General features: G+C 39.5%; 1 protein-coding gene across 6 annotated transcripts; it reads right to left on the bottom strand.

Moving 5' to 3' along the window:
* Nucleotides 1-9,755: 9,755 nt before the first annotated feature.
* Nucleotides 9,756-96,668, bottom strand: LOC138420281 (interferon-induced very large GTPase 1-like). Of its 6 annotated transcripts, none has more exons than XM_069553382.1 (5): nt 96,545-96,653; nt 85,275-85,342; nt 64,721-64,848; nt 50,626-50,695; nt 9,756-17,309 (listed from the first exon to the last, which is right to left on the bottom strand). In XM_069553382.1, exon 5 carries the CDS (start codon nt 16,895-16,897, stop codon nt 10,025-10,027), a length of 6,873 nt encoding a protein of 2,290 aa, XP_069409483.1. In that variant the 5' UTR covers nt 16,898-17,309; nt 50,626-50,695; nt 64,721-64,848; nt 85,275-85,342; nt 96,545-96,653; the 3' UTR covers nt 9,756-10,024. The 6 variants fall into 6 exon arrangements, with proteins under 6 accessions (XP_069409483.1, XP_069409485.1, XP_069409484.1 ...); XM_069553384.1 differs by lacking the exon at nt 64,721-64,848 and adding an exon at nt 90,354-90,439 and having other exon boundaries at nt 96,545-96,649; XM_069553383.1 differs by lacking the exon at nt 64,721-64,848 and having other exon boundaries at nt 96,545-96,668.
* Between the last annotated feature and the right edge of the window lie 8,786 nt (nt 96,669-105,454).

Here is a 105,454-nt window from a genome sequence, read left to right as displayed (position 1 = left end):
AGAGTGAATATTCAAATAGTCACAAGGAATGAAGGAAGTCCAGTCTCAGCAGTAATCAGGGAAATGCAAACTATAGTGAGTTATTAGTACTACATAGTCCAGAGTGGCTAAAATGTAAAAGAGTGATAATAGTGTTAATAAACATGAGAAGCAATGGAAACACACATATATTTGCTAGTAATGTTTTAAATTTGTACAGCTACTTTAAAAACTGGCTGGAATTCTCTCCTAAAGTTGAAGAGATATCTGGGTATGTAGATAAACTATGACCCACAAATTGTTCTCCTGGTATATACCTAATGCAAATGTGTGAGTAAATGCAACAAAAGACATGTGCAAGAATTCTTAGAGCAGCAGTATTTAAATAAACACAAGAAAATTCAAATGTTTGGAGTAGTATAATGGATACATGAATTGTGATATATAATGGAATATTATATAATGATGAAAAACCCAACTGTAGCTCCATTTAGTAACAGATAAATTTCCCAAACATTGTTGAGTGAATGGAAGTCAGACAGAAAACAATTACACTGAATCATTCAGTTTGCCTGTTCAAAAAGAGAACTCATTATGGTGTTGAACCTCTGGAATAGGGAGGATATAGTTATTAGAAGAGGACATGTTGTGAGGGAGGTGATTCTAGGAGGTTGGTATGTTCTGTAACTTTTCCTCCGTGGTGGTGAAATTGATGTGTTTGTTATGGAATAATTCCATGAGCTGTACATGTGTAATTTGTGTTGTTGTTGTTGGTTTTGGTAGTATAACTCTTGTATTTCAGTTAAAAATAGGTGTAAAAAATCACAGCTTTTATAGCCTCCTGACTCTCCAAGAGTTATTTCTCTTTCATTCTATGAGGAGGTGTGATATAATGAATAAACGACTACCCCCCAAAAGATATTCATTTTCTAATCCCCAGAACCTGTGAATATATGGCTTTGCATGTCAAAAAGAATTTTTCAGGTGTGACTAAGATATTGAGATTGGGAGACTATTATGGGTTATCCAGTTGTGATGAATGTAATCAGAAGGGTCCTTAAGAGAGGGAGGTATGGGGGTCAGAGGTAGAGTGATGTTGCATGGGGACAACTTGACTGGTCACTGACAGCTTTGAAGATGGAAGGAGATTGTGAGCCTAGGAAGGAGGGCAGCCTCTAGATGCTGGAAAAGGCAAGAAAACAGACTTTCTTTTAGAGCCTCCAAAAGGAATGCAGCTTTGCCAATAATTTGTGTTTAGCCCCATAAGGCCCAATTTTGGACATAACACCCCGAGAACTATCAGGGAATTAACCTGTTGTTTTAAGTCACCAAATCTGTGGTAATTTGTTACAGTACCAATAGGAAACTAATAGTGGTAGTTCATGGGCAGTGTACTCTGACAGGTACAATGTCAGAGTACGCTGTCCATAATAGGTGCTCTGTAAATTGTGCTGAATGTATGACCAAGCTTCAAAAGTGTCATTCCTCAGGATGGTAAGGGGATTTGTGAAATAAATAAGGATGTTGAGAATTCAAGACCAGTATGATGTGATGTGACCAGGCAGTTTCTACCAGTCTGTTTCCCTCTAATCATCAGACTTCCTTAAACATGAAAGGCTTAGAGTCTGGAGGTGAAGGAAAAGAGCACAGGGTTTGTCGTTATCAGGCACAACAAAATTGGAGATCAGAATGTGGATGAAGATGGCATGAATAGGACTTTCCCTTAGTGTGTGAAAGGCATTCATTGTCAAGAGGGAGAATAGAATATTTTACAAAAGAAATGTGCAAAGAAATAAGATGGAGGTAATAATGCTCTTGACATCCCAAATGGATTTTGTTGTGCTTCAACCACTCAGTTGTGTCCGCCTCTGCAATCCCATGGACTGCAGCACACCAGACTTCCCTGTCCTTCACCATCTCCTAGAGCTTGCTCAAACTCATGTCATTGAGTCGATGCCATCCAGCCATCTCATCCTCTGTCGTCCCCTTCTCCTCCTGTCGCCAATCTTTCCCAGCATCGGGGTCTTTTCCAATGAGTCTGTTCTTCACAACAGGTGGCCAAAGAATTGGAGCTTTCAGCATCAGTCCTTCCAATGAATATTGAGGATTGATTTCCGTTAGGATGGACTGGTTGGATCTCCTTGCAGTCCAAGGGACTCTCAAGAGTCTTCTTCAACACCACAATTCAAAAGCATCAATTCTTCGGTGCTCAGCCTTTATGTTTCAGCTCTTACATTCATAATACTGGGCTTCCCTGGTGGCTCAGAGGATAGAGCGTCTGCCTGCTATGCAGGAAACCTGGGTTTGATCCCAGGGTCAAGAAGACCCCCTGGAGAAGGAAATGGAAACCCACTCCAGTATTCTTGCCTGGAAAATCCCATGGACAGAGAAGCCTGGTGGGCTACAGTCCATGGGATCACAAAGAGTCAGACACGACTGAGTGACTTCACTTTCTCACATCAATACATGACTACTGGGAAAACCATAGCTTTGACTATAGGACCTTTGTTGCCAAAGTAGTGTCTCTGCATTTTTTTTTTTTAATGCTGTTTAGGTGTGTCATAACTTTTCTTCCACGGATCCAGCATCTTTTAATTTCATGGCTGCAGTCACTATCCACAGTGATTTCGGAGCCCAGGAAAATAAAGTCTGTCACCGTTTCCATTGTTTTCCCATCAATTTGCTATGAAGTGCTGGGGTCAAATGCCATGATCTTCCTTTTTTTGAATGTTGAGTTTTAAGCCAACTTGTTCACTCTCCTTTTCACTTTCATCAAGCGCCTCTGTAGTTCCTCTTCACTTTCTGCCATGAGGGTGGTATCATCTGCTTTTCTGAGGTTATTGATACTGCTCCCAGCAATCTTGATTCCAGGTTGTGCTTCATCCAGCCTGGCATTTCACATGATGTACCCTGCATATAAGTTGAATAAGCAGGGTGACAGTATACAGCCTTGACATACTCCTTTCCCAATTTTGAACCAGTCCGTTGTTCCATGTCCCGTTCTAACTGTTGCTTCCTGACCTGCATACAGGTTTCTCAGGAGGCAGGTCAGGTGGTTTGGTTTTCCCATCTCTTTAAGAATTTTCCACAGTTTGTTGTGATCCACAGAGCTAAAGACTTGAGCATTGTCAATGAAGCAGAAGTAAATGTTTTTCTAGAATTCCCTTGCTTTTTCTATGATCCAGTGGATGTTGGCAATGTGATCTCTGGTTCCTCTGTCTTTTCTAAATCCATCTTGAACATCTGGAAGGTGCTGTTTCACATACTGTTGAAGCCTAGCTTGGAGAATTTTGAGCATTTCTTTGCTAGTGAGGGAGATGAGTCCTACTGTGCAGTAGTTGGAGCATTCTTTGGCATTGCCCTTCTTTGGGATTGGAATGAAAACCGACCTTTTCCAGTCCTGTGGCCAATACTGAGTTTTCCACATTTGCTGGCACCATGAGTGCAGCACTTTAACAGCATCATGTTTTAGGGTTTGAAATAGCTCAGCTGAAACTCTGTTACCTCCACTAGCTTTGTTCTAAGATCTCCTTGACTTAGCACTCCAGGATGTCTGGTTCTAGGTGCATGATCACACCATCGTGGTTATCTGGGTCGTTAAGATCTTTTATGTCTAGTACTTCTGTGTATTCTTGCCACCTCTTCTTAATATCTTCTGCTTCTGTTAGGTCTATACCCTTTCTATCCTTTTTTGTGCCCATTTGGCATGAAATGTTCCCTTGGTGTCTCTAATTTTCTTAAAGAGATCTCTAGTCTTTCCCATTTGATTGTTTTCCTATATTTCTTTGCACTGATCTCTTAGGAAGGCTTTCTCATCTCTCCTTGCTATTCTTTGGAACTCTGCCTTCAGGGGGATGTATCCTTCCTTTTCTCCTTTGCCTTTAGCTGCTGTTCTTTTCTCAGCTATTTGAGAGGCCTCCTCAGACAACAGTTTTGCTTTTTTACATTTCTTTTTCTTGGCTCTGATCTTGATCACTGCCCGGTGTACAATTTCACAAACCTCCATCCATAGAGTTCTTGAGGCACTCTATTTATCAAATCTAATCCCTTGAATCTATTTGTCACTTCCACTGTATAATTATAAGGGATGGGTTTAGGTCATACATGAATTGTTTAGTGCTATTCCCTACTTTCTTCAATGTAAGTCCAGTTATAATTACTAAAATCTATTCAAAGCCATAGAACACTTCTGACACTAAAAATGTGGGTTTTCCCTACCAAACAGTTCTCTAACTGGGTGCAGATACCAACCGGGTGTCCTACAATTTGACTCAGTCCTGACACTACCTACCTGGAGCTAGTTCAGACCTCACTGGTTAATGGCTCAGCCCCACAAGACTGCCCTCCCACTTCAGATAGCAATTGCAAATATTAGGTCCCTAGTTATCCACAATGTATCTGACTTGTCTTAAAATTTGGGATTCCCAAGACCGAGTCTTCTAGTTTGAAAATTTGCTGTGACTGCATATGGGAATCAAGAACTTTTCTTATTTACAGCTAAATATATATAGGATATATAGCTATGTATCCTTATAAAGGATGTTAGAAAATATATACATGAAGAACCTGATTAAGAGGCAAATAATATGAGGTGTGGAAGTGTCCTGAATATAAGGGCTTCTGTGACTGTGGAGGTTGGGGTACACCACCTTTCTGCATGTGGGGGTGTTGACCACCCCAGAAGCTCTGCAAACCCTTTCCTTTATGGTTTTATGGAGGACCCATGACATAAGCATGATTAAATCATTGGCAACCCCAGATTAACTCAGTCTCTATCCAGTTTCCTTCCTGGAAGTGTGAGAGGATTTGGAGCTGAAAGTTCCAACCCTCTTAGCACATGGTTTTTTGGCAGGCAACTTCCATCCTGAAACTGTCCAGGAGGCTCATACAGAGTCACCTCATTAACATAAACTCAAGTATTCTCAACAGGGACTTTTAGGAGTAACAAAAGAGGCTACTCTTATCCCTGTAACTCCTGAAGTTCCAAGAATTCTAGGAGCTCTGCTCCAGAAACCTGGACAAAGACTGCATATATCTTTATTATTATGTCACAATATTATACTAGTTAATAATGAGAAGTAATTGAAAACATCTCCTGGAAGCAGCCCCTTCCTTTTCCAGAAGAGACTCATCTGTGTTGCCAGTTTATTTCTCCTCTTGCCCCACTTCCTCATTTTTCTTCATCTGTGTGTAACCTGTTCATTGAATGAGCAGGACTCAGTGGTGTATAATTGGGATATTCCTTTATTTATCTCTACCCTTGCTTGCCACCATGTTATTTTTGTTCTCCCCATACCCATTCCTGGTAATATTCCTGGGAAGGTGACTTTTCTAGTCACTTTTGGTATTAGAATATCTAAAGTCTTAGGCATTAAAAAGTTTAGTCCTATCTACTATCAAAACCTCCATCTCTCATTAAATCCTAAGCTGGCTCCTTGACCACCTTTCACCACCTGCATCAAGTTCAGGCCTGATTTACAATTTCATAGAACTGGAGGAAGTAAGTGTGTCATGGCCTGTTTTCTTTTTCTCGTTTCTTTACTTCCTTTCTTCCTACTCTTATTATTTGGTTTGAGGGATGAGAGCTGAAGGGTAGCTGGTGCTATTTGTGATTTGTTTTAGTTGTTGAATATCCAATAGCTGCTGCTTGTGGTTGTGCTTTTGTGGAGTCTTCAGAATGCCCCCATACACTTAATGACCTGATAGTGTACTGTTTGCTGACCTGTTTTGCTGACATCCCAGGGTAAGCTCTTTGACTTTTCCCTCACTCCTGGTTCTGGCAGTATATTTCCAGTTGTCTCTGCTGAAGTGGGTGGTGGGAGGGGTGGGGTGTGGCCGGGGTGGGCAGGGTGAGCCGTGGGAGGGATGAGCAGTGGAAGGGGTGAGGAAACTCTGTTGGGCAGAGGATCCAATCTGTATCCCATGGACCTTGGAGAAATTCAGCATCTTATCCAGGAGTAGAGGACACTAGTGATCATGAGCAGATAGCCCCAGCCTCCATGTTAACTAACATTATTGCTGTTTCCAGGAGGTTGCTCAAACTCAGTGAGGCTATCTAACCATCTCATCCTCTGCTGCCCTCTTCTCCTTTTGCCTTCAATCTTGATATCACCTCCAAATGAAAAGACATATAAGTCTGTCTTAAATCCCTATGGATTTAGAGATGAAATAAATAATTAGTCTGTAATAGTCTGTAGTACACTTCACTCATTTAGAGACCTAAGTGAAAATCTTCTTAGTGCAAATTTCCATCTTTTTTAAAGCATGTGCTGGTGCTCAGTCATGCCCAACTCTTTGCGGCCTCATTGACTGTGGCCCATCAGGCTCCTCTGTGTATGGAATTTTCCAGGCAAGAATACTGGAGTGGGTTGCCATTTCCTTCTCCAGGGGATCTTCCCAACCTAGGGATTGAACTTCACCATCTCTTTTATCTCCTGCATCGGCAAGTGAGTTCTTCACCATTGGTGCCCCCGAGAAGCATCTCGCATTGTATTTGTGTTCTTTATCTTGTGCTAGAATCCATCACTCTCCTAGCCCCATTCCTGCTGGATTTGCCCTGTCTTGCTTAAATCACTCTGGAAATTCCCTATGTCTATTGATATGGTGACCCCTGATTCCTTTGTTTCCATGATCCACATTTTCAGTGACTCTGAGAGACTTTCTACTGATCATGTGAACCTTACTTTCAATGACCTTATAACGCAGGTCATCTCTAATCCCTGTGGCCTATCCTGGGCCTGGCATCTCCCACTTTTAATGACTACATGATTCTCATTCCTATGAACTCTTATCCCCCTACTCCAGTGTTCCTAAGATCTCCCTCACTGGCGTCAACCCAATGACACTTTGATTCTGAGCCACCTAGATGGCACTTTACTCTCCACTACTAACACAGAAAACTGCATTCATGTTTCCATCTACCCTCATTTCCAACTTATGTCTAGCCATTTTGTAGGGAACTCTTGACACCGTCTCAGAATTGCATTTAGTAATCACTCTACTTAAATGCCTGAGGCACTGGTAAAAAAAATATTTGTTTATACACAAGAATTTTGCCTGAAAATAAAAATTAATTATAATGCTTATTAGCTAAAAGTTTTAATGGACTTACTGAACAAATATGAAAAGCACTGAACAGATGTTAACATGGCACAGTTAGCAAGGACGCAGTGATGTCAGAGACAGGTGCTGTATTGTGCATGCGTTCTGTTTTATCCCTATTTCAACTTTATCCTATTCGGAGGCTCCTCCAACTCTCAGTGAGACTATTTTTAAAGAACAAAAGGAAAATCCATCTAGTCCAGAACATCTGCTTTCTATACAGTTTTTCTGTTTCATGATTTCTTCTGGAGACATGGTCATTTGACCTGAAACTGAAGAGTATGCTTGGGGCACAAAGATAGCAGAGTGAAACTCCTGTCTCCCAGCTCCGAAGATCCTAGTCCTTTGATTGTTCATCTTTGTACTGTATGTTTTTATACAGGCTGTGGAAGGGTAGAGAGTGTACTCTCAAAGGGAAGCCAATGAATGGCCCTATGTCAGACATGAGTGACTTTTTCCTTTGCGTCAGGATTCCTTCAGATCATCAGCTCTGAGAACGTAGCATAAGTCATTGTTTCAGAAGGTATAGGTTTGTAGAGTGGAGATTTTCTCCTCTCTCAGGTCCTTGGTTGGCACCAGCATGTTCTCCTTTTTTATTTCTGATCATGACTCTATAGCTCAAATAATGTGAAGAGTCACAAAAGTGCTTCATTGGAGATAAGCATTTTCTTACAGTTTAATACACAGAAACATTTCTTATTGAATTATCACTATGGTTTAGTGACTAAGGCATGTCCGACTTGTGACCCCATGGACTATAGCTAGCCAGGCCACTCTGCCCATGGGATTCTCCAGGCAAGAATACTGGAGTGGGTTGCTATTTCCTTCTCCAGGGAATCTTCCCAACCCTGGAATCAAACCCAGGTCTCCTGCATTGCAGGCAGACTCTTTACCAATTGAGCTACAAGGGAACCCTGACCTGGTTTACAGCCTTGATTAAAATGGCCCTTTTTCCCTGGTCATGAATCTTGTTCCATAAATGGGTCCTTCGCAGACTTGTACAGAGCTCGAGGCTTTGAATACCTAAACCCTTGTGAATTTTTTCTTTACCTTTTTTAAAAAACGTGCACAGGCAAGTGCTAAAGTGCCAGGAAGAAGAGAAAATGGTTAACTTAGAAAAAGTTATTTAAGACTGAGCGACTGAACTGAACTGAACTGATGACATAAATACTAAGTACTTTCATCTTCAAGACATCAATTAGGCTTTACAGAAACTACTCACTTCTGCATATAAGATGGGTTCCAATAGCTGAATAAGAAGCCAGAATCCCATGATATTTCTCAGTACCAACTGCCTTTCAAAGGTGATTTGGTCATTCAATAACTTTACAATGAGCTAAAGACACCAATATACACCACTAACTGTAACTTGACTTTTTTTTTCTTCCACTGCTATTATACTATTTTTTAGGCTGCATTAAAAAGCAGTAAAATACATTAAAGATTACATAATTCATATCTTTAGAAAAGAGTTTTTATTGCTTTTTTTCTATTGAAGTATATCTGATTTACAATGTTGTGCCAATCTCTGCTGCACAGCAAAGTGAAGCAGTTTTACACATATAGACATTCTTTGTAAAATATTCTTTTCCATTATGGTTTATCCCAGGAGACTGTATATAGTTCCCTGTGCTATACAGGAGGACCTTGCTGTTCATCCATTCTAAAAGCAATAGTTTGCATATATCAACCTCAAATTCTTAGTCCAACCCTCTCCTTCTACGCTCTTCCCCCTTGGCAACCACTAGTCTAAACTCTGTGTCTATGAGTCTGTTTCTGTTTGGTAGATAGGTTTGTTTGTGCCATATTTTAGATTGCACATGTATGTTATATCATATTTGTCTTTCTCTTTCTGACTTACTTCACTTAGTATGGTAATCTATAGTTGTATCCAATGTTGCTACAAATGGCATTATTTTATTCTTTGAAATGAAAGTTTAAGTACAAAAAGAATTAACATAATGTGTTGAGTTTTGTGAATTAAGACCTTGTCAATTATATTACAGCACCTTGTAAAATGTCTATATTCTTGGAAAGGTACCTGCATTAAAGGGAACAACAACAAAAAAGACATGTCCCAAGCAAAGTCTTGAGGCTAAGTGTAAATTGCAGACAATGAAAAATAATGGATGGTCAATTAGATAAGACTAAAAAAAATAACATACAAACAAACAAACAAACAAAAAAAAAAACATGCACAGGCAAGTGCCAAAGTGCCCAGGAAGAAGAGAAAATGGTTAAATTAGATAAAGTTATTTAAGTTCTATTTTTCATATTTGTTTAATGCCATTTCCTGAATTGATGCAGAATCTATCCTGGCCAAGTTTCTTTCTTTCTTTCTTTTTTATTATTCCTATAATAGAATAGCTCTAAATGGCATTACATTTGAGAATTGGAAATCTTGAATTTCCTATGAATGTTTTTGCATTCAAGCATTAGTAACTCTTCCTCACAATTTCATAGAGTGAAAAACATGCAATTAGAAATGAAAAGAATTTGTAACTTTCAGTCAATAACTGTATATTGATACAAATATTTGTATAGTTATTCTGAAGATTTTGTAGCCATCTGTAATGGACTTAATTTCCCTCTATGAAAATGACTTTCTTGAAGCTTTATATAATATTATGTATTTAAAAATAAAAACATTCAGAATAATAATATAAAATATGCAATTGGTATATTAAATGCACTTTATTCAATTTTATCATGTACTCATATATATCAGCTATTTTTTAAAGAAGAAGGAATTGAGGAAAAGAAAAATAAGGTTCTCACTCAAGAAATCTTCAACTCTTGCTATGATTGATTTAGTTTTAGATGTTTCATTTGGAAAAAATTGATATAAGGAAAGTTTTCATTCTGAGTGGATGGTATTTTAAGCTTGTTCTGGTAATGTGCCTTCTTTGTTTAGATACTGGAACCCTTATCTGTTCATTGAGTATTAATGGTTTTTCAAGTCATCAAGCACCTCCTGCTTTGTGATTTTCTTCCAGGCATCAGGAATTTCACCTTTATTGATAAATCTTTTGTCATATTTTTCTTCTAGCTTCAATCTGAAGTGACAGACAAACCATTTCCAGTATGGCTGGGTGGATGTGTCTGGGGTGATGCTCCATGTGGCATATTCCCCCCCTGCTTCTCGATAGGTCTTATATGGGATTCTTCTGTCATCATTCAAAATGAAAAAATCATCGCTTGCTACTGAACTAGTACAGAAATCAATGGAAAAATGGTCTGTTTGATGCCAGAACATTCCACTGAGAGCCTCTGGACGGTGGAAGGGAACACTGTGGTCTCCATCATGGGTAGGGATTGTATTTGTACAAATTGCTTTACAGAAGGGACACTGTTTCCAGCAGCCACAGAGATGTTCAGAGAGCATTTTCTGGATTTCAGGAATCATTTCTTCTACAAGTTTAGACAAACAATTCTGTTCTACCTTCTTCATTTCAGGATCCAAAGCTTCACTCATGGCCTCTTTAATAAACTTGATATCTTTTATCTCCTGATGTTCAATGCTTATCAAGTCTTTTCGTGGAAAGACCAAGGTACTCCCCAGGTGATGACAGAACAAATCTAACCACCCAGATGCTGTGCTGCTTTTATCTTTAGCTATTGCTGTAGATGCATGTACAGCTGAGAGGATGGCATTCTTGATGTCATCTAAACTCATTTGTAGAAAAGTCTTTATTTTTTCACTTCCTGTGTCAGAAAAATATCTTTTAACATGGTTTTCAATGTAATTCTTAAAAAATGATTCTGGATTATGAAGGTACTGCCAGTAGTTATCAAAATTTTCCTCTTCTGCCAGAGAGATGAGAATGTGTTTCTCCAGGTTAGCTCTGTTTTCATTGAATGCCCGGCAGGTGGTTCGAATGTCCCCAGCAATTTTGAGGGCCATGTTTTTCCTTATGGTGCTGGAGACTGCAGGTGTGAGTTTCTTCCACAGAAAATCAACAAATGTTTTAATTGAAGATGCTCCTTGACAAGAGATCTTAAAGCTCATGAAAAAATCACCTTTCTTGCTTTGTAGATAGTTAACAGGATCATTTGCCTTCTTGAATGCCTTTTGCATCTCCTTAAACTTCACTGATGCTCTTTGGAATAAACACAATGATAAGTCTATTTCATAATTTTTTGTAAATGTGTATCTTTTCTGAGTGGATGCAGACTTCACCCCCTCATGTATTATTTTCAAGATTTCATAGAAATAAGTTGAATTGTAATCATGCTTTTTCTGACATATTTTGTTAACAGTTTCATTAACTTTTGAAATGATGCAGTCAGTAGTCATATCTATGGAGAATATATCCAGGGGCTCTATTTTCATGGTAGAGAAACTCCAAGGTTTCCTGTTCATCTTAATATGTTTGTCACAGTTGATTTCAAACATTTCTCCAGAATAGTTCTCCAGTATGCTTGCCATGTCTTTTTCCTTCTTGAAATAATCAAAAAGGATGTTTTCAGCATCCACTTCAATATCCGGCTCTACAGCTGGAGGGAGACTTGAGGACACATCATAGACCCATTTTTTCCAAAGTGTATTGAATTTCTCATGGAGCTCTTCCTCGCTCAATTCGGTGCCATTTAGCGATAAAGCCAACTTCTGGCTTTTATCTAATAATTCCTTTTCATAACTTGACTTTTTGTTATCCAGGTTTTCTTGATTTTTTTTTAAATGAATAAGTTCTTTGGCTTTTCTTTGGACATCTAAAATTAGTGCCTCTTTAAGGGTTATCAGTTTATTTTCAAAATTTCCTTTCCACTGAACCAGCACTTCACTATCTGGGTCTTCATTAAAACATTTCTCAAGTTTTTGCTTGATGGCTTCATAGATCTCTGCAACTGGAGCCTCCAGAGTATATGTTTCAAGTGTCTGGATTTTTCCATTCTGAATCTGGTTGATCAGCTGGTCCTGTAATCTCTGCACATGACTCCTCAGCTCCCACGTCCAGGAGTTATACATGCTTTCCAGTTTGCTCATGGCCATGACTTCTTGAGTGTTCCTGAAGCTGAAGATAAAGTTCTCATTCAGCAGGGCTCTCCACAAATCTTGAACTCGGAATTTTACATTTGATATCTTCATGATGTTTCCCCTAGATTCCTGTTGGGCAGTCACAAGAATTTGGCTTTTGAGTTCCTGAACATTGTGACTGTAGCGAGGATTGGGAGGGGCCATTGGGGGATTGCCATCCCAGAGGTGAGCAAAGTAGTAGATGTGGGTATTGGCGTCAAACCTAATGACATCACTAAAGCAGGTTACATCGGAGCACTGCTCTTCTTCAGCTGCTATTGCTGCCATTTTATCCAATTTCTCCTCAAACCGCCTTCTTCCTTCCATATTTTGGTCTTTAGCTGTAACTTCCCCCACATTTTGATGGACAAAGAGGCAACTGGGAGAGATTTTTACTCGTTTCATTCTCAGAAAAGCTTGGACAACTATTTGTAGAATATCTTGCATTTCTGATGGATTTTCGCCAAAAATATTGATCAAAGTCAAGCTTCCGAGTCCGATGACAAAGGTTGCCAACTCATTGTCATGATTCTGGGACTTGTTGCTGAGTTCTGGGGCTCGAAGTCCCTCTGTGTCCACAACAAGCACAAAGTCAAAGCCAAGTTCATCTGTGAATGTCTCCTCCACTTTCAGAAGCTGCATGTAGGCCCCCCGGGTACACCTCCCAGCACTGACAGTGAACTGCAGCCCAAAAAGGGCATTCAGCAGGGTGGACTTCCCTGAACTCTGCAGGCCAAGGACAGAGAGAACAAAGAGCCGCTTGTTTCCAAGTTTTTCGGAGAGCTTGTCAAAAACAGCTGCCACCCACCTCAGGGGCACATATGAAACATCCCCATCCATCAGCTCAATGGGAACACCAGATATCATCAGATCTGCAGCAATGTGGGGAAAGGAGAGAAATAGGGTATCTTTCATGGGTGAAGCTTCTTCCAGAGCTTCATAGATCTGGCTAGCTTCTCTGAGAATGTGCTCAATTCCCAAGGTACAGTCATCAATCTCTCTGGAAATAGCTTCTATCTCTTTTTGCCAGTCTTTCAGAGAGCTACTCTTTGTGGCCTCTTGCTTTTTTTTTTGAACCAATGCCTTTTTCTTCTCCTTTAGATTTTCCAAGTGTCCTGCAGTCAGGTTGTCCAAAGCGACATTCAGCCATTGGAGGAAGTAGAGTTTGGTGTGAGTTTTTGAATGAGTTTGGAGAATTTCAAGGACAGAACGCATTAAAGCATTGAGAGGAAAGGCTTTTCTGAACTGTTTTTTTCTTATCATTTGTTTTTCTGTCTCAATCTCACTTTTGTGCTGTTCAATGCTGCGATTCCCCTTCTCTCTGAGATGATAGAGTTCTTTGTCCTTTGTACACCAAAGTTGCCACAGTTTTCCCTGAAGAGGTAGTAAGTGTTCCTTGACCTGAGGTATTTCCATTTCTCTCAGTAGGTTCATTAGATTCTCTGCCTTTTCTTTGGTTTCCTTGCAATCTCTCTGGTCTTCATCAATAAGCATTCCTTGCTTGCGAGCAATGTGGGCACAGTTATCCAAGCTGAGTGCAGTGTTAGAGAGCTCCAGCAAACGTCTGATTGCAGTTGTTAGCTCCTCTATTAATTCTGCCTCATTTCTGTTCCTGATCCCAATTCTCACTCTTGGGCCAGAATTATTGACTGTGACTTTTCCTTTATCATCAAGCAAAAGGATTAAAGGTTTTGATGACTGACACATGTCATGGACTATTTTTTGGTTTCCTTTATTGTGATCAGAAATTGACATCAGGATCACAATTATGGAAGAAACTTCCTTCAAAAAGGTGAGTTGCTTCTCATATTCCTTTGCATCTCCGTGAAGATTGGTAAAGGTCAAGCAGTTGTCAAATCTGTCCTGCTCTTCCCCCCCAGGACAGAACCAGGTGACTTCCACCACTCCTCCCATCAAGAGACAGTCTTTGCTGCTGCCTTTGCAATGTCGGTGAAAAAAGACATCATGTTTGCGTTCACTGAGAAGACAGTTCATGATCTGCGATTTGGAAGCAGAGAAGCCCGTTCCAACTCTAATAAAGGACACAATGGGGGCAGAAACGTGACACATCTGCTGATTCGTGTAATTGTCCTTCTTCTCATTTTTTGATTTCCCTACTTGCTGCCAGCTCCTTCGAATTTGTCTGAGAGACCAGAGAGAGAATTCTATTTGAGCATTGCAAGGATTAGGTATGAGAAGGGGGAGGGCAAACTGACAAATGGAAAGTTTGTCCAAAATATATTGTCTGGCAAAATCATCTGCACAGTGAAGAATTGCCATCTGAATATCCATAGGGTGAACATAGGGTCTGATATTAGTGGCTGCTGAAGGCTTAGTAGGATGAGCACTTTCTTCAGGTAGATCTTCATATGGATCAAAAGCCTCCCTTTCTTGATTTGAGGTGCTTGAATAGACTTGGTTCTCTGTGTATTCTTCATGTTTGATGATCAGGTATCTCAGCCCATAATCCAGCATCAGTAGCTTCTGTAGGAAATAGAAGGGAAGTTCTCTTTCAGAGCAGGGCTGGGTATTGTACACAGAAGTCTTGTGGATCAGCTGGAAGTTAGCTCTGCTCATTTTTCTTGGGTAGTAATGTTCTAGGCCTAGACGCTGGAGTAAGTCTTGGAAGGCTCCATTTTCTATGACTTCCTCCTTTTTCTTTTCATTATCATGTGCTTCATGGCGCTCTTTCTTTTCATGGAAGACACTCTGCAATTCTTTTATCACCTCCTCCACTTGCAATGAAGAGACAGTAGCCTCAAAATTCCCATAAATGAGCAGTCTCAAGTCTTTTTCTAGGTTTTCCCAATCATGATCTCCATGTTTGGTGAGGACATATACAACTTCTTTAGTCAAAGATCGTCCCATGTGATGTTTGATTAATGCCAAGCGTTGTGTTTTCTCATCTGGAGAAACAGCTTTGATGCCCGCTGTTGCTGTCAGACCTGTGAGCACCAGGAATGCCTGAGCCCTGTAGTTGCAAATATTTTTGAGCTCTTGGTATTTATTTTGCACAGTTTGCATTTTGTCCAATAGGAAATGTAACTCATCATGCCCCAGGAGATACTGAAATATATTGTCAATCACATGATATCCTGCACCAGATGCTATCAAAAGTAGCAAGACATGTGTGTCTGGCTTCCCTGTTTCCCGGAGGTGTTTCAAGAAGCAACCAAGAGACAAGCTGACCTCATAAGTCAGCTTTCTTTGAGCCTCCACCAACTCTGTGGATTCAGAGTTGGCCTTTACTTCCCTAAGGTCATTCTGTGCTTTGTTAAAGATTTCAATTAATTCAGATAATTGGGTGATAAGGACATTGTCTTCCTTTGGTTCTGACTGAAATACCCACTGCATAATGGATTGAGCCTGAGGAAAGTTTCTTACTGTATAAATGTGAGGATCCAAAAGACTACGCAACTGCGATTTAATAAACTTAGTTTCATGAATGGAAATGTTTTTGTAAAAGTTTACAGTGTTTACCAGAAAATTCTGCAGACCCAAGTCTCTGAGGCATATATTAGTCCAAATGGTATAGCGTTCCGTTTTTTTACTCAATCTTTGCATGAAATTTATCAGCCTTTTAAGTTGTTCTTCTGGATCAGAAACATCCCAGGATTTCACATCCTCTAGGAAAATCCTAGCCTCCTTCTCAATACTCAAGAGTTCTTCTCCCTCCTGGATCTGGGTAGTGAGTCCAGTTAGAACAGTATAGTTGTCTTTCAGGCAGTTAGCTACTTTAAGATGATCCTTAAAATCGTCTCTGTGGCCATAGCGGACAATGTCCCAAACAGGTACCAGCTGAAGTCCACGGTCAATGACATACCAGGTTTGATTATTGGCAACTAGACCAGCTTTCCAGTCAAAAAAGCCATTTGCTTCTGGTGGGCCACCTGTCTGGGCCACAGATAATTTGACTTCGGTTTGGAGATCTTGGAAGGTTGTTCTCTGAGAGGCTTTTTTCGAATCAGAGTCTGACATATCCAGACCTGTACCAATGTTCACTCCAAAGCCACTGTAACTGCCCCTTATGTAAATATCCAGGGCCTCTGCTGCTTGCTGTTTCACTTCAGCCAGCTGCTCTTTTTGGAAACCCTCTGAAATGGCTTTCCACCAGTAGATTCCCCCAAGGTGCAGAGGGCCCTGATCAGCATGAGACCCAAACCTCTGGAAGAAGGCTTCAGTCCTATGCCTCAGCAAGTGTAGTTTGTCTGGGTCTTCTGATTGATCCAAAAGATCTTCAATGTCTTTTAAATCCTGGAGAGCAGCATTGGAAAGTTGGAGCTGGTCAATGGGAAAGATGCAGGAGGCCAGTGGGATATAGCTGAACTTGGTTGAGCAGAAATAAGAGTGTGTAGAATGTGACTGTTGCAGTTCCTTGGATTCAAAATGCATGCTCTGATCCATACCAGCTTCCAGGCTAACTCCCCAACCTCCACCCTTTGCTAAGGCAGTTATGCTGAAGCCCAGCTTCTCTATAGTCTGAGTGAACATGGATTCTTCTTGAGAAGATGCAAATTCCTTCATTTCTGTCCGTGTAGCCTGATTAGGGCCACGGAGTACAAACTCCTTGGGGACACAGAGTAGCTCCTCTTTCTTCTCTAGGAGACACCTTTGGTCACTGGTTTTGTAAATTCCCTGTAGGGCTAGTCCTCCAGATGCATATCTCACCAGCTCTCTATCTGGGAGACTTTTGCTGTGAGAAAGTGCCCCCTCCATGACCTTGAGTTGTCTCTGCCTATCTTCCATGACTTCTCCTGGGGGGTTTTCAGGAGATGGCAAGAACTCTTTGGGGATCTCCATTGTTTGCCTCAGCCCTGCTTCCTTTTTTCTCACTGCCTCTTCCTGTTGTTGGCTCCGTTTGACAGCATTTCTCTTTGTTCCTGCAGTGCCTGTTCTGCCTCCTTCTGCCCTTTCTTTAATGATTCCCCCCAAGACTCCTATAACTCTGAAAGAGTATTTGAGTGTGACAGGTTAAGCTGTTTCTCCAGGGCCCTTTTCTCCCAGGAATGTTTCACCTGGCATTTCAGTTTCTGGAGGTCTTTTTCTTCTAGGTGTTGTAAGGCATGGGCAGAAGTCACACCCAGGTGTTCCTGCAGCTTTAACAACTAGTACTCAACTGCCAGTGCTACTTCTCTGAGCATCTCTTGGAGATCTTTCCCATTTTTTCCTCTGAGCAGGGGTTCATTGGGCATAGACTCTGCTGTGTCCATGGCTGTTGGAAGAAAACATACTCAGTTAGCCTGTGGCATGTTAATAGGCAGAATTCTGTGATTAATTTGAAGAAATCTGTTGCTTTTGTATACACTAATAATGAACTATCAGAAAAAAAATTCAGGGAATAATCCCATTTATGATCAAATTAAAAAGAATGAAATTCCACGGGATAAACTTAACCAAGAATGTGCAAGAACTATATTCTCAAAAGTATAAACACTGATGAGGGTATTTGAAAATGTTGAAAAGGAATGGAAAGATATCCTGTGTTCCTTGATTAGAGGGATAATGTTATTAAAAATGGCCATATTGTCCAAAGCAATCTATAGATTTAATGCAATGATTATCAAAATACCCAGGACACTTTCACAAAAGTAGGACAAAATGATTCTAAAAAATTTTTTTGAAACCACAAAGACTCAATTGCCAAAGCTGACTGGAGAAAAAAAAAATAGCTGTATGTATCACGTTCCCTATTCAGACTATACTCTAAAGCTACATTAATCAAAAGAGCATGATATTGGCATAAAAGCAAACACACAGATCAGTGGAAAAGAGTAGAGAGCCGAGAAATAAACCTACACACTTATGGTCAATAATCTATGACAAAATAGGTGAGAAAACAATGGGAAAAAAGATAATTCCAATCAGTGGTGGTGGGAAAACTGCATAGCTACATTAAAGGAATATCAGGAAAAAAATGGGCAAAGAATAAATAGATGTTTCTCCAAAGAAGACATACAGATGACCAACAGGCACATGAAAAGTCACTCAACATTGTTAATTGTTCAGTTCAGTTCAGTTCAGTCACTCAGTCATGTCCGACTCTTTGCGACCCCATGAATAGCAGCATGCCAGGCCTCCCTGTCCATCACCAGCTCCCAGAGTTCACTCAAACTCATGTCCATCGAGTCGGTGATGCCATCCAACCATCTCATCCTCTGTTGTCCCCTTCTCCTCCTGCCCCCAATCCCTCCCAGCGTCAGGGTCTTTTCCAATGAGTCAAATCTTCGCATGAGGTGGCCAAAGTACTGGAGTTTCAGCTTTAGCATCAGTCCTTCCAGTGAACACCCAGGACTGATCTCCTTTAGGATGGACTGGTTGGATCTCCTTGCAGTCCAAGGGACTCTCAAGAGTCTTCTCCAACACCACAGTTCAAAAGTAGTTAATTGTTAGGGAAATGCAAATCAAAACCATAATGAGGTATCACCTCAAGCCAATCATAATGGCCATCATCATATATTCTACAAATAATAAATGCTAGAGAAGCTGTAGAAAAAAGGGAACCCTTGTGTACTGTTGCTGAGAATTTAAATTGGTTTAACCACTGTGGAAAGGATTGTAGGGTTTACTCAATAATGAAAAATAGTATCACAATATTACCCAGCAATTCCACTCCTGTGCATATATGCAAAGGAAATGAAGACAGGATATTGAAGAGATATATGCACCCCCATATTTACTGCATTGTTATTCACAGTAGCTAAGATATGGAAACAGCCTAAGGGTCAGTCCATGGCTTAATGGATAAAGGATATATGATACAGCATGGACATGTGTGCGTACAGACACAGACACTCAGCGGAATATTATACAGTCACAAGAAAGAGGGAAGTCCTGCCATTTGTGTGCGACAACAGGGATGGACCTTGAGTGCATTATGCTAAGTGCGATAAGCCAGACCAAGCAAGAGAAATTCTGTATAATATCACTTACATGTGGAATCTAAAAAAGCCAAACTTGTAAAACTAGAGTAGTTTGGTGGTTACCAGGGGTTGGAAGGTGTAGGAATTAGGGAGGTACTGTTTAAAGGCACAAATGTGCCATCACTAGATGAATAAGGCCTAGACATCTAGGCTCCCCTGGTGGCCCAGATGGTAAAGAATCTGCCTGCAATGCAGGAGATCTGGGTTTGATTCCTAGGTTGGGAAGATCCCCTGGAAGAGGGCATGGCAACCCATTCCAGTATTTTTTCCTGGAGAATCCTCATGGATACAGGAGCCTGGCGGGCTACAGTTCATGGGATTGCAAAGACTTGGACACATTGAGCGCCTAAGCATAGCACATAGCACACATAGTGACTATAAACAATACACGGTATTTTAAACCTCAAAGCTGCCAAGGGACTTAATTGTTCTCAACACAATAAAGAAATGATACTGTGAGGTGATAGAGGTGTTAGCTAACTCTATCTTGGTCATATAGCAATATAAAAATGTATCATATCAGCACCTTGTATACCTTAGACTTATGCAAGGTTGTATGTTAGTTTATCTCAATAAATAAAATGCACTTCTTAGCTGATTTATACTTGTTACCCACTTCTCACTCTTCCTCTGACACTAGTTAATATCATTATATTATATATATATCTATTTTATATTATAAACTATATATGTGTAATCAAATTCTCTTTATCTACTGATGCCATCTTAATGTGTGTATGTAGAACCAAATACTCTTATATTCAGTGTTTTCTCAATGTTATGTTTTTAACCCCACTATCTTTGAGACATATTATATGAGATGAGATTTCACACGTTTCAACTTCACACATAGTTCAGGTTTCCTCTCTTCTTGTATTTCCTGTCCTACTGAATGTCACTATTATAATCCTACGCATCCTTCCTCCTAATGTGAATGTAGTTTCATGTCCTTTCAAATTATCCTTTTCTTTTTTTTTTTTTGTATTAACATATCTTATTTTTTTAATTTTAATTTTATTTTACTTTATAATACGGTATTGTTTTTGCCATACCTTGACGTGAATCCGCCACGGGTGTACATGAGTTCCCAATCCTGAACCCCCCTCCCACTTCCTACCCTATATCATCTCTCTGGATCATCCCTGTGCACCAGCCCCAAGCATCCTGTATCCTGTATCTTTCCTTTTCAATCTCTCCTAAATGTCAATTCTTTTTAATCCCCTACCAGCTCTCCCTTAGATTTTCCCTTCATTTTGTCTTTACGGAATCACTCTAATTGTCATCTCATCTTACAATCATTTTGATTTTGTGCTTTCTGTCTTCACCAGTGTCACTAAAATTTGAATCTAAATTTAATGGCAGACTCAGTAATTCAAAAAACAACTTTTCTGGGCTTCTCTGGTGGACAGTGGTTAGGAATCCACCTTGCAATGCAGGGAACACTCGTCCGATCCCTGGTCCAGGAAGATCCCACATGCCATGGGCAACTAAGCCTGCGCACCACAACATCTGCACCAGTGCTTAGAGCCCACAAGGCACAACTACTGAGCCCATGTGCTGCTGCTACTAAAACCCGTCTGCCCTAGGGGCTGTGCTCCACCATAAAAGAAGCCACCACAATGAGAGGCCCTGAGTGCACATGCAAAGGAAGTGAAGACAGGATATGGATGAGATGTATGCAGTGTGCACGGCAACTAGAGTAGCCCCCACTTACTGCAGCTAGAGAAAGCCTGCGCACAGCAGTAAGGACCCAGCGCAGCCAAAACATAAATTAACGAAAAAAGAGAACAACTTTTCCAACTGAGTTATCTAAAATATCTAGATAAAATTTTAAGACAAATTCTTTGCAGTCTCAAGGAATTTAATAGAAAGTGAAATAATATATGATGGAAGAGGTAAATAAATTTGAAGCAAGCGAAACACTTCCATGACAAATTAAAGACAACACTTATGATACCATTGGATACACCTCAGAAGACAAAAGGAATTCACAATCAGACATATCATAGTGAAGCTGCAGAAAATACAAGAGGAAAAGCAAATAATTTAGGGAAAAGAAGATTTTTAAAAATTAATGTATTTTGATTGGAGAATAACTTTACAATATTGTGATGGTTTGCCATACATCAACATGAATCAGCCACAGGTATATAGGTGTCCCCCACAATTCTGAACCCCTCTTCCAACCTTCCTCCCCACCCTATCCTGGGTTGTCCCAGGACACCTACTCTGGATGCTCTGCTTCATGCATCAAACTTGCACTGGTCATCTATTTTACATATGGTAATGTACATGTTTCAGGGGTATTCTCTCAAACCATCTCACCATCAACTTCTCCTATGGAGTTCGAAAGTCTGTTTTTTACATCTATGTCTCCCTTGCTGGCCTGCGTGTAGGATTGTCAGTACTATCTTTCTAAATTCCATATATGTGTGTTTTTATACAGTATTTGTCATTCTCTCTCTGACATTTCATTCTGTATAACAGGCTCCAGGCTCATCCACCTCGTTAGAACTGACCCACATGCATTCTTTTTAATAGCTGAGTAGTATTTCATTGTGTTTATGTACTACAACCTCCTTATCCATTCGTCAGCGGATGTCTAGGTTGCTTCCCTGTCCCAGCTACTGTAAATAGTGCTGCACTGAATACTGGGGTGCATGTGTTTCTTTTAATTCTTGCTTCCTTGGAGTGTATGCCAAACAGTGGGATTATTGGGTGGTATGGCAGTTCTAGTCCCAGTTTTTTAAGGAATCTCCACACTGTTCTCCATAGTTGCTGTACCAGTTTGCATTCCTACCAACAGTGTAAGAGCATTCCCTTTTTTCTACACCCTCTCCAGCATTTATTGTTTATAGACTTTGATGATGGCCATTCTGACCAATGTGAGATGATACTTCTTTGTGGTTTTGATTTGCATTTATCTAATAATGAGTGATATTGAGCATCTTCTCCTGTCTTTATTAGCCATGTGTACATCTTCTTGGATCTTTTTACATCTTTTGCCCACTTTTTGATTGGATTGTTCATTTTTCTGGTATTGAGCTACATGAGCTGCTTGTATATTTTGGAGATTAACTCTTTGTCCGTTTTTTCATTTGCTATTACTTTCTCCCATTCTGAGGACTGTCTTAGAAATCAGAGTTTATCTTCAAATAATAATTAGAGAATGATGACCTCAACAGTGCTGATGGAAGCCAGAAGGCAGTAGGATGGAGGGTTAAACCTACTGAAAGAAAATAGCTGACAAAGTAGGATTCTATACAGAGTTAAAAATATCTTTAAAGAATTATGGTGGCAGAAAAACATTGAAAACAGCACAGTAACAGAATCTGTTACCTAGAAATGCACATTGAAGGAACTACTAAGGCATGTTTTTTCAGGAGAAGGAAAATATCAACAATGAATAGTCAGAGATGCAGGAAAAGATGGTGAGCAACAAAGGAATAATTATATGGAAAAATCTAAATAAATGCTCAAAACAGTGGGGTTTAAAATACACGATGGCAATTGCATTTAGGCTGGAGTGTGCAGCCAAATGGACTTAAAGGACCCTCAGTTCTTTGAGGTATTTGAGTGGAAGGTCAAAGAGTCTGTTGGTTTTGTAGAATATATGTTGTAATTACTGGTACAATCTCAAATATAAGAGTCAAGAATATATCAGTCTAATATGATAATCTAAAAATGTAAAAAGGAATTATATACCACAACCATGTGGGATTTACCTCAGGTAAGCAAAGTGGATTCAACATTCAGAGTCAATTCATGTAATATACTACAATGAACTAAGAAGAAAAACCACATGGAGAGAACCCATTTGACAAAATCCAATACTTACTCATTATTAAAACTTCCAGCAAGCTAAGAATAGAGGGGAACTTACTGAACTTGAGAAAAGACATTAACAAAAGCCCTACTATTAACATTACACTTAATGGTAAGAACCTAGAAGCTTTCCTCTTAAAGAAAAATTGGTTAAAGATATCCCCTCTAATCACTCCTATCACACATCCTATTGGAAGAGTTAGTTAATAAGATAAGGAAATAAAATATACTGATTGGGAAAAAATAAATAAAACATGTCTTTATTTGTAGATGACACTATGCAAAAAATGCCAAAGAATCAACAAAAAAATCTGGAACTGATAAGTGAATACAACAAAGTTGTAAAATATCAGGGTTAGAATACATAAACTATTGTTTTTTAATATGCTAGCAATAACCAATTGGAATTTGAGATTAAAAACACAATACCATTTAAACTAGCACCCTCACAAAATAAATACTTAAATGTAAATTTAATAAAATATGTGCCAGAGCTATATAAGGAAAACTACAAAACTGATGAAAGAAATCAATGTGTATATATATACATTGATATATATGTTTATGATATATTTATAAATATGAAGAGATATTTATGTTTAATATTGTTAAGGCATCAGTTCTTCCCAACTTAATTTATAGAGACAGTCTCTTCTTCAGCAGCACAATTTGAAAGCCTCAGTTCTTCAGCATTCAGCTTTCTTTATGGTCCAACTCTCACATCTGCACATAACTGCTAGAAAACCTATAGCTTTGACTATATGGACCTGTGATGATAAAGTGATGTCTCTGCTTTTTAATGTGCTGTCTAGGTTATTATCACTGTTTAGTAAAAAAAAAAAAAATTGAGCTATCAAGCTATGAGACACAGAAGAATCTTAAATCACAGTGCTGTGTGAAAGATACCAGTCTGATATTGCTACATACTTTATGATTCCAAGTATATGAAACAGTTGAAGTCAAAACTATAGAGACTGTAAAAAAGATCAGTAGCTGCCAGGGTTTGTGGAGAGAAAAAAAATTGGTGCCAATAGACTTGCTTAATGCAGGGTTGACACAAAACTTCAGTTTGTAAAAAACACAATATCCACAAAGCACAATAAAATGATATGACTGTATACCTATTCAGTTCAATCAGTCACTCAGTAGTGTCCAACTTTGTGACCCCATGGACTGCAGCACACCAGGCCTCCCTGTCCATCACCAACTCCCGGAGTTTACCCAAACTCATGTCCATTGAGTCGTAGATGCCATCCAGCCATCTCATCCTCTGCTGTCCCCTTCTCCTCCTGCCTCAATCTTTACCAGTATCTGGGTCTTTTCAAATGAGTCAGTACTTCTCATCAGGTGGCCAAAGTTTTGGAGTTTTATCTTCAATAGCAGTGCTTCCAATGAACACTCAGGACTGATCTCCTTTAGGATGGACTGGTTGGATCTCCTTGAAGTCCAAGGGACTCTCAAGAGTCTTCTCCAACACTACAGATCAAAAGCATCAATTCTTTGGTGCTCAGGTTTCTTTATAGTCCAACTCTCACCTCCATACATGACTACTGGAAAAACCACAGCTTTGACTAGAAGGACCTTTGTTGGCAAAGTAATGTCTTTGCTTTTAATATGCTGTCTGCTGCTGCTGCTAAGTCGCTTGAGTCGTGTCCGACTCTGTGCAATCCCATAGATGGCAGCCCACAAGGCTTCATCATCCCTGGGATTCTCCAGGCAAAAACACTGGAGTGGGTTGCCATTTCCTTCTCCAATGCATGAAAGTAAAAAGTGAAAGTGAAGTCGTTCAGTTGTATCCGACTCTTAGCGACCCCATGGACTGCAGCCTACCAGACTCACCCGTACACGGATTTTCCAGGCAAGAGTACTAGAGTGGGGTGCCATTGCTTTCTCCGAATATGCTGTCTAGGTTGGTCATAACTTTCCTTCCAAGGAGTAAGCGCCTTTTACTTTCATGGCTACAGTCACCAACTGCAGTGATTTTGGAGACCCCCAAAAATAAAGTCTACCACTATTTCCTCATCTATTTGCCATGAAGTGATGGGACCAGATGCCATGATCTTTGTTTTCTGAATGTTCAGCTTTAAGCCAACTTTTTCACTCTCCTCTTTCACTTTCATCAAGAGGCTCTTTAGTTCCTCTTCACTTTCTGCCATAAGGGTGGTGGCATCTGCTTTTCTGAGGTTATTGATATTTCTCCTGGCAGTCTTGATTCCAGCTTGTGATTCATCCAACCCAGCACTTCTCATGATGTATTCTGCATATAAGTTAAATGAGCAGGATGACAATATAGAGCCTTGATGTACTCCTTTTCCTATTTGGAACCATTCTGTTGTTCTATGTCCAGTTCTAACTGTTGTTTCCTGACCTGCATACAGATTCCTCAAGAGGCATGTCAGGTGGTCTAGTATTCCCATCTCTTTCAGAATTTTCCAGTTTGTTGTGATCCACACAGTCAAAGGCTTTGGCATAGTCAATAAAACAGAAATAGATGTTTTTCTGGAACTCTCTTGCTTTTTCAATGATCCAGTGGATGTTGGCAAATTGATCTCTGGTTCCTCTGCCTTTTCTAAACATCTGGAACATCTGGAAGTTCATGGTTCACGTATTGCTGAAGCCTGGCTTGCAGAATTTTGAGCATTACTTTACTAGCATGTGAGATGAGTGCAATTGTGCAGTAGTTTGAGCATTCTTTGGCATTGGTACACCTATTAGAAAGGCTAAAATTCAGATCACTAGCAACACTGTGGCTGGCAAGGATGTGGTGTGAAAGCAATTCTTATTCATTGTTTCTGGGAATGCAAATGGAATAGCTACTTTGAAAGATAGTTTGTTTCATTATTACAAAGCTTAAATGTTCTTTTTCCATATGACTAGCAATGATGCTCCTTGGTATTTATACCTAAATTATACTCACAAAAACTAATACAAAGATGTCTATAGCAACCTTATTTACAATTTCAAAAACTTGGAGACAACCAAGACATCCTTCAGTAGGTGAGTGGCTAAATAAACTGTGATACTTCTAGACATTGGAATATTATTCAGTTCTATCAAAAAAAAAAAAGAAAAGAAAAGAAAAGAAAATGAAAACAATTAAATGAAACAAAAGGAGAAGCCATGGAGGAAATGTAAATGTGTATTGCTAAACGCATAAAGCCAGATCAAAAAGTCTATATACTCTGATTCCAATTGTAATATATTCTGGAATAAACAAAATTATAGTGAAAGCACGAAGATGAGTGGTTACAAGGAAAGGATGAGAAGGAGGAGCACAGAGGATTTTTAGGGCAATGAACCTATTCTGTATATTTAAAAGTTTGTTTCACTTCATTTGACATTTTTCAAAACCCACAGAATACGCAAGACATACACAAACTATGTGCTCTGGGTGATTCTGATATTTCAGCGTGGATCCATCACTATAACAAATGTGCCACTTTGTTGGGGAATATTGATAATGCAGGAGATTACGCATTTGTGGGCCAAGAGGTAGACGGGAAATCGTTTTTGCGATTTTTGGGTCATTTTTGTGTAAACCTGAACCTCCTCTAAAACATTAATTCAATAAAAATAAAGCAAAGTTTACAGACTTGGTGAAATTGAATCTACAACTACTTTGGGAAAGATTTACTATTACCGTATATTTTGTACCTGATAAAACAAACCAAGAAAAAATCAGTAAATACAAAGAGCACTCAAACAATGTAATTAACAACTCAACCTAATGTCCTCATTGAAAACTGGTCACAACATGTTTGCATTGTGTCTCTAATGACTTGTGGGAAACTTCTAGGCTCAGCACAAACAAACTGTTCATCTGGGCAGAGGACAGCCTCATATTTGGGTCTTATTTGTGGACAGTTGAAATGAGAGAAGAAAGTTGAATACCTGGGGTAAGGGCATGAAGATATGTATTTGGAGAGCCAATGTAGAGATCTGCCTAAGACAGAGATGTGGTCTTCAGCAGACAGGACTCCCCATGAAGCTGGATCATAAAGGATGTCCCAATTTGCACTTATCACCAGATTTCCAGACCTCTTCCTCCTTTTGTTTTCCCGTCACATTCATTCCACTCTAATTTTTCCAGTGTCTCAGGTTCCAAATAGTTCTCTCTGACTTCTGTGTCTGTTCAGCTCACTAAAATCCGACATCATGTTCTCAAAATTTTCCGTCCTGTTGAAACCCACGAACAGGTTTGTTATACAAACCCATACAGGTTTGTATGATATCATACATATCATAGACTATGTATCAGGTGTTCTGATTGAAAATGGGCTTATAAGTATGAATAAGTCATGGTCAGAGAAGGTTCTACATCAGTCTAGGAGGAAAGAAAATCATGAGTAGTCTAGGAGAAGTGAGAAACAGAGCTTTAACGGGAGCTCCTCTAATCCTCACTGGACTAATTTTAGTTCTTGATCCCCTAGAGAATGCATAAGGTTCATCCAACTTCTTAGAGCTCTGCTCTCTCAGTTCAGTTCAGTTCAGTCGCTCAGTCATGTCCAACTCTTTGCGACCCCGTGGACTGCAGCATGCCAGGCTTCCCTGTCCATCACCATCTCCTGGAGCTTGCTCAAATTCATGTTAATTGAGTTGGTGATGCCAACCAACCATCTCATTCTCTGTTGTCCCCTTCTCCTTCTGCCTTCAATCTTTCCCAGCATCAGGGTCTTTTCCAATGAGTCAGCTCTTCACATCAGGTGGCCAAAGTATTGGAGTTTCAGCTTCAGCATCAGTCCTTCCAATGAATATTTAGGATTGATTTCATTTAGGATTGACTAGTTGGATCTCCTTGCAGTCCAAGGGACTCTCAAGAGTCTTCTCCAACACCACAGTTTAAAAGCATAAATACTTTAGCTTTCAGCTTTCTTTACTGTCCAACTCTCATATCCATACATGACTACTGGAAAAATCATAGCTCTGACTAGATGGACCTTGGTTGGCAAAATAATGTCTCTGCTTTTTCATATGCTGTCTAGGTTGGTCATAACTTTTCTTCCAAGAAGTATCTTTTAATTGCATGGATGCAGTCACCATCTGCAGTGATTTTAGAGCCCAAGAAAATAGTCTCTCACTGTTTCCATTGTTTCCCAATCTATTTGCCATGAAATGATGGGACAGGATGCCATGATCTTCATTTGTTGAATGCTGAGTTTTAACCAGCTTTTTCACTCTCCTATTTCAATTTCATCAAGGAGCTCTTCAGTTCCTCTTCACTTTCTGCCATAAGAGTGGTGTCATCTGCAGTCTGAGATTATTGATATTTCTCCCAGCAGTCTTGATTCCAGCTTGTGCTTTATCCAGCCTGGCATTATGCATGATGTACTCTGCATATAAGTTAAATAAGCAGGATGACAATATACCGTCTTATACTCCTTTCCCAACTTGGAACCAATCTGTTGTTCCATGTCCGGTTCTAACTGTTGATTCTTGACCTGCATACAGATTTCTCAGGAGGCAGGTAAGGTGGTCTGGTATTCCCATCTCTTGAAGAATTTTCCAAAGTTTGTTTCAATTCACACAAAGGCTTTACTGTAGTCAATGAAGCAGAAGTAGCTATTTTTTCTGGAATTCTGCTTTTTCTATGATCCAATGGATATTGGCAATTTGATCTCTGGTTCCTCTGTCTTTTCTGAATCTAACTTGAACATCTGAAAGTTCATGGTTCATGTACCGTAGAAGTCTGGCTTGGAGAGTTTTGAGCATTACTTTACTAGCATGTGAGATGAGTGCAATTGTGTGGTAGTTTGAACATTCTTTGCCATTGCCCTTCTTTGTGATTGGAATGAAAACTGACCTTTTCCAGTCCTGTGGCCACTGCTGTGTTTTCCAGATTTGCTGGCATATTGAGTGCAACACTTTAACAGCATCATCTTTTAGGCTTTGAAATAGCTCAACTGGAATTCCATCACCTCCTCTAGCTTTGTTCATAGTGACCCTTCCTAAGGCCCATTTGACTTTGTATTGCAAGATGTCTGGCTCTAGGTTAGTGATCACACCATCATGGTTATCTGGGTCATGAAGATCTTTTTTGTATAATTCTTCTGTGTATTCTTGGCACTTCTTCTTAATATCTTCTGTTTCTGTTAGGTCCATACCATTTCTGTCCTTTATTTTGCCCATCTTTACATGAAATGTTCCCTTGGCATCTTTAATTTTCTTGAAGAGATCTAGTCTTTCCCATTCTAAAGTTTTCCTCTATTTTTTGTATTGATCACTGAGGAAGGCTTTCTTATCTCTCCTTGCTATTTGGAACTCTGCATTCAAATGGGTTTATCTTTCCTTTTCTCCTTTGCCTTTAGCTTCTTTTCTTTCCTCAGCTATTTGTAAGGCCTCCTCAGAAAGCCATTTTGCCTTTTTGCATTTCTTTTTCTTGTGGATGATCTTGATCACTGTCTCCTGTACAGTGTCACGAACCTCTGTCCATAGTTCTTCAGACAATGTCTATCAATTTTAATCCCTTGAATCTATTTGTCACTTCCACTGTATAATCATAAGGGATTGGATTTAGGTCATACGTGAATGGTCTAGTGGTTTTCCCTACTTTCTTCAATTTAAGTCTGAATTTGGCAATAAAGAGTTCATGATCGGAGCCACAGTCAGCTCCCGGTCTTCTTTTTGCTGACTGTATACAGCTTCTCCATCTTTGGCTGCAATGAATATAACCAAACTGATTTTGGTATTGAACATCTGGTGATGTCCATGTGTAGAGTCTTCTCTTGTATTGTTGGAAGAGGGTGTTTACTCTGACTGGGGCTTATTCTTGGAAAAACTCTGTTAGCCTTTGGCCTGCTTTATTTTGTACTCCAAGGCCAAGTTTGCCTGTTACTCCAGGTATCTCTTGACTTTCTACTTTTGCATTCCAGTCCCCTAAGATGAAAAGAACATCTGTTTTGGGGTGTTAGTTCTAGAAGGTCTTATAGGTCTTCAAGAACTGTTCAATTTCAGCTTCTTTAGTACTATTGGTTGGGGCATAGACTTGGATTACTGTGATATTGCATGGTTTGCCTAGGAATCGAACAGAGATCATTCTGTCATTTTTGAGATTTCTGCTAAGTATTGCATTTCAGACTCTTCTTGACTGTGAGAGCTACTCCATTTCTTCTATGGGATTCTTGCCCACAGTTGTGGATAGAATGGTCATCTGAATTAAATTCATGCATTCCAGTCCATTTTAGTTCTCTGATTCCTAAAATGTTGATGTTCACTCTTGCCATCTCCTGCTTGACCACTTCCAATTTACCTTGATTCATGGGCCTAACATTCCAGGTTCCTATGTAGTTTTGCTCTTTACAGCATCGGAGTTTACTTCCATCACCTGTCACATCCACGACTAGGAGTTGTTTTCGCTTTGGCTCCGTCTCTTCATTCTTTCTGTACTTATTTCACCATTCTTCTCCAGTAGCCTATGGGGAACCTACAGGCCTGGGGAGTTCATCTTTTCGTGTCATATCTTTTGTCTTTTCATATTGCTCATGGGGTTCTCAAAGCAAGAATACTGAAGTGGTTTGCCATTCCCTTCTCCAGAGAATGCATAAGGTTCATCCACCTTCTTTGAGCTTTGCTCTCTCACTTATCCTTTATTTGATACTTTGCATCTGTCTTGTTCCCCTGATTGTTTCATATTAGCCCCCAGACATGCTCAGGCATTCCTATTCGAAATAAATACAGGTTGGAGTTTGTCTCCTCTTTAAGCTCTCAGTCTCTTTATTCCTTTCACTATAATATTTCCAAAAACTTGACACATTATCTTAGTAAGTCTGACTATGTGTGCTGTGCTGTGCTTAGTTGCTCAGTCGTGTCTGAGCACTTTTTGTTGTGTCTGGTCACTCTTTTTGACCCCATGGACTATAGTCCTTCAGGGTTCTCTGTCCATGGAATTCTCCAGGCAGTTCTCCAGTGGGTAGTCATTTCCTTCTCCAGGGGATCTTCACAACTCAGGGGTGAAATCTGGGTTTCCTGCACTGCAGGTGGATTCTTTACTCTCTGAGTCATCAAATATGAATGGATTTAGTTACTCCCAACTCTTTGTGACCACATATCCTGTAGCCCACCAGGCTCCTTTGTCCATGGGGATTCTCTAGGCAGGAATAATGGAGGAGGGTTGCCATGCCCTCCTCCAGAGGATCTTCCCAACCCAGGGATTGAACCCAAGTCTCCCACACTGCAGGCAGATTCTTTACCATCTGAGCCACCAGGGAACCCCTCAAATATGCATATATGATGGCTAAATAAACTAATGAACATTCAGCTTACTATTTTTTCATAAGTTTAGGTTGTTCCACATGACTTTTAAAAACACAATCCTGTCCTTCAATCTCTGGTTGCTAAGTTAAATAACATTTTTATTCTCTACCTTCATCTTACTGATTGTTAAGATCAATGAAACCCTTTTCTTCTTTCTTGTGTTTATCTAAGCTACTTTAATCCAGAAAATATTATAGATCCGAGTGAGCAAAAATAAACCAAGGTTGTGCTGTGCTGTGCAGTCGTGTCCAACTCTTTGTGACCCCATGGACTGTAGACTATAGCCTGTCAGGCTCCTCTGTCCATGGGGATTCTCCAGACAAAGAATACTGGAATGGGTTGCCATGCCCTCCTCCAGGGGATCCGCCCAACTCAAGGACTGAACTCAGGTCTCCCACATTGCAGGCAGATTACCATCTGAGTCACCAGGGAAGGCCAACCAAAGATGCCCCACATTTATTTCAGTTTTACCAATACTGGTCTTTTGCCAGTAATGTCCTAGGTTCTATAGATTGCTTGCTGAAGAAGACAGAGATGTCCTTGCTCACCCAGGGTGAGGAAACAGATAATTCATACATAAATTGATATAATATAATAAATAATAACAATATGATATTAAATATAATACTATTACAATGTTATAATAAATGTAATATAAGAAGAGGACTACTGATTATAAGGTGGGTTATCTTTTATGTGTATGTGTGTGAGTGCCCCTGGGTGAACCGTCACACATATAAGCCTTATTCATCACCCAGCTGTCAAGGTGAGCCCCTCCTTTGCTTCTACCCATTTCTATGTGGAAATGCTTTCAGTTTTATTTCTCTTTCTCTCATTTTCCAGTAACAATAGTTTTTCTTTTTCTTTTTTTTTTTTTTTTTAAATTTAGCAGTGCCTTGGCAAGGATAGAAAACTTTTCCACATAAGAAAATATTTTCATGTACTATAGAGTCTGTCTCAACTTCATTCTTCAATGGAAGTTTAGTTTACAAATAAACATTTCAGTACTGTTTTTATATCCTGTGACCCTAGTTATAAATATAATGTTTAAAATAATAACACAGCCTATGAAATTTTGGTTCATACATTTTCTTCTGCAAAGTCTTGAGGTAGAATATTGTCTGATATTTATCTTATGATACTGCAATATTTTATTACATTGCCTGCTGAAAGGAGCCTAAAATCTTCAGCAGTTCTGATAACTGAGAGCTAGAGTGGGTAAGGGTCTATGTTGTGAGAAACTCTCATTGAGATTAGAAGTGGGGTATGTGTAGGGGACAAGAATAAGTGATAAAATGATTAGAAAATCATACAAGAGCATTTTCAGGGAGGAATAAAATCTCAGTCATAGGCCTTCAATTCTTGACTGATTTGGGAAACTTTTCTTATAGATTCCCTCTTATTGCCTTCTAAGAAACCTCTGTAAACATCTGTTATGCCTTCAGTGACCATATTGCATGGTATCCTGGAACCAGCCTATACTGTTTCATGGGGAAATTGTTAAATGTTCAGGATTTTGTAAGACAGTTATTAAGCACAACCATTATGAAAAGTAAATTACATGGGAGAACATCTGCAAATATGAAGGGATAAGTAACTCCAGGGGTCCATCCTTCTACTGAAACAATAAATGAGGAAAAAACCCATCAGAATCTACTTTGTTGAAAATCTGGAAAACAATTAAAGGTTTATGTGTGCTGATCAACAAAAGGCAACTTACAAATGGCAGGGGAGTGTTGTGACACTTTTATTTGCCTTTGAGCCACCTTCCTCTCCTGATTGAGAGAGTCGTGATGATATAGCCACATTCCCATTGTGAGACCTTCATCCCTGCTTTCAAAGGGAAAGGAGCAGACCCTGATCTCACCGATTCTGTTTGTCTATTTGAAGCCCTTAGGGGGTTAACTTTTCCATGGGGATTGTCTTGATCCCTGTCTCCTGCACAATGTCACGAACCTCCATGCATAGTTCATCAGGCACTCTATCTATCAGATCTAGGCTCTTAAATCTATTTCGCACTTCCACTGTATAATCATAAGGGATTTGATTTAGGTCACACCTGAATGGCCTAGCAGTTTTCCCTACTTTCTTCAATTTAAGTCTGAATTTGGTAATAAGGAGTTCATGATCTGAGCCACAGTCAGCTCCTGGTCTTGTTTCTGTTAACTGTATAGAGCTTCTTCATCTTTGGCTGCAAAGAATATAATCAATCTGATTTTGGTGTTGACCATCTGGTGATGTCCATGTGTAGAGTCTTCCCTTGTGTTGTTGGAAGAGGGTGTTTGCTATGACCAGTGCATTTTCTTGGCAAAACTCTATGAGCCTTTGCCCTGCTTCATTCCTCATTTCAAGGCCAAATTTGTCTGTTACTCCAGGCGTTTCTTGACTTCCTACTTTTGCATTCCAGTCCCCTATAATGAAAAAGACATCTTTTTTGGGTGTTAGTTCTGAAAGGTCTTGTCGGTCTTCTTAGAATCATTCAACTTCAGCTTCTTCAGTGATTCTGGTTGGGGCATAAACTTGAATTACTGTGATATTGAATGATTTGCCTTGGAAACGAACAGAGATCATTCTGTCGTTTTTGAGATTGCATCCAAGTACTGCATTTTGGACTCTTTTGTTGACCATGATGGCCACTCCATTTCTTCTGAGGGATTCCTGCCTGCAGTAGTAGATACAATGATCGTCTGAGTTAAATTCACCCATTCCAGTCCATCTTAGTTCGCTGATTCCTAGAACGTCGACATTCACTCTTGCCATCTCTTGTTTGACCACTTCCAATTTGCCTTGATTCATGGACCCGCCATTCCAGGTTCCTATGCAATATTGCTGTTTGCAGCATCAGACCTTGCTCCTATCACCAGTCACATCCACAGCTTGGTATTATTTTTGCTTTGGCTCCATGGAAAAGAAATGCAAAATAGCAAAATGGCTGTCTGGGGAGGCCTTACAAATAGCTATGAAAAGAAGAGAAGTGAAAAGCGAAGGAGAAAAGGAAAGATATAAGCATCTGAATGTAGAGTTCCAAAGAATAGCAAGAAGAGATAAAGCCTTCTTCAGTGATCAATGCAAAGAAATAGAGGAAAAGAACAGAATGGGAAAGACTAGAGATCTCTTCAAGAAAACTAGAGATACCAAGGGAAATTTTCATGCAAAGATGGGCTTGATAAAGGACAGAAATGGTATGGACCTAACAGAAACAGAAGATATTAAGAAGAGGTGGCAAGAATACCCAGAAGAGCTGTACAAAAAAGATCTTCACGACCTGGATAATCACGATGGTGTGATCACTCATCTAGAGCCAGACATCTTGGAATGTGAAATCAAGTGGGCCTTAGAAAGCATTACTATGAACAAAGCTAGTGGAGGTGATGGAATTCCAGTTGAGCTATTTCAAATCCTACAAGATGATGCCGTTAAAGTACTGCACTCAATATGCCAGCAAATTTGGAAACCTCAGCAGTGGCCACAGGACTGGAAAAGGTCAGTTTTCATTCCAATCCCAAGGAAAGGTAATGTCAAAAAATGGATGTGAGAGTTGGACCACAAAGAAGGATGAACTCCAAAGAATTAATGCTTTTGAACTGTGGTGTTGGAGAAGACTCTTGAGAGTCCTTTGGACTGCCAGGAGATCAAACCAGCCAATCCTAAAGAAAATCAGTCCTGAATATTCATTAGAAGGACTAATGCTGAAGCTGAAGCTCCAATACTTGGGCCACCTGATGTGAAGAGTTGACTCATTAGAAAAGACCCTGATTCTGGGAAGGATTGAAGGTAGGATGGGAAGGGCATGACAGAGGAAAAGATGGTTGGATGGCATCACAAACTCAATGGACATGAGTTTGAGCAAGCTCTGAGAGATGGTGATGGACAGGAAAGCCTGGTGTCCTGAAGTCCATGAGGTCCTTAAGAGTTGTATATGACTGAGTGACTGAACAACAAAGTATTCAAGGCATGCTAAACACTGAGCCAGTAGGCAAAGGGAGTTGTTTGTTTTCTTGCTTTTGTTTGTTTGGGTGTGTTTTTGTTTTGTCTCCAGGCAAAAAAAAAAACCTCAAACAACGCATAAACTTACCATAAGATAAAGGACACATTCCTGAGAGCACATACCACTAATATTCTTACATAAAAAGGCAGAAAAATGCTAGACATATAACCAAAACTCACAGGAACCAACCAAAACAAGCCCTGAGCATGAGAAAGTTTATGATTTCAAGAGTTATCTTATTATAAAATTCAAAATGTCCAGTTTTCCACAAAAAAATGAAAAAAACTTTCAAAGAAACAAGAAAATATGTCCCATTCACAGAAAAATTAATAGAAACTATCAATGAGGAATCAAGTCATAGAAGTTAGTCAGCAAGGCCTTTAATTCAACTGGCTTAAATATGCTCAAAATACTAAAGGAAATCATGGACAAAAATTGTATAACTCCAGGGAAATGATATTCCTCAAACAGTGTGCACCTCTAAAGAGATGCAGGTTATAAAAAGGGACCAAACTACTTCTAGGTTAAAACTTACAATACCGGAAATGAATTCACTAAGAATTTCAACATCAGATTTGAGCAGTCAGCGTTGAAAACCAGAGAAGTTGAAAACATGTCATTTAAAATTATCCAGTCTGAGGAACATAAAGACAAGGAAATGAACCAAAATGAAGGGAGCCTATGAGATCTGTGAGACACCAGCAATAACAGAACATCAAATAATGGAAATTTCATAAGGAGAGAATAGAGAGAAAGGGATGTAAAAGAATTTTGAAGAAACTATGAGCAATAAGTCATATTTTGATTAAATATATGAATCTACACATTCAGGAAGCTCAATGAACTTTACAAAGGAAAAACACAAGAGATCCACACTAAGACATGTTATAATAAAACTTTTAAAAGTCAGAGACAAAGGAAGAACCTTGAAAGCAGCAAAAGAGAAATGACTGTCCTATATAAGGGAGACTCATTAAGAAAAAGACTGGACATCTTAGCAGAAACCATGGAGGTCACAAGGTAGTGTGATGACATATTTAAAGTACCTAAAGCGAGAAAGGTCATAATTCTATATCTGGCAAAACTATCATTCAAAAAAAAAGTTAAGACATTCCCAGATTAACAAATGCTGAGGGAATTCATCAATAGTAGATCTGTCCTATTTGTTCAGTCGCTGAGTTTCATCCGACTCTTTGTGACCCTGTGGACTGTGGCATGTCAGGCTTCCTTGTCCTTCAGTATTTCTTGAAGTTTGCTCAAATGCATGTTCATTGAGTTGGTGACGCTAGATGTGTCCTATAGGAAATGCTAAAGAGTCCTTCAGGTTGAAACGAAAGGATACTAGACAGTAAACTTGAAGCCATGTGAAGAAATAACACAGGTAAAGAAATAGGTAAGCCAGTATTAGTGTATTTTTCATTTGTGACTCCTTTTTCTTTCCCACTTTGATCAAAAAGACAAATCATAAAATGATAATGATAAGCCTATGTTAAATGGGCACACAAAGTAGAAAGATGTAATTTGTGATGCAATAACATAATGCGGGGAGGGATGGAGAAATGAAGGATCAGAATTTTTACAATTGTTACATGTTTATGAGGTTAATTGTAAGCTCCAGCACAACCAATGCTAAAATAACTTTTAAATATACAGAAAAACAGATTAGAAAGGAATAAAAATCATACACTACAAAAATACCAGACACAAAAGAAAGCAGTTAATGGTGACATTGAGAAACAAACAAGATATGAAACATATGAAAGACAAGGCAAAATTGCAGAAATAAATGTCTTATTATCAGTAATTATAAATGGATTAAACTCTTCTACTAGAAGGTGAATATTCTCAAAATAGATGAAAAAACAAAATGCTATTATATGCTGTCTAGAAAAGACTCATTTTATATTCAAGACAAATAGGTCAAAAGTAAAAGAATGGAAAAGGACATTCCTGGCAAATAGTTACTAAAAGAGAACTGACATATCAGTGCTAAGATCAGATAAAATAGACTCAGTCAAAAATTGGGGGTGGTCCTAAGATGGCGGAGGAATAGGACGGGGAGACCACTTTCTCTCCCACAGATTCATCAAAAGAACATTTGAACGCTGAGTAAATTCCACAAAACAACTTCTGAATGCTGGCAGAGGACATCAGGCACCCAGAAAAGCAGCCCATTGTCATTGAAAGGAGATAGGAAAAAATAGAAAAGATAAAAAAATAGAAAAGATAAAAAGAGAGACAAAAGAGGGAGGGACGGAGCTCCGTCCCAGGAAAGTAGTCTTAAAAAAGAGAGAAGTTTCCAAACACCAGGAAACACTCTCACCGGCAAGTCTGTTGTGAGCCTTGGAAACTCAGAGGGCAACATAACAGGGAGGAAAAATAAATAAATAATTAAAACCCACAGAGTACGTGCCCAAAGGTAAATCCCATCAGAGAAGCAGCTCAGAAGACTGCATCTGCCACTAACAAGCAGGGGCTGTAAGGGAGGTGGGGGTGGCATTGTTTAGAGTAAGGACCGGGCCTGAGGGAGGCAATCTGAGAGGGCAATCTGAGAGAACTAACTTGAGATAGCAAACCAGACTGTGGGATAGCTACCATGCAAAAAGGCCTAACCTAAGACACCGCCAGGCTTGCTCACAGAACAAAGGACTGACTAGAGCTATGCAAAAAGCCCTAACCTAAGACACCTCCAGGCCTGCTCACAGAACAAAGGACTGAGCAGAGCTAGCCGGCTGCGGAACAGCCCGTCCCCCGCTGGAGACAGGCAGGCAAGGGCAGCCAGAGCTGGAAGGGGGCAATTGCAGCCCCAGAGAGGCATTGTCTACCTAACTGCAAGCAGGCTTCATTACTAACCAAGATTTCTTCGGATTCTGGACAGTCAACATCCACCTGAGAAGGTGCGCCGGTTGTATACCCAGAAAACCGAGCAGCAGGGATTGGGGAGGCGATAAGTCGCAGCGACTGTGCTCACCAAACGCCTGGTCACCTGAGCTGCTCGGACCTGGGAAGGGCACAAAACGCAGGCCCAACCGAGTCTGCTCCTGTGAGGGCTACCTGAGTACCTGAACCTGAGCAGCTTACACCTGGGAGGTGCATACAACCCAGGGCTGGCCTCAGAATGTTCCAGGCAGAGCAACCTAGAGCGTAAGCAGTGTAGACAGGGAAAGCACACACACCGTCATCAGGGGCAAACCCAGTGTGGCTGAGACACTGCGAGCACACGCCAATGTTATTTGTTTGCAGTGTTCTTTCCTCCCCACAGCACGACTGAACAAGTGAGCCTTAAAAAGTGTCCACCACCGCCCCCTTGTGTCAGGGTGGAAATTAGATACTGAAGAGGCCAGCACACAGAAGAAGCTAAAACAGAGGGAACAGCTTTGGAAGTGACAGAAGAATTCTAGCTCCACCCACCAGAACACCAACATAAGCTTCCCTAACCAGGAAACCTAGACAAGCCACCTGTCCAACCCCACCCACAGCGAGGAAACTCCACAATAAAGAGAACTCCACAAACTGCCAGAACATGGAAAGGCCATCCCAAACACAGCAATAAACAAGATGAAGAGGCAGAGGGATACCCAGCAGGTAAAGGAACAGGATAAATGCCCACCAAACCAAACCAAAGAGGAAGAGATAAGGAATCTACCTGATAAAGAATTCTGAATAATGATAGTGAAAATGATCCAAAATCTTGAAAACAAAATGGAGTTACAGATAAATAGCCTGGAGACAAGGATTGAGAAGATGTAAGGAAGGTTTAACAGGACCTAGAAGAAATAAAAAATAGTCAATATACAATGAATAATTCAATAAATGAGATCAAAAACACTCTGGAGGGAACAAACAGTAGAATAATGGAGGCAGAAGATAGGATAGGTGAGGTAGAAGATAGAATGATAGAAATAAATGAAACAGAGAGGAAAAAAGAAAAACAAATTAAAAGAAATGAAGACAGTCTCAGAGACCTCTGGGACAATGTTACATGCCCAACATTCGAATCATAGGAATCCCAGAAGAAGACAAAAGAAAGACCATGAGAAAATACTTGAGGAGATAATAGTTGAAAACTTCCCTAAAATGGGGAAGGAAATAATTACTCAAGACCAAGAAAACCAAAGAGTCCCAAACAGGATAAACCCAAGGCGAAATACCCCAAGGCACATACTGATCAAATTAACAAAGATCAAACACAGAGAACAAATATTAAAAGCAGCAAGGGGAAAACAACAAATAACACACAAGGGGATTCCCATAAGGATAACAGCTGATCTTTCAATAGAAACTCTTCAGGCCAGGAGGGAATGGCAGGACATACTTAAAGTGATGAAAGAAAATAACCTACAGCCCAGATTACTGTACCCAGCAAGGATCTCATTCAAATATGAAGGAGAAATCAAAAGCTTTACAGGCAAACAAAAGCTGAGAGAATTCAACACCACCAAACCAGCTCTCCAACAAATGCTAAAGGATCTTCTCTAGATAGGAAACACAGAAAGGGTGTATAAACTCGAAACCAAAACAATAAAGTAAATGGCAACGGGATCATACTTATCAATAGTTACCTTAAGCGTAAATGGGTTGAATGTCCCATCCAAAAGACAAAGACTGGCTGCATGAATACAAAAACAAGACCCCTATATATGTTGTCTACAAGAGACCCACCTCGAAACAAGGGACACGTACAGACTGAAAGTGAAGGGCTGGAAAAAGATATTCCACGCAAATAGAGACCAAAAGAAAGCAGGAGTAGCAATACTCATATCAGATAAAATAGACTTTAAAACACGGGCTGTGAAAAGAGACAAAGAAGGACACTACATAATGATCAAAGGATCAATCCAAGAAGAAGATATAACAATTATAAATATATATGCACCCAACATAGGAGCACCGCAGCATGTAAAACAAATGCTAACAAGTATGAACAGGGAAATTAACAATAACACAATAATAGTGGGAGACTTTAATACCCCACTCACACCTATGGATAGATCAACTGAACAGAAAATTAACAAGGAAACACAAACTTTAAATGATACAATAGATCAGTTAGATCTAATTGATATCTGTAGGACATTGCACCCATAAACAATGAATTTCACCTTTTTCTCAAGCACACATGGAACCTTCTCCAGGACAGATCACATCCTGGGCCATAAATGTAGCCTTTGTAAATTCCAAAAAATTGAAATCATTCCAAGCATCTTTTCTGACCACAATGCATTAAGATTAGATCTCAATTACAGGAGAAAAACTATTAAAAATTCCAACATATGGAGGCTGAACAACACACTGCTGAATAACCAACAAATCACAGAAGAACTCAAAAAAGAAATCAAAATATGCATAGAAATGAATGAAAATGAAAACACAACAACCCCAAACCTGTGGGACACTGGAAAAGCAGTGCTAAGGGGAAGGTTCATAGCAATACAGGCATATCTCAAGAAACAAGAAAAAAGTCAAATAAATAACCTAACTCTACACCTAAAGCAAATAGAAAAAGAAGAAATGAAGAATCCCAGGGTTAGTAGAAGGAAAGAAATCTTAAAAACTAGGGCAGAAATAAATGCAAAAGAAACAAAAGACACCATAGCAAAAATCAACAAAGCCAAAGCTGGTCTGTTGAGAGGATAAATAAAATTGACAAACCATTAGCCAGACTCATCGAGAAACAAAGGGAGAAAAATCAAATCAATAAAATTAGAAATGAACATGGAGAGATCACAACAGACAACACAGAAATACAAAGGATCATAAGAGACTACTATCAGCAATTATATGTCAATAAAATGGGCAAGCTGGAAGAAATGGACAGATTCTTAGAAAAGTACAACTTTTAAGAAATAGAAAATCTTAACAGACCCATCATAAGCACGGAAATTGAAACTGTAATCAGAAATCTTCCAGAAAACAAAGCCCAGGTCCAGACGGCTTCACAGCTGAATTCTACCAAAAATTTAGAGAATAACTAATACCTATCCTACTCCAACTCTTCCAGAAAATTGCAGAGGAAGGTAAACTTCCAAACTCATTCTATGAGGCCACCATCACCCTAATGCCAACACCTGACAACGATGCCACACAAAAAGAAAACTACAGGCCAATATCATTGATGAACATAGATGCAAAAATCCTTAACAAAATTCCAGCAACCAGAATCCAACAACACATTAAAAAGACCATACATCATGACCAATGGGCTTTATCCCAGGGATGCAAGGATTCTGCAATATCCACAAATCAATCAATGTAATACACCACATTAACAAATTGAAAAATAAAAACCATATGATTATCTCAATAGATGCAGAGAAAGCCTCTGACAAAACTCAACATCCATTTATGATAAAAGCCCTCCAGAAAGCAGGAATAGAAGAACACACCTCAACATAATAAAAGCTATATATGACAAACCCACAGCAAACATTATCCTCAATGGTGAAAAATTGAAAGCATTTCCCCTAACATCAGGAACAAGACAAGGGTGCCCACTCTCACCACTACTATTCAACATAGTTTTGTTTTGTTTTGGTTTTTTTTTTTTTGAAGTTTTGGCCACAGCAATCAGAGCAGAAAAAGAAATAAAAGGAATCCAAATTGGAAAAGAAGAAGTAAAACTCTCACTGTTTGCAGATGACATGATCCTCTACATAGAAAACCCTAAAGACTCCACCAGAAAATGACTAGAGCTAATCAAAGAATATAGTAAAGTGGCAGGATATAAAATCAACACACAGAAATCCCTTGCATTCCTATACATTAATAATGAGAAAATAGAAATAGAAATTAAGGAAACAATTCCATTCACCATTGCAATGAAAAGAATAATATATAAGAATATATCTACCTAAAGAAACAAAACACCTGTATATAGAAGACTATAAAACACTGGTGAAAGAAATCAAAGAGGACACTAATTGATGGAGAAATATACCATGTTCATGGATCAGAAGAATCAATATAGTGAAAATGAATATACTACCCAAAGCAATCTATGCTGCTTCTGTTGCTAAGTCGCTTCAGTCATGTCCGACTCTGTGTGACCCCATAGATGGCAGCCCACCAGGCTCCCCCATCCCTGGGATTCTCCAGGCAAGAACACTGGAGTGGGTTGCTATTTCCTTCTCCAATGCATGAAAGTGAAAAGTGAAAGTGAAGTCGCTCAGTCATGTCTGACCCTTAGCGACCCCATGGACTGCAGCCCACCAGGCTCCTCCATCCATGGGATTTTCCAGGCAAGAGTACTGGAGTGGGGTGCCATTGCCTTCTCCCAAGCAATCTATACATTCAATGAAATTCCTATCAAGCTACCCATGGTATTTTTCACAGAGTTAGAACAAATAATTTCACAATTTGTATGGAAATACAAAAAACCTTGAATAGCCAAAGCAATCTTGAGAAAGAAGAATGGAACTGGAGGAATCAATCTGCCTGACTTCAGGCTCTACTACAAAGTCACAGTCATCAAGACAGTATGGTACTGGCACAAAGACAGAAATATAGATCTATGCACAAAATAGAAAGACCAGAGATAAATCCACATGCCTATGGACACCTTATCTTTGACAAAGGAAATAAGAATGTACAATGGAGAAAAGACAATCTCTTTAACAAGCAGTGCTGGGAAAACTGGTCAACTGCTTGTAAAAGAATGAAACTAGAACACTTTCTAACACCATACACAAAAATAAACTCAAAAATGGATTAAAAATCTAAACGTAAGACCAGAAACTATAAAACTCCTAGAGGTGAACATAGGCAAAACACTCTCCAACATAAATCACAGCAGGATCCTCTATGATCTACCTCCCAGAATATTGGAAATAAAAGCAAAGATAAACAAATGGGACCCAATTGAAATTAAAACCTGCTGCACAACAAAGGAATCCATAAGCAAGGTGAAAAGATAGCCTTCAGAATGGGAGAAAATAACAGCAAATGAAGCAACTGACAAAGAATTAATCTCTAAAATATACAAGCAACTCCTGCAGCTCAATTCCAGAAAAATAAATGACCCAATCAAAAAATGGGCCAAAGAACTAAACAGACATTTCTCCAAAGAAGACATACAGATAGCTAACAAACACACGAAAAGGTGCTCCACATCACTCATTACTCAGTTCAGTTCAGTTCAGTCACTCAGTCGTGTCAGACTCTTTGCGACCCCATGAATCGCAGCACGCCAGGCCTCCCTGTCCATCATCACCAACTCCCGGAGTTCACTCAGACTCACGTCCATCGAGTGAGTGATACCATCCAGCCATCTCATCCTCTGTCGTCCCCTTCTCCTCCTGCCCTCAATCCCTCCCAGCATCAAAGTCTTTCCCAATGAGTCAACTCTTTGCATGAGTTGGCCAAAGTACTTAGAGAAATGCAAAGCAAAACCACAGTGAGGTACCATTTCATGCCAGTCAGAATGGCTGCTATGCAAAAGTCTACAACAATAAATGCTGGAGAGGGTTTGGAGAAAAGGGAACCCTCTTACACTGGGAATGCAAACTAATACAGCCACTATGGAGAACAGTGTGGAGATTCCTGTAAAACCTGGAAATAGAACTGCCATACGACCCAGCAATCCCACTTCTGGGCATACACATAGAGGAAACCAGAGTTGAAAGAGACACGTGTACTCTAATGTTCATCACAGCACTGTTTATAATAGCCAGGACATGGAATCAACCTAGATGTCCACCAGCAGACGAATGTATAAGAAAGCTGTGGTACATATACACAATGGAATATTACTCAGCCACTAAAAAAATACATTTGAATCAGTTCTAATGAGGTGGATGAAACTGGAGCCTATTATACAGAGTGAAATAAGCCAGAAAGAAAAACAAATACAACATCAGTTCAGTTCAGTTTAGTTGCTCAATCATGTCCGACTCTTTGCGACCCCATGAATTGCCTCACGCCAGGCCTCCCTGTCCATCACCAACTCCCAGAGTTCACTCAAACTCATGTCCATTGAGTCGGTGATGCCATCCAGCCATCTCATCCTCTGTCATCCCCTTCTCCTCCTGCCCTCGATCCCTCCCAGCATCAGAGTCTTTTCCAATGAGTCAACTCTTTGCATGAGGTGGCCAAAGTATTGGAATATCAGCTTTAGCATCAGTCCTTCCAAAGAATACCCAGGACTGATCTTCTTTTACTAACATATATATATGGAATTTAGAAAGATGGTAACAATAACCTTGTATGCAAGACAGCAAAAGAGACACAGATGTAAAGAATAGTTTTTGCACTCTGTGGGAGAGGGTGAAGGTGGGATGATTTGGGAGAATGGCATTGAAACATGTGTATTATCATATGTGAAACGAAGCGCCAGTCCAAGTTCCATGCATGATACAGGATGCTCGGGGCTGGTGCACTGGGATAACCCAGAGGGGTGATATGCGGAGGGAGCCGGGAGGGGGGTTCAGGATAGGGCAGATGTGTACACTCATGGTGGATTCATGTCGATGTATGGCAAAACCAACACAATACTGTAAAGTAATTAGCTTCCAATTAAAATAAATAAATTTATATAAAAAATTTTACAAGAGGCAAGGAGGAACACTAAATATTGTTAAAATGTGGACCCATCAGGAAGATATAAACCTAGGGATCTAAAACATATGAAGCACAAATTGAGAAGTGAAAGCAGAAATATACAGTTCTCAAATAAACTTGGGAGATTTCAATGCTATACTTTCCATATGGATAAACAATTAGAAGATCAGTAGCAAATAGGGGAGTTGAACAATACTCTAAACCAGCTATATCTGACAGACATGAACAGACAACCTCTCCAACATCAGCTTGGTAGTGTTTCTGCTGAACAGATTTTCTCAAGAACTTAGTGGATCTTCTGTAAATGTCAGTGGGATTCACTCATCTAGGCAAAAGCCACATTTATCGATCTTTTGCAGACAAACCCTTCCAAGCTTTGCCCTCCTGCTGAAATAGTAGGAAACAGTACCCTTAAGTTTCCCAGAGGACTTCTAATTTGGTTGATATCTGTGAGGGAAACCCTTATCCTCTTTTTGGGGAGGGTGTGGTTAAAATGATTTTTATTTATTATTATTTTTAATTGAAGGATAATTGCTTTACAGTATTGTGTTGGTTTCTGCCATACATGAACATGAATCAGCCAAGTATACATATGTCTCCTCCCTCTTAAACCTCCCTCCAACCTACCCTCCCACCCCTCTAGGTTGTCACAGAGCAGTGGGTTGAGCTCCCTGCATCATATAGCAAATTCCCACTGGCTATCTATTTTACATATGGTAATATGTGTTTCCATGTTACTCTCTGAATTCATCTCAACCTCTCCTACCCTTGTTGTGTCCACAAATCTGTTGTACAGTTGCTCAGACGTGTTCGACTCTGCAACCCCATGGACTGCAGAATGCCAGGCCTTCCTGTCCATCACCAACTCCTGGAGTCCACTCAAACTCATGTCCATCAAGTCGGTGATGCCATCCAACCATCTCATCCTCTGTGTCCCCTTCTCCTCCTGCCTTCAATCTTTCCCAGCATCAGGGTCTTTTCCAGTGAGTCAGCTCTTCACATCAGGTGGCCAAAGTATTGGAGTTTCAGCTTCAGCATCAGTCCTTCTAATGAATATTCAGGACTGATCTCCTTTATGACGGACTGGTTGGATCTCCTTGCAGTCCAAGGGACTTTCAAGAGTCTTCTCTAACACCACAGCTCAAAACATCAATTCTTCAGTGCTCAGCTTTCTTGATAATCCAACTCTCACATCCACACATGACTACTGGAAAAACCATAGCTCTGACTAGGTGGACCTTTGTTGGCAAAGTAATGTCTCTTCTTTTTAATATGCTATCTAGGTTGGTCATAACTTTTCTTCCAAGGAATAAGCATCTTTTTATTTCATGGCTGCAATGACCATCTGCAGTGATTTTGGAGCCTGAAAAACTAAAGTCAGCCACTGTTTGTTTCCACTGTTTCCCCATATATTTGCCATGAAGTAATAGGACCAGATGGCATAATGTTAGCTTTCTGAATGTTGAGTTTTAAGCCAAGGTTTTCACTGTCCTTAACTTTTTCACTTTCATCAAGAGGCTCTTCATTTCTTCTTCGCTTTCTGCCATAAGGGTGGTGTCATATGCATATCTGAGGTTATGATATTTCTCCCAGCAATCTTGATTCCAGCCTGTGCTTCTTCCAGCCTGGCATTTCTCATAATGTACTCTGTATATAAGTTAAATAAGCAGGGTGACAATATACAGCCCTGACGTACTCCTTTGCCAATTTTGAACCAGTCCATTGTCAATGTCCAGTTCTAACTGTTGCTTCTTGACCTGCATGCAGGTTTCTCAGGAGGCAAAGCAGATGGTCTGGTAGTCCCATCTCTTTCCGAATTTTCCACAGTTGTTGTCATCCACACAGTCAAAGGCATTGGCATAGTCAATGAAGCAGAAGTAGATGTTTTTCTGGAACTCTCTTGCTGTTATTGATGATCCAGTGGATGCTAGCACTTTGATTTCTGGTCCCTCTGCCTTTTCTAAAACCAGCTTGAACATCTGGAAGTTGATGGTTCATGTACTGTTGAAGCCTAGCTTGGAGAATTTTGAGCATTACTTTACTAGCATGTGAGATGAGTACAATTGTGTGGTAGTTTTAGCATTCTTTGGCACTACCTTTCTTTGGGATTGGGATGAAAACTGACCTTTTCCAGTCCTGTGGCCACTGCTGAGTTTTCTGAGTTTGCTGGCATATTGAGTGCAGCCCTTTTACAGCATCATCTTTTAGGATTGTTTCCATTGCTGCCCTGTAACTAGGTTCATCAATACTGTCTTTCTAGATTCCATATATAGGTGTTAATATACCATATTTGTTTTTATCTTTCTGATTTACTTAACTCTGTATAATAGGCTCTAAGTTCATCCACCTCTTTAGAACTGGCTCAAATGCATTCCTTTATATGGCTGGGGAATATTCCATTGTGTATTTACACCACAGCTTCTCTATCCATTCATCTGTCAATAGACATCTAGTTTGCTTCCATGTCCCAGCCATTATAAATAGTGGTGCAGTGAATATTGGGGTATGGGTGTCTCTTTCAATTATGGTTTTCTCAGGGTATATATAGCCCAGTAGTAGGGTTGTTGGCTCATATGGTAGTTTTATTTCTAGTTTTATAAGGAACCTTTCTCCTTAAAACGATAGGAAGGCCTATTTTTGTGCCTGATTACTTTACCTTTTAATCTTACTGAAGTTTTAGGGAAAAGTTGCACAATCATACTAAACAGAGATTGACTGTGAATCTCTTAATTCTTACAGATGGTGAGAAATTTCAAAATTCTAAGGTCTTGATTTCATTTTGTTTAACAGTTCTTTCCTCAATTTATTATTCTCCTCTCGCATATTATCATAAATTGAAAAAAAAATTCAAGAGTCACTTTTAACCCTTTACTTGGAAGTCTCCCTAAGTATAAACCAGGTTTTAAGTATTTTCTTAACCATAACTCTAGGTATAATTTTGCTAAGTTTTTTTTTATCACTTTGTAACAAGAATCTTCCTCCTTCTGTTTCTAATAACATGTTCCTATATTTCTTCTGAGCTCTCACTGCAGCATACTTAAAGATTAGAAAATGGATTACCACAACTCAAAACACAGATATCCCAGCTACTGTCAGGAGTCTGGCAAGACTTAGCTGCGTGCTGTATTCAAGGTTTATAAGGCAGCACTCCAGGTGTTGACTGAGCTGTGTTTTCATCTAGAGTTTCAACTAGATAAGCTGCTCTTAGCTTATACATATTGACAGAATTAATTTTCCTGTGATTTTAAGAGTGTTCACAGTTCCTGGCCACATTATCTTTTCCATAGGCTTTCCTTCAACATGATAGCTTACTTCTGTAAGTCAGCAGGAGGGAAATTGTCTCTAGAGAAGGGCTGAGTCTCTCTTCAAGGCCTTTTGCCTGATTAAGTTGAGCCTATCCAGGATAATTTTCCTTTTGGTTAAAGCAAAATCAATTGATTTGGTCCTTAATTTTATTTGAAAATTTCTTCATCTATGCTACATTCTATTGTTTAGCAGCAAAGGGAGGTCATTAGGTAGGCCTTGAATCATGGAGCTACACTCATTTGCGTGCCAAGTGGTAAGTATATGAGAAGTCCTCAGTCCACTATTTGACATAAATAGATGGGGAAACAGTGGAAAGAGTGTCAGACTTAATTTTGGGGGGCTCCAAAATCACTGCAGATGATGATTGCAGCCATGAAATTAAAAGACACTTACTCCTTCGAAGAAAAGTTATGACCAACCTAGATAGTATATTCAAAAGCAGAGACATTGCTTTGTTAAGGTCTGTCTAGTCAAGGCTACAGTTTTTCCTGTGGTCATGTATGGATGTGAGAGTAGAACTGTGAAGAAGGCTGAGCACCGAAGAATTGATGCTTTGAATTGTGGTGTTGGAGAAGACTCCTGAGAGTCCCTTGGACTACAAGGAGATCCAACCAGTCCTTTCTGAAGGAGATCGGCCCTGGGATTTCTTTGGAAGGAATGATGCTAAAGCTGAAACTCTAGTACTTTGGCCACCTCATGTGAAGAGTTGACTCATTGGAAAAGGCTCTGACACTGGGAGGGATTGGGGTCAGGAGGAGAAGGGGACGACAGAGGATGAGATGGCTGGATGGCATCACTGACTCGATGGACATGAGTCTGAGTGAACTCCGGGAGATGGTGATGGACAGGGAGGTCTGGTGTGCTGTGATTCATGGGGTTGCAAAGAGTCGGACATGACTGAGTGACTGAACTGAACTGAACTGAAGAGCACAAGCTGGAATCAAGATTGCCAGGAGAAATATCAATAACCTAGGTATGCAGATGACACCACCCTTACTGCAGAAAGTGAAGAGGAACTAAAAAGCCTCTTGATGAAAGAGGAGAGTGGAAAAGTTGGCTTAAAGCTCAACATTCAGAAAACAATCATGGCATCTGGTCTCATCACTTCATGGGAAGTAGATGCGGAAACAGTGGAAAGAGTGTCAGTCTTAATTTTGGGGGGCTCCAAAATCACTGTAGATGGTGATTGCAGCCATGAAATTAAAAGGCGCTTACTCCTTGGAAGGAAAGTTATGACCAACCTAGAGAGCTTATTGAAAAGCAGAGACATTACTTTGCCAACAATGATCCTTCTAGTCAAGGCTATGGTATTTCTAGTGGTCATGTATGGATGTGAGAGTTGGACTGTGAAGAAAGCTGAGTTCTGAAGAATTGATGCTCTTGAACTGTGGTATTGGAGAAGACTCTTGAGAGTCCCTTGGACTGCAGGGAGATCCAACCAGTCCATTCTAGAAGAGATCAGCCCTGGGTGTTCTTTAGAAGGAATGATGCTAAGGCTGAAATTCCAGTACTCTGGCCACCTCATGCGAAGACTTGACTCACTGGAAAAGACTCTGACGCTGGGAGGGATTGGGGGCAGGAGGAAAGGCGATGACAGAGGTTGAGATGGCTGGGTTCCTACACCGACTCGATGAACGTGAGTTTGTGTGAACTCCAGGAGTTGGTGATGGACAGGGAGGCCTGGCAAGCTGCGATTCATGGGGTCGCAAAGAGTTGGACACAACTGAGTGACTGAACTGAACTGAAGAGCTCAGTAAATGTTAACACTTCCTGTCTTTTGATTTTTCTAAAGTCTCTGCTGGAACCACAGTCTCGGTGCCCAGAGGGATGTGGGACTCAATGAGGTAAATCCCACTGAAGGGGAGGCGGATCTGAAGGAGTTTGCCACCACCTAGCCAAAGGAGAATCAGATTCTCTTACTTACAAGAGCATGCTTCACAGTTTAGGAAAATCTGGAGAGAGGAACTGTTAGTGGAGACTTGAAGACCTAAACCAGAGAACTTGGAAGGAATGCATATACAGATCAGGTTCCAGGAAATTTTTCAATGCATCAGGGTAGAGTAGAGAAAGGAATTAAGAGAGAAGCATAGCCCAGGGAGTGTATTCCATCCAAACAAGTAAGATGGCTGTTATATGAAGATACATATAAACTTGAAGATATCCTTTTAGTTGACCAAAGGGACTTGGAGTTTAGGTGGCTTAGGATTATAACTGAGCTATTCTGTACATGAAATTCATTTGGTGCCTAAAGCTATTCCAGGCAGTAGAGGCAAATTTTAAGAGACGATATTCAGTTCAGATTGGCCTATGAACTAAAATAACCTGAAAAGTGGTAAGGGAAAACCTCATGAAAAGAGAAAAGGCTGTTTGAATGGGATGAATAAATTCCAAGGACTAGAGCAGCCTTATGGGACCAAGAATGGAAATGTAGGAAAAAGAGAAGCTCCCCAAGGTAGAAGCAGGTTCCAATCTCCAGGAGACCATGAAGACCGAAAGTAGAATGTCAGACCCACACCACTCCAGGGAGAATAAATATAGGGTTTAATGATAATATGTCAAGTCCAATAAAGATTGGGAAGCTTACATACATTGGGGAATGAAAGGAAAGATCAAGACTTAAGGGTCTAAATTAAGGCCAAGGTTTTTTGTTCGTTAGATTTTTACTTTAACTAGAAACTACATACCACAACTGCAGTCAGGAACACTGATCCTGTAGGTTTTCTTTCAGAAGTGACTTCCCATCTCCTGAAGCTTCTGCCATGAGATAATAGGCAATATTAGGAAATAGCATTGGAAATTTCCAATTAGGAAAGAATAGGAAACAGCAATATGAAAATTGTTGCCACATGGAATATAACTTTCAAAATTTTGCTATAGACTGAAAGTTAATGGAGATGCTGTGTGTCTTTTCTGCTAATGTTTTAGCAATTCTATTATTTTCTTGTTGTCTCAAAATGGGGAGATGCTTTCCCTTAGGAGATGTGGGAAACTGTAACCCAAAGAAGGCCTCTTTAGCATTTGAAATCCCATAGTCATTGACCTCTATATAGGTTAGGAAGGAACAAAAAATGTAGAACAGTAGCTGTAGCTGCTGTTTCCCTCTAAGACTTTAAGACTAAGCCTACTGACCTAGAATTCTCAGAGCTGCCAGTTCGAGAGCACAGACAAAGACACATATAGAGAAGGGTAGACTTCTCAAAGATTGTCTCCATTGGATGGTCTGGTTCAGATTTGGACAGATATTGTTGTGACACTGGAAAGCTGGGGAGTCTGTCTGTCCTGTTACACTGTCAGGCTCCTGTCATTCTTCATTCTGCATGAGTAACTGTGCTGAGTGTTGGGTAGGAGTTGAATGTGTCAGAAGACATTTTTCAAGATTACTTTCCCTGAAGGGAACTGGTACACTATGGATATATCCCCACATTAGAAGATGATCTGCCTGTGATTTGAAAGCATTGGTTTATGCCCCAATGGACACAACCTTTGATCATCAAGCAGCATGGTAAAAGTAAGATTTTATATTGACTACAGAAAGTGTAATGTGGAAATCAATCCATATGTTTAATTCTTGCTAAAGACTGAATCCTTGGTATCTACTGTAACCTAACAAAATGATCTCTGCTGAACGTGAATGCAGAGGCCTTTACTAGGTGTATGTAGTTCCAGAAGACACTAGTATTTTCCTGAAGAGTAAATCAGTTTTGCAGTTAAGTTGTATACCAGGATCCCTCCCTTCCACCTCCAACTAGAGTGTCTGGGAAGAAATCCTCTGAAGTCACATAAAAATCACGTTTGTCAGTTCCAGCAGGGATCTAGTAATAGTAATAGTCATAGAACTATATCATTGTTGAAGATCCTCTTTTGTCTTTTATCGACTTATTCGGAAAGAAAAATACATATAAAATAGTGTGTATATTTGAGCACTTGTGTATAAGGCACTTGTTCTAATAGTTTCCAATGTCAACAAGTCATTCTTTGTAGCTTTGTGTGCCTCACAGCTGATACTGGCGTTGTTCAATGAAAGAGAAGTAGAGGTATGTGTAGCAGGAAGAAGGATGAGGAGAAGAAAAGATTCTTTTAGTTCTTGTCTGCTTTGCTTTTGCCTACCGTGAAGGACTTTTGGCCTAGAGATAGATTATTTAGCCATTTTTCGTGGTAATGGAATGATTTTATCAATGGTTTCTCTACCTTGCTTATAATATGAATATGAAGTGAAATGATAGTCTCTTAGTTTTTTCCAACTCTTAGTGATGCTATGGGCTCTATGTAGCCTGCTAGGCTCCTCTGTCCATGGAGTTCTCCAGGCAAGAATACTGGAGTGGGTTGCTGTTCCCTTCTCCAGGGAGTCTTCCAAACCCAGGGATCAAACCCAAGTCTCCTTCATTTCAGACAGTTTCTTTACCGTTTGAGTCACCAGGGAAGTGTATAATTTTGGTCATTTTGTGTGCCAAATTATAGAGATAGATTTAAAGAAGGCAAGAATCTATTCAAAACAGGCAGAAATTACAGCAAATTAATGCAGGTGTTAAGGATTGTAATGTCCTTACTCTTCTGACTGATTGAATTTGACTTGGTTTTAAACCAATTTAAAGTTAAAAACATGAGTTAATCTTTGAAAGTAGTTGTCCTCAGACTTTATATTGAGTAATGATTACCTGAGGACATCTTAAAAATGTGGATTCCCAGCCCCACTCACAGTGAATCTGACATGGAAGGTCTAGCTTATTGCTCAGGAAGTGTGGTTTTTATAAACACCTCAACTTTCATTTTACAAATGCTGCCAAGTGGTGAATCACATTAAAAAAAAACCAGTGTAAAAAATAAATTTGCCATTTCTGTTGACCTAAACATGATGATGTATCATTTGACTCTCTTTACTTCTCAGTTTCCAGTTGAAGTATGTTTCTATCTCAGTATTTGAATGAATACACATGAAAATTCAACTACTGTGCTAGAATGTTCAGCTGAGTTAAATTTCTTAAGAGTTTAACTTCAAAGGATAAAGAAATGGAAAGGCCTGTGCAGAGGTATAAAGCTTTTTAAGGAGACAGGTTGGCTATATCCAGAAATGCTGCTGACATGTGACTGAGTCTAATATGGTTAGAAAAATTATCTGAAATTTCTGATAATTTCAGAAATTATCAAAGAAAAAAAATAGACTATTTCCCAGAGCTGTAGTAGGCCTGATTGGCCATAATGAAAATTTAGATCAAATGTTATATGAAGTTAACAACAAAAGAAACAACTCTGTTTACTATATCCTGGAAATACTCTCCTATTCATAGTATAGATAGTAAGGAGTTTGAATATTAAGCAAATGAACAATCTTGGTTATTTATAGATATGTTACTAATAAAAGCAGACAGATGTCAGAGTTCCCAGTAGTAGCATAGTATTGCTACATGATATTATAGCACTATTTTCAATATTCTTAAAGTATATGATTTGGATGCTAAGATTATCTGTCAACCATATTAGTAAAGGAAAAAGTAAAGCTACTAGTGTAAATGATTTTTATTGTATGAGGTAAAAATTGAAAACAGTTATAATGAAAATTCTAGCTAGTTCATACAAGCAATGAATGCTTGAGAGGGTATGGAGAAAGGGAAACCCATGCACTGTTGGTGGGATTGTAAATTGACATAGCCATTAAGGAGAACAGTATAAATATTCCTTCAGTTCAGTTCAGTTCAGTCGCTCAGTCGTGTCCGACTCTTTGCGACCCCATGAATCAGAGCACCCCAGGCCTCCCTGTTCATCACCATCTCCCTGAGTTCACTCAGACTCACATCCATCGAGTCCATGATGGAATCCAGCCATCTCATCCTCTGTTGTCCCCTTCTCCTCCTGCCCCCAATCCTTCCCAGCATCAGAGTCTTTTCCAATGAGTCAAATTTTCTCATGAGGTGGCCAAAGTATGGGAGTTTCAGCTTTAGCATCATTCCTTCCAAAGAAATCCCAGGGCTGATCTCCTTCAGAATGGACTGGTTGGATGTCCTTGCAGTCCAAGGGACTCTCAACAGTCTTCTCCAACACCACAGTTCAAAAGCATCAATTCTTCAGCGCTCAGCCTTCTTCATAGTCCAACGCTCACATCCATACATGACCACAGGAAAAACCATAGCCTTGACTAGACGGACCTTAGTCGGCAAAGTAATGTCTCTGCTTTTGAATATGTTATCTAGGTTGATCATAACTTTTCTTCCAAGGAGTAAGCGTCTTTTAATTTCATGGCTGCAGTCACCATCTACAGTGATTTTGGAGAGCCCAAAATTAAGTCTGACACTGTTTCCACTGTTTCCACATCTATTTCCCATGAAGTGATGGGACCGGATGCCATGATCTTCGTTTTCTGAATGTTGAGCTTTAAGCCAACTTTTCCACTCTCCTCTTTCACTTTCATCAAGAGGCTTTTTAGTTCCTCTTCACTTTCTGCCATAAGGGTGGTGTCATCTGCATATCTGAGGTTATTGGTATTTCTCCCAGCAATCTTGATTCCAGCTTGTGGTCTTCAGTTCAGTTCAGTTCAGTCACTCAGTCGTGTCTGACTCTTTACAACCCCATGAATCACAGCACACCAGGCCTCCCTGTCCATCACCAACTCCTGGAGTTCACTCAGGCTCACGTCCACTGAGTCAGTGATGCCATCCAGCCATCTCATCCTCTGTCGTCGACTTCTCCTCCTGCCCCCAACCCCTCCCAGCATCAGAGTCTTTTCCAATGAGTCAGTTCTTCTCATGAAGTGACCAAAGTACTGGAGTTTCAGCTTTAGCATCATTCCTTCCAAAGAAATCCCAGGGCCGATCTCCTCCAGAATGGACTGGTTGGATCTCCTTGTAGTCCAAGGGACTCTCAGCAGTCTTCTCCAACACCACAGTTCAAAGCATCAATTCTTCGGCGCTCAGCCTTCTTCACAGTCCAACTCTCACATCCATACACGACCACAGGAAAAACCATAGCCTTGACTAGACGGATCTTAGTCCGCAAAGTAATGTCTCTGCTTTTGAATATACTATCTAGGTTGGATCATAACTTTTCTTCGAAGGAGTAAGTGACTTTTAATTTCATGGCTGCAGTCACCATCTGCAGTGATTTTGGAGCCCCCCCAAAATAAAGTCTGACACTGTTTCCACTGTTTCCATTGATTTCCCATGAAGTGATGGGACCGGATGTCATGATCTTCGTTTTCTGAATGTTGAGCTTTAAACCAACTTTTTCACTCTCCTCTTTCACTTTCATCAAGAGGCTTTTTAGTTCGTCTTCACTTTCTGCCATAAGGGTGGTGCCATCTGCATATGTGAGGTGATTGTTATTTCTCCCAGCAATCTTGATTCCAGCTTGTGTTTCTTCCAGTACAGCATTTCTCATGATGTTCTCTGCATATAAGTTAAATAAGCAGGGTGACAATATATCACCTTGACGTACTCCTTTTCCTATTTGGAACCAGTCTGTTGTTCCATGTCCAGTTGTAACTGTTGCTTCCTGACCTGCATACAGATTTCTCAAGAGGCAGTTTAGATGGTCTGGTATTCCCATTTCTTTCAGAATTTTGCACAGTTTATTGTGACCACACAGTCAAAGGCTTTGGCATAGTCAATAAAGCAGAAATATGTGATTTCTGGAACTCTCTTGCTTTTTCCATGATCCTTGAAAAACTAAAAATAGAACTAAAATGTGACCCAGCAATCCCACTACTGGGCAGTTACCCAAAGAAAACTATATTTCAAAAAGACACATGTTCATTGCAGCACCATTTACAATAACCAGGATATGGAAACAACCTAAATGTCCATCAACAGAGAAATGGATAAAGTAGAAGTGGTACATATATACAATGGAACATTACTCAGTCATAGAAAGGAACGAAATTGGGTCATTGGTAGAGAGGTGGATGGACCTAGAGACTTTTATACAGAGTGAATTAAGTCAAAAAAAGAAAAACAAATATCATATATTAATGCATATATGTGGAATTAGAAAGAATTGCCATAGATGATCTTATTTATAAAGCAGAAATAGTGACACAGACGTAGAGAACAAATACATAGATAGGTATCAAGGGGGAAAGGAGGACGGGATGAACTGGGAGGTTGGGACAGACATATACATACTATGTATAAAATAGATAACAAATGAGAGCCTACTGTATAGCACAGGAAACTGTATGCAGTGCTCTGCGGTGACCTAAATGGGAAGGAAATCCAAAAAAGAGAGGATATATGTATTTGTATAGCTGATTCAGTTTGCTGTACAGTAGTAACTAACACAATATTATGAAGGAAATATACTTAATGAAAACTTTAAAAATTCCAGTTAGCTCAATACACCACAAGGTGGTATAGGTGAGGATACTCTGTGTGTGTTTATGTTTCATGGTAATGAGAATAAAAATGTACCAAGCTGGTAAAAATTTATTTTTGAATGTGACATAAAAAAATGAAAGTTAGTAATGACATTAAAGGGTGATTCCTTTCTCTGTGTGTGTGTGCATGCTCAGTCATGTCCAACTTTTTGTGACCACATGTAATGTAGTCCCGCAGGCTTCTCTGTCCATCATCCTAACTAATGAGATCATAAAATGAAATAAAGAAATCTCAATTGGTATCATAAAAGTAGGCAAAAAAGCTTCAAAAGAAGAAATTATGGGTACATATAAATAAGTGACAGGAATAAGTCCAATTTTTCACCCTTATGTATATGCTAGTAGAACTGTGTGTAAACACACATCAAGACTTATCCACCAGAATGTTCACAGCACCACTATTCATAAAAGTAAAAAACTGGAAACCATCCTGGTGTCCTTTCACAGTCACATGGTAAATAAAAAGTGACACATTCATACAATAATAAAAATAATATCATGGTGATACACAACAATATGGGTAAATCTCACATTTTCAAGTTTTGAAACAAGCCAGATAGAAAAGAATATGTATAATATGATTCCGTATACAGAAAGATAAATACCTGCCAAATGAATTTGTAATATCACAAGTCTGAGTAATGACTAGTGTAAACTGTTAGGAAGTAGAGAGATTAATGATAAGAAATAGCTAAGAGTATGAGAGATTGTTCTGGAATATGGACAGTGTTCTAATACTCCATCTGGGCATGCTTATGTGGTCAATTTGGGATACTTCATTAAACTATAAATACTGGTAGACTCTAATCTCATGATCTTCCATATGGTTTGAGACATCATTGGTCAGTGGAGGAAGAAACAAAGAGACCAGAAGAAAAGACCAAAGCAGTCTTTGTTCCATGCCAGGAGGACTGTCAAGTTAATCTGTGTTGTTCCTAATCAGGGTAAAGTCACAGGCACATGTTTTATGGTTATTGGGCTCAAATCTTTCATAGTCACATAAACAGAAAGCAGAGAATCTCAGACCTTCTATGGAAATCCCCCTGAGAACCTGTTTGTTTTCCAGGTTTCCTAAAAACCCTGAACATGGTCGGTCTGAGGCAGATTTGAGGGTACAGCTGGACAGGACTAGAGGAAGACTTGTGGTTCTTTAGGATAAGAGTCAGGCCACTGAGAAATGGAGATTTTCAGAGACTAGAAGGTAAATTTAGGCTTATTATTAAATGACTTGTCCCGGGTAAAAAAGGAGAGCATAATTCTTTGTTTAATTTCCTGTTGTCTAAGAAAAACACAGATAAAGTTATGTGGACATATATGTGATAGGAAAATAACTTGTATTCAGATAACTTGTATTCAGAGATCTGAGACATCCCCTAACTCAAAGTTTCCTTTCTATTACACCTCAGGTTTTAAAGAGGAAGACTGTGGAGAATAGGCCTCTCAGCCATATTTAGCAGAAATTCAGTAGAAGGGATATAGTTGATGACACAGATGTTATAAAAGTTCAGATATTGGTTCATTTTTCTAATCTATATTGCTCTCTAGCTTGTTAAAGTTCATGAATACTATTAATTCCAACTTGCTGAGATTGTCAGGAAGCTTTGAGCTACTCAAACTCAAAATGTCTTCTCTCAGAAATAGGAATTTTTTGGACCCTTTTGTCCTAAGGAAATTGCACATGTATATGTGGTCTGGGTGTGTATGTAAAAAAGAAAGAGGTCAATACATTGTCTCATTTTAAGACTTGCATACAGCTACCAAGAACAAGATGGTATTAATGAAGACAGATATAAGTCCATGGAAATGGAAGAGTACAGAGGATCTAGAAATACACTCATATGTATATGCTACAGCGATTTGCAAAGAAGAGTGGAAAATCTATTCAACAAACGGTGCTAGGACAATTAGATATCCATGTTGAAAAAATCTGATCATTGACCCTGCTTTATACCACACCCAAAATAGCTCATCACACCACACCCAAAATAATTCAAAATAGACCAAAACTTAAATGTAAAAATTAAGCTATTAAACTTCTGAATGAAAGAAGAGTGAAAAATATTAATATTCATGTCCTTGCAGTGGGCAAAACTTTCTTAGGACACTAAAATCATGAGCCATAAAAAAACTGATCAACTAGAGAATCAAAAGGAAAAATTTGGCTCTCTGAAAATTACATTAAGTCAATTAAAGGTCTAACTAAAGAAAGGAAGAAGATATTTTCACTGAATATATCAGACAAAAAACTGGTATCCAAATTATATAAAGACTCTTACAGTTCAATAATATGTAAGAGAATGTAGTAAGAATAGGGCAAAGTGTTTGAGTAGCTGATTTCATTAAAGAAGATGTTGAGTGGTGAGTAAGTGCATGAAAAGATGGTCAACATCATTAGTCATTAGGGAAATTCAAATTAAAACTGCAATGAAAAAACACAACAAACTCATTAGAAAGGCTACAATTAAGAAGACTGACAATATCAAGTGTCAGAGAGGATATAGAGCAGCTAGAACAGCCTCACTATTGGTAGTAACCATTTCAGAAACTTGTTAGGCACCTGTGAAACATGCACACACCATGTGACTCAGACATTTCACTTCTAGATTTCTATCCAAGAGAATTAAAAGTTTTGCCCAAACAATGATTTGTGTATAGATGTACATAGTAGATTTTTGCATAATAGTTAAAAACTGAAAATACTCAAAATGTCCATAAATAGATAGATATTGGGTTGGCCAAAAAGATCTTTTGGGTTTTTGTGTAACATGCCCTGAATGAACTTCCTGGCCAATCCAATAGCTAAATGAAATATGCTCTACAAAAAAATACTGCTTAATAATAGAAACAGATAACTACTCATACAAGCAACAACATGGTTGAATTTAAAATTTATTATGCTGTCTGAAAGAAGGCAACAATGAAAGAATACTTATTGTATTATTCCATTTATATAAAATGCAAACTAATTTATAGTAAGCCAAAGCATATCTGGTTGCCCGGGACTGGAGCAGAGGGAGGAATAGACTGCAAAGGGGCACTGTAAATTTTGGGGGATCATGAAAATATTTTCTGTCTTGATCATGGGAATAGTTTCAAGGGTTTAGTGGTCTCAACTTGGCAAAATTCATCAAAATATTTACCTTAAGTGGATGCGTTTTTTTGTGCATAGGTCATTTCTCAATGAAATTGACATAAAAATAAGAAAATAATTTTAAACTAGGATGGAGGAAGCCACATATTTCCATCTTTTGTGAGACCTTTCAAGTGCAAGAACATAGGCTTATTTATGTGGGAGTATATACTTACACTTAGACATGACTTCCGTGAGACCATTTTATTCCCATATTCTAATTTGCTTTTAGACTAGTGAGGCTTCTGGGAGCATTGTAAAACCACAAAACAAGAGAAGATCTTTTCCTTTTCCTTGGTTTTTATATTTTTGTCTTCACGTACCTAGCGATTAGTAGCAAATGCCCTAGCTACAGTTGAAACCTGAGGCATTGTCTTGAGGACAGAAAGAAACTGAACTGGGACCTGAGCCAGGAGCAGCCAAGTGTGTAGAGGATGTTTTTAGATAACTGAGGAGACTGAAGAAAAAAGTTGAATCCCTGGGGGCCCAAGGGAATGTGAAACCAGCATGGGAACAGCCTAGGACAGAGTTGTACTTCTTACCAGCAAGTGAGACCCTTGAGGTGGAACATAAGTACATCCCGGCTTGCACCCAGTAACTTGTTTAAACCTCTTTCTGCCTTTTGTTTTCTCAATGCATCCATTCTATTGCCATCTTCCCAGTGTCTCAGGCCCCAAGAGTCTAGTTTGATTCTTCTTCATTGTCTTCTTCACTTCCCACAATCAAACACCTCATCTTCATAAGTTTACATGTAATTTACACTTACTGGTCTACTCCTAAGTGCCAGGCACTTTTTGAGACAATGGGGATAGAGAGATAAATACGAAAAAGGCTGAGTAGGTCCTTTGAACCAACAGTCCAGAAGCATTGAGAGGGGTCTATGAATGCAGGAAAGATTACATCAAAGAGAGCATTAGTTGAGGCTCCTCTCACATTTGGTGACGTCCCTTTCCATTTCTACAGAGTGTAGAAGCTATGCGGTCAGAACTTCCTCATCTTCAAAGATTGTCACCTTCAAATTAAGACTCTATTATCCATTCTTGTGTTCTTCCCTCTGGTCCCTAAGGAAGAGGCATCCCTAACCTCACTGCAATACTAACCCTGTCCTCTAAATCCTGCTGCTACTCGCTTCCCTTTGGCTTTTTCTTTCTTTCTTATTCTTATTCTTGGGTGTCAAATATCTGAATATTTTACTTTTGTGGTTGCTTCACTTTGGATAAGAAAACACACATATTCCCATTTTGTTTAAATATAGAGTGGATCTTGCCTCCTCCATAAGCTTTTCTTTATATTTTTTTATTGCCAGATTTCTCTAAAAGGAATTTCAAATTTAGCACTTCTGGCTCAGTAAATGTTTGTTGATGAAATAAATAGCTGAATGCATCCTATCCACTTATTATTATTTAGTTTTACTTCTGCCCTCACCTTTTTCTAGAAAAAGTTCACTAGAAACCTGATATTCACATTCTAATTATCCAGTCCAGGGAGCCTTTCCAGCTTTCTATCCTGTTAAATCTGGGGGCTCCTCTTTGTGGACCATCTCTCCTCCCTTGTACCCATCATGATAATGTACCTTTGAGTGAAGGAGATCATACAAGTACTGCTGATTGGAAGTTTGGTAAATATTTTTTAAATGTCAGCATTTATCTCACACATATTTATTGAGGGCTTTCAGCATGCTGGGAAATGTTTTAGGTACTAGTGTTGACTAATGAGTAAGGCAGGTTAGATCCCTGCCTCTGCAGTGTTTACCTCTACCTGAGGGAAGCAGACCATAAACTTCAAAATATTTGAAGAAGGAAAATAATTTCAGGTTAAGTGTTAGCAAAGGAACAATCAGATAATTGGATGGAGAGTAACCTGAGACTGCTTTTGATCATGTAGTTAGAATATGTGTTCAGAGTCTGCTGCTAATTGTGAGCTGCTTTAGGCTCTTTATGCAGTGTCTAGCCTTTTCCAGTTTCTAGCAAATATCATGATCCACCAGTGACACCATTGGGTATTTATCTAAAGGAAAAGAAAATGCTAATTTGAGAAGATCCTCCCCATCCCTGGCCAGGTTTGTTCCAGCATTATTTACAATAACCAAAATTGAAAGCAACATAAATGTCCTTTGATGGATGGATGGATAAAGAAAGTTGGTCCATTTCTAATGGAATATTATTCAGCAAAAAAAAAAAAAGAGAGAGAGAGAAAGAGAAATAAATCCTGCCATTTGTGACAACATGGTTTGACCTTGAGGGCTTTATGTTAAGTAAAATGTCAGACAAAGATAAATACCATATGATCTCACTTACATATGGAAGCTAAGATAAAACATAACATAACCAAACACGAGCTAAATGATACAGAGAACAGATGGGTGGTTTCCAGAGGGTGGGGGAGAGGGACGGAAAATGGGCGAAGGAGGTACAAAGGCTGACATTTCCAGTTATAAAGGAGTGAGTCCTGGGAATGTTATGTGCAGCATGATGACTGTAGTGGATAGTACACTATTGTGACTTGAAAGTTTCGAAGAAGACCTTAAATTTTTTCATCATAAGGAAAAGTAAAGTATAACTGTGTGGTGATGGATGTTCCCTAGGCTTGCTATGGGTTATCATTTTGCAATATATACACATATATGGAGTCATGTTGCACAGCTTAGCTAATACTATATGTGAATTATATCTCAATAAAAAAAGAGAAAAGTAACAAAATGTTAGCTTGCCTCTTAAACTCCACTCCTACTGTAGATTTTACTGTTTCTGTAGCTCCTCCGTGGACTTGGATTTATGGTGTTGAATGGCTTATCCAGTTAGAAACTTATTTTGAATTTCTAACTCTGGCCTTATTATTCCATTTTGATGGGCAAATGGTGATGTGGGCACCTTTTATTTCTTGGAAGCCATTTTTTTCCTACTTCTTCACCTAAACTACGTCCCTATTAGTTACCTACTAAATGCCGGGCATTAGTTTGTGCTATTTGACTGCTCTGTATAAGAAGCTCTCGAATCTGTATATCTTTCCTTGTATGTTCACCTTTCACAGTGCATCCTGAAACTCATAGGTAAGTCATTTACTTGTTTACAAAACTGGAAAATCCTCATTGGTTTATGATATGATCAAATTACTTGGTCTTAGCATTCAATCCCCCTCACAATCTGGCAACAATCAACCCAGTCACCCCTTTTTTTCTTTGAAATGAAGTGAAATGAAGTGAAATGAAGTCGCTCAGTTGCGTCCGACTCTTTGTGACTCCAGGGGCTGCAGCCTTCCAGGCTCCTCTGTCCATGGGATTATCCAGGCAAGAGTACTGGAGTGGGTTGCCATTTCCTTCTCCAGAGGATCTTCCCGACCTAATGATTGAACCTGGGTCTCCAGCATTGTAGGCTGACGCTTTACCGTCTGAGCCTTCTGTTATAATATTACTTCTCTCTTATGATTTGGTTATCTGGCTGCAAAGCAGTTGGCATCTTAGCTCCCCCACTGGGGATCAAATCTCAAAAAGCCAAGTCTTAACCACTGGACTGCCAGGGAAGTCCCAACCTAATTCTTTTTACAACCACTCTTTTTCCTTTTCTGAACTTCTAGTTCAATTTCTTCCCTTAAAAGCTGTACTCTGTCATCTTTCCTCAGTCTCAGAGTTTTGTTAACCCTGTATGTTGAGGTGAGGCAGAATATGCCACCTCCACATCTGCCACTTTGACATGTGGATTGTTCTGAGCAGAAGGCAATTCAGACCCAGCAGACTCAGGAAAAGCCTTTTTTACCTCTCCTTGAACTGCCTAAAAGAATTATATAGAGGGCCTGTGCCAGAAAGTCTTGGAGACGGGAATGGCAACCCACCCCAGTATTCTTGCCTGGAGAACTCCATGGACAGAGGAGACTGGTGGGCTACAGTCCGCGGGGCAGCAAAGAGTTGGAGTGACTGAGCGACTAACATTGCACAAGAAAGTGCTATTACCAGAGACAGCTTTTTTTTGTCAGAAAGACATATTTGCACGGCATTGCAAACATTTGCTTAACAATCATTTGCTCACCAATCATTTGCTCTTCCCATCTGCTTAACTGTCCCCCTCCTCTTTGAAGCCCCAGACCCCTACTGCCTCCTCCTTAGCGTGAGATGGTATATATGCCTCAATTGCCAGACCATCTTTGAGTCTTGGTGGGGATTCTGTAAGTATGTAATTAAAGTTAACTTTGTCCTGTTAATCTGTTTAATATCAATACAAATATTAGATCAGCAAAATATTATATTAGATGAGCATTTCCCAGGATCCTATACTGCTAACCTAATTCTCCTTATTTGTGAAACCTGCCTTTACTCTTCCAGGTCCAGTTAGTTCCCTTCTTCTCTATATTTACCATAGCACCTCTTACTCACATGAGTCATAATAAAGTAAACTTTTCATGAGTCCTTTGCTCTTGGAAAGCAGTGATGGTTAAAAGAAATCCGTACAACCTTTTGTGTTCTGAGAATTAACTTACTGCAAAGAGCCCCTGTTTTGCATATGACTTTGGTAGGACTCATTTATGTGTTCCCCTATTACTTATAAGAGGCCAGACACACACCCAATTTTTAAAGATTAACTGTTTTTCTTTCTCTCTTTATTGTTATACTGCAGATCTTTCTTGGTTACTTGTTTTAAATATACCATCAGACAAAGACCCTTAAAATTCCATTCTTTGCCTCATGAAACTTTCATTGAGCTGTTTGTCCCCCTGATCAATTGGAGTGTTTGAAACTAAACATTAATTAAACTTCTCTGCTTTTTAGCCCCCTTAAGGTTGACCCATCCTCGTTCTGATCCAGCATACAACCCCTCCTTAACGATCCCTCCTAAGAATAAAAATATTTCCTTTTATACACACTCTCTATTCTGTGTTCATTCTAGCCTGTTGACCCTTCCCTACAAAAGAAAATTGCTTTCTACCTTTCCTTTGAGATGCTTGCAGTTCTGTTTGAATTGTTTTCTCAATTACAATAGTCTCTTTCCCTTGATTGCAATAATCCTTTCAAATGAAGTCTCTTTTTATGCCAGTGTAGATTTATTTTTATTTGACAATAGAAGTTACCAAATTGTTTGTCTCTTTTGATAATGTGCTCCCTTTCCCTCAGATTTGGAGCTGTTTATTGGAACAATGAGAATGTTAGATTCATATTTGTGTTCTCATTGTGCCTTAATCTGCCTTGATCTCTGACTGTCCCTATTCCCGTTTCCATCAATTTCTGTTTTTATTTTACTCTCTGAATATGTTGTTGCAGCTCTCTGTCTACCCAATTCTCTCCTTTTCCTTCACTTACCTGCCTCCTTGAGGCCAAGCTCCTGTCTTCAGTTTGCTCCAGAGAGATGAGCAAGAAAGCAGAGCAGGTTCCTTCCCTGAGTCTGGCAGTTTGCTTTCTGAAATCTCCAGCCTAGACCTCAGCTCCTTCTGTGGTAAAACGGCAGGCAGGAAGTGAAAAACTGGTTTCACTTTGGTTTTTTTTTTTTTTTAACCTCTTTTAAAAAGTCAGCTGATTTAAAGGAATCCTACCCATTTATTTATTTATTTATTCATTCATTTGTAATTGTGATTTTTATTTATTTATATAATTATGATTAGATAATTGTGATTTATAATTGTGTTTGCATTGTGATTCCTGGGTGTTAAGGTTATTGCAAATGGAAGACTAATGTTGGGGTGGGGGGAGCGGTGTGTGTGCATGTTTATTTATGGTGGCCTGGGGTGAACACCAGATAAAGAACATGGGAGAAACTGGATAGGGAAAAAATTTCAGAAAAGAGACAAGGGCACCTTAGAATGTCTTCCTCAGGAAACTTGCTTTAACTGCTTTACTGTTCTAGCTGTGTGATTGATTTGAAAATTAACAAAGTTTCAAAATTGTATTAGCTGATGTGGATGCTTCAACACTAACATGAGCTAAATTCTTAAAAGCATACTGTGTGTTTATAGGGAGAAAGAGAATTTTACTGTTCTCTAATGACTGAGCGACTGAACTGAACTGAACTGAACTGAATTTTATGTTAGAGCTTTTGTAATAGTTTAGTTGCTAAGTCGTGTCTGACTTTTGCAACCCCATGGACTGTAGTCTACCAGGCTCCCCTGTCCATGGGGATTCTCCAGGCAAGAATACTGCAGTGGGTTGCCATTTCCTTCTCCAGCGGATGTTCCCAACCAAGGAATTGAACCTAGGTCTCTTGCATTGCAGATGGATTCTTTGACTGCGCTACAAGGGAAGCAGAGCTTTTGAGTAATGTTAAAAATCTGCTTTCTGTTACACATCTCACGTAAAGCATTTTGTTTCATTGATTATTATCTTACCCCATGATTTAATTCATTATAATTTTGCTTGTAAACAGTACCACCTGCTCCATTGTTCCTCTGTTTCAAGCTGTATATGTCTGCACACGTCTTCTTGGTGGAGAACTTCATCCTCATTTCCCTAGGACCTCTAAAAATGCTTCCCACGTCATCTCGTATTTCCCGTTTCCACTCCCGGTGCCCCTGTCCGTCTCCCCTACACGGGCCTGGACTGAGCTGTCTGTGCTGCTCTCAGAGCCCTGACTCCACCTGCGATGCCCCGTCACAGTGTGTGCACTGTAGCTGCTGCTCGTCTGCCTCATTTCTCCCATCCCCCAGCCTCAAACATCCCACCTCCCTTTGTTCCTCCCAGCTGTGGGAGATCTGTCTTATTCATCTTTGTATCCCAAACGTAGTGCATGAACCATAAGAACAGAATATCATGATTGAATAAGAAAATGGTTGGTCTGTTTGAGCCTGTTTCTTCAGTAATTCATGAGAATATTAACAGGCATTTCAGTGAGTGACATGAAACACAAAGAAGGTATAAGAAGGGCTGGAGCGGTATCCTTCCATCACACTTCCCTTTTCCTGCTTTTATTTATTTATTTTTTTAAATTTTTATTTTTACTTTATTTTACTTTACAATACTGTATTGGTTTTGCCATACATTGACATGAATCCACTACAGGTGTACATGAGTTCCCAAACATGAACCCCCCTCCCACCTTGCACCCCATATCATCTCTCTGGATCATCCCCGTGCACCAGCCCCAAGCATCCTGTATCCTGTATCGAACATAGACTGGCGATTCATTTCTTACATGATAGTATACATGTTTCAATGCCATTCTCCCAAATCATCCCACCCTCTCCCTCAGAGTCCCAAAGTCTGCTCTACCCATCTGTGTCTCTTTTGCTGTCTCTCATACAGGGTCATCATTACCATCTTTCTAAATTCCATATATATGTGTTAGTATACTGTACTGGTGTTTTTCTTTCTGGCTTAGTTCACTCCGTATAATCGGCTCCAGTTTCATCCATCTCATTAGAACTGATTCAAATGTATTCTTTTTAATGGCTGAGTAACAATTTCCTGCTTTTAGAATAGGAATAAAGTGTTTTCTAGTAGGCCAGAGTTTAAATGTCAGCCATTAGTTTGAGTCCAGGATCCAGCAGTTCCTAGCTATCTTTGCTTATGAGTGTGGAGAGGGTGCTCTAAGTAATGATGAGCAGTCGAGGAGTGGAATGAATTTGTGTCAGTAGCACCATCCACTCGCAGAATATTAATGAGGATAAAATGAGGTAGGTTAATCTCACCCAGTGCTTGGGCTAAAGTACATGTTCACATATGAATTCTTTTCCCCAGTGCACACTTTGTTTGATGATCAAATCTGTCAAAACAAGAAATATCAAGGGAGGCGTCTTTAGCGGTGGAGTTCCCTCCACTGCTCAGCCTGCACCTCTGAGTGTTTCTGTGTTCGTGCGTGTTTTTGTGTTCTTGTGCTGGGCTTTGTGTCAGTGCCCGTGTCTTCTCTATTGCTATGCTTTGGGTCTAGAGATCAGAGAGTCTGATGCACCTCAGATTCTCTCACAGAGTGAGTAAACTTTCTGTGTATGGTAAGATTTCAGTAATTATATAAATTAATGAAGGAGTAAAAGCAATCTCTTAAAATCAGATTTGAAACCAAGTTTATTTCACCACACATTTACTTCCCATTACTCCATGTCAATGCCCAATACAGGAAATAGACTTTTGCTCTCTTTTTCACTTTTCTCTCAGTTTCAGGAAATGTTTGTTTTTAACATGAACTTCAGTTAAATAACTAGAGAATGTTTTTGAAAGATGCTTTATCCAGGCTTTTTTGTTTCTTTTTTTATTGCCAGTTTTTAACTTAAGTTCTCTTTGAAAAATTATAGCCTTATTCTGAATAAACAGGAAAAAGGAAATCACCCAGTCCTCCACAGTGATACTAGAGAGAGCCGAGCATGCAGGACTGGAACTAGGGTGAGGCAAGAGAGGAGTTTAGGGTACAAGAGAACTTGAGCTTGAGAGAGATTTAAATTTTGTAGTCTGGGTGCCTCACTTGCTTCACCCTAATTTCAGCCCTTCTTTTAGCTTCAGCTAAAAATCCTGGCATGAACCAATCCATCTCTAACCCATTCATTACAGAGAAAAGGGCAGCTGAGATCACTGGGTCTCTCTTGTCTGACATTGCCCCCTGATTCTTTCCTTCTAATTGGATCTTCTTTGACTAAGAGAACATGTTCATTAAAGGACTCTGTTGGTCTCTTCTGAAATCAGGTGGGTGATACTTGTCAACAAAAAAGGGGTGGTGGTATTTTTCTTTTTCCCCTTTTATTCCTTTTGGCTAGTCAAATAATTAAAAGGCAATGGCACCCCACTCCAATACTCTTGCCTGAAAAATCCCATGGACAGAGGAGCCTAGTGGGCTGTAGTCCATGGGGTCGCTAAGAGTCGGACACGACTGAGCGAATTCACTTTCACTTTTCACTTTCATGCATTGGAGAAGGAAATGGCAACCCACTCCAGTGTTCTTGCCTGGAGAATCCCAGGGACGGCAGAGCCTGGTGGGCTGCCGTCTATGGGGTCACACAGAGTCGGACATGACTGAAGTGACTCAGCAGCAGCAGCAGCAGCAGCAGCAGCAGCAGCAGCAGCAGCAGCAGCAAGACATTCACAGTAGAAAATCAAGTTTAATATATATGTCTGGAGAATTAACATAGGCATGAGAAACTTGAAAGATAGTAAGGCAAGGTGATGTACATTTATAAATCATACTGGACTAAGGAGAAAGAGGTAGGAGTCTGGAACTTCAAAGGGAAGTAAAGTAATTCACAGGAAAACATAGAGATTTGATGTTTGTTAAACAAATGTTCGCTGGTCAATCTGGAGAGACTAGGACACAGAGAGAACTTTGATCAAACTGGCCTCGCTAAGTTCCTCCCTGTTTAGCCCACCTAGTCCATAGTTTACTATAGTTATATATAGTGTTGTATAGTTATCTTTAGTGGTATCTCCCTCCTGGAACAGGGTCTATAATCTGTTCCCTTAGGCAGTTAGGTAGAAGTTTAAAGTTTCTGAGTTTGGAACTTCCTTACCTTCAGGTTGAAATAATCTACACACCCAAGTGGCACATGTTGGGTCACTTGCACTGTTTTCCATCAAAAGAGAGGAAGAGGAAGAAAAAAATCAGACACCCTAGGTGTTTTAGAAAAAAAATCAAACAATATGCCTTTGGTTCAGTGTCAGATGTGTGTGGGGCTTTCCCTAAAACAAGCAATTCTGCAGCACTATCAGGGTGTCCTACAATTTACCTTGATTCTGACACTATGCATCTTTCTGAATGTACTTCAGGTCCCAAGTTTAAGGGCCCAGTCCCAGGAGACTGCCACTGGCTTCACATGTCAATTTCAGGCAGTAGATCCCCAGATTACCCTCAACTTCTGTATGACTTGGCTATAAATCAGAAGTTCCCGAAAGCTGCTTCTTCAGGATTGATGTGCTTGCTAGAGAAAATTCTAAAACTCAGGGAAGACTAATGTTTGCTAGTTTAGTAAAGAAGGTGATAAAGGATACAGATGAACAGACAAAGGAAGAGATACATAGGTTGAGGTCTGGGTGGCTTCTGTCCCTGTGGAGTAGGGATCCATCCCTCTCTTGGTATATGTGGATATGTTCACCAAACTGAAAGCCCTTCAAACCCCATGCTCTTGGGATTTTCTGTAGGCTTTCTCACATAGGATTTAACTATTATTAAGTTAATTTCTAGCCCCTCTCTGGAGAATGGGAAGTAGAGCCCTGAAAATATGAAACTTCTAATCATGGTTCTGTTTTTCTGGTGGCCATTTCCCATCCAGGGGCCCACCCAGACTTGCCTCATTAGAACCAAAGTGCTTCTACCATTCTTACTACTTAGGAATTTATAAGCATTTCAAGAACCCTGTTTTATGAATTGGACAAAGAACAACTATACATTTCTTATTATAAATACCTATATTACACAGGGAAAGACACAGAGGCATTGGATCCTGCCTTCAGTGGGCTTCTCCCTCTCCCTCTCAGGGCAGTGCCTAGCTGCAACCAGTAGGGCTTTGCTAGCCCTAGGTAGAGGTAGAAAGGAAGAGTGTCCTCTTCTCCTGTGAACTCAGATTTTCCTGCTTTTGCTCTCTGATCCTACTTCCAGTCTACTCCCTTTAGAAAACATGAATGTATAAGCAAATATTTAGGTGGCATTATCCTTGCAGATGACAGGGACATAAAAATTGGGGCTGATTTGTCAAGTTTAGGAATGGCTATCAGTACTAGTCTCCTTAAAGGTATGTATTTACATGGAAAGTGGACCCAAACTCCATTGTTGTTACCTTCTAATTATGCAAACTTTGGTCACTCATTTAATCTTTCTCCATTTTTCAGTAACTAAGTTGGACCCTGTAGGGCTTTCCCTAAACCATACTGCCCACCCTCCCATGTGCTCCATCTGCCTCTTCGTAGAAAGCTTTAATCTCCCAGGTCTCCCCTGAGTCACAAAAGGCTGGCTCAAGGCTTGATTTAAAGACTGTGAATTTGTAGTGACAAAAAATAGCAGCTGGGGCAGGAGAACTGGTAACAATTTAAACAATGGATCAGCTATATGGCAAAGTCACAGGATCTTTAGTTCCTTCCTGAAGTACATCGATAATGGTGTCTGATATATCTTCCTGAGTTGTTTTGCAAATACTATAAAACCTCCACCAGATGTAAGAAGTTAACCTCATGAACTATGAAAACATGGTCCCCAAACTGACTGGAGTCTGAGGGTTGATGGTATTAACCACTATGACACCAACTTGTTATATCACCATCAACCAATCAGAGAATTATATACAAGGTGATCACACACCTGTGATTCTTTCTCTCACTTTGCCTTAAAAAAAAAAAAAAGCCTTTTCTGAAATCTACTGGGGAATCTGGACCGTTTGAGCCCGTATGACTCCTTGTATGGCCCTGTAATAAATGCAGCATGTTCTGTAGCTCAGCTGGTGAGGAATCTGCCTGCAATGTAGGGAGACCCCGGTTAGATACCTGGGTCAGGAAGATCCCCTGGAGAAATGAATGGCTACCCACTCCAGTATTCTGGCCTAGAGAATTCTATGGACTGTATAGTTCATGGGTATATTCACAAAGAGTAGGATAGGACCGAATGACTTTCACTTGCACTTTCCTTCACCAAAACTTTTTGTCAGTAGATTGGCTTTACTCAAGTTTATAAACGTTCAGTAACATTTCTTCTTGCTACTTTTCATTGTGTTGATGAAATGAGAATTCCAGGGCTTAGCCTGAGGTAGGGGCTCAGAATATTAATTCTTTCCATCTCTTCTTCCCATTCAAGTTCTGCCTAAAGGATCTCCAGTGTAAACTCCATCTCAGTCTCAGACGGAGATACTGAAACTGATTGTGCAAAACTGAAGGTGTCTCAGACAGTAAAGCATCCACGTGCAGGGCAAAAGCCCTGGGTTCGAGCCCTGGGTCAGGAAGATCCCTGGAGAAGGGAAAGGCTACCTACACCAGTATTCCTACCTGGAGAATTCCATGGACAAAGGAGCCTGGCAGGCTACAGTCCATGGGGTTGCAAAGAGTTGGACATGACTGAGCGACTAACATTCACTTTCACACTATGTGAAACAGAAGATGGAATTCAAGGAATCTTCTACCACCAAGCCAAGGGGAGAACTTACTATGCCTTTCTAGATATTCAGATAGGTTTTATAATTGATGATATTGAATACTTTAGAATCTAGGGTAAATATACATCAATGTGAATCAAGAAGAGCATATGTAGGAAATTTACAGTGGTTGGGGATATAGGGTGGCCCCCGTTTCAGAAGAACCTGAGGGATTTTCAGAATAGCCAGGAAGAATGGAAAGGGAAATCATGTCAGAAGCTTAATTTAGAGTGTCCACCATGGAAGTGGTAAGAATAAACTTAGGGAAGAACCCCCAGTAATATGGGAGCAGTCGTGGATTTTGCTGGCTCTGAAAAGGATTCAGTTGCATTCTAGCACTACTCATGAATATTGAAAACTTTAGAAGAGATGACTAATTACTAAAGGTATCCCTCAGGTTTGGGGTCAGATATGTGGGGGAAGCAGATCCAGGATTTTGGCTAATTTGGTCGAATACAGACTTGGAGTTGATGTAATTTGGGATACCACTTTAGGGGAATATTTTTGAACCCTCAAACTAATTATCCCAGACATGTTGGCATACTGGGATATCTATTCAATTCAAGCAAATCTTGTTGGTTCTACTATTAAAATATATCCTGGATTAGGCCACAGGCCATGTGTAGCAATAAGCGCTATCCTAATACAGGCTGTTATCATCTCTTTCCTGAATTGTTGCAATAGTCTTCTAAGTTATTCCCCTGAATTGTCATTGTCATTGTACTTTACCTCATCTTCTCTGTCTATTCACACAGTATGAACATTTTAATAGGAGAATGACCCTTTTAAATCGAAAGTAAGATGTCATTCCTCTGCTTAGAAATCTCCAAGAGATTCCCACCTCTCTCTTAGCAAAAGTAGCAAGTCCTACAATGTCCCAAAAGCCCTTATATCAGTTTCCTTTCTGACAAGCACAAAAAATGCTCGTGTTTTTTTTTTTTTGGTGCTACAACTATATTGGCTTCTTTGTTAGACCTCACCTGCTTACATCTTTGGAGTCTTTGCTCTTGCTAAGTCTGAAAAATTTTTTTTTTTCTTTCCATCCCTTTCTTCAGAATTCTGGTCATATTTCACTGTACCTGGGAAAGTGTTTTCTGATGACCCTATATTAAATAGCAGTCTTGTATGCCCAGAACTCATTACCTTCTTTATTTTTCTATAGTTTTTCTTCTTAGCATTTGCCACCATCTGACATAACACTTATGACCTAAATCAAATCCCTTATGATTATACAGTGGAAGTGACAAATAGATTCAAGGGATTATCTCTGATAGAGTGCCTGAGAACTATGGACAGAGGTTTGTGATATTGTACAGAAGGCAGTGATCAAGACCATCCCCAAGGAATAAAAATGCAAAAAGGCAAAATTGTTGTCTGAGGAGGCCATACAAATACCTGAGAAAAGAAGAGAAGCCAAAGGTAGAGGAGAAAAGGAAAGATATACCCATTTGAATGCAGAGTTCCAAAGAACAGCAAGGAGAGATCAGAAAGCCTTCCTAAGTGAGCAGGGCAAAGAAATAGAGGAAAACAATAGAATGGGAAAGACTAGAGATCTCTTCAAGAAAATTAGAGATACAAGGGAGCATTTCATGCAAAGATAGGCACAATAAAGGACAGAAACGGAATGGACCTAACAGAAGCTGAAAATATTGAGAAGAGCTGACAGGAATACACAGAAGAACTATACAAAAAAAACTTCATTACCCAGATAACCATGATGTTGTGATCACTCACCTAGAGCCAGACATCTTGGAGTGCGAAGTCAAGTAGGCCTTAGGAAGCATCACTGCAAACACAACTAGTGGAGGTGATGAAATTCCAATTGAACTATTTCAAATCCTAAAAGATGGTGCTATTGAAGTGCTGCACTCAATGTGCCAGCAAATTTGGAAAAAGCAGTGGCCATAGGACTGGAAAAGATCAGTTTTTATTCCAATCCCAAAGAAAGTCAATGCCAAAGAATGTTCAAGCTACCACACAATTGCACTCATCTGACACGCTAGCAAAGAAATGCTCAAAATTTTCCAAGCTAGGCTATAACAGTATATGAACTGAGACCTTCCAGATGTTCAAGCTGGATTTAGAAAAGGCAGAGGAACCAGAGATCAAATTGCCAACATTGGTTGAATCAAAGGAAAAGCAAGAGAATTCCAGAAAAACATCTACGTCTGCCTTATTGATTATGCCAAAGCCTTTGACTCTGTAGATCGCAACAAGCTGTGGAAAATTCTTTTAGAGATAGGAATACCAGACCACCTTACGTGCCTCCTAAGAAATCTGTACACAGGTCAAAAGCAACAGCTAGAACCAGATGTGGAACAACGAACTGGTTACAAATCGGGAAAGGAGTATGTCAAGGCTGTATATTGTAACCCTGATTATTTAACTTATGTGCAGAGTACGTCATGTGAAATGATGGGCTGGATGAAGCACAAGCTGGAATCAAGATTGTTGGGAAAATATGAATAGCCTCAGATATGCAGATAACACCACCCTTATGGCAGAAAACAAAGAGGAACTAAAGAGTCTCTTGATGAAGATGAAAGAGGTGAGTGAAAAAGCTGGTTTAAAACTCAACATTCCAAAAACTAAAATCACAGCATCTGGTCCCATCACTTCATGGATATAGATGGAGAAAAATGGAAACAGTGACAGACTTTATATTTTTGGGCTCCAAAATCACTGCAGATGGTGACTGCAGCCATGAAATTAAAAGACACTTGCTCCTTAGAAGAAAACCTATGACCAACTCAGATAGCACATTAAAAAGCAGTGACATTACTTTGCCAACAAAGGTCCATCTAGTCAAAGCTATGGTTTGTCCAGTAGTCATGTATGGATGTGAGAGCTGGACTCAAGCTCAGCTCAAGAAAGCTGAGCACCAAAGAATTTATGCTTTTGAACTGTGGTGTTGGAGAAGACTCTTGAGAGTCCCTTGAACTGCAGGAAGATCAAACCAGTCTGTCCTAAAGGAAATCAGTCCTGAATATTCATTGGAAGTAGTGATGCTGAAGCTGAAGCTCCAGTACTTGGACACCTGATGCAAAGAACTGACTCCTTGGAAAAGAGCCTGATGCTGGGAAAGACTGAAGACAGGAGGAGAAGGGGACGACAGAGGCTGAGATGGTTGGATGGCATCACCAACTCGATGGACATGAGTTTGAGCCTATTCATCACCCAGCTGTCAAGGTGAGCCCCTCCTTTGCTTCTACCCACTGCTGTGGAAATACTTTCAGTTTTATTTCTTTCTCTCATTTTCCAGAAACAATAGTTTTTCTTCTTCTTTTTTTTTTTTTAAATTTAGCAATGCCTTGGCAAGGATAGAAAACTTTTCCATATAAGGAAATATTGTCATGTACTATAGACTGTGTCTCAACTTCATTCTTGCAACAGAAGTTTAGTTTAGAAATAAACATTTCAGTACTGTTTTTATATCCTATGACTCTAGTTATAACTATAATGTTTAAAATGATAACGCAGCCTATAAAATTTTGGTTCATACATTTTCCTCTACAAAGGCTTAATTTAGAATATTATCTGGCATTTATCTTATGATACTGCAATATTTTATTACGTTGCCTGCTGAAAGGAGCCTAAAATCTTCAGCAGTTCTGATAAGTGAGAGCTAGAGCAGGTAAGGGTCTATGTTGTGAGAAATTCTCATTGAGATTAGAAGTGGGGTATGTGTAGGGGACAAGAATAAGTGGTAAAATGGTTAGAAAAGCATACAAGAGCATTTTCAGGGAGGAATAAGATCTCAGTCATAGGCCTTCAATTCTTGACTGATTTGGGAAACTTTTCTTATAGATTCCCTCTTAGTGCCTTTTCAGAAACCTCTGTAAACATCTGTTATGCCTTCAGTGACCATATTTCATGGTATCGTGAAACCAGCCTATACTGTCTTATGAGAAAATCGTTAAATGTTCAGGATTTTGTGAGAAAGTTATTAAGCACAGCCATTATGAAAAGTAAATAACATGGGAACACATCTGCAAATATGAAGGGATAAGTAACTCCAGGGGTCCATCCTTCTACTGAAACAATAAACGAGGAAAAAGGCATCAGAATCTACTTTGTTGAAAATCTGGAAAACAATTAAAGGTTTATGTGTGCTGATCAAGAAAAGGCAACTTACAAATGGGAGGGGAGTGTTGTGGCACTTTTACTTGCCTTTGGGCCACCTTCCTCCCTTGCTTGAGAGTCATGAAGTTATAGGCCACGTTCCCATTCTGAGACCTTTGTCCCTGCTTTCAAAAGGAAAGGAGCAGACCCCGATCTCAAAGATTGTGTTTGTCTACTTGGAGCCCTCTGGGGATTATTTGAAAGACTGAAGAAAGGCAGTTGGCTTTTGCTTTGGGCAGCACACAGCTCCATCAGAATGCAGCCAAGTGGAGGGCATTCCTTGCAAACAAGAAAGGTAAATAGACAACCCCTCCTATCTTGGGGAAGATGTTAAGGTGAGGTAAACCATAGACATGTTGAAAACTTGGCAAGAAAGATTGAGAAGAGACATTCTGTGGGGAAGTGGAACAGTAAAAAGTTCCCTATGTGTAGGATTTATATCTCTAAATGATCTTTAGTTTCAAGAGAAGCAGAAACTAAAGGCTAAGGCAGAATTGTAAAGGGCCTGGTTAAGCATTGAAGGATTTAGAAAAGGCACAAGAAACAGAAATCAAATTGCCAAGATCTGTTGGGGCATGAAAAAGCAAGAGAATTCCAGAAAAATAGCTACTTCTGCTTCACTGACTACACTAAAGCCTTTGCATGAATTGCAAAAAACTGGAAAACTCTTAAAGCATTGGGAATACTAGACCGTCTTACCTATCTCCTAAGAAACTTGTATGCAAGTCAAGAACTAGTCATGGAGCAATGACCAGTTAGAACTGGTCATGGAACAATGGACTGGTTCCTAACTGGGAAAGGAGTATGTCAAGGCTGTATATTGTCACCTTGCTTATTTAACTTACATGCAGAGTACATCATGCAAAATGCCGGGCTGCATGAAGCACAAGCTGGAGTCAAGATGGACACAATAAAGAATAGAAATGGTATGGACCTAAAAGAAGCAGAAGATGTTAAGAAGACGTGTCAAGAATACACAGAAGAACTATACTAAAAAGATCATCATGACCCAGATAATCACGATGGTGTGATCACTTACCTAGAGCCAGATATCCTGGAATGAGAAGTCAAGCGGGCGTTAGGAAGGATCACTGTGAATGAAGCATCACTGTGAACGAAGCTAGTGGAGGTGATGGAGTTCCAGTTGAGCTGTTTGAAATCCTAAAAGATGATGCTGTTAAAGTGCTGCACTCAATATGCCAGCAAATTTGGAAAACTCAGCAGAGGCCACAGGACTGGAAAAGGTCAGTTTTCATTCCAATCCCAAAGAAAAGGAATGTCAAAGAATGGGTGTGAGAGTCGGACCGTAAAGAAGGATGAACTCCAAAGAATTTATGCTTTTGAACTCTGGTGTTTGAGAAGACTCTTGAGCGTTCCTTGCACTGCAAGGAGATCCAACCAGTCCATCCTAAAGGAAATCAATCCTGAACATTCATTAGAAGGACTGATGCTGAAGCTGAAGCTCCAATACTTGGGCCATCTAATGCGAAGAGCTGACTCATTAGAAAAGACCCTGATTCTGGGAAGGATTGAAGGCAGAAGGAGAAGGGGACGACAGAGGACGAGATGGTTGGATGGCATCACCAACTCAATGGACATGAGTTTGAGCAAGCTCTGGGAGATGGTGATGGACAGGAAAGCCTCGCGTCCTGCTGTCCATGGGGTTGCAAAGAGGTGGACATGACTGAGTGACTGAACAACAAAGCATTGAAGGCATGCTGAACACTGAGCCAGTATGCAAAGAGGTGTTTTTTTCCTTGCTGTTGTTTGTTTGGGTATGTTTTTGTTTTGTCTCCAGGCAAAAAAACTCAAACAATGCATAAACTTATCATAAGATAAAGGACACATTTCTGAGAGCACATACCACTAATATTTTTACAGAAAAAGGTAGAAAAGTGCTAGACATATAGCCAAAACCCACAGGAACCAACGAAAACAAGCCCTGAATGTGAGAAAGGTTATGATTTCAAGAGTTATCTTATTCTAAAATACAAAATGTTCAGCTTTCCACAAAAAATGTTAAAAACTTGCAAAGAAATAAAATAAAACCCATTCATAGAAAAATTAATAGAAACTATGAGTAATCAAGTCATAGAAGTTACTCAGAAAGGCCTTTAATTCAAGTGGCTTAAATATGCTCAAAATAGTAAAGGAAATCATGGACAAAAATTGTATAACTCCAGGGGAATGATATTCCTCAAACAGTGTACACCTCTAAAGAGATGCATTTTATGAAAAGGGACCAAACTAATTCTAGGTTAAAAATTACAATACCGGAAATGAATTCACTAAGAATTTCAACATCAGATTTGAGCAGTCAGTGGAAAATCAGAGAACTTGAAAACACGTCATTTAAAATTATCCAGTCTGAGGAACATAAAGACAAGGGAATGAACGAAAATGAAGAGAGCCTATGAGATCTGTGAGACACCGTCAATAACAGAACATCAAATAATGCAAGTTTCGTTAAGGAGAGAATAGAGAGAAAGGGATGTAAAAGAATTTTGAAGAAACTATGACCAACAAGTCATACTTTGATTAAATACATGAATATACACTATCAACTCACTCAGTGAATTTTAGAAAGGAAAAACACAAGAGATCCACACTGAGACATGTTCTAATAAAATTTTTAAGGGTCAGAGACAAAGGAAAAACCTTCAAAGCAGCAAAAGAGAACTGAATGTCCTATTTAAGGGAGACTCATTAAGAAAAAGACTGGACATCTTAGCAGAAACCATGGAGGCCAGAAGGCAGTGAGATGACATATTTAAAGCACCTAAAGAAAGACAAAGCCCATAACTGTATACCTGGCAAAACTATCATTCAAAAATATAGGAGATGTTAAGACATTCCCAGATTAACAAATGCTGAGGGAATTCATCACTAGTAGATGTGTCCTGTTTGTTCACTCACTGAGTTGTGTCCGAGTCTTTGTGACCCTGTGGACTGCGGCCTTTCAGGCTTCCGTGTCCTTCACTATTTCCTGGAGTTTGCTCAAATCCATCTTCATTGAGTTGGTGATGCTAGATGTGTCCTATAGGAAATGCTAAAAAGAGTCCTTCAGGAGGAAATGAAAGGACACTAGACAGTAAGTGTCCTTTGAAGCCACGTGAAGAAATAACACAGGTAAAGGAATCTATAAGCCAGTAATAGTGTATTTTTCATTTGTGACTCCTTTTCCTTTCCCAGTTTGATCAAAAAGACAAATAATAAAATGATAATGATAAGCCTATGTTAAATGGGCACACAAAGTAGAAAGATGTAATTTGTGACACAATAACATAAAGGGGAGAGGGATGGAGCAATGAAGGATCAGAATCTTTACATTCCTATGGAAGTTCATATGATATTCTCAAAATAGATTGTTACATGTTTGTGAGGTTAATTGTAAGCTCCAGCACAACCAAGGCTAAAATAACTTTTAAATATGCAGAAAAATAAATTAGAAAGGAATCAAAATCATACACTACAAAAATACAAACAAAAAAGAAGGCAGTTAATGGTGACATTTAGGAACAAACCAGATATGAAACATATGAAAGGCAAAGCAAAATTGCAGAAATAAATGTTCATTATCAGTAATTATAAATGGATTAGACTCTTCTATTAGAAAGTAAATAGTCTCAGAATAGATTAAAAAGCAAAATGCTATTATATGCTGTCTAGAAAAGACTCATTTTATATCCAAGACAAATAGGTCAAAAGTAAAAGAATGGAAAAGGACATTCCAGGTAAATAGTTACTAAAAGAGAACTGAGATATCAGTGCTAAGATCAGATAAGTTAGACTCAGTTGAAAATTGTTACAAGAGGCAAGGAGGAACACTAAATATTGATTAAAATGTGAACCCATCAGGAAGACATAAACCTAGGAACCTAACAATAGAACTCTAACACATAGGAGGCAAAAATTGAGAAGTGAAAGCAGAAATATACAGTTCTAAAATAGTAGTAGGAGATTTCAATGCTGTACTTCCCATATGCAGAAACAGTTAGAAGACCAGTAGCAAATAGGGGAATTGAACAATACTCTAAACCAGCTATATCTGACAGACATAAACAGACACTCTCTCCAACCTCAGCTTAGTAGTGTTTCTGCTGAACAGATTTTCTCAAGAACTTTGTGGATCTTCTGTAAATGTCAGTGGGATTCACTCCTCTAGGCAAAAGCCACATTTATAGATAATGATAAAGTGAAAGTGAAGTCACTCAGTCGTGTCCGACTCTTTGTGACCCTGTGGATTATAGCCTACCAAGCTCCTCTGTCCATGGGATTCTCCAGGCAAGAATACTGGAGTGGGTTGCCAATTCCTTCTCCAGGGGATCTTCCCGACCCAGGGATTGAACCCAGGTTTCTCGCATTGGAGGAAAACACTTTAACCTCTGAGTCACCAGGGAAGCCAAAAATTGTTACAATTTTTAGATAATGATAAGCTTATGTTAAATGGGCACACAAAGGATTTCCCTTTGCCAGAGAAACCCTACTAAGCTTTGCCCTCCTGCTGAAATAGTAGGAAATAGTACCCATAAGCTCACTAGAGGACTTCTAGTTTGGTTGATATCTGTGACGCAATCCTTATCCTCTTTTTTTGGGAGGATGTAGTTAAAATGATTTTTATTTATTTCTTTATTATTTTTAATTGGAGGATAATTGCTTTACAGTATTGTGTTGGTTTCTGCCATATATCAACATGAATCAGCCAAGTATACACAGGTCTCCTCCCTCTTGAACCTCCCTCCAACCTACCATCCCGCCCCTCTAGGCTGTCACATAGCACTGGGTTGAGCTCCCTGCTTCATATAGCAAATTCCCACTGGCTATCTATTTTACATATTGTAATGTGTGTTTCCATGATACTCTCTGAATTCATCTCAACCTCTCCTTCCCCTATTGTGTCCGCAAATCTATTCTCTATGTCTGTGTTTCCATTCAGTTCAGTACAGTTGCTCAGATGTGTCTGACTCTGCAACCCCATGGACTGCAAAACGCCAGGCGTCCCTGTCCATCACTAACTCCCGGAGCTTACTCAAACTCATGTCCATTGAGTTGGTGATGTTATCCAACCATCGCGTCCTCTGTCGTCCCCTTCTCCTCCCGCCTTCAATCTTTCCCAGCATCTGGGTCTTTTTCTGGGTCTTTTCCGAGGAATCAGTTCTTCGCATCAGGTGGCCAAAGTGTTGGAGTTTCAGCTTCAGCATTAGTCCTTCTAATGAATATTCAGGACTGGTTTCCTTTAGGATGGACTGGTTTCATCTCCTTGTAGGCCAAGGGACTCTCAGGAGTCTTCTCCAACACCACAATTCAAAACATCAATTCTTCAGTGCTCAGCTTTCTTGATAATCCAACTCTCACATCCATACATGACTACTGGAAAACCATAGCTTTGACTAGATGGACTTTTGTTGGCAAAGTAATGTCTCTGTTTTTTAATATGCTGTCTAGGTTGGTCATAACTTTTCTTCCAAGGAATAAGCGTCTTTTAATTTCATGGCTGCAGTCACCATCTGCAGGGATTTTGGAGCCCCACAAAATTAAAGTCTGTCACAGTTTCCACTGTTTCCCCATCTATTTGCCATGAAGTGATAGGACCAGATGCCATGATGTTAGCTAGCTTAATGTTGAGTTTTAAGCCAAGTTTTTCACTCTCCTCTTCACTTCCATCAAGATGCTCTTTAGTTCTTCTTTGCTTTCTGCCATAAGGATGGTGTCATATGCATATCTGAGGTTATGATATTTCTCCCGGCAATCTTGACCCAGCTTGTGCTTCATCCAGCCTGTCATTTCGCATGATGTACTCTGCATATAAGTTAAATAAGCATGGCAACAATATACAGCCTTGACATACTCTTTTGCCAATTTTGAACCAGTCCATTGTCAATGTCCGGTTCTAAATGATGCTTCTTGACCTGCATACAGATTTCTCAGGAGGCAGGTCAGGTGGTCTGGTATTCCCATTTCTTTCAGAATTTTCCACAGTTTGTTGTCATCCACAGAGTCAAAGGCTTTGGCATAGTCTCTAAGCAGATGTAGATGTTTTTCTGAAACTATCTTGGTTTTATTGATGATCCAGTGGATGTTGGCGATTTGATCTCTGGTCCCTCTGCCTTTTCTAAAACCAGCTTTAACATCTGGAATGATGGTTCATGTACTGTTGAAGCCTAGCTTGGAGAATTTTGAGCATCACTTTGCTAGCATGTGGGATGAGTGCAACTGTGTGTTAGTTTGAGCATTCTTTGGAACTACCTTTCTTTAGGATTGGAATGAAAACTGACCTTTTCCAGTCCTGTGGCCACTGCTGTATTTTCCAAATTTGCTTGCATATTGAGTACAGCACTTTCACAGCATCATCTTTTAGGATTGTTTCCATTGTTGCCCTTTAAATAGGTTCATCAATACTGTCTTTCTAAGTTCCATATATATGTGTTAATATATCATATTTGTTTTTATCTTTCTGACTTACTTCATTCTGTATAATAAGCTCTAAGTTCATCCACCTCATTAGAACTGCCTCAAATGCATTCCTTTTCATGGCTCTGGAATATTCTGTTGTATATGTATACCACAGCTTCTCTATCCATTCACCTGTCAATAGATATCTAGTTTGCTTCCATGTCCTAGCTATTATAAATCGTGGTGCAGTGTACATTGGGGTATGGATGTCCTTTCAATTATGGTTTTCTCAGGGTATATATAGCCCACCAGTAGGACTGTTGGGTTGTATGGTAGTTTTTTTTCTAGTTTTATAGGGAACCTTTATCCTTAAAACAATAGTAAGGCCTATTTTTGTGCCTAATTCTTTCACCTTTTAATCTTTCTGAAGCTTTAGGGAAAAGTTGTACAGTCATACTAAACAGATGAAGACTGTGAATATTTTAATTCTTACAGATGGTGAGAAATTTCAAAATCATAAGTCTTGATTTCATTTTATTTAACAGTTCTTTCCTCAATTTATCATTCTCCTCTCACATATTATCATAAATAGAAAAAACGAATTCAAGAGTCACTTTTAACCCTTTACTTGGAAGTCTCCCTAAGTATAAAACCAGCTTTTAAGTATTTTCTTGAACATAACTCCAGGATATAATTTTGCAAAGCTTTTTATCACTTTGTAGCAAGAATCTTCCTCCTTCTGTTTCTAATAACATGTTCCTCAATTTCTTCTGAACTCTTACTGAGGCATACTTAAAGATTAGATTTCTACCAATAGACTGTTGAAAACATATAGGCTTTCTTTCAAAGTTCTTCTAGTCTCTGCTCACTTGACTGATTTCCAAGTTATTTTCCAAGTTTTTAGGTACCACTTCTAGGCATCAAAATCTGCATTATTTTTATATTGTTTTATGATGGATTACCGCAAACTTAGTATCTCAAAACACAGATATATTGCAATTTCTGTCAGGAGTCTGGCATGACTTAGCTGGGTGCTGTATTCAAGGTTTTATAAGGCAGCACTCCAGGTGTTGACTGAGCTGTATTTTCATCTAGAGTTTCAACTAGAAAAGCTGCTCTTAGCTTATACATATTAACAGAATTAATTTTCTTGTGATTTTAGGACTGTTCACAGTTCCTGGCCACATTACCTTTTCCACAGGCCTTCCTTCAACATGATAGCTTACTTCTGTAAGTCATCAGGAGGGAAAATTATTTCTAAAGAAGGGCTGAGTCTCTTTTTAAGGCCTTCTGCCTGATTAAGTTGAGCCTTTCCAGGATAATCTTCCTTTTGGTTAAAGCAAAATCAACTGATTTGGGACCTTAATTTTATATGAAAATTCCTTCATCTATGCCACATTCCATTGTTTAGCAGCAAAGGGAGGTCATTAGGTAGGCCTTGAATCATGGAGCTACCCTCATCTGCGTGCCAAGCGGTAAAGTATGTGAAGTCCTCCGTCCAGTATTTGACATATACTAAGAGCTCAGTGAAATTAAAAGACGCTTACTCCTTGGAAGAAAAGTTATGACCAACCTAGATAGCATATTGAAAACAGAGACATTACTTGGCCCACTGAGGTCCGTCTAGTCAAGGCTATGGTTTTTCCAGTGGTCATGTATGGATGTGAGAGTTGGACTGTGAAGAAGGCTGAGTGCCGAAGAATTGATGCTTTTGAACTGTGGTGTTGGAGAAGACTCTTGAGAGTCCCTTGGACTGCAAGGAAATCCAACCAGTCCATTCTGAAGGAGATCAGTCCTGGGATCTCTTTGGAAGGAATGATGCTAAAGCTGAAACTCAAGTACTTTGCCACCTCATGTGAAGAGTTGACTCATTGGAAAAGACTCTGATGCTGGGAGGGATTGGAGGCAGGAGGAGAAGGGGACGACCCAGGATGAGATGGCTGCATGGTATCACCGACTCAATGGATGTGAGTCTGAGTGAACTCCGGGAGTTGGTGATGGACAGGGAGGCCTGTTGTGCTGCGATTCATGGGGTCGCAAAGAGTTGGACACGACTGAGCAACTGAACTGAACTGAACTGAAATGAAGAGCTCAATAAATGTTAACACCTCCTGTCTTTCAATTGTTCAAAAGTCTCTGTTGGCACCATAATCTCAGTGCCCAGAGGGATGTGTTACTCAATGAAGTAAATCCCACTGAAGGGGAGGAGGATTTAAAGGAGTTTGCCACCACCTAGCCAAAGGAGTGGAGAAGGCAACAGCACCCTACTCGAGTACTTTTGCCTGGAAAATCCCATGGACGGAGGAGCCTGGTTGGCTGCAGTCCATGGGGTCGCTGGAAGTTGGACACGACTGAGTGACTTCACTTTCACTTTTCACTTTTATGCACTGGAAAAGGAAATGGAACCCCACTCCAGTACTCTTGCCTGGAGAATCCCAGGGACGGGGGAACCTGGTGAGCTGCCATCTCTGGGGTCGCACAGAGTCGGACATGACTGAAGTGACTTGGCAGCAGCCAAGGGAGAATCAGATTCTCTGACTTATAAGAGGATACTTCATAGTTTTGGAAAATCTGGAGAGAGGAACTATTAGTGGAGACTTGAAGACCTAAACCAGAGAACTTGGAAGGAATACATATGCAGATTAGGTTCTAGGCAATTTTTCAGTTCATCAAGGTAGAGATTAGAAAGGAATTAAGAGAGAAGCATAGCCCAGGGAGTGTATGCCATCCAAACAAGTAAGATGGCTGTTATATTGAGATACATATAACCTTCAAGATATCCTCTTAGTTGATGAACAGGGCTTGGAGTTTAGGTGGCTTAGGATTATAACTGAGCTATTGTGTACATGGAATTCATTTGGTGTCTATACCTATTCCAGGTGGTAGAGGCAAATTTTAAGAGATGATATTCAGTTAAGATTGGCCTATGAACTAAAGTAACCTGAAAAGTGGCAAGTGTATCAGGGAAAACATCATGAAAAGAGACAAAGGCTGTTTGAATGGGATGGATAAAGCCCAAGGACTAGAGGATCCTATGGGACCAAGAACGGAAATGTAGGAAGAAGAGAAGCTCCCCAAGGTAGAAGCAGGTTCCAATCTCCAGGAGACCATGAAGACTGAAAGTAGAATGTCAGACCCACCACTCCAAGGAGAATAAATATAGGGCTTAATGATAATTAGTCAAGTCCAATAAAGATTGGGAAGCTTACATACATTTGGGAAATGAATGGAAAGATCAAGACTTAAGGGTCTAAATTAAGGCCAAGGTTTGTTTTTTGTTTGTTTGATTTTTACTTTAACTAGAAACTACATACCACAACTGCAGTCAGGAAGGCTGATCCTGTAGGTTCTTTCAGAAGTGGCTTCCCATCTCCTGAAGCTTCTGCCATGAGATAACAGGGAATATTAGTTATGGAAATTGCTGCAACATGGAAAATAACTTTCAACATTTTGGTATAGACTCAAATTAATGGAGATGCTGTGTGTCTCTTCTGCTACTGTTTTAGCAATTCTATTATTTTCTTGTTGTCTCAAAATGGGGAGATGCTTTTCTTTAGGAGATGTTGGAGAATGTAACCCAAAGAAGGCCTCTTAAGCATTTGAAATCCCATAGTCATTGACCTCCATATAGGTTAGGAAGGAAAAACAATGTAGAACAGTAGCTCTTGCTGCTTTTTCCTTCTAAGACTTTAAGACGAAGCCTACTGACCTAGAATTCTCAGAGCTGTCAGTTTGAGGGCACAGACAAAGACACATAGGGAGGAGAGTAGACTTCTCAATGATTGTCTGCCCTGGATGGCCTGGTTCAGATTTGGACAGATACTATGACACTGGAAAGGTGGGGTGTTGGTCTGTCCTGTTACACTGTCAGGCTCCTGTCATTCTTCATTCTGCATGAGTAACTGTGCTGAGTGTTGGGTAGGAGTTGAATGTGTGAGAATACAGGTTTTAGATGACTTTCCCTGAAGGGAACTGACACACTATGGATATATCCCCACATTAGGAGATGATCTGCCTGTGATTTGAGAGCGTTGGTTTATACCCCAGTGGACACAACCTTTGATCATGAAGCAGCGTGGTAAAAGTAAGATTTTATATTGACTACAGAAAGTGTAACATGCAAATCAATCCATATATTCAGTTCTTGCTAAAGACTGAATCCTTGGTATCTACTGTAACCTAACAAAATGATCTCTGCTGAAGATGAATGCAGAGGCCTTTACTAGGTTTGTGTAGGTCCAGAACACACTAGTATTTCCCTCAAGAGTAAATAAATTTTACAGTTAAGGTGTTTACTAGGATCCTTCCTTTCCACTTCCAACTAGAGTGTCTGGGAAGAAATCCACTGAAGTCACATAAAAATCACCTTTGTCAGTTCCAGCAGGGATCTAGTAATAGTCATAGAACTATATCTTTGTTGAAGACCCTTTTTTGTCCTTCACTGACTTATTCTCTGAGAAAAATACATATAAAATAGTGTGTATATTGAACACTTGTATATAAGGCACTTTTTCTAATAGTTTCCAATGTCAATGAGTCATTCCTTGTAGCTTTATGTGCCTCGGAGCTGATACTGGTGTGTCAATGAAAGAGGAGTAGAGATATGTGTAATAGGAACAAGGATGAGGAGAAGAAAAGATTCTTTTAGTTCTTGTCTACTTTGCTGTTGCCTACAAGGAAGGACTTTGGGGCTAGAGGTAGATTATTTACCCATTCTTGGTGGTGCTGGAAAGATTTTCTCAATGATTTCTCTACCTTGCTTATCATATGAAAATGAAGTGAAAATATTAGTCTCTCAGTCATGTCTGACTCTTTGTGACCTCATGGACTATAACTTGCCAGGCTCCTCTGTCCTTGAAATTCTCCAGATAAGAATACTGGAGTGGGTTTCTATTCCCTTCTCCAGGGAGTCTTCCAAACTTAGGGATCACACCCAGGTCTCCTGCATTTCAGGCAGTTTCTCTCCTGTTTGAGTCACCAGGGAAGCATATAGTTTTGGTCTATTTGAATGCCAAATTATAGAGATAGATTTAAAGAAGACAGGAATCTATTCAAATAGGCAGAAATTGCAGCAAATTAATGCAAGTGTTAAGGATTGTAATATCCTCACTCTTCTGACTGATTGAACTTGACTTGGTTTTGAACCAATTTAAAGTTAAAAACATGAGTTAATCTTTCAAAGTAGTTGTCCTCAGACTTTATATTGACTGATGTTTGCCTGAGGATATCTTAAAAATGTGGATTCCCACCCCACTCACAGAGAATCTGACATGGAAGGTCTAGCTTTTTGGTCAGGAACTATGGTTTTTATAAATACCTCAACTTTCATTTTACAATGTTGCCAAGTGGTAAATCACATATTGAATAAAACTCTATTCTAAGAAAACATTTTTAGCGGAGAAAGGGTGGGAGTGTAAAAAATAAATTTGCCATTTCTGTTGGCCTGAACATGATGATGTATCATTTTACTCTCTTTACTTCTTAATTTCCAGTGGAGGCACTCTTTCTGTCTCAGTATTTGAATGAATACACATGAAAATTCAACTACTGTGCTAGAATGTTCAACCGAGTTAAATTTTTTAAGTCTTTAACTTCAAAGGATAGAGAAATGGAAAGGCCTGTGCAGAGGTACAAAGCTTTTTAAGGAGACAGGTAGGCTAGATCCAGAAACGCTGCTGACATGTGACTGAGTATAATATGGTCAGAAAAATTACCTGAAATTTCTGATAATTTCAGAAATTATCAAAGAAATAAAATAGAATATTCCCCAGAGCTGTAGTAGGCCTGATTTTCCATAATGAAAATTTGGATCAAATGTTGTATGAAGTTAGCAACAACAGAAACACTCTGTTTTCTATATCCTGGAAATACTCTCCTATTCGTAGAATAGGTAGTAAGGAGTTTGCATACTAAACAAATGAAAAATCTTGGTTATTTACAGATATGTTATTAATGAAAGCAGACAGATGTCAGAGTTCCCAGTAGCAGCATGGTATTGCTACATGATATTATAGCACTATTTTTAATAGTCTTAAGAAATATGATTTGGATCCTAAGATTATCTGTCAACCAAATTAGTAAAGGAAAAAGTAAAGCTACTAGTGTAAATGATTTTTATTGTATAAGGTAAAAATTGAAAACAGTTATAATGAAAATTCTATCTAGTTCATACAACAATGAATGCTTGAGAGGGTATGGAGAAAAGGGAAACCCCTTGAACTGTTGGTGGGAATATAAATTGATACACCCATTAAGGAGAACAGTGTAAATATTCCTTAAAAAACTAAAAATAGAACTAAAATGTGACCCAGCAATCCCACTACTGGGCAATTACCCAAAGAAAACCATATTTCAAAAAGACACCTGCACCCATGTGTTCACTGCAGCACCATTTGCAATAACCAGGATATGGAAACACCCTAAATGTCCATCAACAGAGAAATGGATAAAGATGTGGTATAGATATACAATGAAATATTACTCAGTCATAAAAAGGAATGAAATTGGGTCATTTGTAGAGATGTGGATGGACCTAGAGATGACATATTCATACAATAATAAAAACAATGTCATAGTGATATACAACAATATGGGTAAATCACACAAATTTAAGTTTGAAACAAGCAAATACAAAAGAATACATATAATATGATTCCATATACAGGAAGATAAATACCTGTCAAAATGAATTTATAATATCACAAGTTTGAGTAATGACTAGTGTAAACTGTTAGGAAGTAGAGAGATTAATGATAAGAGTATGAGAGATTGTTCTGGAATATGGGCAGTGTTCTAATACTCCATCTGGCCATGCTTATGTGGTCAGTTTGGGATACTTCATTAACTATAGACACTGGGAGACTCTAATCTCATCTCATGGCATGATCTCCCCTATGGTTTGAGAAGTCATTGGTCAGTGGAGGAAGGATCAAAGAGACCAGGAGAAGAGACCAAAGCAGTCTTTGTTCCATGCCAGGAGGACTGTCAAGTTAATCTGTGTTGTTCCTAATCAGGGTAAAGTCACAGGCACATGTTTTATGGTTATTGGGCTCAAATCTTTCATAGTCACATAAACAGAAAGCAGATAATCTCAGACCTTATGTGGAAAACCCCCTGAGAACCTGTTTGTTATTTCCTGAGCTAAAAAGCCTGAACATGGTTGGTCTGAGACAAATTTGAGGGTACAGTTGGACAGGACTAGAGAAAGACTTATAGCTCTTTAGGGTAAGGGTCAGGCCACTGGGAAATGGTGATTTTCAGAGACTAGCAGGTAAACTTAGGCTTTATTAAATGACTTGTCCCCTGTGAAAAAGGAGGAGAGCATAATGCTTTGTTTAATTTCCTGTTGTCTAAGAAAAACACAGATAACATTGTGTGGACATCTATGTGACAGAAAAATAACATCAGATAACTTGTATTCTGAGATCTTCTGTGACATCCCCTAATTCAAAGTTTCCTTTCTATCACACCTCAGATTCTAAAGAGGAAGACTGTGGAGAATAGGCCTCTAACCCATATTTAGCAGAAATTCAGTAGAAGGGATATTGTTGATGACATAGATGTTATAAAAGTTCAGATATTTGTTCATTTTTCTAATCTATATTGATCTCTAGCTTGTTAAATTTCATGAATACTATTAATTCCAACTTGCTGAGATTGTCAAGAAGCTTTGAGCTATTCAAACTCAAGATATCTTCTCTGAGAAATAGCAATTTCTTGGACTTTTTTGTCCTAAGGAAATTGCACATGTATATGCGGTTTGGGTTTGTACGTGAAAAAGAAAGAGATCATTACATTGTCTCATTTTAAGACTTACATACTGCTACCAAGAACAAGATGGTATTAATGATGACAGATATAGGTCAATAGAAATGGAGGAGTACAGAGGATCTAGAAATACACATATGCATATATCTTACACTGATTTGCAAAGAAGAATGGAAAATCTATTCAACAAATGGTGCTGGGACAATTGGATATCCATGTGGAAAAAACCTAATCATTGAGCCTGCTTTATACCACACCCAAATAGCTCATCACACCACACTCAAAATAACTCAAAATAGACCAACCCTTAAATGTAAAAATTAACCTATTAAACTACTGGATGAAAGAAGAGTGAAAGACATTAATATTCATGGCCTTGCAGTGGGCAAAACTTTCTTAGGACACTAAAGTCATGAGCCATAAAAAAACTGATCAGTTAGACAATCAAAATGAAAAATTTGGCTCTCTAAAAATTATATTAAGACAATTAAAGGTCTAAAAAGAATGGAAGAAAATATTTTCAATGACTCTATCTGACAAAAAACTGGTATCCAAATTATATAAAGACTTACAGTTCAATAATATGTAGGAGAATGCAGTAAGAACAGGGCAAAGTGTTTAAATACCTGATTTCATAAAAGAAGATAGAGTGGTCAGTAAGTGCATGAAAAGATGGTCACAGCGTCAGTCATTAGGGAAATTCAGATTAAAGCTGCAGTGGGGAAACAGAACAAACTCATTAGAAAGGCTAAAATTAAGAAGACTGACAATATCAAGTGTCAGAGAGGATGTAGAGCAGCTAGAACATGCCTCACTGTTGGTAATAACCGTTTCAGAAACTTGTTAGGCTCTTGTGAAACACGCACACACCATATGACTCAGATATTTCACTTCTAGATATCTATCCCAGAGAATTAAAAATTTCCTCCACACAATGATTTGTGTATAGATGTTCATAGTAGATTTTTGCATAATAGTTAAAAACTGGAACTACTCAACATGTCCATAAATAGGTAGATACTGGGTTGGCCAAAAAGTTCTTTTGGGTTTTGTGTAACGTCCCCTGAATGAATTTTATGGCTAATCCAATAGCTAAACAAAATATGCTATACAATAAAATACTGCTTAATAATAGAAATGGATAACTACTCATACAAGCAACAACATGGTTGAATTTAAAATTTATTCTGCTGTGTGAAAGAAGCCCTCACCAAAAGAATACTTCTTGTAATATTCCACTTATATAAAATGAAACTAATCTATAGTAACCCAAAGAATATCAGTGGTTGCATGGGATTGGAACAGAGGGAGGAATCGACTACAAAGGGGCACTGTAAATTTTTGGAGATCATGAAAATATTTTATATCTTGATTGTGGGAATAGTTTCAAGGATTTAGTGGTTTCAACTTGGCAAAATTCATCAAAATGTATAGCTTAAATGCATGCATTTTTTTGTGCTTAGGTTATTTCACAATAAAATTGACATAAAATAAGAAAATAATTTTTAACTAGGATAGAGGAAGTCTCATGATTCCATCTTCTGTGGGACCTTTCAAGTGCGAGAACATAGGGGCATTTATGTGGGAGAGTATGCTTACACTTAGACGTGACTTCCTTGAGACTATTTTATTCCCATATTCTAATTTGCTTTTAGACTAGTGAAGCTTCTAGGAGCATTCTAAAACCACATAGCAAGAGAAGATCTTTTCCTTTTCCTTGGTTTTTTCATTTTTGTCTTCACGTACCTAGCGATTAGTAGCAAATGCCTTATCTACAGTTGAAACACGAGGCACTGTCTTGAGGACAGAAAGAAACTGAACCGGGACCTGAGCCAGGAGCAGCCAATTGTGTAGAGGATGTTTTTGGATAACTGAGGAGACTGAAGAAAAAAGTTGAATCCCTGGGGGCCCAAGGGAATGTGAAACCAGCATGGGAACAGCCTAGGACAGAGCTGTACTTCTTACCAGCAGGTGAGACCCTTAAGGTGGAACATAAGTGCATCCCCGCTTGCACCCAGTAACTTGTTTAAACCTCTCTCTGCCTTTCGTTTTCTCAACGCATCCATTCTATTGCCATCTTCCCAGTGTCTCAGGCCCCAAAAAGTCTAGCTTGATTCTTCTTCATTGTCTTCTTCATTTCCCACAATTAAACGACTCATCTTCATAATTTTACATATAATTTACACTTACTGGTCTACTCCTAAGTGCCAGGTACTTTTCGAGACAATGGGGTTAGAGAGATAAATAAGAAAAAGGCTGAGTAGGTCCTTTGAACCTATAGTCCAGAAGCATTGAAAGGGGTCTACGAATGCAAGAAAGATTACATCAAAGAGAGTATTAGTCGAGGCTCCTCTCACATTTGGTGACGTCCCTTTCCATTTCTACAGAGGGTAGAAGCTATGTGGTCAGGCCTTCCTCATCTTCAAAGATTGTCACCTTCAAATTAAGACTCTATTATCCATTTTTGTGTTCTTCCCTCTGGCCCCTAAGGAAGAGGCATCCCTAACCTCTTTGCAATAATAACTCTGTCCTCCAAATCGTGCTATACTCACCTCCCGTTGGGCTTTTTCTTTTTTTTTCTTTTCTTTATCTTGGGTCTAAAATATCTTCAGTTTTTATTTTTGTGGTTGCTTTACTTTGGATAAGAAAACACATATCTTCCAGTTTTTGTTTAAGTATAGAGTGGATCTTGCCTCCTCCATAAGCTTTTCTTTATATTTCTTTTATTGCCAGATTTCTCTAAAAGGAATTTCAAATTTAGCACTTCTGGCTCAGTAAATATTTCTTGATGAAATAAATTGCTGAATGCATCCTATCCACTTATTATTATTTAGTTTCACTTCAGCCCTCACCTTTTTCTAGAAAACGTTCTCTAGAAGCCTGATATTCACATTCTATTTATCCAGTCCAGGGAGCCTTTCCAGCTTTCTATCCTGTTAAGCCTGGGAGCTCCTCTTTGTGGACCATCTCTCCTCCCTTGTACCCATCATGATAATGTGCCTTTGAGTGAATGAGATCATACAAGTACCGCTGATTGGCAGTTTGGTAAAGATTTTTTAAATGTCAGCATTTATCTCACACATATTTATTGAGGGCTTGCAGCATGCTGGGAAATGTTTTAGGTACTAGTGTTGACCAATGAATAAGGCAGGTTAGCTCCCTGCCTCTGCAGTGTTCACCTCTACTGAGGGAAGCAGACCATAAACTTCAAAATATGTGAAGAAGGAAAAAAATTTCAGGTTAAGTGTTAGCAAAGAAACAATCAGATAATTGGTTGGAGAGTAACCTGAGACTGCTTTTGATCATGGAGAAGGAAATGGCAACCCACTCCAGTGTTCTTGCCTGGAGTATCCCAGGGACGGGGGAGCCTGGTGGGCTGCCATCTATGGGGTCGCACAGAGTCGGACGTGACCGAAGTGACTTAGCAGCAGCAGCAGCAGCAGCTTTTGATCATGGAGTTAGAGAATATGTGTTCAAAGACTCGGCTGCTAATCGTGAGCTGCTTTAGGCTCTTTATGCAGTGTCTAGCCTTTTCCAGTTTTTGGCAATATCTTGATCCACCAGTGACACCACTGGATATTTTTCTAAAGGAAAAGAAAATACTACTTTGAAAAGATCATCTCCATCCCTGACCAGGTTCATTCCAGCATTATTTACAATAATCAAAATTGAAAGCAACATAAATGTCCATTGATGGATGGATGGATAAATAAAGTGTGGTACATTTCTAATGGAATATTACTCAGCAAAAAAAAAAAAAAAGAGAGAGAGAGAGAGAGAGAGAGAAAGATATTCTGCCATTTGTGACAACATGGTTTGATCTTGAGCGTTTTATGTTAAGTAAAATGTCAGACAAAGATAAATACCATATGATCTCACTTACATATGGAAGCTAAGACAAAACATAACATAACCAAAAAACGATCTAAATGATACGGAGAACAGATGGGTGGTTGCCAGCGGGTGGGGGAGAAGGACGGAAAATGGATGAAGGAGGAACAAAGGCTGAAATTACCAGTTATAAAAGAATGAGTCCTGGGGATGTTACGTGCAGCATGATGACTGTAGTGGATAGTACACTGTTGTGACTTGAAAATTGCTATGAAGACCATTATTTTTTTCATCATAAGGAAAAGTAAAGTATAACTGTGTGGTGATGGCCGTTCACTAGGCTTGCTGTGGGTTATCATTTTGCAATATATACACATATGGAGTCATGTTGCACAGCTTAACTGATATATGTCAATTATATCTCAATAAAAAAGAAAAAAGTAACAGAATGTTAGCTTGCCTCTTAATCTCTACCTCCTATTATAGATATTACTATTCCTGTAGCTCCTCTTTGGACTTGGATTTATGGTGTTGAGTGGCTTATCCAGTTAGAAACTCAATTTGAATTCCTAACTCTGGCCCTTTGGGGGTATTACTCCATTTTGATGGGGAAATGGTAATGTGGGCGCCTTTTATTTCTTGTAAGCCATTTTTTCCTACTTCTTCACCTAAACTATGTCCCTGTTAGTTACCTACTAAATGCCGAGCATTAGTTTTTGCTATTTGACTGCTCTGTATAAGAAGCTCTCGAATCTGTATCTCTATCCTTGTATGCCCACCTTTCACAGTGCATCCTGAAATTCATAGGTAAATCATGAACTTGTTTACAAAACTTGAAAAGTCCTCATTGGTTTATGATATGATCAAATTACCTGGCCCTAGCATTCAATCCCTATCACAATCTGGCAACAATCAACCCAGTCGCCCCTTCTTTTCTTTGAAATGAAGTGAAATGAAGTCACTCAGTTGTGTCCGACTCTTTGTGACTCCAGGGGCTGCAGCCTTCCAGGCTCCTCTGTCCATGGGATTATCCAGGCAAGAGTACTGGAGTGGATTGCCATTTCCTTCTCCAGAGGATCTTCCCGACCTAAGCATTGAACCCAGGTCTCCAGCATTGTAGGCTGACACTTTACTGTCTGAGCCTTCTGTTATGATATTACTTCTCTCTTATGATTTGGTTATCTGGCGGCAAAGCAGTTGGCATCTTAGCTCCCCCACTGGGGATCAAACCTCAAAAAGCCAAGTCTTAACCACTGGACTACCAGGGAAGTCCCAACCCAATTCTTTTTACAACTACTCTTTTTCCTTTTCTGGACTTCTAGTTCAATTTCTTCCCTTAAAAGCTATACTCTGTCATCTTTCCTCAATCTTATTGTTTTGTTAACCCTGTTTGAGGTGGAGCAGAATATGCCACCTCCAAATCCACTTTGACATGTGGATTGTGCTGAGCAGAAGGCAATTAAGACCCAGCAGACTCAGGAAAAGCTTTTATACCTCTCCTTGAACTGCCTAAAAGAATTATATAGAGGGCCTGTGCCAAAAATTCCTGGAGACGGAAATGGCAACCCACTTCAGTATTCTTGCCTGGAGAACTCCATGGACAGAGGAGCCTGGTGGGCTACAGTCCGTGGGGTAGCAAAGAGTGGACTGACTGAGCGACTAACACTGTACCAGAAAGTGCAATTACCAGAGACAGCTTTTTTTTAATCAGAAAGACATATTTGCATGGCATCGCAAACATTTGCTTACCAATCATTTGCTCTTCCCATCTGCTTAACTGTCCCCTCCTCTTTGAAGCCCCAGACCCCTACTGCCTCCTCCTTAGCTTAAGATGGTATTGCCAGACCATCTCTGAGTCTTGGTGGGGATTCTGTAAGTATGTAATTAAACTTAACTTTGTCTTGTTAATCTGTTTTATTAGATTAGCAAAATATTATATTAGATGAGCATTTCCCAGGATCCTATACTGCTAACCTAATTCTCCTGATTTGTGAAACCTTCCTTTATTCTTCCAGGTCCAGTTAGCTCCCTTCTTCTCTGTATTTACTATAGCACCTCTTACTTACATGAGTCACAATAAAGTTAACTTTTCATGAGTCCTTTGCTCTTGGAAAGCGGTGATGGTTAAAAGAATTCCATGCAACCTTTTGTATTCTGAGAATTAACTTACTGTAAAGAGCCCCTGTTTTGCATATGACTTTGGTAGGACTCATTTGTGTGTTCCCCTGTTACTTATAAGGAGGCCAGACACAGATCCAATTTTTAAAAATTAACTGCTTTTCTTTCCTTTTTTATTGTTATATAGCAGATCTTTCTTGGTTACTTGTTTTAAATATGAAATCAGACAAAGACCCTTTAATTCCATTCTTTGCCTCATGAAACTTTCACTGAGCTGTTTGTCCCCCTGATCAATTGGAGTGTTTGAAACTAGACATTAATTAAACTTCTCTTCCTTTTAGCCCCCTTAAGGCTGACCCATCCTCGTTCTGATCCAGCATACAACCCCTCCTTAATGATCCCTCCTAAGAATAAAAATATTTCCTTTTATACACACTCTCTATTCTGTGTTCATTCTAGCCTGTTGACTCTTCCCTACAAAAGAAAATTGCTTTCTACCTTTCCTTTGAGATGCTTGCCGTTCTGTTTGAATTGTTTTCTCAATTACGATAGTCTCTTTCCCTTGATTGCAATAATCCTTTCAAATGAAGTCTCTTTTTATGTCAGTGTAGATTTATTTTTATTTGACAATAGAAGTTAGCAAATTGTTTGTCTCTTTTGGTAATGTGCTCCCTTTCCCTCAGATCTGGAGCTGTTTAGTGGATCAATGAGAATGTTCAGTTCATATTTGTGTTCTCACCGTGCCTTAATCTGCCTTGATCTCTGCCTGTCCCTATTCCCGTTTCCATCAATTTCTGTTTTTATTTTAGTCTCTGAGTATGTTGTTGTATCTCTCTGTCTACCAATTCTCTCCTTTTCCTTCACTTACCTGCCTCCTTGAGGCCAAGCTCCTGTCTTCAGTTTGCTCCAGAGAGATGAGCGAGAAAGCAGAGCAGGTTTCCTTCCCTGAGTCTGGCAGTTTGCTTACTGAAATCTCCAGCCTAAACCTCAGCAACTTTTGTGGTAAAACGGCAGGCAGGAAGTGAAAAACTGGTTTCACTTTGTTTTGTTTTTTTTTAACCTCTTTTAAAAAATCAGCTGATTTAAAGGAATCCTACCCATTTATCTATTTATTTATTCATTCATTCATTTACTTATAATTGTGATTTATATTTATTTATATAATTATGATTAGATACTTGTGATTTATAATTGTGTTTGCATGGTGATTCCTGGGTGTTAAGGTTATTGCAAATGGAAGACTAATGTTGGGGGAGTGGTGTGTGGGCTTGTTTATTTATGGTGGCCTGGGGTGAGCACCAGATAAAGAACATGGGAGAAACGGGATAGGGAAAGAATTTCAGAAAAGAGACAAGGGCACCTTAGAATGTCTTCCTCAGGAAACTTGCTTTTACTGCTTTACTGTTCTAGCTGTGTGATTGATTTGAAAATTAACAAAGTTTCAAAATTGTATTAGCTGATGTGGATGTTTCAACACTAACATGAGCTAAATTCTTAAAAGCATATTGTGTGTTTATAGTGAGAAAGAGAATTTTACTGTTCTCTAATGACTGAGCGACTGAACTGAACCGAACTGAACTGAATTTTATATTAGAGCTTTTGTAGTAGTTTAGTTGCTAAGTCGTGTCTAACTTTTGCAACCCCATGGACTGTAGCCTGCCAGGCTCCTCTGTCCATGGGATTCTCCAGGCAAGAATACTGGAGTGGGTTGCCATTTCCTTCGCCAGGGGATCTTCCCACCTGGAATTGAACCCAGGTCTCCTGCATTGCAGATGGATTCTTTGACTGAGCTACAAGGGAAGCAGAGCTTTTGAGTAATGTTAAAAATCTGTCTTCCCTTACACATCTCATGTAAAGCATTTTGTTTCATTGATTATCTTACCCCATGATTTAATTCATTATAATTTTGCTTGTAAACAGTACCGCCTGCTCCGTTGTTCCTCTGTTTCAAGCTGTGTATGTCTGCACATGTCTTCTTGGAGGAGAACCTCATACTCAGTTTCTCCAGGACCTCTAGAAATGCTACCCACTTCATCTCTTATTTCCGCTTTCCACTCCCGGTGCCCCTGTCCATCTCCCCTACACGGGCCTTGTTGAGCTGTCTGTGCTGCTCTCAGAGCCCTGACTCCACCTGCGATGCCCCGTCACAGTGTGTGCACTGTAGCTGCTGCTAGTCTGCCTCATTTCTCCCAGCCCACAACCTCAAACATCCCATCTCCCTTTGTTCCTCCCAGTTGTGGGGGATCTGTCTTATTCATCTTTGTATTCCAAAGGTAGTGCATGAACCATATGAACAGAATATCATGATTGCATAAGAAAATGGTTGGTCTGTTTGAGCCTGTGTCTTCAGTAATTCGTGAGACTATTAACAGGCATTTCAGTGAGTGACATGAAACACAAAGAAGGTATAAGAAGGGCTGGAGTGGTACCCTTCTATCACACTTCCCTTTTCCTGCTTTTAGAATAGGAATGGGTGTTTTCTAGTAAGCCAGAGTGTAAATGTCAGCCATCAGTTTGAGTCCAGGATCCAGCAGTTCCTAGCTATCTTTGCTTATGAGTGTGGAGAGGAGGACCTAAGTCATGGTGAGCAGTCGAGGAGTGGAATGAATTTGTGTCAGCAGCACCATCCACTCGCAGAATATTAATGAGGATAAGATGACGTAAGTTAATCTCACCCAGTGCTTGGCCTGAAGTAGATGTTCCCGTATGAATTCTTTTCCCCAGCATACGATTTGTTTGAAGATCAAATCTGTCAGAGCAAGAAATATCAAGGGAGGCGTCTTTAGTGGCAGAGTCCCCTCCACTGCTCAGCCTGCACCTCTGAGTGTTTCTGTGTACTTGCGTGTTTTTGTGTTCTTGTGCTGGGCTTTGTGTCAGTGCCCGTGTCTTCTCTATTGCTATGCTTTGGGTCCAGAGATCAGAGAGTCTGTCAGATGCACCTCAGATTCTCTCACAGAGTGAGTAAACTTTCTGTATGTGGTAAGATTTCAGTAAGTATTTAAATTAATGAAGGAGTAAAAGCAATCCCTTAGAATAAAATCAGATTTGAAACCAAGTTTATTCCACCACACATTTACCTCCCATTACTCCATGTCAAAGCCCAATACAGGAAATAGACTTTTGCTTTCTTTTTCACTTTTCTCTCAATTTCAGGAAATGTTTGTTTTTAACATGAACTTTGGTTAAATGACCAGTGAATGTTTTTGAAAGATGTTTTATCCAGGCTTTTTTGTTTCGTTTTTTATTGCCAGTTTTTAACTTGTCTTTGAAAATTATAGCCTTATTCTGAATAAACTGAAGAAAAAGGAAATCACCCAGTCCTGCACGATACTAGAGAGAGCCGAGCATGCAGGGCTGGAACTAGGGTGAGGCAAGAGAGGAGTTTAGGGTACAAGGGAACTTGAGAGTGAGAGAGATTTAAATTTTGTAGTCTGGGTGCCTTACTTGCTTCACCCTAGTTTTAGCCCTTCTTTCAGGTTCATTTAAAAATCCTGCCATGAACCAATCCATCTCTAACCCATTGATTACAGAGAAAAGGGCAAATGAGATCACTGGGTCTCTCTTGTCTGACATTTCCCCCTGATTCTTTCTTTCTGATTGGATCTTCTTTGACTAAGAGAATATGTTCATTAAAGGACTCTGTTGGTCTCTTCTGAAATCAGGTGGGTGATACTTGTCAACAAAAAAGGGGTGGTGGTATTTTTCTTTTTCCCCTTTTATTTCTTTTGGCTAGCCAAATAATTAAAGGACATAAGATATTCACAGTAGAAAATCAAGTTTAATATATATGTCCGGAGAATTAACATAGGCATGAGAAATTTGAAAGATAGTAAGGCAAGGTGAGGTACATTTATAAATCATACTGGACTAAGGAGAAAGAAGTAGGAGTCTGGGACTTCAAAGGGAAATAAAGTAATTCACAGGAAAACATAGAGACTTAATGTTTGTTAAACAAATGTTCGCTGGTCAATCTGGAGAGAATAGGACACAGAGAGGACTTCTATCAAACTGGCCTTGCTAAGTTCCTCCCTGTTTAGTGTACCCAGTTCATAGTTTACTATATAGTAAACTATATAGTTTATAGTAACTATAGTAACTATATATGAACTATAGTTCATAGTAACTATAGTTATATATAGTGTTGTATAGTTATCTTTAGTGGTATCTCCCTCCTGGAACAGGCTCTATATTCTGTTCTCTTAGACAGTTAGGTAGAAGTTTAAAGTTTCTTTCTGAATTTGGAACTTCCTTACCTTCAGGTTGAAATAATCTACACATCCAAGTGGCACATGTTGGGTCACCTGCACTGTAACCCATCAATAGAGAGGAAGAGGAAGAAAAAATCAGACAACCTAGGTGTTTTAGAAAAAAAATAAAACAGTATGCCTTTGGTTCAATGTCAGATGTGTGTGGGGCTTTCCCCTCAACAAGCAATTCTGCAGCACTATTGGGGTATCCTACAATTTAACTTAATTCTGACACTATGTATCTTTCTGAATGCACTGTCAGGTCCCAAGTTTAAGGGCTCAGTCCCAGGAGACTGCCACTGGCTTCCCATGTCAATTTCAGGCAGTAGATCCCCAGATTACCCTCAACTTCTGTGTGACTGGGCTATAAATCAGAAGTTCCCGAAAGCTGCCTCTTCAGGTTTGATGTACTTGCTAGAGCAACTTCTAAAACTCAGGGAAGATGAATGTTTACTAGTTGAGTAAAGAATGTGATAAAGGATACAGATGAACAGACAGGTGAAGAGACACATAGGTTGAGGTCTGGGTGGCTTCTGTCCCTGTGGAGTAGGGGTCCATCCCTCTCTTGGTATATGTGGATATGTTCACCAAACTGAAAGCTCTCAAAACCCCATGCTGTAGGGATTTTATGTAGGCTTTCTCACATAGGATTTATCTATTATTAAGTTAACTTCTAGCCCCTCTCTGGAGAATGGGAAGTAGAGGCCTGAAAATATGAAACTTCTAATCATGGTTCTGTTTTTCTGGTGGCCATTTCCCATCCAGGGGCCCACCCAGACTTGCCTCATTAGAACCAAAGTGCTTCTACCATTCTTACTACTTAGGAATTTATAAGCATTTCAAGAACCCTGTTTTATGAGTTGGGACAAAGATCAACTATACATTTCTTATTATAAATAACTATATTACACAGGGAAAGACACAGAGGCATTGGATCCTGCCTTCAGTGGGCTTCTCCCTCTCCCTCTCAGGGCAGTGCCTAGCTGCAACCAGTATGGCTTTGCTAGCCCTAGGTAGAGGTAGAAAGGAAGAGTGTCCTCTTCTCCTGTGAACTCTGAGATTTTCCTGCTTCTGCTCTCTGATCCTACTTCCAGTCTACTCCCGTTAGAAAAGATGAATTTCTAAGTGAATATTTAGGTGGCATTATCCTTGCAGATGACAGGGATATAAAAATTGGGGCTGATTTGTCAAGTTTAGGAATGGCTATCAGTACTAGTCTCCTTAAAGGTATGTATTTACATGGAAAGTGGACCCAAACTCCATTGTTGTTACTTTCTAATTATGTAAACTCTGGTCACTCATTTAATCTTTCTCCATTTTTCAGTAACTAAGTTGGACCCTGTAGGGCTTTCCCAAAACCAAACTGCCCACCCTCCCATGTGCTCCATCTGCCTCTTTGTAGAAAAACTTTAATCTCCCAGGTCTCCCCTGAGTCACAAAAGGCTGGCTCAAGGCTTGATTTAAAGACTGTGAATTTGTAGTAACAAAAAATAGCAGCTGGGGCAGGAGAACTGGTAACAATTTAAACAATGGATCAGCTATATGGCAAAGTCACAGGATCTTTAGTTCCTTCCTGAAGCACATAGATAATGGTGTCTGATATATCTTCCTGAGTTGTTTTGCAAATACTATAAAACCTCTACCAGATGTAAGAAGTTAACCTCATGAACTATGAGAACATGGTCCCCAGACTGATAGGAGTCTGAGGATTGATGGTATTAACCACTATGACACCAACTTTTTATATCACCTTCAACCAATCAGGGAATTATACACAAGATGATCACACACCTAGGATTCTCTCCCTCACTTTGCCTTTAGGAAAAAAAAAAAAAAAGCCTTTCTGAAATCTACTAGGGAATCTGGACCTTTTGAGCCCATATGACTCCTTGTATGGCCCTGTAATAAATGCAGCATGTTCTGTAGTTCAGCTGGTGAGGAATCTGCCTGCAATGTAGGAGACCCTGGTTCGATTCCTGGGTCAGGATGATCCCCTGGAGAAATGAACGGCTACCCACTCCAGTATTCTGGCCTAGAGAATTCTACGGACTGTATAGTTCATGGGTATATCCGCAAAGAGTAGGATAGGACTGAATGACTTACACTTGCACTTTCCTTCACCAAAACTTTTTGTCAGTAGATTGGCTTTACTCAAGTTCATAAACGTTCAGTAACACTTCTTCTTGCTGCTTTTCATTGTGTTGATGAAATGAGAATTCCAGGGCTTAGCCTGAGGTAGGGGCTCAAAATATTAATTCTTTTTTCCATTTCTTCTTCCCATTCAAGTTCTGCTTAAAGGATCTCCAGTGTAAACTCCATCTCAGTCTCAGACAGAGATATTGAAACTGATTATGCAAAACTGAAGGTGTCTCAGACAGTAAAGAATCCACTTGCAGGGCAAGAGTCCTGGGTTTGATCCCTGGGTCAGGAAGATCCCTGGAGAAGGGAATGGCTACCTACTCTGGTATTCCTACCTGGAGAATTCCATGGACAAAGGAGCCTGACAGGCTACAGTCCATAGGGTTGCAAAGAGTTGGACATGACTGAGCAACTAACTTTCACTTTCATACTATGTGAAACAGAAGATGGAATTCAAGGAATCTTCCACCACCAAGCCAAGGGGAGAACTTACTGTGCCTTTCTAGACATTCGGATAGGTTTTTATAATTGATGATATTAAATACTCTAGAATCTAAGGTAAATATTCATCAATGTGAATCAAGAAGAGCATATGTAGAAAATTTATAGTGGTTGGGTATATAGGGTGGCCCCCATTTCAGAAGAACCTGAGGGATTTTCAGAATAACCAGGAAGAATGCAAAGGGAAATTAAGTCAGAAGCTTAACTCAGAGTGTCCACCATGGAAGTGGTAAGAATGAACTTAGGGAAGAGCTCCCAGTAATACGGGAGCAGTCGTGGATTTTGCTGGCTCTGAAAGGGATTCAGGTGCATCTGGTACTACTCATGAATACTGAAAACTTTAGAAGAGATTACTAATTACTAAAGGTATCCCTCGGGTTGCGGTCAGATATGTGGGGGAAGCAGATCCAGGATTTTTGCTAATTTGGTCAAATACAGACTTGGAGTTGATGTAATTTGGGATACCACTTTAGGGGAATATTTTTGAACCCTCAAAGTAATTATCCCAGACATGTTGGCATACTGGGATATTTATTCAATTCAAGCAAATCTTGTTGGTTCTACTATTAAAATATATCGTGGATTAGGCCACAGGCCATGTGTAGCACTAAGCACTATCCTAATACAGGCTGTTATCATCTCTTTCCTGAATTGTTGCAATAGTCTCCTAACTTATTCCCCTGAATTGTCATTGTCATTGTACTCTACCTCATTTTCTCTATTCACACAGTATGAACATTTTAATAGGAGAATGACCCTTTTAAATCAAAATAAGTTGTCATTCCTCTGCTTAGAAATCTCCAAGAGATTCCCGCCTCTCTCTTAGCAAAAGTAGCAAGTCCTACAATGTCCCCAAAACCCTTATATCAGTTTCCTTTCTGACAAGCACAAAAAAATGCTCGTTTTTTTTTTTTTTTTTTTTTTTGGTGCTGCAACTATACTGGCTTCTTTGTTAGACCTCACCTGCTTCCATCTTTGGAGTCTTTGCTCTTGCTAAGTCTGAACAAAAAAATTTTTTTTAATAAAAAGAAGTTTTTTTCTTTCCATCCCTTTCTTCAGAATTCTGGTCATATTTCACTGTACCTGGTAAAGTATTTTCTGATGACCCTATATTAAATAGCAGTCTTGTATGCCCAGAACTCATTACCTTCTTTATTTTTCTATATTTTTTCTTCTTAGCATTTGCCGTCATCTGACATACTATTTATGACCTAAATCAAATCCTTTGATTATACAGTGGAAGTGACAAATAGATTCAAGGGGTTATCTCTGATAGAGTGCCTGAGAACTATGGACAGAGGTTTGGGACACTGTACAGACGGCAGTGATCAAGACCATCCCCAAGGAAAGAAAATGCAAAAAGTCAAAATGGTTGTCTGAGGAGGCCATACAAATACCTGAGAAAAGAAGAGAAGCCAAAGGTAGAGGAGAAAAGGAAAGATATACCCATTTGAATGCAGAGTTCCAAAGAATAGCAAGGAGAGATAAGAAGGCCTTCTTAAGTGATCAGGGCAAAGAAATAGAGGAAAACAATAGAATGGAAAAGACTAGAGATCTCTTCAAGAAAATTAGATACCAAAGGAACATTTCATGCAAAGATAGGCACAATAAAGGACAGAAATAGAATGGACCTAACAGAAGCTGAAAATATTCAGAAGAGGTGACAAGAATACACAGAACTATACAAAAAAGATCTTCACTACCCAGATAACCATGATGTTGTGATCACTCACCTAGAGCCAGACATCTTGGAGTGCGAAGACAAGTAGGCCTTAGGAAGTATCACTATAAACACAACTAGTGGAGGTGATGAAATTCCAATTGGGCTATTTCAAATCCTAAAAGATGGTGCTATTGAAGTGCTGCACTCAATGTGCCAGCAAATTTGGAAAACTCAGCAGTGGCCACAGGACTGGAAAAGATCGGTTTTCATTCCAATCCCAAAGAAAGGCAATGTCAAAGAATGTTCAAGCTACCGCACAATTGCACTCATCTGACACGCTAGCAAAGCAATGCTCAAAATTCTCCAAGCTAGGTTACAGCAGTTTATGAACCGAGACCTTCCAGATGTTCAAGCTGGATTTAGAAAAAGCAGAGGAACCAGAGATCAAATTGCCAACATTGGTTGAATCAAAGAAAAAGCAAGAGAATTCCAGAAAAACATCTACTTCTGCGCTATTGATTACACCACAGCCTTTGACTCTGTAGATTGCAACAAGCTGTGGAAAATTCTTTAAGAGATAGGAATAGCAGACCACCTTACCTTCCTGAGAAATCTGTACGCAGGTCCAAAGCAACAGCTAGAACAAGATGTGGAACAATGAACTGGTTACAAATTGGGAAAGGAGTATGTCAAGGCTGTGTATTGTAACCCTGATTATTTAACTTATGTGCAGAGTACATCATGTGAAATGACGGGCTGGATGAAGCACAAGCTGGAATCAAGATTCTTGGGAAAATATGAATAGCCTCAGATATGCAGATGACACCACTCTTATGGCAGAAAACAAAAAGGAACTAAAGAGCGTCTTGACGAAAATGAAAGAGGTGAGTGAAAAAGCTGGTTTAAAACGCAACATTCCAAAAACTAAGATCACAGCATCTGGTCCCATCACTTAATGGATGTAGATGGGGAAAAATGGAAACAGTGACAGACTTTATTTTCTTGGGCTCCAGAATCACTGCAGATGGTGACTACAGCCATGAAATTAAATTTCTTGGGCTCCAAAATCACTGCAGAAGGTGACTGCAGCCATGAAATTAAAAGACGCTTGCTCCTTAGAAGAAAACCTATGACCAACCCAGATAGCACATTAAAAAGCAGTGGCATTACTTTGCCAACAAAGGTCCATCTAGTCAAAGCTATGGTTTGTCCAGTAGTCATGTATGGA

This window comes from Ovis canadensis, chromosome 15 (genome assembly GCF_042477335.2).
Source record: "Ovis canadensis isolate MfBH-ARS-UI-01 breed Bighorn chromosome 15, ARS-UI_OviCan_v2, whole genome shotgun sequence".
Taxonomy (NCBI): Eukaryota; Metazoa; Chordata; class Mammalia; order Artiodactyla; family Bovidae; genus Ovis; species Ovis canadensis.
Note: the sequence above shows the minus strand (reverse complement) of the source record. Positions and strands in the feature narration are given on the sequence as shown.

Bases quoted from the DNA above. Each gene is read 5' to 3' on its own strand.
- LOC138420281 (XM_069553383.1), bottom strand. From the start codon at position 16,897: ATGGAGATCCCCAAAGAGTTCTTGCCATCTCCTGAAAACCCCCCAGGA.